This window comes from Mus musculus, chromosome 5, assembly GCF_000001635.26.
Source record: "Mus musculus strain C57BL/6J chromosome 5, GRCm38.p6 C57BL/6J".
Lineage (NCBI taxonomy): Eukaryota > Metazoa > Chordata > Mammalia > Rodentia > Muridae > Mus > Mus musculus.
Window position 1 is genome coordinate 76453981 of NC_000071.6, and position 130074 is coordinate 76584054.

Here is a 130074-nt window from a genome sequence, read left to right on the forward strand (position 1 = left end):
GGAGAGCATGCTGTTCCCTGCCTGTGCTGTTGCCATTCTAAGCTGTGAGGATCATAACCATAGCTTAGACTGAAGATTGCTCCAGGGGCAAGAACCCATGGCATGACGCCATTTCTGAGCTTCAGACACAGCTTCACCATGTCCACTCAGCACAGCTGATTCTGTTGCCTGTGCTTTAGGGCCAAGTTGATGGAAAGCCACTTCACTCCTGACTCACCCCAGCCTCTAGTGTAGCCTTTTGTTAGGGGTAACCTGATGGGGTACACTGTGCCTAGGAATCCAGAATTTTAATTACTGGAGTAGCCATACCCTGAAACCGTACCAAAGGCAGTATTCCATGTGTTGGGGACTTGAGAGCTTGTGTGTTGATCATCTCCCACCTTCCCACTCATACAGGTGAACGAACACCTCCTTCTGAAAGAGCCAACCGTCCAGTACAGTAGAGCAACTCCACCTCTCAGCACCACCGTTGCCCTGGTACTACCTTGTCCTAGGAATCCCAAGGTTTACTGAGTCGAACAGATGCTCTTTGTGGGCCTAAACGGATAAGGTCCCTTCAATCCAGGGACTGGGAACCTTGGCTAAGCTTGGCTACCTCTAGCTCCATGGTAGCCACAGTGCCTTATCTGCCTGGACAGACTGGAAGCACCCATCCTATCCAGAGGTGGCTGAGTGGCCCCTGGGCTATAATGTTCCCAAGGCAGCTTGAGCAGTTGACCTGACAGAATGTGGGCTTCCACATGGCAAGGTCCAGCATCTCAACTCTGGGGCACCTTGTTCCCTGGAGCCCAAAGTGCCATTGTGTCCCCTTGTTTCTGGGTTCTGCAGCTGCCTTCTGTCCCCTGGAGCCTAAGCATCCTGTTTCCCGGAGTCACACCAATAGTTTGCCTCTTTTGCAAGGGTCAGTTCCACAGCTTCATGCCTGTCTCCTGGGCTTGGTTTTTCTGAGCAGGACTTCTACACAAACTTGTTGACCTGAGATTGATCTCTAGAACCCATAGTAGAAAGATTTTTTTTTCTAACACACACACACACACACACACACACACACACACAGAGGGAGGGAAGGGGACAGGAGGGGAGGGGAGAAAATAAATTTAAAAGTAAATCATTAAAAATTTGAAAAACTAAAAGCCACCCTGTAAAACTTGGAAGAAGTGCCTATGTACCATGTTTGTGGAGTCAACACAGGGACACATGGGAAATACACACGGAAAGGAAGGAAACACCAAAGGAACACAGAATTCTCCAGTGTCTAACCCCCAAACAGAACTATATGAATTTCCTGCATCCAAATAACAATTTCAAAGAAACTCCATGAGAAACAAGAGAATATAAACATGGAATTTGATAAAATTAAGAAGAAGATTCATGGCCTGAATGAGAACTTAGAGAAACCAGGTATGGTGGAGCATGCCTGTTAATCCCAGCAATTGGGAGTCGGGGGGTACCATGAGTTCAAGGCCAGTTCAAGCTTCACAGAGAGTACCAAGCCATCCAGGATGGGGGAAGGGTGTCTACTGTGCCTGAGGACCCAGGTTCTGATTCTCAAGGCCCACATGAAAAGCCATGCAGGCTGTGTGCCTGCCTGTAACTCCAGGGCTGGAGTGGCATGGGGGTGGGGGTGAGGTTCAGATGCGAATCATAGGGCTGGCTGGTTGCCAGTCTAGCTCCAGTATCAGTGAGGGATATCTCAAAGAAATAAAACAGAGAGAAACAGAGAAAATGTCCTCCTCTGATCTTTGCACACATGCATCTATCTCTCTCTCTCTCTCTCTCTCTCTCTCTCACACACACACACATGTCCATTCACCACACACATGCATTTGCATGCACACACGTATGTGTATGTTTTGACAACAGGAACATAAATTGTGAAGGGTAGGATAAGTGGGGTTTTGTACATGACGTTATTAGCTAAACATAGTAGATTAGAGCTTTGCTTATATTAGGGAAATGACAGTAGATACATCAACAACAGAGGGAAGAAATGGAGCCTGGCACTATAGAGAAGTAAGGAAGAAAAGAAAGAGAAAATAAAACACCCAGAAAGCAAACACCAGGGTGCTGTTACAGAGCGAAATGGATTAAATTCATCAGTCAAAAAACCAGAGTAGTAAGACAAATTGGAGGGCGCAAAGAACCAATTGCATGCTGTTCCTAACTGTCCCAGCTAAACTGAAGGATATGTGCAGGCTGGCAGAGAGATGTACATTTTAACCAAAGGGTAGCAGGGTAGTTTTACAGTATATGATACAATGGACATCAAGTTAAAAAAAAAAAACTATGAAAAGCAAAGATCATTACACAACATTAAATGGGTGAACTCAAGAGAACACAACACTAACAAGCAAAGACTCCCCCTACTTATAAAAGCCCAGGCCCTAAATCCATCACAGCTGAACTGTACCAAAAATGCACAGGAGTGTTAATACCAAGACTTCTTAAATCCTAGAAAGAATACTTCAAAGTATATCTTACTAAGCCAGCAGCACTTGGATACCCAAGTTAGGTAAAGACACCAAATAGGAAAGAAAGGTGAGCCGACAAAGTTCAATGTTGATAAATTGTTAGCAAACCGGATTCAGCACACCAAAACAGACACTCGATATGACTCGGACACCGTGACTCAGGTCTGTCACTGGCACACGAACACTTGCTAACTCTTTGCAGTAAGGGGGCCTAAAGTCAAAAGCTCCTTACTTACCACAGGGACTGACAGAGGCTAAATTTGAGTTTTGAGTCCCATTCTCTAGTGGCAAGAACCATATTTATTATAAGATCGGCGAGCTCTAGAAACTCTGGGCATGGAAAATATAAAGTGAGACTAGGCTGTGGATGAAAGTTAATGTCAGGGAAAACCTTTTAAACCAGAGATGTGAGAGTTTCAATGGCCAGAACTGGAATAATTTGAGCTATACAGTGAACAGTAACAGAAGTGTATATAACTCAAAGCCTAAAATATCTATCCTAAACAAATATTCATGAGTGTGTTCATGAAATTGAACTATATGAACAACGGAAGGAAAAAATAGAATAGAGAGAGGGAGGGAGGGAGGGAGGGGGAGGGAGGGAAACGGGGAGGGGGGAAGGGGGACGGGGACGGGGGGGATGATTCTTCCTAACAAAACACTTGAATAATAAGTGGAGAAAATGCAGACAGTAGATTACCACAGTAGTCAATAGTTACTGATAAGCACTAAAATCACTGAGTAAGACTTTTCACCTGGCCTCAGAGAATTGCTCACTAATATTGATCAATACCTGTGGTGGTTCCAACAGGTGTCTGCAAACTCTTAAACATAGTAAACAGAAGTGAAGTTTACTAGTCCTCAATGGGACCTAACCACTCTAATCATCAGGACATAATAAACTTAAGGTATCTACACAGGTATATGTGATGTAAATAGTTATATATGAATTTAATTGAGGTCATGGTTAATCCCATTTCGTTGTTCAGATTCTAAGTTCATTGGTTAGTTCGGATTGCTCATAGCAATCTCAGCCCATAGCAACAAGAAATTGTCATGATAATTATGAGGCTTGGCGACTGCCACCACCCAGGCAAAAATGATGTTGGTAGAGTCAACAATTCTGTGAACAGAGAAAAAAAAAAAAACTACCTTTGAGTTATGCCTGATGCCAAAAGAATGATGGATACTGGTAATATAACACTTTATTTCTCAGAATACTCCAAAATGTTTTTTATCTTAAAATGTTCAAAAATCAATACTGCCTCTTATCATATTGCCAGCTTATAAAACATATAACCTCTTTAAAAGGCTAAAAACAACAAATATAAATTCAGTATGCCTAAGCATATTAAATTTTTAACAGAAACAGAATAGGTCTAACTGATCTCTTAGGAACAGAAATCCATGTCTACAAAATGGCTCACTGGGGTTCATGCAAAAATTAGTAAGTTAAACATTACAAAATTCTTAACAGGCCAAATATAACCGCTCCATAATCAAATTCTTCTCTCAAACACGTACCTCAAATGACTGAAAAACTGGGAACACAAAATAAGAACTCAAGAATTAATAACTCATGCTTACTTTCTCTTTAAATTTTTGGTAGACCATGCTGGCCTCACACTCAGAGATCTGCTTGCCTCTGCATCCTGAGTGCTGGGATTAAAGGTGTGCACCACCGTGCCTGGCAAGGAGTAATATTTCTTTAATCAATGTTTAGAATTAATGAAAAAAATTGTTGCTTCACTAGATCAAAAAATATATTTAGTTACCTCATTTTGTGTATAAATCTTAAAAATCATGGCAAGGATCGGATAGAATCCACAGAGATGTGAGGAAATCAGTCTAACACGATGCTGGATTTTGTGTTAGCTGGTTCTTTGCTCACAGGGACAGAGAAGCAAAATGGCACAGAACCGTGCTTTCTGTATCACAGAAAAACAAACATCTTCTTTCTTTATCTCCCAGATTTCCTCGGCTCCCTTGCATGGGTTGAATGTGCAGGAAGTCTTCAGCATTTCAAATTCTTTGTTCTTGTTTACATTGCTAACATTGATTGTACCCGAGTCGTCCCCATGGCCGTGTCTTCTCTAAAGATCTGAGAAGAAGTTCTAGGCTGGGAAAGAGGAAATGTTGTGTGACTGTACTACTGACCTTTAACTCTGCGTGCAAACTTCGTTGAAGGTTTGCTTGAGACAGGTGAAGCACCCAGCGTGGAACTTATCCATCAGTCATGTGCAGGTGGGTAAGTTTGGCTATCACCAAGGACAACCAAACTGTTCTAGTATGTTGAGAGCAGCTTTGCTGGAGTTAACGGCTGTGAGTCACCCGGATCCAGGCTCACCTCAGCTCACTAGATATTTCAGGCACCTACAAAAGGAAGGTTGGAGTGTTCTAAGACCCCAGTGTTCACCTGCAACGGCACATAACACAACACCTCTTTCTCAGCAGCCATACACACTGATGATAAAGTTTAATTTATAAAGGAGCACACCAATACATTAAAAATGGCAAAATGGTCCTGTTGTTGTCCTCTGCAGCATGAAAATTATGTGAAGACAGGCTCGTCCCTTGAAAAAGTCAAGGCAAATATAAATATCTGGAGATATCCTCAGTTGACAGTGAGTAAGTTGAAAGTGGAAGAAAATGAAACTGTAAATAAAAACACAGTGGCTATTGATGGCTTAGGGGTTAGGAGCACTTGCTGTTCTTGCAGAGGACCTAAGTGGGGTTCCCAGAACCCACATAGCAGCTCATAAGCATCTGTAACTCCATCCCTATGGGATCCAATTCTCTTCTGGCCTATATACAAGTGGGAAAGCATTCATATGCATAATAAATAAATAAATAAATAAATAAACATTTTAAATAATATTTAAGGCATATGTGTATTGTTGAAATTTTTATGGTTTTTAATGCACCTGCTGAAACATACTAAAAGTAATTTGAATGGAGGTGGTTGCTCAGTCAGTAACATGTCTGTTGTATGAGCAGACAGACCCAATCTTAGATCACCAAAAGCAACAGAAAAAGCCAGGTGTGACAGATCATATCTATAACCCAGAGCTGTGTGGTTCAAATAGGATCTCTAAACCTCAGCCAACTCAGCACAACCAATGAGTTTCAGGCTCCATGAGAAAGCAACTAAGGAAAGATGCCTGATGCAGACCTCTAGCCTCCATACACATATGTGTGGATACTTCATGCACATGCACACACACTAACACTAGCAAATGCATATGCCACTCAACAGATCTCTCACTCTCTTACTTACACACAGTGATTTCACTGGTTTCTCCTCCTGTATGTATATTATCAGGCAAATCCTCGCTATATAACCCAGGCTAGCCTCAAACTCACTTTGTAGTCCTGGCTTGTCTCATTTCTCTATCCTCCCACCTCCACTTCATGACCAACTTCTTCCCCCTCCCCTTTCATGTATGTGGCTACTGGAGAAGCTAAGATTATGTTTGTGGCTTACATTATGTCTGTATTCGACAGTAATGGTCTAGATCAGTAAGATCAGCCTTGGATTATGAATCAATTACCAGGGTGTCCTAGGCATCTCCCAGGAAGGAGCGCTGACAGGTCCCAGAGAAAACTGAAGTGAGTATTTGTCTTGAACATCAGGAGTTGGGGGCTGGGGGCACTTCTCACGAGAAGCAGTTGAGGAGATACACAAAGCCTAGTTACCCATCTTGGACCAGGTTGTCTGGGTCTGTGGATATTATCGCTCTGATGCACTGGCATAGCATTTTCAAACATTCTGTCCCTATCTGAATGCCACAGCAAGGCAAAATCTTATAAGCTAGGGTAAAATGGGAAGGGTGTCTTACATCCAGGAAGGACCAATAGAACCAAGGGACTGTCCCAGTTTGCTTTCTGCTGTGTGATAAATGCCATGACCAAAAGCAACTTGGGGAGAAAAGGATTACTACATCTTACAGGTCTCACTCGTTACCGAGGGAACCAGAGCAGGAGCTGAAGCAGAGACCACTGAGGTCCACTGCTTACTGGATTGTTTCCAAACCTATATTCAGCTACCATTCTTGTAGCGCCAAGGCCCACCTGCTAAGGACTGCACTGCCTACAGTGGGCTGAGCCTTCCTGTATCAATCAGCAATCAAGAAATTGCCCCACAGAGATGCACACAGGTCAATCTGACGGAGGCAACTCTTCAGTGGAGGCTCCCTCTCCCCAGGCATGTCAATTTGACAATCAAGTTCAGCTATCTCATGGAGCATGGACCTGCAGGACAGACATCCTTGAAGATTCCCTTTGCAAAGCCAATTCTAGAGTTGTAGTTTGGGGTGTCGATTAAGTGCTTCTACTTTGGTTGTCCAGCTAAAGGGTGATATCATCTCTTAAATGATCCCTCTCATCTGGACGTGCCAAATAGTTAAGGCCTTCAATGCTCCACTGTCATTATGCACGTCTTCATACCCAGTTCTTCCCTGGTGAGCAGACAGAGGATTCAATTCCCTTTGCTTCAGCTTCGTCTTACTCCAGAAAAATCCCTTCAAGCCTTGGTCTTCAGCAAGCTGAATGGATGTGGCCTGAAGACCATGTTCTTTTTCAACCATAGCAAACATACTGCAGACTGATGGATGTCTGGGGCCAGGATGGGAGGTAAGACAAAGAAGCAGAGGAAACCGTTGGAAGTGATAAATGTTTTCATTATGATTTTACTAGAAGTTTATAGATACGTGAATGTGTGGAGACTTGTAAAAGCGTGCACTGTAAATGTCAGTTTTAGTTTTATAAAGTTGTGAAAACATACCAATCCAGAAAGCAGTGATCGAGTCTCACCACCTCTGCAGTACTGTCTACATTCTTGGTAGGAACCGAGAGGTCTCTGCCTGAAGACAATGTCTCTGCAAGACATTCCATCATCTTCATACACACATAGAGCATATTTTTAAGAAGCTATTTTGTTATTTATGTGTGTGTGTGTGTGTGTGTGTGTGTGTGTGTGTGTGTGAGTGCGCCCGAGGGGGCCAGATGAGGTCATTAAATGCTCTGAAGCTGAAGCCACAGGCAACTGTGAGCTAGCCAACATGAGTGATAGGAATCAAATTGCTGTACCCCAGACGATCATCTTGTGCTCTTAACACTGAGCCGTCTCTCCAGCCCCATGAAGCAGTTTTGATCAATGATAGACAAAACAGACAACAACAATCCCATAAAATATTATATAGCCTGTTGATGTACCAACCTGCCTAACGACACTTCCAAGAAAACATGCATTCCTGTAGGTAAGAAATTCCTATTTTAGGAGTCTTGCTTCCGTACTATCCCACTGTGTTAATCCAAAGAGAAAGTCTCCTGCTGTCTGTTAGAAAACAGTGGGTGCATGGCTGGTTGCTGGTGAGTAAATAAACCTTTGAAAACTCCACGATAGCAGAGTGGTCCTCTTCAGTCAGGTCTCACAGAAGCAGGGCCTGAGTCAAGCATTCTGATGCAACTGGTTTGAGAACTCTAAGGAAGACGGGTGACCAGGCCAGGGAGAGGCGGGAAGCAAAGATGTGAGTCCGGTATCATTCCAATTCAAACCTGATCTCCCCAGGGGTTCATGACACTAAAGCATGCTCCTCTTAAAGCAGTGAGATTGGCTGAATGGACCCCCTTACCTGTCACCTGTTAGCTAAGCATCACACTGGAGACTTGAGGGCATAACCTCTTAGATATTCCATACCAAGGGCTATTCATGCTGAAAACTGTGTCCCATTGGAAGCCTGGATTCCAGGAAGCTGCATGATGATGGGTGCCCACTGATGGGAAAGACCCCTGATGACAGGGAAAGTGCTTAGTTTGAGTTTGACTTCAGCATTTGGTAGCCAGCGTTTCCGTCTCCTCATCCGTAGAAGGGACCAGTGAGAGTAGCTGCTTTGCACACTCATCGGTCTAAGTACAAATGCATGCAAGCCCTTGAGGTAGCCCTTTATATAAAACCACACATGCGATTCACTTAGAATCACTGAGAGCATGAATATCTGTTGCTGCTCTAGTGTTCTGAGAGAGCTCCACACCAGCTGGGTTAGTAAGCAATTTCCAGTTGTTCTGCATAGCTAGACACAGAGGAGTGATATTATCACCCCAACGATGAACTTAACCATAACCTAAAGAGTCCATATCTAGGAGACTGATGAGATTCATACCCTCCTCCGAATTTAAAGTCAAACAAGATTAATTGTCCATGTGTTTCTCTTTGAAGAGTGGGGATGGAGGCTGTCAGGTTTCCATGACTACGGCAAGCATGTGAGATAAATCAATTCTTTAAGCCCCCTACATCAATCAGCAATCAAGAAATTGACCCCACAGATGTGCCCATGAGCCAATCTGATGGAGGGCAACTCTTCAGTTGAGGTTGCCTCTCCCCAGGTGTGTCGCTTTGACAATCAAATTCAGCTATCACGCAGAGCATGGGCCCAAGGGACAGACATCTTTGAACATCCTAAGCAACAATCTCGTTGTGGCTCAGAATTTTAACCTATGGTCATCTGACCCTATTTTTCTGGATCTGGGTTGGTCCAGAACTGCACAGAGGATGCTCCAATGGAGAAGGCCTGGTCACTGAGTACAGGCAGGGAAGCAGCCAGAGGATCAATACTGCCTTCCAGGCTTTAACCCAGTGCCCTGAACTTCTTCCCACTAGGTCTCACCTTTTAAAAGCTCCATGACCTCCCAGGGGAGCCACTTGCTGCAGACTAAGTCTTGTAGCCCCAGAGGCTTTCAAGTCAACTCTATCGTTACAGAGTGCTCCCTGCCAACTGTGGTGAGATTTGCTGTATAGACTGTGTCATCCTTCAGCTATGATCACACTGGACTCTCCAGTGGGGCTAACTCCCTAGATATTCCCTAACAAAGCAGCTTCCAAAGCCAACGGCAATTTGTGACAGAACCTCAGCTGTGTCCCATTGGAAGCCTGAAGTCAGAACAGCTGAAGGTAGGTGGGCCCCTACTGCTGGGAAATAAATAACTATATTGGGCCAAACTATAGCAGGCGCTATCTCAACACCAGATCGGTTTTGTGGAAATCCTCAATAGGCAATTCTCTCCATGTGATACAAGGCAGGGAAAAACTACATAAAATCAAAGCGCTAGAGGGCCTGTTCTTGGATTCTTGCACCCTCCCAAAGCAAACACGGCAGACCACACTCTGCTCCCATTCTGTCTCCTACAGGGAGTTGAGGAGAGGATGCAATTCGGGATCTCTGCCTCAGACACAACTAGAGAGGGTGGGGTGGGTCACTAGGTAGCAGGCAAGGTTTCTGTGGATAAATGAAAGAAGCTCTTTTTTTACTAAAAGAAAGCCCACAAGTTCGCGGGTTCGGACCTCACAGTGATGACTGGGTCACCTGCATCCTCAGAGCCCGCTAGTGGGTTGATAACTAGACCCTGGGCAAAGTAGCACTAGGCAGAGTTTACCAAGATGTAGGTGGCTGGCACAGTTCTCCACTGCCCCGACCCTGGACGGGACGGGGGAGGGGTGGTGGGAGGGGACACCCGAAGGAGCTGTGGTGTCTGGAGGGAAGGCCATCACTACCACCTTAATGATTGCTCCACAAGTGCTGTTTGACCCTGGCACAAGAGGACTGAGCCCTCCTGGGAAGGGCCAGAAGAAGGGAGCGTTGGGGGCCACATCCCTTAGATTGGACAGCCTAGTAACCAGGTCCTCCCTCGGTATTCCTGTTCCTGCAGGAAGCTAGAGCTGGGGCCACACTCCGAACCGACAGAATTGTCGGTGTGAAATGCAAATTTGTACATATGGTTCTCCTCCACTAAATTTCCTAAATGGTTCTACAACAGCCTGAGGAGAGTTTACCTTGTTTGATATTAATGGGCCTTTCTTTGCCTCTCCACCTCACCCACACAGCCCCCACCACCACCTTGAGTCTTATGTCCTCCCCGCTTCCTCCCTTCCGTCTCTTGTCTCCAGTGGCATTCGTTAAATTACCCTGATTCCCGCAAGGTTCAAGCACGTCTCGTTGATCACTTAGTCTGGAACACTCTGCAGTTCTTTCTTCCTGTAGCTGGTTTCTCAGAACACCTCCTACAGTGTCCCCAAAACCCCACCTTGTAACCCTGCCACAGCGTTCGAGAACAGTGCTTCTCAACCTGGGGGTCGCAACCCGCGGCGTGCCTAAAAACATCAGAAAACCGGATGCTTACATTATAATTCATAACAGTAGCAAAATTACAGTTATAAGTAACAACGAAAATGATTTTATGGTTGTAGGCTACTTCATAAGGAACTGGTTTTTTTAAGAGTTGGAGCATTAGGAAGACTGCTCTAGTGTACAGCATATATCTATTTTCCTTTATTTCACCCTTACACCAACTAAACTGCCTACCTGTGTGCAAACGGAAGCTGAATGTGTGAAGAGCTTGAGCGCTCATGTCAGAGGGACCTGGGCTCCCAGCCCCACCCCTGCATTTACCAACTGTGCATGTCAGCAAGTTCCCCAGCCCCTCTGCCTCTCAGTTCCTGGTCTGTAAAGGAAGAGGATTGTAATGAAGATCAATCAAACACTGTGTGTTAAGTATTTTTCACATCACCAGGCACTTTGGAACTAGTCATCACAATGGCTGTAAGTCTACCTCAAATCTCCTCTTGGCCTCTTCTCAAGATGGTTCTTATTGTACCAAGTGGATACAGAAGGAGACAGAAACCATGGTTTTCCCAGCCTCAGAAAGGTCCTTGTCACTTGTTATTCGGGGTGGTTATCTTGCTTCTCTGGTGCCTCCTTTATCTAACAACCTTGTGTGATTACAGTACTCAGGAAAACATTCTGAACAAGCATAACACGGCCATTCCCTTACTGTCTGTTGAAAGATGTGATTCTAAAATTATTTGAAGCTGGCCTGGCAAGATGGCTCAACAGGCAAAGACACTCATTTCGCAAGTTTGGCAAGCTGGGTTCCTCCCTAGGAGAACCAGCTCCTGAAATTTGCCTTCTGACCTCCACATGCACTCCATGGCACACACACACATGTCACACACACATAAGTAAATAAAATACAAATATGTGAAACTAACTGAAGGCTGGAAGAACATTAATAATTTAACACAGTTAATCCTCACTTTTAGCCAAGACCCTTAACATTACCTTCTGTATTCTTTCACCAGAAAGGATAAGTTATTAGCCATCTCACCAGTCTCTCCTCCACTGTTGTAATCAAGTGATGGTAATTAGGGGGAATTCATGTTTTGTACAACATAGCCTTACAGGATTGGGCTTGTGGGGTTTTGTCACATTTCTACTGCCAAAATTTTAGGTGCTTAGATCACTGAGCTAGAAAATATGTAGAGAGTTCTGGAGAAAAGAAGATTGAGCATGTAGATGTGCTGCCTCAAAAAATGATAAAAATGATTACCGTAAAGCATACAAGGTAAGAGTTGGGGAAAGAACATTGCAAAATGTAATAAATTAAAAATAGTGAACAAGGGATAGTTGACTCCTATATAAAAGTTTTCTTTTCTTTTCTTTTTGGTTGTTGTTGATAAAAATAGTTTTATATATGGAATGCAACATGATGTTTCCATACAAGCATATATTTATGGAATGATCAGGTCAGGTAATTAACACAGCTACTTACAATTTTTTTGTAATGCGACCATTTACTTCATTTCTTTTAGAATAAACAGTGCATTATACTATCATCATCACACTGCACAGAGGTCATCAGAATGTCTTCCCCCTACCCCCACTCCACTGAAAATTTCTATTCTTTTCAACCAGATGGCCGACTTAAATCTCAGTCCTAGACCTGCAAGGAGAAGAAGCTAAGATGCTAAGAAGCAGCATCCTAGTTTTCTACTGAGGATCCTGGATGTCTCTGGAATGGGCCACACCAGATACTTCTGTAAGAAGCAAAACTAGGTCAATTAAAGGATTGGGCAATGTGGTGGTTTGAATATACTTGGCCCAGGAAGTAGAACTATTAGGAAGTGTGGCCTTGTTGGAGTAGGTGTGGCCTTGTTGGAGGAAGTGTGTTACTGTGGGGGTGGGCTTTGAGAGACCCTAGCTGCCTATAACCCATCTTCATCTTCCTATGCTCCCACCTTGATGATGGACTGAACTTCTGAACCTGTAAGACAGCTCCAATCAAATGTTGTCCTTATATGAGTTTCCTTGGTCATGGTGTCTTTTCACAGCAATGGAAACCCTAACTAAGACAGGCAATGCCAGGTCTTTACAGCAAATTGCATACTTCTCTAGCCCCCAGACACTGGAGGCTCATGTGCTAGAGACAGAAAACAGGTTTCTGTTGAGGTATGTTAGGCACGGTAGAGGGGCTACTATACTGTAGCCAGAATTATGAACACAATATTACCTACTGCATGTTGAGAAAAGACCTCACCATCTCCAACCCCTTTCCTCAATGAGATATTCTCTAAGCATGCACATGGGGTTGTTCCCCTCAAGTGGATAATTAGAAGATCTGTCTCTAGGTAACAAGAGCAGCCTAAATTGGAATATGTGACAATGTCCACAGAATGTTCCTGGAAATCACACTCCAACGAGTCCTATTGTCAGCAAGGCCACAGTTTCCAGATAGCTCGGAGCTCTTAAAAAGGAACTAATGGTAAGCATCATCAGACACTTAGGGAAAATCCAGCCTAAAAAAGGGACTGACACAGAGGAGCAGGCCAGGAAGCAACGCCAAAAAACAGATCATGGTACGTCTTAGATAAAGACAATTAACGTACTTGGGTAGAAAATGGTGTTTTATTCATAAAAAATAGCATCCCTCCCCTCTCTGTGTGTGTATATGTGTGTGTTTGTGAGTGCACATATGTACAGGGTGCATGTGGGTATCAGAGATTGTTTGTTGGATGTTATCCTTAATGTCTCTCTACCTCATTCTTTTTAATAAGTTTTGTTTGTTGAGATTATAATACAATTATATCATTTGCCCCCTCTCTCCTTCTAAACCTTCCCATGTACATACACAAAATCTCAGTTTCCAATTGATGGCCCCCTTTTTTATTAATTATTATATATGTCTTTGTGTGTGTGTGTGTGTGTGTGTGTGTATGTCTGTGTGTGTGTCTGTATGTGTCTATATGTGTCTGTGTATATGCCTCTCTCTGTGTGTATGTGTGTCTGTCTATGTCTCTGTCTGTATGTGTCTCTCTGTGTGTGTCTGTATGTGTCCCTGTGTGTGTGTATGTGCATGTGTCTGTATGTGTGTGTACCTGTGTATATGTGTGTATCTGTATCTGTGTGTGTATCTCTGTTTGTCTGGATGTGTGTGTGCATATGTGTGTATATCTGTGTGTCTGTATGTGTGTGTCTGTCTTTCTGTGTCTGTGTGTGTCTGTCTTTCTGTGAGTGTCTCTGTGTGTCTGTATGTGTGTGCATATGTATGTATCTGTGTGTGTCTGAATGTGTGTGTCTTTCTGTGAGTGTCTGTGTGTATGTCTGTGTGTGCATATGTGTGTGTGTATCTGTGTGTGTCTGTCTTTCTGTGAGTGTGTGTGTGTCTGTGTGTGCATATGTGTGTGTATCTCTGTGTGTCTGTGTGTGTCTGTCTTTCTGTGAGTGTCTGTGTGTGTGTGTGTACCTGTGTGTATGTGTATATCTGTATCTGTGTGTGCCTGCATGTGTGTGTGTGTGTGTGTCTGCCTTTCTGTGAGCGTGTGTCTGTGTGTGTGCATATGTTTGTGTGCATATGTGTGTGTGTGTGTGTGTCTGTGTGTGTGTGTGTGTGTCTGTGTGTGTGTGTGTGTGTATCTGTGTGTGTCTGTGTGTATGCATGAGCATGCTCATTCCTGCTCATGCCTTGGTGCATCTGTGGAGGTCAGAGGACCACTTTCAGGAATTGCTTCTCTCTTTTCCCTTGTGAATCTGGATGATGGAATTCATGCAGCCAAGCTTGTCAGCACATGCTTTTTATTCACTGAGCCATCTTTCTAGACCCAAAGATGTCTTTAAAATAAATTTTTAGGAAACCAAAAATTCTCAGCAAGTATGCATGCAATCACAAAAGTAAAAACTTTACAGAAAGAAGAGAAGACAAAGAGACAAATCTTCTGTTCAAATGGATGGAGCCAGCTGACCATAGGCTAACACCTCCAGAAATCAGAGTTAAAATAAACCCTTCCTTCTTTAAGCTGATGTCCCTGGATATTTCAACACAGAGAGAAACAGAGATTAACACAGATGAAAAGTCTAAGTTAACATACATAAAAATCTACATAATTACCCATCAGACATTTTGATCAGCCATTCCAGTTTTGATTGAACAACTCTACTTCTGAGTATATGTGTCACAAAGTCATGACATTGTCTACATTTAAAGAAAACAGTAAATAGCAAATGTTGGTGGGAAGGTGTGGAAAGTAAAACTCTTCTGCACTGTAGACAGAGGTATAAATACCATATGGTGCAATAATTTGTTTTCTGAGTATCTTTTCAAAAGAATGAAAGCAAAGACTTAAGTGGGCATTTGCACAAACACATCCAACACAGCTTTGTTCACAATAGTCAAAAGCTAGAAATAACTTCCTTGCCTACTGACAGAATGACAAACAAAATGTGGAATATAATGGAATGCTATTCAGCCTTTGAAAGAAGAGGGGATTGTTGATCCATGCTACAGTGTGGGCAAGCCTTTAATACATTGTGCTAAATAAAACAGCCCAGTCATAAAGAACAAACGCCGCATAATCCCACGTAGATGAGATATTCCATGTAGTTAAATACATAGAGCCCCAAAGAATGTTGACAGCTGGGGTCTGGGGCACAGCGCTGGCCAGTGGATATGGAGTTTCCTTTAGAGAGGATGAAAAGGTGAGGTGAATAATGGTTACAGTCACATAATGAATGATACTCCTTATATGATGAATCTTGTGTATGTTTTCTCATAAGAAAAACCAACAACTGAAATATACAATTTACAAGAAACAAACTAAATTAAATAGCTCAACAGCTGGGGATGGAGTGTTTTCCTCCAAGGATATATATATACATATATATATATATATATATGATATACGATATTTATATTAAGCAAATTTACTTTTTACCATGTTCTCACTATGTAGCCCTGGCTGGCCTGGAAGCTATTGAACTCATAAAGATCCCCTGCCTCTTTCTGCTGAGTAATGGGCAGACAGATCTCCAACAGCATACCTGGCAAGGACTACTGCTTTTCAAAGAAGTTTTGTAAATGATCTTTTTAAACCACATACACAGAATTCTATATTACTACAAACAAGTAACATGAACAATAAGTTAGCAGTTATCTAGGCAGCCAATCTTATCACGGAGAGGATAAGGTTAACTTAAAACGCAGAGGTCAGAGTTCAGCGCCCTTCTCGTTGTCTCTCATAATAGCCTCTTCTTGCGTGTCCTAAAATAAACGTTGCTGCGAGTTCTGCTTGAAGCCTTCTTAAATTACTTTTCTTCATATTTTATTAAGTGCCTAATAACACTGCTGGTTTTCCCACTTTGCTTAGCATGGCTAGTTAATGACATCCCAACCATACTCTTGAACTAATGTAGTTTTCCTGGTTGTCTCCACTATCTTCATAATCAAATCAAAACTCAAGTTTCAGTTCCTACATTCTGTGTTGCTTCCTCACTGATTGGAGAGACTTTGTGTTTAAAGGATTAGACAACGCCTTTTTAAAAGCGGAGTCGATTAAATTAACTGAGTCCAAAAACCTGCCCATGGCCACCTGTCTGGCTGTAGAAAGCCTCTCCATTTCAACTCAACTCAGCCACCAGTTAAATATTAATTTTAATGTTAATATTTTCCAGTAGAAATATGATATCATTATAGATAGCAGTTAGACTGAGCGATAATATATAATTTACTATGCTTCAGTCTTTAGACTAAAACCTTCATATTCACAGTGCTTCCAACAATATCCCATTAGTTAGCAGCTGAACATATATTAATGGGAAGCCATAAAATAATTTTTAAAAGAACCATCAGGACCGTTCATCAGCATATACTCCAACACTGGCAAAGTGCTTTTTCCCAGAATAGTGCTCAGCAAGACATCCATCTTAGAACACTAAATAAAATTCCCCGTGCTTTTAAGGCACCACCGACTATTCCACCGGTGTTGAACGCTATGCGTGGCTTCTCATCTGATGTCACTGTCTCAACCAGGCCATGCACTTCCCAAGGACTACTTCCATAAGAAGCACTCAGGAAGCATTTGTAAAAAGTAATTAGAATAATAGCCAGAAGCTGGAAAGAGCCCAGATGCCCCTCAACAGAGGAATAGATACAAAAAATGTGGTACACTTACACAATGGAGTACTACTCAGCTATTAAAAAGAATGAATTTATGAAATTCCTAGGCAAATGGTTGGACCTGGAGGGCATTATCCTGATTGAGGTAACCCAATCACAAAAGAACTCAAATGATATGTACTCACTGATAAGTGGATATTAGCCTAGAAACTTAGAATACCCAAGATATAAGTTACAATTTGGAAAACACATGAAACTCAAGAAGAAAGAAGACCAAAGTGTGGACACTTTGCTCCTTCTTAGAATTGGGAACAAAACACCCATGGAAGGAGTTACAGAGACAAAGTTTGGAGCTGAGACAAAAGGACGGACCATCTAGAGACTGCCATATCCAGGGATCCATCCCATAATCAGCCTCCAAACGCTGACACCATTGCATACACTAGCAAGATTTTGCTGATAGGACCCTGATATAGTTGTCTCTAGTGAGACTATGCCGGGGCCTAGGAAACACATAAGTGGATGATCACAGTCAGCTAATGGATGGATCACAGGGCCCCCAATAGAGGAGCTAGAGAAAGTATCCAAGGAGCTAAAGGGAACTGCAACCCTATAGGTGGAACAACAATATGAACTAACCAGTACCCCGAGCTCTTGACTCTAGCTGCATATGTATCAAAAGATGGCCTAGTCGGCCATCACTGGAAAGAGAGACCTATTGGACACACAAACTTTATATGCCCCAGTACAGGGGAACCCCAGGGCCAAAAAGTGGGAGTGGGTGGGTAGGGGAGTTGGGGGAGGGTATGGGGGACTTTTGGGATAGCATTGGAAATGTAAATGAAGAAAATACCTAATTAAAAAAAAATAATCGGTCAGAATGTGGTCTTGAAATGCTGAAGCTGAACCTAGTGCTTTTGTTTTTTCCCCCAAAAACCTGGAGTTTTTATTTTCTCTTATCACCCAAGGTTGGTCGATGCCAAGTCTGATATTGGGAATTTGTAGGTTACTCATTCATAGTGTCAGTATTGATTTCAAATTAGAGGAATAGGGGTGATTCCAATTCAGAGGGAGACAAGAAAGCCCGCAAATAGAGCAAGTAGCTTGTGTGCGAACTGTGCAGCCCAAGCTCTGCCTGGCAGAGATGAGGATGATGCAGATGATGAGGATGATGAAGGTGGGCCGGAGTCTTGGGCACTCACCAGGCTAAGCGAGCCTCCAAGCTGTGTTGTTCCAAGAAGCGTTTGTGAACCCCAAAAGACCACCAAGGAGCCATCTCTGATATAATCATATTAGGGTCTCCTTACTACAAACTTTATTATTTGGGCTTACTCACCATCAACCCACAGGACAGTTTGGTGAAGCAGCCCTGAACTGTCATTGGGACAAGGTTTTATAGGAAAATAGGAGCAAGTGAGGGGGTGCCCAGCCTGGCAAGCATCTAACTGGATGACTACTGTAAGCCGACAGGTGGTTCCTCTGAAGCAAGACCGTATATAATCATGAATGGTCTGAAAGTACACCTGAGACAATCAGATTAATCTTTGATCAACTGTTGCTAGGGAGTAGCTATGAAGTAACTCTGGCCAAGGACAAGCCAGAGCATCCTTCCTGGTACTTGAGTGCAGCTTGGGTTTCAGCTGCGGGCCAAGTTCTCAGGGTTTGGTTTGTTTGTTTGTTTGATTGATTGATTGATTTTGTTTTTTCCCTTTTTCTTTTTTTCTCTTAAGATGGAGGCTGGTCCCAAGATGGAGTAGGTTTGGCTTCTGAGCAGCACAAACCTAGGCAAGGGCTGAAAGTTGGGGATGGCAGGAACAAGTGAGGTTTCAGGCATCTACCTGGCTGGGCAAGCACAAAGACTGTGAGACCCTGGCTAGGCCTGGTGGTTGGACAGATTTGACTCTCTCATGTCTTAAATAAGGAAATAAAGATTCAGCGAGATGAAGAGATGGATCCAAGATGTCAGGTAAGAAAACACCAGAATGGAGGCAAGCACAGGGCTGCTTTGCCCAACCCCTGCTTCATATCTAAAAAGACCATTATGTCTTGTATACTCTAAATTTCTGTTCTGCACAGGTTTATGTGAAATCATTAAAGTCATTAAAAGGTCCATTTCTCCCCTCACTTTCTTTATACCATTGATTAAGTTTTCCTAGTGGAAAATTTCAAAATACACCAAAGTAATAAAGAGAAGTATAACACACGCCCGAGTTTAACAGTTGTCAACATTAATCAACAGTTGGTAGCTTTATTTCAGTTTGCTTCCTACACAGTTTTCCTCCCCTCTCAAATGTTTTAGGCAAATAATTTCAGATCAGATATATAAATAAGTCCAATCAAACTGACGCCAAGTTGTACTCGCTAACATCGAGACTTAGTGATACTGTCAGGAATTCCAAGCCAAAGGAAAAACAGAACCAAATCTTCACCTGCAGTCAATATTAAACTCTGGCCTCTCTGCCTCTAACCCATTCTTTGATAGCTGGTGTGGCAATGCGGGCTCTAGGATTGTACAAACCTGGGTTTTTACCAGCAGTATGATCTTTACCCCCCTTACCAATAGGGGTCTCCCTGGAACCTTGGGGGACTAGGAGAGGAAGGAGAGACCTAACTGAACTTGGTGGGTTTGTGCCCAGTCAAATATTTTCTAGAAAACCTTTGTGTGTCTTTATCTCTTGACAGAGGTCTCTGATGAACACCACATTTTAGGTTCAATCCCAGCACTTTGGATTACATCAGAGTTTAATAATTGATTGGTAGCTCAAGAGATTCTGCCGAGGTTGGGGACCTGTTTGTATGGAATCATTAAAGTCATTAAAAGGTCTATACAAGCAAGGAGATTCAGCTTCCTGCAGGCCATTCTCGGGGAAACAGTGCTAAGTTCCTGGCACCTGCAGATTTCTTAACTCCAGTTCAATCTTTATGACATCAATACCAGAGACACATCCAAGTATCTTCTGTCAATAAAGGCCATGATACATCTCTAGCATTATGAAAATGGAGAGGCCTTCAAACACACACACATAGTGGAGAGCAAGATTCTGCCTGGTTGGAAATCTCCCAAGACCTTTACCTTCCTCCTTGATTCAATTAGGCTTAGTGAGTGTCTTAGTTTCACTTCCTATAGCATTGATGAATTAGTCTGACTAAAGCCACTTACAGGAGGAAGGGCTTATTTGGCTCACAATGCCAGCTTATAGTCCACCATTATGTGGAAGCAGAGGTGGTAAGAACTTGAAGCAACTGGGCACATTCCATCCACAGTCAAGAGCAAAGAGAAATGAATCAATGCATATGCGTCAATACGCATCTCTTCCTTTAGTATAGGGTGGAGCCCATCACATAGGGCTGCTCACATTCAGAGCAGATCTTCCCTCCTCCATTAACCCAAATGAGCACATCACCAGCAGGCCAACCTAATCTAGATAGTTCCTCATTGAGGCTCCTCTCCAGGAGATTCTACATGGTGTCAAGTGGACAACCAAAGTGAGCCCTCACAGTCCCCTACCAGAAGACATTAACTCACTCAACCTCTGTTTATGTGTCAACTAAGGTTATGAATTCTACTTATCCTGCCTACCTACAGGATTACTCAATTCACTCAATACTGATCATCTACAGGCAAGGTCTTGCACTACGTATCCCAAAGTATACAAAGAAAAGTCAAACATGGTTCCTGCCCGAAGGGAACTTACAATCCAGTATTGTATTATACATCTAATGGGCAGTTAATGGAGCACCAGCTAGCAGATACAGCTAGTAGCCAAAAAGACAGCGAGGCCTAAAGTGTGGTTTCTTTCTACAAGTGTGTAGTGATGTCAGGGGGAGAGACAGAGATGGAGAGACAGACAGGACAGAGAAAGACAGAGGGAATGCAGGGACACAAATAACAAGGCTGAGTGTGAAAAAGGAGAATGAAGCCAGGCTTGCAAGGTCAGCCACTCTAGAGACAGGAAGACCACGAGTTGAAGGCCAGCCAGAGCAATCTATAGAGACTTTGTCTCAAAACAAAACAAACAAACAAACAAAATGGGTTGGGTTATAGCTCATTATAGAACATCTGCCTAGCATGCATAAAGCCCTAATCAATCCCTGCTAAGTAATGACAAAGGACAAAATACTGCTGTTACTAAATAATGACAAAGGACAAAATGAGTCAGCCTGGAGGTTGAAACCAAAGACCTCACTGAGAGGATCAGGTGAGATTGGTGGATTTGACATTTGATGTTGAACAGAGTTTAAAGACTGAGCAATGCAGAAAGTAACTGCCCTTGCAGGGATACCACTGACAGGCTGGCTGGTGACACATGAGCTATCATTCAACTCACCTAAGAGGAAAGAAGGCAGAAGTGGAGAATGGGGCACAACCCTACAGAGAGAATCAGTAGAGAGAAGCTGTCTGCAAAGGCGTGCTGAAGAGAGGCTCCTGGGAGCTTCTTGGGGCAGTGGGAGTGTATCTCCACAGCACAGTGTTCTGGGGAAATTGTGGTTGGGGCTTATCTTGTTTAGCAACATCCAGGCCTTGGGAGGTTGACTGTCTTGTCCCAAGTCACAAATGGCTCCTACAGCCACTGCCTTCCTAAAATGGCATCCACACTTAGCAGCCAACCACACTTGGCTTTCTGATGAGATCCCAGTCCTGCTGAGAGTCAGCGATGACTTGGCTCTGAGACTCCAAGCTCTGAGGCAAAGCAACTTGGTCCTGAGGGGAGACTGTCTCCACACACCCTTCTGCTTGAGAACAGCACTCATGGTAGCCAAGGAACCCGGACGCTCACCGACGCATGAAGGGGAGTGGAGCTGGTCGAAATCAGAGAAGCGTGTGTCTGGGTGAGGGGGCTTGGAAACTCTTGTACGTGGTGATGATTGTGAACACAGGTCACTAGTGAGGCTGGACCTAAGGCAAGTGAGTGTGGTCTAATTTCAAGTAAAACTGTAAGAAGTAGGAAAAGCACTTGACATTTCCACAGGGCTGTCTTTTTAAATACAATATGTTAACAGAAGACTTCATGTTCAGTAAAACCCCTGGGTCAAGAAGACAGCTCCTATGAAGAAGGTGGTTTTTTGAAGGAGTTAGCCCTGCAGGGCCGTTGAAGCTCCTGATATCAAAGTGTTAATTATAGAAAATTAAATAAATGGTCAATAATATTTCTTTAAAGCCGGGCCAGCATTCAGCTTTAAATTTCTAATATCTGTCACAGTAATGTGTACCTAATAAGTGGCGGGAGTCCCAGTGGCTGCGGGATGCTCAGATTGTCGCAACCCCTCCTGAGCTCGTACCTAGGAGAGGAGGGTAGTCTCAGCTTCCTTCAGTAACCTGCAGATGGTCGCTTTCTCAGGGAGGTCTGATCTACTTCCTCAAACCTATGTGGACATCTCAGTGCGTGGCCTGGACCCCCTTTAACAAAGGCAGTCTGACTGCAGACAGCCAAGAGATTGCTTTTTCTAGATGATAAGAAAAACTTACAATCTTTCAAAAGAAACTAAAGGTGCTGAATGAATAAAACGGAAATAAAAAGAACATGCCTGCTCTCAAGGGGTTGTGGATTTTATTATAGGTAAAGGGGAGAAAACAAGCAGATGCAGAGATGTCTGGGAGAGTCCAGAGTGGACACGGGGATGAGGGGAGAGCAGACCCAGGAGCAGTGGCCAAGAGGGCAAGAGCCAAAAGGGTAAAAAGTTCTGTGTAACCAAAATGGCTGAGTTATATAGGAACTCATCAGAAAGGCTAGGGGAAGGAAAAGTACGGGGCATACCAGCCAAGAGGAGCCTGTAGCAGTCAGGGACTGAGGGATGCTGGGAGAACATGGAGACCAGCATGAGCTTTGATATAATAGGCACCTCAGTTAACCAGTATAAGCAGACTGCCTTACTTGGTGAACTGGCTGGAAAATACCTTCCCTGTGCTGTTTCCCCCAGGGTTGCAACCCTCCAGAAAAGGCCTCTCTTGTTTTTAAAGGCCAGAGAGATGACTTAGTGGTTAAGAACACTGCCTGCTCTTCCAGAAGAGAAGAGTTCTATTCCCAGCATCTATATGGCAGCTCACACATTACATGGAACTCCAGGTCTAGGAAATTCTACACCTATTTTCTGGCCTCTGTGGTCATCTTCACTTATAAACACACAGACACACACAAACACATACTTAGACACATATAGACACACACACACACAGAGAGAGAGAGAGAGAGAGAGAGAGAGAGAGAGAGAGAGAGAGAGAGAGAGAGAAATTTAAAAACAATAAATCCTAAAACAAAACAAACAAACAAAAAAAACTCAAGTGGTCTGCCCCCACTCCTACCTTTAACTGTGTGGTTTGAGCTACTAGTGTGAAGAAAGAGCCGCAGCAACAGGTGAAGAGAGGGCAGGGAGCAGCTGGCATTGGTGACAGCCAGATGCCCATACCTAGACCCAGATGCTACAGCAGCAGCTGCTGTCGAGGGCTGAGGAGTCCCAGCCTCCTCGGTCTACACAGGAGCTTGAATGCTTGTAGGGCCCCGGGTCCCAACACTCTAGGCCTCTACAACAGCTGAAATACTTGTCACCCAGGGCTGATGCTTCTGGGTGCTTGGCTCTATAAACCAGCTGCCACCATTTCCCTGCATGCTAAAGGAGTTAAGATTCATTATGAAATAAGAATGATAACATAACAAAAAAATAAGTAGGGTGAAATGTACTCATTTGGAGTTTGGCCAAATCAAGAAGAGAAGGAAGTCTTATCCCTTCCCATCCTACCTGGTACCTGTAGCCTTCTCGCAGTTGAAATGAAGTCCCATGAGACAGAGGTTAGAATGCAAAGTAAAGTCAGCTCCAAGACACGCAAACTAGTCCTGTTTGGGGGTTGTAGGACCCAGACTCCTGGCTGCTTCATGTCTCTGTTCTCTGTTACAGAGACACAGTATTATTATTATTATTATTATTATTATTATTATTCATTCATTCATTCATTCATTCAACTCTAATCCAAGGAAAGTGGGACAGACTTTAAGCCTTAAAGATTTTTTGAAAGAGAAGAGTCTTGGGAGTTTTGTGGAGTGGTACACGTAAGAGCCTGACCTGAGCCAGGCCTGGCAGCTCTCTGTCCTCCTGGGTCTATTTGTTTGACTGATTCAGAGTGGGAAGCCTGTTGTGTCTCTGCACAGGAAATCATCTTGGCATTTGATTTTCCGTATGCTTTTGAAACACATTAACACTGCAAGTGAGCGCTAAGCTGATATTCGAGGGGAGGTGTGCCACACGTCTCCTTAGGATTGTTACTTTCCCCTCAGGCATGACGTCACAGTTAACACTTACAGGGCTGGTAACTGAGGCCAGCAAGACGGTTGTCACTGCAGGGGACCCCACCTGCTGCTGCTCCTGCCTGTCTACTGCTGTTGCTGTTCACTGCTGTCACAGGAGGAGAGATGCAAAAGCTGCCAAAGGCGAGCCTGGGTTGAGCTTCTCCTGGCCTGATGCTTCGATGAAATACCCCCCACCCCACCCCCACCCCGACCCACCCCACCCCACACACACCCCCGAGAAGCACCTTAGAGGGAGAAACGGTTTACTCAGTAGCTTACAATTCCAAGTCACGGTCTACCATTGTGGGATAGTCAAGATAGAAACTTGAAGAAGCTAGTCGCATCCAATCAATGGCAGAGAGCAGCTGAATGCACGCATGCCTGTATTCAATTCACTCTCTTCTTTTCTATGCAGGCAGGATTCAAGCCCTAGGAATGGTGGAGCCCACTCTTAGCCTGGATCTGCTAACGTCAGTGTTCATAAACAAGGCAGACCCCCACAGGCGTGGCCACAGAGCCACTTAATCTAGGCAATCCCTCACTGAGACTCTCTTCCCAGGTATGGAATGTGCCAAATTGACAGTTAAAGTAATTCTGCACAAATTTTTGTCCGAGAAAAACAAAAGGATCCCTGACTGCTGGTTGCTAATCTATGGAGGGCATTTATTCTCAGACTTCTTAAGCAAATAGATAGATAATTTTATGCTTGCAGAACAATATCAAAAATTAAAAACCAGATTGGGAAGCAATTTAACCAAAATTCTACAAATGAAAGAGAAAAGAGAACCCATTTTGTAGTCTCAATGTTGAGGCCTGCCCCACCCACCTCCCCAGCATAGCTGCAGTCATTTTGATCCATGCCCACCAGCTATTTCATATGGTTGCTATAATATGCCTGCCAGTCATTGATGCAGAAAAATAACGACTCAGAGCAGGGTTATACTAACCACATACCTTGCTATGTTCTGTATGCTATGAGATTTGTTAGCTCTTGAGTCAGAGCCGATCACTGGGCAGCACTTCCAGCCTTGCATATGAGCTCATTTATGATTTTTGCAGTTTTAGCCTTATAAGCTGGCCCTGAGAAACGTCCGGCATGCCGCTTTCAGCTGTTGCCCTGGTCAATCAGTCTTTAGGTGTGTGTTCATTAACTGCCCCTGTCTGACTGTGGTCGTGTGGTTTGTGGAGTGACTCCTGAACCCCAACAGGCAGCAATAAGGGTGAAGCAGCCCATACAGTCTTCAGATTCTGAGTTCATTGTTGACTCCTCTAGTTGTCTTTTGGAACTGAACATTCAGTTCCACGGTTGACACTGGAGTCAATCCCCAGAGGCTACTTGCAAGGAGAGCTTCTGTCTTGAGTAACTTGACTCCCTTTGCACCAGCTGGGCTGTGTCCCCGAAGCCACGTGCTTTTGCTTCTTTACCCACAGAGATGGACTGACTGGTCCTCACTAGGACAACAACTTGGGAGACTTTTCAATACCACCCTTCTCTGTTTCCCCCTTGCCCTCACTGACAATTCCACAGCCTTTCTGAGAATAAGTCTTCAATATCCATCTGTGTGGGAATAATGGTAAGAACCTCTATTAAATATTGTTAACATCAGTGGATGTGTTTACTTATCTCTTTAGTTTTCTGTGATCTTTTTAATTTTAAAATTCAAGTATCTAATATCTTATTTCTCTGAATTAATAAACAATAAAATTAAGGTCTTAACGTTTTTCTCCATTTCTAGTTTCCATGAGTTGTCACTTCCAAGTGCTTTTAAAGTTTCAGATTTTAAATCATTTAACTTAGATGACATCCTCATAGAGTTTTCTTTCAGAATTATTCAGAATTTTAACATGTTTAATAACATTTAATATACATTTGTCATCTTTCCCTTGTGTCTGCAGAACAACTGACACTATCTGTGCAATACATAAGAATAGTCAACACAATGAGAACTTACTTCTAGACACAGTTGATAGTCACCATTTATGATGGTTTGTATGTGCTTAGCCCAAGTAGTGTCATTATTAGGAGGTGTGGCCTTGTTGGAGTAGGTGTGTCGAAAGTGGGTGTGGGCTATAGTACCCTAGTTTTAGCTGCTTGGAAGTCAGTCTTCCACTAATAGCCTTCAGATGAAGATGCAGAACTCTTAGCTCTGCCTACACCATGCCTGCCTAGATGTTGCAATGCCCCCACCTTGATGATAGTAGGCTGAACCTCTGAACCTGTAAGCCAGCCCCGATTAAATGCTGTCCTTATTAAGACTTGCCTTGGTCATGGTGTCTGTTCACAGCAGTAAAACCCTAACTTAGACACCATTTCATTTGGGAATGATATGTGAGCAGGGTGGAGCCACACACCACACACCTGTAATCCCAGCATTCAGGAGACCGAGCCAAAGGGATTGCTGCAAGTTCTAGGCCAGCCTGGGCTACATGTCTAGATTCTGGTTTAAAAAGAAAAAGAGGGTAGGCAAGATGGCTTAGCTGGTAAAGAGTTTGCTACCAAGCTTGATGATCTGCGTTCCACCCCCGAATTTCACCCCTGGGACCCACATGGAAGATGTAAAGAAATGACCTTTAAATGTATCCCTCCAAAAACAAAAACAAAACAAAAAGAAAACACCACAAATTAAAAAATAAAAATAAAAATGTAGAGGAAAAGATGGGCAGACATATTTTCTCCAAAAATGTGACTCTCACAACTAAAGATCATATCTTCATGGCAAAAAAAAAAATGATATTGATATGTGATTGATAAGACTGTCTACTCCATCTGTGAGACTGTGTCACTGCAAAGTCACTTATGCAACGGAATTATTAAATGTCCATCAGATGACTCAGCTCCAGGCACCAAGACATAAAGAGCATCTGCTGAGAAACATTTACCTCCTTAGAGAAAAGACGAACCAAAAAGACATATTTCTTCCTCTCTGTCACAGCAGCCTAGAGGTGAAAAGAAAGGGCAGCTTCTATGAATGGATCTGAAGACTGGAGAGCAGGCAGCAGTCATGCCTGCGCTCACCTTTGGACCGTCTACCGGAGGACGGCTTATCCTAAGAGACTACCGAGTCTTTTTTGTTTGTTTGCTTGTTTTGTTTGTTTGTTTGTTTGAGACAGGGTTTCTCTGTATAGCCCTGGCTGTCCTGGAACTCACTCATGACTCATGCTTTCTGCCACCTGCCACTGAGTTGGTCTGAATATGCTAGCAACCTGAATACCCTTCTGACCTTCCATCCACCCCACAGAGCTACATCTTGCAAAATCCTGCCCAGCTTCCCCTGCCTTTCCTCTAATTCTTAGACCAGAGGTTGCTACATAGTCAGTGTCTTGATAAATATTTGTTACTCGAATAACTGAACAATCTAAAAATCTCCATTAGACCTCTGCTGATGGGAAGTAGAGCCCGAAAAGTTGACCCAACATTTGAAGCATATCCTTTGGCTTTGTTCTGTCTGTCTTTCCAGCCTTCCCTTCTACATTCACGTACTCTATGACTTTGAAGATTAAGATTATTTCCTGTTCTCTCCTACGCCCTGAATTAGTGTGCTACTTTAACAAAATACCAAATGTTGGGTCATTTTTAGGGAACAGAATTTATTTCTCACGGTTGTGGAAGCTTGGAAGTCCAAAGTCAAGGTGCCCTGGGGTTCAGGTGTCTGGTGAAGGAGGAATGCTCCAAACAGGGGACAGGGGTGGTGGGGAACGTGTCTTGGGAGGGAAGAACACTGTCTTCAGTAGGCCAAAGGTCAGGGAAAAGACATGGGAAGCCCTCTTTTCTAACAACCTGGTCCATTCATAAGGAAACCCTTAAAGCCACTTCTTAAAGGTCCCGCCTGTTAGATTCCTGAGGCAGCATCTAGAGACAGAAGGCAGAAAGAGACAGGTCTGACCTCAGCAGGCAGGACTGTTCATTTCAAACAACAAAGGACATGCATGGCAGAAAAGGGGTGCCTGCCTTGAAGATTATGTTGGGAAGTTGGGGAAAGAAGTTAAGTGCAGCTTCAGGGGGCAATGTGGAGTCTGCAGTCTCTACTTCCTGAAGGTTTTTTGTCCAGGCAAGGCATATACATACATACATACATACATACATACATACATACATACATGCATATCTTTAGAAACAGCCTTGCGTGGCACATGCCTTTAATCCCAGCATTTGAGAGGCAGAGGCAGGGGATCTTTGTGAGTTCAAGTTCAGCCTGGTCTACAAATCGAGTTCAGGACAGCCAGGAGAGAGAAACCCTGTCTCAAGAAACAAACAAACAAAAACCAAGAACATTAAGAGGAGGAGGAGGCAGCGGCGGTGGTGTCGAGGCAGAGACAGCAGCAATAGCAGCTGCCTTGCCTTGGCTACCAGGATGCAGTTGGTAGTGGATGACTGACTTGGCAATGGCAGTGAGAGGGAAAGGACTGGAATTTCAGCATAGATAGGGATCCCAGCAAGCCTTAGGGGAATAGAAAGTTCCGTGGTCAGGGTCTTGCTGAGTTTGTTCGAGATTTATTCTGACATCATCTCTTAATCCCATGGCTTCCGTGAAAAAATTTTTTTCAAAGATTGATTATATTTATTTTATATGAATTGATGTTTGCCTGCTGTGTACTTCATGTGTGACTTGTCCCTGTGGGCACCCCAGGGCTTAGGGCCTCCTTGGAACTAAAGTTATAAATGTTGCAAGCCAACATAGAGGTGCTGGGAATGAAACCCCCTGGGGAGATGCTGGGTTGAACCTGTGTCATGAGGAGGAGCCTCCAGTGCTTCTAACCCAGCCCTCCCTACCTGTGAATTTCGGAGAGGAAACTTGGCCCCCTGGTGTGAGGCTTTGACTCCTCCTCCACCCCCACCACCCCTACCCCCCAAACCCCAACCCCGTGCTCCTCTGCCAGCCTTGCTCCAGACCCCTCACAGGCCACTACCTCAGATGCTTGCTGAGGTGGCTTGAATGAGAATGGCCCCTATGGACGCATATATTTAAATGCTTGTTCCTTAGCTGATGGAAGTATTTGGGAAGCATTAGGGGGTGTGGCCTTATTGGAGAAGTTGTGTCAAAAGCCCACACTAGACCAACACACTCTCTCTGTGTCTCTGTCTCTCTGTGTCCCTTTCTTTGTCTCTGTCTCTCTCCATCTCTCTGTCTGTTTCTGTCTCTCTGTCTCTCTGTCCCTCTCTCTGTCTCTCTCACTCCCTGCTTCTTTGTCTCTCTCTGTCCCTCTCTCTGTCTCTGTCTATTGCTCTGTCTCTGCTTCTCTGTCTCTCTGTCTCTGTCTCTCTCTCCCTCTTTCTCTCTCTGCCTCCTGCCTGGGGATCAGGATGTAAGCTCTCAGCTATTGCTCCAATGCCTGTCTGCCTGCCTGCTGCCACACTCTCTGCCACGACAGTCATGGATTCATCCCCTGAAACTGTAGGTAAGCCCCCAATTAAATACCTTTTTTTATAAACTGTGTTGATCATCGTGTCTCTTCACAGCAATAGGACAGTGATGACGAGACTTCATGCAGACACTCTCCCTCTCTCCTCTTTTGTGCCACGTTCTTACTTTCAGGGTTCAAATACTTAGTGTATCTCTCCTCTATCAGGTCATAAGCTCCTGGAGAACGGGAAATTTATCCTCCTGAGAAACAAATGTAATGAATGCTTCACTCTAGCAGGTGCCTAAATATATTTTCGTTTGAGTGGAGGCACAAATAGAATTAAAGTGGGTCCATTTAAATGTCCACTTTAAAAATAATTGAGACCCAGAGATTGGTGCAGACTCTTGGATGCAAAGGCTAGAGTACATTGCAGGAGGGCAGAGAAAAGAGGAGAGGAGACTTGTTGGAAGTCTTGGGTGCAAGCACAGATGTCTTTTTTTTTTTTCCTGGGCAGTGAAAGCAAAGTTCTTAATGGAAAATGATCCCAATCAATAGCGCCAGACAGCTGATTTATATAATGGCCTCACACTGAAATAGTGGTCTTTCTCTGCATAGTGCTCCTGTGAAAGGGGAAAGGTTGCTGACCTGGGGACTCCCCAAGTAGATCTGTAGCCATCTGTCAGTGTTCATCAATATGATCCCCCATCAGCGACCCACAGGAGAACTCCCAGAGAGCAGCCTGCTGCAGGCAGACCGGATGCTGAAAGTAGATTACAAGGGGGTTAATACTGGGTTCGGGCTGCTGAGGTGGGGCTGCCAGTGAGCAGGCACCCACTGACAGGAGCCTGGCCTTTTGCTACCAGTAAGAAGGTAAAGAGACTGGGAACCCGGAGGCTTACAGACCCAAAGGAGACATCTAAGCTGCAGCAAGCAGCAGCAGCAGCAGCAGCAAGCAGCAGCAGCAGCAGCAGCAGCAGCAGCAGCAGCAGCAAGGGAAGTAAGCTTGAACCAAAACAGGAGCCAGGTGGAACCGGAGATGTCATCGCTGGTGAAGGAAGACTTGGAGAAAAAACTGTTTAAGCCGCTGGCGCAGAATCTCTGCGAGTTTATTGAGATCGAGGTCTCTGTCCAGGACAGGTATTTCCTCTGTGTGTCAGGTGAGCAGCACTTTCTGATACCGTTTCAAAATGCAAAGAGCCCAAAGGAGCGTAAGGGGTAGAGGGGAATCGTGTCTGCCTCCCTAACCAACTCAGACATGCATGCATCTTCTCGAGAGTGTAGCCAAGTAATCTATATTCTACAGACTTTTAAAGCACAAGAGTGAACCAAAAGAGCGTGTTAGACAACACGAATCGTTCAGAAGCAAAACTGGGTCTGTCCTTCTCATGGTTTGATCAGGTTTTTTTTTCCCCCTCCAATCTTTTATCTGATTTGCTTCACAGCATACGATTTTGTTGTAATAAGGCTTACTTTTAAAAATTTAATAGTGTTCAGAATATGATTAAATGCACTGCAGAACCAAATTATACAGCCATTCCCAATGGCTTTCTGTCCTGGAACATAAATAGAACGGAGGACTTTTCTCCCGAGGACCTATTGAGACTTCATGGTAGTTTATTTTGAAGAAAGAAATTCTCTTTTAAAAGTTTCTCCTGGGTATGCCTTTGGACATACCTGTTAGGGCATTTTGAGGGACATACATCCTGCATGTGTGCTGTGACATCTGTGAGTTGAAGGTTCAGACTAAATAAAAAGGAAGAATCCAGACTCTTTAAAAAAAAATTAAAAATAAAAATAAAAGATTCTCCTGCAGAAAAACAATACCAATACTTTAATGGTAGAAATTAGTCCACGAAGACAGAACTTTACAGGTGAGGGGACAGTCCCTAATGTAGATATCTGATATATACAGTATTTAGTAAAAATACATATTTCCTTCCTGTTTTTAAAATATGTGAAAATTATCCATGTCCTGGCTTTTGCATTAGTTATGATTTTCTAAACCTTTTATGAATGTAGATGGAAATGTTGGTTTGGTGTCATTGCTGAGTGTGATATGTGCTCTCCCTTTCCCTGGCCATGCCTCTCAGAGCCCTTCAGGGGCTTGGAAAACAGCACTCAGAAACTGACCACTCAGAAAGTGATTGCTGAGCTGTTCCTCCTTAAGGCAAGCACATGTTTTCAGACAACTATTATCTCTATCTACCTAATAACTGGTTTAGAAAAGCTTTTTGAAGGTGTCAAGAGGAAGCCAAGTATCTTTGAAAAAAGTTCTAAAAATTCTTTAAAAGCTTATCATTTCTAATACATGTAAAAGTATGTATCCAACCATAAGAATGGTAATACTTATCTAATAACTAAGCATATTTTACTTCATATATGAAATATGGAGATTTGGTGTATCAACAAATAGAAGGGACTTAATTGGCTCATAAAAATACATTTAAAAAGTAAATAAATTAAAATGTAAAAAAGTAAATTAAAATTACTTAATAGACCACATTGGGTCCTCACCACCAAATCACTGAATCAAGAGGTATTTTTACCCACTATGCTAGAGAAGATGCCCACTCTAACATAAAGTATAGGAATGTTTACCTGTTATGAGTCCTGCTTTGTCAAAGTAACTTCTCATTAGGTGGCACTTGTAGTTTTTTAAAAGAAAAAAATGTAAAAATAAAAAAGCCAGAATATGTTATGGATCTAATTTACCAAACATATCTTACTGACTCCCTTCAAAAATTATATAATTAACTAAATTTGTTCTAAGTTTAAATATACATGTACATATATACATATTATATAACACGTGTATATTATGCATATACTATATATACACACATATATATGTATGTATGTATATTTAAACTTTTGGAAGGTATTCAGTGATTCTGATGTGTACTAAGGAAATCAAGCTCTTCTCTGAGATGAGGAAGAGATGATTTCACAATGTGCAACATAACGTTAACTTCCCCGCTTTCATAGTTATATGTCACGCCCATCAGTCTGGGAGCCCTTTCCAAAAGTGTAACACTTTTTAACATGACCATTACAAACCATTTCAACGAAACAGCAGTTTAAATGATGCTTGGCAGGTCTAAGAGTGTGACCATGCTTTCCCTGGAGAGCATGAACCAAGCAAGTCATTGGATACTTGTTGAAGCAGGTGACTCCATACTTTGAGCATTGTCTGTCTTCAGGGAGGAGAGTCACGTGACTTCAGGGGCCTTCATGCTCTTTAGTCCATGGGTTCTTCCTTATGAGACCTATTGGTCCAGAGTCGTTACATTCTGCCATGCATTTTTCTGATTAAAGAGAATATATTTAAACATGGTTGAACTGCCTTCTTATCTGAATAGGGTCCATCCTTTGCAACCATCTCAAAACAAGGATTGTTTTCTATTAAATCTTAGTAATTCTATGACTGATATCAAAATAAGACATTATAAACTCAAGGTCCCTCTCAATAGTTGGCTACAAGGCACATTGAGCATTCTCGGAGACCTACATCCTCTGCATCTCAGGCTTTTCATGATAATTTCTCCCTGGGGCTAGTCTATCCCTGTGGGAACTAGAGGGGTGTATAGGGGAAAGGGAGGGGAGGATAGCCCACGTCCGGCCAGAGTTCCTCCTATGCTCTGGGCAGGCAGACATGGGAGGGCTGCCAAATGCTTTCCACTGGGCCCTGGGTGGGCATCTAAGTCACTGACTCCATTCGACGGGGGGTAGACAAGGGGCAGCCCCTGACTGGGGGGCCTGGAATGACACCCTGTGCCCCAGAGTTATGGGGAGAGGGCTGAAGGAGAGAGGTTCCCACGCAGGCGAGAGTAAGCACAGCGGGCTTTGATGAACAGAGACAGTCTATGGTTTTAGAGCTTTATTGTAAAAAGGCAGGGAGAAAGGAGAGAAGGTAAGAGAGAGGGAGAGAGAGAGAGTAGCCATGGCCAAGAGGAGAGAAAGAGGGAAAGGAGAAAGAGAGAAGAAAGGCTAGAGAGTAAGAGGGAGAGAGAGGAAGAGAGTGAGGAGAGGAGAAAGTAAGAAGAGTGTAAGGGGAGTAAGAGAGTGAGGTGGGGCCAAGCAGCCCCTCCTATGGTGTGCTGTTATCTTTACTGTTGCTAGGTAACTGGGGAGGAGGCTAGCCTGAAAGTCAGAAACTTGGGACATTGTCTACATGACTACTAACCATGCTTCTCTTGTGGGGTCTGAAGGGGGCGGTAACTTTGACAGGAGCCAAGGTTCCAGGAGACATGAGAGAACTCCTTCTGTCCCATGTAGGTGAATTATCACCACCGGGTCTCGGGGTTCAACATCTAGCCTCCACTGGAAACCAGGCTGTCTGTGCTTAGGCCAATGCCCCACATATCCCTACTGAAAACACCACGCTTTCCTGGCAGATAAAGGCAGTATCTTCTAGTGAAGGAAGGAGGTCTGTTGCCTGCAGGTGGGAGGAAAGAATAAGTCACCTGTGTAATGAGAAGAATGGAAACCTGTATTGTAGCATTAGCTAATGCTAAGTGGGAAGGAAAGGGGCATGGTGGGGCAGGCCAGGAAACTCTTGATATCAGAGCTCATTGTGAAGCCTAGTTGTTGCCTATCAGCTGTGAAACTGCGGATAAGATAAAGATGCTCTATGGGCTCACTGCTGACAGCTGTGCATGTGCACTCCAAGTGGTTGTGACAGCATGTTCAAGGCTTGCACAAGCTCAAGCTAGATAAAACCCCACGTAGAAAGGGGAGGTGACCATGAATCCCTTCCCTAGCTGAGGAGCTATTGGCAACTGATGGCTGCTGGAAGAAGGAGAGATAGTTCTCTTTAAGGGCCTGGCCCTTGGTGGGCTGACCACAGGCCAGTGGGTGGCTGCCCATCTAAGAGCCTGGGAAGCACAAACTAGACTTTAAAAGGGGAAGGGGCAACACAAAGTTGAGTGTGTAGGTAAGGTAGGGGATGAATCCAGGAAGAGCTGGGAGATAGGCAAATTGATCAAAATACACTGTATGACATTCTCAAGAAAAAAAAAACTAATGAAAAATTTAAACACCTATGAAGTATACAATTCTCCCTTCTTAATTTTTATTAGTGATAATTTATATTCTAAGTAAAAAATGTAGAGCCTTAAAAGAGGTAGCTTAGAGTTTTAAAATATATAGAAAAATATTTAATGTCAATATATGCATATAAATATTGGATTATGTATATACAGATATGCTGTAAGTTTATATTCATAGTTTAAAAAAGCAAAAATGGATAGACTTTTACCTTCTAAATTATACATATATTCACATATAGATTATTTTATGTGTTCTTATACTTTCAAGAAAATATTTTTCAATCATGTTTTTTTTTGTTGTTTCAGTAAAAATCACTTTATTGTAATGACCTCACAAATACAAACATTATGCAGCTAGATTAATATGGCCAGTCAAACCCTTGGCTAGTTTCAATGCTATACGTTTTATTAATTAATTTGTATATTCACTTACATACCAATTGCAGCTTCTCCTCCCTCCTCTTCTCCCAGTTCCTCTCACCTTACTTACTTTCTCCCCTCCCCACTTTCTCCTCAGAGAAGGGGAGTCTTCCCATGGATACCAACCCACTTGGCATATTAAGTTTCAGTAGGACTAGGCACATCCTCTCCTATTGAGGCTAGACAAGGCAGCCCAGTTAGGGGAAAGGGATCCAAAGGCAGGCAACTGAGTTAGAGACAGGCCCTGGTCCTGCTGTTAGGAGTCCCACATGAAGACCAAGCTGCACATGGGTTGCATATGTGCAGAAGGCCTAGGTCTGTCCCATGCATGATCTGTGGTTGGCACTTCAGCCTCTGTGAGGCCCTATGGGCCCAGGTTAGTTGATTCTGTAGGTTTTCTTGTGGTGTCCTTGACCTCTCTGTCTCCTTTGATCCTTCCTCCCCCTCTTCCATAAGATTCACCAAGCCTAATGTTTGGCTGTGGGTCTCTGCCTCTGTTTCCATCAGTCACTGGGTGAACCCTCTCTGATGACAGTTAATCTAGGCTCCTCCCTGCAAGTGCAGCAGAGTAGTGTTATATGCAAGTCGAGCATTAATAACGTCAGGTGTGGGGCTCTCATGGCATGGGTTTCAAGTTGGGCCAGTCATTGGTTGGCCCTTTCCTCAATTTCTGTCCCATCTTTACATCCCTACACACCTTGTAGGTAGGACAAATTGTGGGAGGAAGATTTTGTGGCTGGATTTTTTTTTTTACATTTCTTTTTTAAATTAAAAATTGTTTTTTCCCCATACAATATGTTTTCTTTTGACCCTACCCCAACTCCTCCCGGATACTCTCCACCTCCCTACCCACCCAGCTTTATGTCCTTCCTCCTCCACCTCTCTCTTTCCCCTGCTCTCTCCCTCCCCTCTCACATGCCTTTTTAAAAATCAAAACCAGATAAGACACAAAAAATTAAATCAAAACAAATAAGTAAATTACTGATAAGAGCAAAAATGCTGAAACAGAGGCGGAGGAAGTTCTCAAAAATACCACTGAGTCCATTTTAGCTTGGCTCACTATTCCTGGGCATGGAGCATGGTGACTATTCCAGCGTGACGACACTGGAGAAACTTTCCCTTTAACAGCAGGTATCAATTGCAAATAGCTTCTTGATTAGGGACAGTCACCCATGTCTACTTCCCCCTGAGTGCTGAGACCCCATCTGTCTTGAGCCTGTGTAGGTCCACTGTGTGCTGCCACAGTCTCTGAGAAACTCTGTCTCAGTGAGCTTCGGTACAGTCAGAATGGCCATTCTGAGGCTGTGGGACTTCGTTTAGGGTCTCCATTTTCACTGCCAATTACATTTTTACGCCGTTATCCCCCACAAGAAGAGAAGAAAAGAAAACCATGACAGAGTTGAAACAAGAAAAGCATTTAGCTTCATAGACTCTTTTGTGCCTCCGATATCTTTTTACCCACATTGTGTCCTTCCTTGTGGCCCAGTGTTACCCTTTCTTAGTCTCTCTTCTAAATGTTGTACTGTACCTATGTTTATAGCTGTTTACTTAGATGGACTTAGAATGTATACTATTAAGTGAGGTAACCCAACCTCACAGAGAAAAAAACAGCGTGCTCTCCTTCATGCTGGTCCTAGCCTATAGTGTAGGCACTCATAAGCCCTTCATGAATGTTAATTTCAAAATAAGTGACACTTGTCAGAGTTAAGAAGACAATGAGCGTAACCTTTTCTTTTTTTCTTACAGTTTTTTAGAAGGGTTTCTATGTGTAGTGTTCTGGAACTCACTCTATAGACCAGGCTGGCTTTGAACTCACAGAAGTACCTGCTTCTATCTCCCAAGTGCTGGGATTAAAGGTGTGAGCCACCACCACTGAACTAAGCATCATTTTTCTACACATTAGGTTTTGATGCCACCCAGAACGTTTTTTCTCTGTGATCCAAAGAAAGGAACAATTGAGTCACTTTCCTTATAAAGGATTGTTAGATAAAATAATACACAGAGGGCGCTACTGAAAAGCACTTTCCAAGGCTTCGTTCAGAACCTCTGTGGGTAAATCCGTGACTTGCCAGAATCTTATTCACAGAGAACACAGATCTAAAAGTTATTTAAGCCTTTCAATCTCACCAAATAGCGTAAACTTCTCAACACTCACTTGAGAAGAGTCCTGCTGGTGAATAAATATGTGTGAGAATAAAGTATGGGATACTATCTTGAAAAGTTTTCATATACATAAAAAATGTTATCATCATAGCAGTATAACCATACGTGGGTCATAATATATCCAAACTGCCACGTATACACCCTGAGCAGAGAACAGAGCACAGCCAGTATGTGCATTTGTTTTCATTCCATAATAAAGCCATGAACACACTGCACAGTATAGAAGTCTGTATCCCCAAAGAGAACACATTATCCTTGGACTGCCCTTCCATTGTCTATTGTTAAAAGAGGGGATTAATGCAGAGTTAGTTCATGAAACAAATGTGCAACTTACTAAAATTGCATAAAACACAAGTGATCACATGACTTGGTTACAATCAAAATTGTGAGATACAAAATCTTGACTATCAAAGTAAATTCTCCCCCCCTCCCTCTCCCTCTCCCTTTTCCTCCCCCCCCCACACACACACAGAGTGTCCATGCATGAACAAAGTGCATTCGTGGATTATCGCCTTCTCTAAGGAGAGATGTAAATAAAGATATCCTGACTTTCCAAATCAGAGTACACAGTACAGAGAGCAGTGAGCTCTTCTGGGTCCTCTTGTCTCCTTACAGTTGTGATATCATTTCTGTTGGCAAAAGGCTTGGCTAAGCTGATGTGTTATCTTTATCATTAAACTCAGCAGCAGGCTCAGGAGCTAGCTCAGTGGGTAACCTGCTTATCATGTGAGCATCAACACCTGAGTTCCATCCCCAGAACCTGGCATAGCTGCGTGTTCTTGTAATTCCCATACTTGGGAGGCAGAAGAAGGGTCAACCTTGAATGAGAGATTTTCAGGCCAGTAAGAGACCCTATCTCAAAAAATAAGATGGAATGTGTCCTGGGGAATGATATCTGAAGTTCACACACACATGCACACACACACACACACACATGCACATACACGTGTGCACATAAACGTGTGCACACACAGAGAGATTCATAACTATAAACACAGAACACACACACACTAAACAAATAAATAACATCAACAACACAGAATATATCCTCATCAATTCCCGTGGTTAATTGAGCACTTTGCAGATGTCAGAATCAAAATGACCTACCAGTCCAAGCTCCATCATTTGCAGCATGCATAGAAACCTTAAAGTTTTGACGAAGGAACAAATACTCAATCTTTTTTCATTATTAAGATGAAGCAATGTGGATGAGACAAAAAGGAGAGGTGTGGGGTGTGCCTGCAGGGTCGGGGTTCACATAAGGCCATTTCTATGATGTATTCCTTTTCCGCTCCATGCGGATGAGACGTTGCCGATGAGGAAGCCATGGTCACAAGGACTTAGTAATTAGCCTAAAGGTTCCAGGCTAACTTTACGATCCGATTCCTGAGAATTAGAATCATTCTAATTCTGAACCTAAAGTTCTTTCTGCTTCCCCACCTCTTCTGTTAAGACTAGCAGCACCTCTTAGCGCATGCGCAGAAACGTCAAGAACTTGAAAAGTGTTAACTCATTACGGTTGCCCAAGATCACCAACAGGTAGACGGCAGATGGAGACTTCAGAGCCAGCTCCATCTATGCCTAACAGTTCTGCCATGTTGCTTTCAATAGGCACACTGAGACTATTCTAGAATGGAGCCGATTAGACAAACCTGGCACAAACCCCACTGGGTGGCTATTTTTGTTTCTTTGGCACTTTTGTTCCTACAAAATCAGTTTCTTTCTCGTCCACATGTCTTGTTTTTCTGTAAGTTCACCAATAACACAGGCCCTAAGTTGCTTAAAGCCAGTCATTTTAATATTTTAAAGACTCACAGTGTAGCCTGAAATGGATTTTATAGATGTTTCTAGAAATTTTTATTTGAAAATACGATTTTGGTAAATCAACCATAGCCTTCTCAACAACTGCAAGGCATTAGCAATGTCGCCTGGCATTTCGCTGAGGTTTTAAAAAGGATTTCATGATAACTTCTGCTACTATTTAATTTAAATGATGAAAACCACTACATAACACTGGATTGTGAAACAAAAGAGGCATCTACTTATTTAATGCATTTCTGTGTGACTTAATTGTGAGTTTCACATTTCCTCGATCCTGACTAATTATTTTAAATCAATTGGCCAGTTCTTTTCCCATTAGCCTCCTAAATACTGGTGGGTCTTTTAAAGGCGATGGAAGAATTTATTAATGACAAAGCCTACAGTAAAATTAAAATAGTGGTGGCTACAAAGCTTGGAATTCTGAAAATATCTACTAAAATATAAAACTGGGCAGGGGGTGAGGGGAGGACACGGACAGAATAAAATCTTAAGCCCAGAACAGGTTGCTTCTGAAATTTCCCAGGATTGTAGATACCTCTCTCTAAACCATAGTTACAAAACAGATCCTCTAAGGAAGAGAAAACAGCTCTCTAACGTTTACACTTTATAAACACATTGGGGTTTTTAAGACACTGTGATAAATTCCCATTCTGCAACTGTGTTAATGTGGAGATGGCCACTTAATTCCAGCTGGCAGCAAGGCTCAAGTATGGGAATTAGGGATTGGGTCAACTCCAGCCTCAGCAGACTCCTCTGAGTCACGGCTAAAGAGAACCCTAGGAGCATCCTTAGCGCTAAAGCAGATTATTTTGTCACATTAAGGAGGCTGTTTTCTCTTGGTCCTACATCATCTTACAGAAGCCTAACTTTTAGACAGGCCCTGTTTTCTGAATCTAGATTAAAGGGAGAATGGCTGTTATAGATGACTGGTAGGGCTTTCTTGACATCTCTTTTTCCTTTCCCTACCTCCAACCCATCCTTTATGGAGCCTCCCCAAAGGAAGTTTTAATGTTTTCATAACTGCTTAAAATGCTGAGAAGACATGACTGTTGTTGAATGTGCGGCCCTAAACAGGGCATGGACACACACCTTGCACGGGCGGGAAAACAGCAGGAAGAACGTGAGGAAAGATCGTAAGAGCCAGAAGATGGACAGGCATGCTGTGGACTATGGTCTTCTGAATACTACATGGCTGCTGCACTCACCAGCATAGCACAGCTGTGGCTACCTGAAGCACACACACACACACACACACACACACAGGGAGAGAGAGAGAGAAAGAGAGAGAGAGAGAGAGAGAATATGTGGTGCTAGTCAGGGAGAGGAAGGAAGTCAGCAGGAGGGGAAAAGGGATAAGACAGGGTCATGGGAATAAATACAACACACACATTTGTACATGTGTATGAAATTGACAAAAATTAAATAAATACACAGACTATAAGATGCCATAAGTTAAATATATTTAATTTTAATTAATAAATTAGCTGCAAATATATATATATATATATTCCAAATAAAGAGTAAATATCTTTTCTTCATTAAAAAAAAAAAGAATGAATTTGTTAAACGCATGAAACTCAAGAAGAACGAAGACCAAAGTGTGGACACTGTGCCCCTTCTTAGAATTGGGAACAAAACACCCATGGAAAGAGTTACAGAGATAAAGTTTGGAGCTGTGACGAAAGGATGGACCATCTAAAGACTGCCATATCCAGGGATCCATCCCATAATCAGCTTCCAAACGCTGACACCATTGCATACACTAGCAAGATTTTGCTGAAAGGACCCAGATATAGCTGTCTCTTGTGAGACAATGCCAGGGCCTAGCAAACACAGAAGTGGATGCTCACAGTCAGCTATTGGATGGATCACAGGGCCCCCAATGGAGGAGCTAGAGAAAGTACTCAAGGAGCTAAAGGGATCTGCAACCCTATAGGTGGAACAACATTATGAACTAACCAGTACCCCGGAGCTCTTGACTCTAGCTGCATATGTATCAAAAGATGGCCTAGTTGGCCATCACTGGAAAGAGAGGCCCATTGGTCAGGCAAACGTTATATGCCCTAGTACATCGGAACGCCAGGGCCAAAAAGTGGGAGTGGGTGGGTAGGGGAGTGGGTGGGGAGTGTATTGGGGACTGTTTGGATAGCATTGGAAATGTAAATGAGGAAAATATCTAATAAAAAAATTAATTCTAAAAAAAAAAAGAATGTTCTAAAATTTAAACCAAAGCCTCTCCACTTCTTTAAAATCTTTCAGTGGCACCCCCATGTGTACAGTTTTCAGAATAACTAACACCTGAGTCTATTCTAGTCCTTTCAAGAACTAACTCCTCCCTAGCCTTCTTCCTACCAACCTGTCTACATTCTTGCTTCACACCCGCAATACCCAATACTTGCCGTGACGCGAAAGTACTGGGTGTTTCATGCCTGTGAACCCACGCGTTCCTAAAATGGCCTTTATCCCTTTCTTCATACTAGTAAGCTCTGTTGCCTTTTACAACTCCGGATTACCCTCTCCCGAGCCTTTCCTCCTGAGTTGGAGAGATAGCCACACCCCTCCTCTATTGTCCTGGCCACGCCCTTCTTCGCCCTTGTCCAGGCCTCATTAGTAGCACAGTAGACAGCGCCCTTCACATATTTTCTTCTGAAACCTCCATTCTCTGCGGTCTCAGTGAGAGCTGGAATGGTGCCTTATGGGAGGAATTCATGGGTTGATTTGTTTTTTTCCCAATTCCTAGCACAGTGCTCGGTTCACAAGGGACTTTTAAATATTTATCAGCTTAATGAAGTGAATGAGTGGCTCAGTAGATCCACAGCCAATCGGCTGGCTTTTATAACTTTTAGACTATGCCATGGGACTTGCTCCTTGAAATCATGCTTTCACACAATGACCAATTATTTCTCCAAATCTCTTTACCCCTATTGTCTCTCAGTCCATTTCTTGCTAGTGAAGTCAGTGAGATGGGGCAATAACAGAATCCTGAGGTGGATCATCTGACTCAATGGTTCTCAACTGTCCTAATGCTGTGACCGACCTCCTAATACAGTTCCTTATGTGGTCACCCCCAACTGTACTGGTTGGTTTTGTGTGTTATCCTGACATCAGAGAGGATGGAGCCTCAGTTGTGGAAATGCCTCCATGAGATCCAGATGTAAGGCATTTTCTCAATTAGTGATCAATGGGAGAGGATCCAGCCCTTTGGGGGGTGGTGCCATCCCTGGATCCCTGGGTTCTATAAGAAAGCAGTCTGAGCAAGCCAGTAAGTAGCGCCCCTCCATGGCCTCTGCATCAGTTCCTGCATCCAGGATCCTGCCCTATTTGAGGTTTTGTACTATGATGGTTTGTATATGCTTGGCCCAGGGAGTGGCACTGTTAGGAGGTGTGGCCTTGTTGGAGTAAGTGTGTCTCTGTGGGCATTGGCTTAAGACCCTCATCCTAGCTGCCTGGAAGTCAGTCTTCTCCTAGTAGCCTTCAGATGAAGATGTAGAACTCTCAGTTCTGCCTGCACCATGCCTGCCTGGATGCTGCCATGCTCCCACCTTGATGATAATGGACTGAACCTCTGAACCTGTAAGCCAGCCTCAATTAAATGTTGTCTATGAGTTGCCTTGGTCATGGTGCCTGTTCACAGCAGTAAAACCCTAACTAAGACATGTCCTGACTTTCCTTTGGTGATGAACAGCAATATGGACGTGTAAGCCAAATAATCTCTTTCCTCCCCAACTTGCTTTTTGGTCACAGTGTTTGTTGCAGCTGTAGAAACCCTAAGACCCCAATCATGAAAGTATTTTCATTGCTACTTCATAACTAAGTTTGCTACTGTTATGAATTGTACTGTAACTGTTTTTGGAAACAAGTTTTCCAAAGGGATCATAACCCACAGGTTGAGAACCACTCTTCTAACTTGACAGACACAGCTGCCTCCGACCAGAAGCTATGAAACCTTCAGTGCCTCGACTTCATCCCGCCAGCCCACTGCCTGCTCTCTTGTCTTCACCTTTTCCCGAAGCTAACATCTAGGTCCATGTGCACAGCTCTTCTTTGGGGCTATAGAAATACACAAGTGTAGAAAACCAACCTGTTTTTGCACAGTGTCGAGAAGATTCGAGAGTCTCGGCCTCCGCTGTCCCCTATAATTGATGTCTTTTCCAGTCACGCCCCTCAATTACTTCCTCTGTTCTCCAAATTTGTCATCTCTTCTCTCCTAAATCTCTAGAATATGTAGTTTACATCATACCCTTTAGACAACCCCCCCTCCTGCTAGCTCTTAAAATCTTACCTGGCCCAGGGCCCAGCACACAGTGTATTAGTGCATGGAGTCCTCTGCAAGCCACTTTCTCCAGTCACTGTAGAGGGACAGTCTTCAGGACAGGAGCTTCCTCAGGTCAGATTCCTCAGGTCAGATTCAGACCCATGCCTCTCTGTCTTACCTCCCTGGATCCACAGGATTCTTCTCAAACTTTGAGCTATCTCATTATCTGATTTCCACAGCATCACGCCGTTGGGCCTGCCTCTCCCTTTCTACTCTAGCCTCTCGGCTGCCATCTTTTCTCTACACGACCTCACCTCATTCCTCTGAAAACATGCCCACTAATCTAACTTTAGAAGCCATTCCACACAGGAATCTCAAACCATTCCAAACCGTGAAACTTCCATTTCAAATCCTTCTGAGGCCCCTTGCAGATGCTTCTGTGTGCATCGAAGCTCTTTATCCTGCCATTGGCCCCTCCCCCTCCCCCCTTCCATTTGGATCAGGTATCATTGTTTAGTTTCCTTTTTGTAGCATCCTAAGCCAACCCTATCAAAGCTTCACCTGGAACTTTACCTCAATTTGTTGATTTCTGTTTACCAGCCACACACCATTTACTCTGAGGCTACCAACATCCTTTGGCAAACAGAAAACTCTCAAAGCCATGAATTTCTACTGGGCACTTTCCCAAGTCACATGTGTGCTTTAATTTTTCCTTACAAGTCAGATTTGCTCTCATGTTACCTTTATAACATCAGTGAGTGATAGTTCTTCTTTAGAGGGTAATTAGCTCATGTAAACCACACTGCACGGTGTCGAGATTTGACTCTAGAGCATCACACACCAGAGCTCACAGAGTATCATCTCTCCCAAGGTCCTTCACCTCCTCGTCCTTCTCTAATGAGATCTACGCATTGTGCTACCAGAAAACTTCCTTCACGGGGCGCCATTTTATCGATCCCTGGCTCACAAAGGGAAGGGTCACTATTGACTAGGTGTCCCCATGTGAGCTTGCCCAGAGTGCCTGACACAATGCCCCAATGTGGCACATGTCACCTGGCTCAGATTCCCTTCCTAGGAGGCTGAACCCACTTGACATCACCTCTGCATTCAGCTGGTCAATTTGGGATTCCCAGTTTTGGATTCTCCAGCAGATGGATCTTAAACATCATAACTCCCGGGTGGTTATATACCTCCTTTGAAGAACAAAGTCTTTCAAAACATTTTAACAACTCTCCAAATCTAGTTAATCTTATTGTCTACCATATCTTAATACAGACCAATATAAATAGTCCACTGTACTGGCTAGTTTTGTGTCAACTTGACACAGCTGGGGTTATCACAGAGAAAGGAGCTTCAGTTGAGGAAATGCCTCCATGAGATCCAACTCTAAGGCATTTTCTCAATTAGTGATCAAGGGGGAAAGGCCCCTTGTGGGTGGGACCATCTCTGGGCTGGTAGTCTTGGGTTATATAAGAGAGCAGGCTGAGCAAGCCAGGGGAGGCAAGCCAGTAAAGAACATCCCTCCATGGCCTCTGCATCGGCTCCTGCTTTCTGACCTGCTTGAGTTCCAGTCCTGACTTCCTTGGTGATTAACAGCAGTATGGAAGTGTAAGCTGAATAAACCCTTTCCTCCCCAACTTGCTTCTTGGTCATGATGTTTGTGCAGGAATAGAAATCCTGACTAAGACAGTCCACCTTCTGGCTTTTCTCTGGTAAAATGTAGGCTCTGCTGTCTGTTTCCTCATGCTGACCTCTCCCTAAGGATGCTCACATGGTAATACTCTATTTCCAAATCAAATAGTCTGCACCTACTACGCATTTATGCTTGTAACTATATTGCAATTACTTTATATCAGCATAACTAGAAGCTCACACGTCTTAGTGTGTTTTGTGCTACTACAACAAACTACTTGTAACTTAGTGATTTATAAAGAAGAGAGGTGAGTGTCTTAGAGCTCTGGGAAGATGAGGACCCCAAGACTGAGAAGCTGGCAGCTGGTGAGGGCCCTCTGGCTGCGTGGTCTGTGAGGGAAGACAAACAACTGTGAAACAGTGTGATGGTGAGAAGGAGAGAGGAAGAAAGCAATGCAGGCATTAGAGCAAGCATCCTTTTATAAGGAGCACACTCCCACAAAAGCTACCTCTGATCCTCTCACGAGGCCTCTGACCATCATGACCCAATCCTAAAGGCCTCACCTCTTAACATTGTTTCAATGTAGATGGAGTGTCCAGCACTAGAACTTGGAGGGCCCATTCAAATCACAGCAGCATTCCAGAACCAGAAGGAATCTTTTCTCAAAATAAATTCCAGTCTCACTCGAAGACACAATCAGCTTACCGCTCTCCAGGCAACACTAACGACCTGAAAAAGGAAACTTTAAACATTATATCCCATCTGTCACATCTTTATAATAATCTAGTAGACATGACTCCAGGGATAGTCTTGTCTTTTTACTAAAATCCTGAGCATCTTCAGGGCAGAAGCCAGATTTCTTATCTCTGCAGCATTTATAATCTATTCAGCAAATAGAAAGCACTCAGTATATCCTGAGTAGTTCCTGACTCATTGATAATTTTTTTAAAAGATTTATTTATTTTATGTATATGAGTACACCATCGCTGTCTTCAGACATACCAGAAGAGGGCATTGGATCCCATTACAAATGGTTGTAAGCCACCATGTAGTTGATGGGAATTGAACTCAGGACCTCCGGAAGAGCAGTCGGTGCTATTAACTGCTGAGCCATCTGTCCAGCCCTCGTTGATAATTTTAATAGAAGAACTCAATATTCCAACAAGACCAGAGACAAATGATTTTAGGAGCAGACAATTATTATTCTCATTTTGTTCACATTAAATGGGGAAAGATTTCCTCCAGGCCTTTCACAGTAGAATATTAGAACAGCCTGTTCTGGGGGCACACTCTGAACACTGGATTTGGAGAGGCACATGTGAGAGAGTTGACAGTACCATGTGAGTCACTGGAAGCTGTGTCGCAGGAACTTCTGCATTCAAAGTCTCATGGCAGGTTTAGAAGGTAGTGTCACCGCTTGCTTGGTTTGGTAGCTCTTCAACACTGAATTGCTGTTCCAGCAGAGCCTTTTGCTACTTGTACAATATTTTTTTCATATCACCATCAGCTAAAAGTCTAACTTTTAGTGGACATTTTGTCTTCCGCTATCTGCTTAGGCTCAGCCTTTCATTTTCTGCCCCAAGTTGGACACCCTTCCCCACAAAGCTCAGAGTTCAAACTACATTGCTTGGTCAGACAATTGTCACAGAATAAAGTTAAGTCTTGAGCAAACCTGCGGCATGCTCAGTTACACCAGGTGTCACATGAGGAATGTATTTATAATTTGGGTACAAGGTCATTAAAGAAAAGGGAGATAAATAAATACTGAAAATGTGACTTGGAGAATTTTTAAAGTAGGAGTTTGTATTGTCTAAATGTTTTTTTCTCTCCTACAGTGACCAAAACTGATGAAGTAAAAATCACCATGGTGAAGCACTACAGAGTAGGGCTGGATGAGAAGTATGAAGTAACAAAAAGGTGGTCCTTGAGTGATCTGCGGATGATTGACGGAAAAGAAGCAGATACCGTAAGTGTTAGCATCTTATAAAGGCAGCACAGGATCAATACACGGGAGATCGTTAGGTTCGATGTCCTACTTTATAGATTCTTGGCATGTACAAAGTGTGAAGATGACATTTTGTTGTTCTTAAGTGGTATGGATTAATTTCCTGGGGTGATCTATATTGGCTTTTATGATTTGCTTTTATGAGTTGGAGTCTGAATTTTGTCTATTAAATTTAAAAGGCATCTTTCCTAAGTTGTTCTTGACAGGTTAAACGCAATCTACCAGTCGATCCTGCAACTTTAGATGAAACTTTCTCAAACATGACATTTCTGATGCCCCTTTCTCAAACCCAGCTTGTTATTGTTGCTTTGTTCTGTTTGCTTTACTGTAGTTAAGTTTGGGGGATTCCTTCCTTCTGGCAGCGAGTATACACTCAGCAAGCCCACTTCATCTTCCAGAAGGATTCCATTGAAAACCTACAGACTTATAGTTGAAAGGGGACAGAGTGGCTGTCCCCATCTCCTCCTCAGTCACTTGATCAATCTGTGCTTGCACTCGTCTGTTGATTGAGAGGCCATTCCTCACCACTGACCTCTGTATGTCCACAGAGCTTACTCTCTTACTGTTTAGGTTCAGTCACTCCCAGCTCTTACCCCAGTTCCAGATTTCCCACTGAACAAATCCTACTCACAATTGCCCAACCCCGAAACACATTCATTACGGTTGTAAATGCATGGTTGATGGGCTACAACATTCCCCTTTGGATAGAAAGCTCCTAAAATTCTGGGACCATGACTTCATTCTTTATTCTCTATTAGACAGCCTTTCTGTCTAATAAAGAACACAGTAAATATCTGTGGTGTTATGGTTGAATGAATCAAAACTTAACGGAATTTGTTATTACTTAATGATAGCATATCCTTAGTGCATCCATTGATCACGACCTATCGAGTATCCTCATATCTTGATGTTTTATCATCATTATGATGTAATACAGACTTAATACAACCTTAAAGACTTGGTCCAAGTCAATGACAAACTGGTCAAGTATATAAGGCCAAGTACTCACCTGTAAGGAATAGATGGTTATTGTTGCTACTGCTGTTAAACCTGTCATCAGCCAAGCTAAGTATTATCTAATATATAATATACTGCTGAATTTAGGTAATACATAATTTTACCTCATCATTTAGCCCCCTGGATTAAATTTATTACTGGTATAACATAATAGATGAAAAAAATAACATTTCAGAGACTAATTGACCTGTCCTATGTCACACAACTTTCAAGTGGAAAAATCTAGACTCTCAGGAATCTATTAATTCATCTTCTTTAGATCTTTAAATCATCTTCTTTAGATCTTTATATCTGCAGGAATTTTTATGTGCAGGAATTAATATACTCATTCATTCTTCAGTCGCTTCTTGAGGATTTATAGACAATCAGGACCTACTAGCCTCTGATACTACAGTGAGTATTCAGACAGCCGTAAGCATTTGATGCTGCCATTAACTGATTGATTGTTCCAGTCAAGATGTCTGAACTGTGTCATTTTCCAGACTACCATGTTCTGTTATTACCTTGGTGCTCACCTAGAAACCCCACTTTTAAAACTGGGTGTATTTGCCAAGATGCTTGGCCAAAGAATTGGGATATACCATTGTTTTGTGACCTAAGTACTTAACATTTTTCTGAAAATATATTTTACCTAAATGTTGAAGACTTTAAAACTGATTAAGTATATTATGGCATGTCTACAAGTTAGATTAATTTGCACCCAATACAAAATGTTAAACCTTCTCTCTTACATGTAAGTATACATATGAGTCTATGCATTTAAATATGAGACAAACTTTAGTAATCATTTCCTGAGTGATAGTGGCACAATTTTTTTCTTCATAATACTTTTCTGCATTTACCAAATGTTTATCTTGCATTGACTGTTAGGTGTATCTCATCTATCACATGTTTACCAATCCATGGGGTAGAAATCAGCCATCCTCGGTCACTGTTAGCCCATTTGTCTTTTGGCTTTTCCCTCTCACATTCTCAAACACTACTTATGTCATAATTATTTCTGCCGAGCTTGGCCAGCCCCTGGGGACATATGAACGAAGCCTGTCAGCCTCGATCCATTGGAAGCTGTTAACTGTGTTCTGTTTCTTCCCTACTTCTCTTGGACTCCAATTTCATTGCTAAATTCTTGATTCTCCCTTTTTCACTCTGAAGATCCTGGTCTTCGATGGCGAAGCAGATAAAGAAGGGAAGCTCACCATTTCTGCCTCTCTCATCACTTAAGGACCCGCAGCACTGAATTGCTAGAATTCTCAATAATGTATTCTACAATACTCAAATAATCGTTCTCTTAAAGATTTCTCTTCCTGGCTGCTCTGGGAATGTGTACCTCATTCTCTTGGGGTTGAACCCTCTGGAGTCAGCACTCATTGTGATTTTTATCAATGGCAATAATAAAGTGGTAAATAGAGTGACCTCAAACCAGTTGTTAACTTTAAAATAGACGGGGCTGACATTGAATTCAGCTTGTAAGGCATAAACAGAAGTTATCTGGGATTTGGAGAGTGACTGGTGTGAACAAGAGATGACTGGTGCCATAGCACTGAGATGTCTTGAGAAGAGTGGAGCCTCTGTTCTTGTTCTGGGCTCTACCAGGCACTACATGGGTCACCTGAGTGTCACCTCTTTGAAAACTGTTATCCCAATTATACATAAAGGGTTACTACAAATCCATGAGTTCCCTTCTCAGCTCTAAAATTTTAGCAGAGGGGGAAAAAAGAAGAAGAAGAAGAAGAAGAAGAAGAAGAAGAAGAAGAAGAAGAAGGAGGAGGAGGAGGAGGAGGAGGAGGAGGAGGAGGAGGAGAAGGAGGAGAAGAAGGAGAAGAAGGAGAAGAAGGAGAAGAAGGAGAAGAAGGAGAAGAAGAAGGAGAAGAAGAAGGAGAAGAAGAAGGAGAAGAAGAAGGAGAAGAAGAAGGAGAAGAAGAAGAAGAAGAAGAAGAAGAAGAAGAAGAAGAAGAAGAAGAAGAAGAAGAAGAAGAATAGGAAGGAAAGAGGGAGAAAAGAGACTGTATTCTATGTATATGCTAGCTTAGCCTCAATTATTAGGCTAAGGGAAAATATTGCTCTTTTCTAAGTATTTCAAAGGCATGGAAGATTTTCTCCACAGGATGAGAGTCGAGTGTTGGGAGAGAGAACTACCTGAAGGCACATTCAGTATGATTCCCTTTGGTGGCGATTCCTTTTGGTGGCGATTCTCTGTAATTGTCCTTCAACTGTCAGAAGGATAGCTAGCAGACAGTTGTGACGTGTGCCTTGCAGAACACTGCCTTCAAACCCTGGTATCTCTACACATCATTTATCTCTGTTTTGTAAACAGAGTCTTACTATGTCGCTCAGGCTATCCTGGAACTCTATATGCATCTCATACTGGCCTCAAAATCATAGGCAGTTCCCTCCATCCGCTTTCCAAGAGCTAGGATACGCTGCCATGCTCAACCCAAATATTACTTTTTAAAAAGCATTGGTGTGGCCTCAGCCTCAGCAGCAGCGGTCGCCACCTGGGTTCCGGGACTCCGCGGGACCTAGGAAATTAGTCTGAACAGGTTAGAGGGTGCGCCAGAGAACCGGACAGCCTCTGGGACGGGCGGAAGCACAGAGCCGCTGAGGCAGTACCCTTTGCAGGCTGCAGACAGCCGGCCACCGTCCAGACCAGAGGACAGGTGTCCGCCTGGTTCGGGAGGCGGCCTCAGCCTCAGGAGCAGTGGTCGCCATATTGGTTCCAGGACTCCCTGGAACTTAGGAATTTAGTCTGCACAGGTGAGAGTCTGCACCACAGAAGCTGACAGCTTCTGGGAACTGCCAAAGCAACACAGCTTCTGAGAGAGGCCCTGTTTTGGACCTTCTTCTTCGACCAGGAGGAGGTCCAAAAACAAGATATCTGCGCACCTTCCCTGTAAGAGAGCTTGCCAGCAGAGAGTGCTCTGAGCACTGAAACTCAGAGGAGAGAATCTGTCTCCCAGGTCTGCTGAGAGATGGTAACAGAATCACCAGAAGAACAATCTCTAAACAGAGTCAACTATAACTACTAACTCCAGAGATTACCAGATGGCGAAAGGTAAACGTAGGAATCCTACTAACAGGAACCAAGACCACTCACCATCATCAGAACCCAGCACTCCCACTTCGCCCAGTCCAGGGCACCCCAACACACCCGAAAACCTAGACCTAGATTTAAAAGCATATCTCATGATGATGGTAGAGGACATCAAGAAGGACTTTAATAAATCACTTAAAGAAATACAGGAGAACACTGCTAAAGAGTTACAAATCCTTAAAGAAAAACAGGAAAACACAATCAAACAGGTAGAAGTCCTTACAGAAAAAGAGGAAAAAACATACAAACAGGTGATGGAAATGAACAAAACCATACTAGACCTAAAAAGGGAAGTAGACACAATAAAGAAAACTCAAAGTGAGGCAACACTGGAGATAGAAACCCTAGGAAAGAAATCTGGAACCATAGATTTGAGCATCAGCAACAGAATACAAGAGATGGAAGAGAGAATCTCAGGTGCAGAAAATTCCATAGAGAACATCGGCACAACAATCAAAGAAAATGGAAAATGCAAAAAGATCCTAACTCAAAATATCCAGGAAATCCAGGACACAATGAGAAGACCAAACCTACGGATAATAGGAGTGGATGAGAATGAAGATTTTCAACTCAAAGGACCAGCAAACATCTTCAACAAAATTATTGAAGAAAACTTCCCAAATATAAAGAAAGAGATACCTATGAACATACAAGAAGCCTACAGAACTCCAAATAGACTGGACCAGAAAAGAAATTCCTCCCGACACATAATAATCAGAACAACAAATGCACTAAATAAAGATAGAATACTAAAAGCAGTAAGGGAAAAAGGTCAAGTAACATACAAAGGCAAGCCTATCAGAATTACACCAGATTTTTCACCAGAGACTATGAAAGCCAGAAGAGCCTGGACAGATGTTATACAGACACTAAGAGAACACAAATTCCAGCCCAGGCTACTATACCCAGCCAAACTCTCAATTACCATAGATGGAGAAACCAAAGTATTCCACGACAAAACCAAATTCACACATTATCTCTCCACGAATCCAGCCCTTCAAAGGATAATAACAGAAAAAAACCAATACAAGAACGGGAACAATGCCCTAGAAAAAACAAGAAGGTAATCCCTCAACAAACCTAAAAGAAGACAGCCACAAGAACAGAATGCCAACTTTAACAACAAAAATAACAGGAAGCAACAATTACTTTTCCTTAATATCTCTTAACATCAATGGTCTCAACTCCCCAATAAAAAGACATAGACTAACAAACTGGCTACACAAACAAGACCCAACATTTTGCTGTTTACAGGAGACACATCTCAGAGAAAAAGATAGACAGTACCTCAGAATAAAAGGCTGGAAAACAATTTTCCAAGCAAATGGTATGAAGAAACAAGCTGGAGTAGCCATCCTAATATCTGATAAGATTGACTTCCAACCCAAAGTCATAAAAAAAGACAAGGAGGGGCACTTCGTTCTCATCAAAGGTAAAATCCTCCAAGAGGAACTCTCAATTCTGAATATCTATGCTCCAAATACAAGGGCAGCCACATTCATTAAAGAAACTTTAGTAAAGCTCAAAGCACACATTGCACCTCACACAATAATAGTGGGAGACTTCAACACACCACTTTCACCAATGGACAGATCATGGAAACAGAAACTAAACAGGGACACACTGAAACTAACAGAAGTGATGAAACAAATGGATCTGACAGATATCTACAGAACATTTTATCCTAAAACAAAAGGATATACCTTCTTCTCAGCACCTCATGGTACCTTCTCCAAAATTGACCACATAATAGGTCACAAAACAGGCCTCAACAGATTCAAAAATATTGAAATTGTCCCATGTATCCTATCAGATCACCATGCACTAAGGCTGATCTTCAATAACAAAAAAAATAACAGAAAGCCAACACTCACGTGGAAACTGAACAACACTCTTCTCAATGATACCTTGGTCAAGGAAGGAATAAAGAAAGAAATTAAAGACTTTTTAGAGTTTAATGAAAATGAAGCCACAACGTACCCAAACCTTTGGGACACAATGAAAGCATTTCTAAGAGGGAAACTCATAGCTCTGAGTGCCTCCATGAAGAAACGGGAGAGAGCACATACTAGCAGCTTGACAACACATCTAAAAGCTCTAGAAAAAAAGGAAGCAAATTCACCCAAGAGGAGTAGACGGCAGGAAATAATCAAACTCAGGGGTGAAATCAACCAAGTGGAAACAAGAAGAACTATTCAAAGAATTAACCAAACGAGGAGTTGGTTCTTTGAGAAAATCAACAAGATAGATAAACCCTTAGCTAGACTCACTAGAGGGCACAGAGACAAAATCCTAATTAACAAAATCAGAACTGAAAAGGGAGACATAACAACAGATCCTGAAGAAATCCAAAACACCATCAGATCCTTCTACAAAAGGCTATACTCAACAAAACTGGAAAACCTGGACGAAATGGACAAATTTCTGGACAGATACCAGGTACCAAAGTTGAATCAGGATCAAGTTGACCTTCTAAACAGTCCCATATCCCCTAAAGAAATAGAAGCAGTTATAAATAGTCTCCCAGCCAAAAAAAGCCCAGGACCAGACGGGTTTAGTGCAGAGTTCTATCAGACCTTCAAAGAAGATCTAATTCCAGTTCTGCACAAACTTTTTCACAAGATAGAAGTAGAAAGGACTCTACCCAACTCATTTTATGAAGCCACTATTACTCTGATACCTAAACCACAGAAAGACTCAACAAAGATAGAGAACTTCAGACCAATTTCTCTTATGAATATCGATGCAAAAATCCTCAATAAAATTCTCGCTAACCGAATCCAAGAACACATTAAAGCAATCATCCATCCTGACCAAGTAGGTTTTATTCCAGGGATGCAGGGATGGTTTAATATATGAAAATCCATCAATGTAATCCACTATATAAACAAACTCAAAGACAAAAACCATATGATCATCTCGTTAGATGCAGAAAAAGCATTTGACAAGATCCAACACCCATTCATGATAAAAGTTCTGGAAAGATCAGGAATTCAAGGCCCATACCTAAACATGATAAAAGCAATCTACAGCAAACCAGTAGCCAAACCATCAAAGTAAATGGAGAGAAGCTGGAAGCAATCCCACTAAAATCAGGGACTAGACAAGGCTGCCCACTTTCTCCCTACCTTTTCAACATAGTACTTGAAGTATTAGCCAGAGCAATTCGACAACAAAAGGAGATCAAGGGGATACAAATTGGAAAGGAGGAAGTCAAAATATCACTTTTTGCAGATGATATGATAGTATATATAAGTGACCCTAAAAATTCCACCAGAGGACTCCTAAACCTGATAAACAGCTTCGGTGAAGTAGCTGGATATAAAATTAACTCAAACAAGTCAATGGCCTTTCTCTACACAAAGAATAAACAGGCTGAGAAAGAAATTAGGGAAACAACACCCTTCTCAATAGTCACAAATAATATAAAATATCTCGGAGTGACTCTAACTAAGGAAGTGAAAGATCTGTATGATAAAAACTTCAAGTCTCTGAAGAAAGAAATTAAAGAAGATCTCAGAAGATGGAAAGATCTCCCATGCTCATGGATTGGCAGGATCAACATTGTAAAAATGGCTATCTTGCCAAAAGCAATCTACAGATTCAATGCAATCCCCATCAAAATTCCAACTCAATTCTTCAACGAATTAGAAGGAGCAATTTGCAAATTCATCTGGAATAACAAAAAACCTAGGATAGCAAAAACTCTTCTCAAGGATAAAAGAACCTCTGGTGGAATCACCATGCCTGACCTAAAGCTTTACTACACAGCAATTGTGGTAAAAACTGCATGGTACTGGTATAGAGACAGACAAGTAGACCAATGGAATAGAATTGAAGACCCAGAAATGAACCCACACACTTATGGTCACTTGATCTTCGACAAGGGAGCTAAAACCATCCAGTGGAAGAAAGACAGCATTTTCAACAATTGGTGCTGGCACAACTGGTTGTTATCATGTAGAAGAATGCGAATCGATCCATACTTATCTCCTTGTACTAAGGTCAAATCTAAATGGATCAAAGAACTTCACATAAAACCAGAGACACTGAAACTTATAGAGGAGAAAGTGGGGAAAAGCCTTGAAGATATGGGCACAGGGGAAAAATTCCTGAACAGAACAGCAATGGCTTGTGCTGTAAGATCGAGAATTGACAAATGGGACCTAATGAAACTCCAAAGTTTCTGCAAGGCAAAAGACACCGTCAATAAGACAAAGAGACCACCAACAGATTGGGAAAGGATCTTTACCTATCCTAAATCAGATAGGGGACTAATATCCAACATATATAAAGAACTCAAGAAGGTGGACTTCAGAATATCAAATAACCCCATTATAAAATGGGGCTCAGAGCTGAACAAAGAATTCTCACCTGAGGAATACCGAATGGCAGAGAAGCGCCTGAAAAAATGTTCAACATCCTTAATCATCAGGGAAATGCAAATCAAAACAACCCTGAGATTCCACCTCACACCAGTCAGAATGTCTAAGATCAAAAATTCAGGTGACAGCAGATGCTGGCGAGGATGTGGAGAAAGAGGAACACTCCTCCATTGTTGGTGGGATTGCAGGCTTGTACAACCACTCTGGAAATCCGTCTGGCGGTTCCTCAGAAAATTGGACATAGTACTACCGGAGGATCCAGCAATACCTCTCCTGGGCATATATCCAGAAGATGCCCCAACTGGTAAGAAGGACACATGCTCCACTATGTTCATAGCAGCCTTATTTATAATAGCCAGAAGCTGGAAAGAACCCAGATGCCCCTCAACAGAGGAATGGATACAGAAAATGTGGTACATCTACACAATGGAGTACTACTCAGCTATTAAAAAGAATGAATTTATGAAATTCCTAGCCAAATGGATGGACCTGGAGGGCATCATCCTGAGTGAGGTAACACATTCACAAAGGAACTCACACAATATGTACTCACTGATAAGTGGATATTAGCCCAAAACCTAGGATACCCAAGATATAAGATACAATTTCCTAAACACATGAAACTCAAGAAAAATGAAGACTGAAGTGTGGACACTATACCCCTCCTTAGAAGTGGGAACAAAACACCCTTGGAAGGAGTTACAGAGACAAAGTTTGGAGCTGAGATGAAAGGATGGACCATGTAGAGACTGCCTTATCCAGGGATCCACCCCATAATCAGCATCCAAACGCTGACACCATTGCATACACTAGCAAGATTTTATCGAAAGGACCCAGATGTAGCTGTCTCTTGTGAGACTATGCCAGGGCCTAGCAAACACAGAAGTGGATGCCCACAGTCAGCTAATGGATGGATCACAGGGCTCCCAATGGAGGAGCTAGAGAAAGCACCCAAGGAGCTAAAGGGATCTGCAACCCTATAAGTGGATCAACATTATGAACTAACCAGTACCCCGGAGCTCTTGACTCTAGCTGCATATGTATCAAAGGATGGCCTAGTCGGCCATCACTGGAAAGAGAGGCCCAATGGACACACAAACTTTATATGCCCCAGAACAGGGGAACGCCAGGGCCAAAAAGGGGGAGTGGGCGGGTAGGGGAGTGGGGGTGGGTGGGTATGGGGGACTTTTGGTATAGCATTGGAAATGTAAATGAGCTAAATACCTAATAAAAAATGGAAATAAAATAAAATAAAATAAAATAAAAAGCATTGGTGTGTGTAGAGGAGGGGCAGGTATGCAGGTATGCGTGTAAATGTGCTTGCCCGAGTCTGTGCTAGGCATGAGTGTTGGGGATTTGAACTCAGGTGCTCATTCTTGTACAGCAAGCACTTACCTGATGAGACATTTCTCCAGCCTCTAGTGAGTACAGCTTGGGTTTTAGGTTTTGGGTTTTTTGGTTTTTTGTTTGTTTGTTTGTTTGTTTGCTTTGTTTTGGGTTTTTTGCTTTGTTTGTTTGTTTGTTTTAAATATTGACTATATAAACTAAGGAAATGTTTCAACATCAGGTAACAAAGGCTGGGCAGATCTTAGGAAGGCACCTTCCATTTATTTAGCTGTGTATTAGCAGCTTATATAACTGATCTCACAAAAATGTCACAGTCACCATGCTGTCTAAAATGATGGTCTAACGGGAGGGTCAGATCACATAAATAATTTCCTGGGGTTATAACAGGAACTTAAGTGATCGATGTTCTTGTGTGGGTTGGACCCTGTCAATTTCTTTGTTATTTAGGGCAATGCTTAATGCCATCCCTCCACTCACAGATGCGCTTCACATCAGCCTAGCACACATTTGCTGAGAACTTAGTAGTTGTAATGGATAAACACTAAGAACAAGAAACAAATATCTTAAACTCTTTGCCCTCCAGGCTAGTTAGAAGCTGGGCAATAATGTATTTTGTAAATGGAAATGCATTTTGGACACTACCACAAAGTGTTTTTTATTACAAACAGCAGGGATTGTCATTGTTTTAACACATAATCCAAAAAAAAAATCACTAGAAACAGCATGAGCTACCTCAGTTTTAGGGGTTTTGTCCATATCAGTCAAAGGATTTGATGGGTCTCGTTCCTCTGCCAAAGCTTATTCCACATTGTTAACTTCAAAGTTATCACGTTGGTGAACAGTACAAACCAAAGGGTAAATTAGCTATTCTGTGTTTCCTCCAAAATGGCATGCAGGGCCCACTTCTTAATCCACACAGGGAGAGACATATTAGGTCCCCGAGAATGCTGCAGCTGAGTTTTCTCTCCTCTTCTGTCCTTACCTATATTCTAAAATGTACTGGGAAAACTTGCCAACTACTTTTATGACATTTTATTTGTAAAAATGAAAAGACATGCATGTACCAATGTTGGTTCTGTTTACTTTTTCTTTTCCTTTAATTGAAAATAGATGGTTTTTCCCTCATACACTATATCCTGATTACAGTTTCCCGCCTCTACTCCTCCCAGTCCTTCCTCTCCTCCCCTCTCATCCAAACTCACCCCCCCTTTCTGTCTCTCACTAGAAAACAAACAGGCTTCTGTGGGATAATAATAAAGTAAAAAAATTATCTAAGATTAAAAACAAAACTAACACATCAGAATTGGTCAAAATAAATAAACAGAAAGGGGGAAAAAAGCCCAAGAGAAGGCACAAGAAAAGAGAGACTCACTCATTTGCACACTCAGGAACCCCATGAAAACACTAAGAAGAAACATATATGTAATTATATAATTAATATATTATTATATCATTAATTATAAACTTGATATATAATTAATTATATTAATATAGTAAGAATTAATTAAAAAAAAAACAGGAAGAGCCCTAGCACTATATTATGAGACCAGGAACCTCCAAAGATGCTATTGAGTTTGTCTCCTGTTGGCCGTCTACTGCTGGGCATGCAGCCTACCCTTAAGAGTAGCTTCTTCCCCAGTGAGACTCCCTTGGGGGAAACCAAATTTTCTATAGTATGGTTATCAATTGGAGACTGTCCTTTTGGCTCTGGTGCTGAGCCATGCGTGCTGCCCAGTCTGTGACGTCATCGTGCTGACCCAGAGGGCCTTGTCTTCTTGGTGTCTCTGCCCTCTTTGGCTCTTAACACTTTTTACACCTCTCTTCCTCAGAGTTACCCAAGCCCTGAAGGAAAGGATTTGACCAAGACACCCATTTAGGGCTGAGCAAGACTGATCTATGACTATAGCAAGATATCATTAAGAGTCATCTCATTACTAAGTTTGGGTTGTTTTGTTGTTTGGTTGGTTGGGTTGGGTTGTTTTTTTGTTTTGTTTTTGTATTTTTTGTTTGTTTGTTGTTTTGAACAATAATATTGAGTTTTACCTCAATCTATTTATCTATTTATATTATTTACCTAATCTCAGGTTCTTGGTCACCCTAACAGCGTTAGGTACAGGTTCCATACTGTGGAGTTGGCCTTAAGTCAGACCAGACATTGGTTGGTCATTCCCACAGACTCAGTGCCACCATTGCCCTAGCTTATCTTGCAGCCAGGACACCACTGTAGATCCAAGGGTTTGTGGCTGGGTTGGTGGTTACAATTCTTCTTTGGTAGCATGCGGAGCACCTTCCTATAACAAAGACACTACAAAATAGGAGCAAAGGCTCTGTGTAGGCACCAGCTCAGCTTCTCCATATTCAAAGAGTTGTGTGAGTGTTGTTTTTAGCAATGGGTCCTTGCCATCAGTTGTGGGGAGTAATCTATAGTTTTGTCAATAGCCTGGGTTGTTTGAGGATTCCCATGGGATCCCTCTGGCTAACAAATCAATTTGATGTAACTGAATCTAGTACTGGAAGCTTTATTTAGTGACAAGAGATGGCCAGCTGGGGGTCCATCTCCCCATTATTTGATGATTTAATTTAAATTACCTTCATATATGTGCATGTTTTAGAAAGCTTCTACTGATGAGGTTTCCATACTGTCCACCCACCATGGTCCTTACTTTTAGCTGCCTCTCCCTGTAGCATCCCCTTTGATCCTCCTCCTCCTTCCCTCTCTCCATTTGATCCTCTCATCCCAGTCTCTGCCCCACCTCATCCATAACTATCTCTATTTCTTTTTCCTTGGGAGAAAGAACCATCATCTCCTCATCACCCTCATCTTACTCTTTATCAAACCTCTGTGGTTCTGTGGATCGTGGTTTGGTTATCATTGACTTAAAAGCTAACATCCACATATCAGTGAATACATCCCATAATTATTTTCAGAATCTGGGTTACCTCATTCAGGGTGTGTGGGTTTTTTTTTTTTAATTCATCCACTTACCTGCAGCTTCATGGTTCTGCCTTTTAATCCTCCCTTGTGTAAATGTATCACATTTTCTTTATCCTTTTGTTGAAAGACACCTACATCATTTCCAGTTTCTGGCTGTTATAAATAGAGCAGCAATGACCACGGGACAGCAAGTGTCTCTGTGGTAGGATGAAGCATCATTTGGGTGTACACTTAAGAGTTCTGTTGCTGGATATTGGGATAGATCCATTCCCACCATCCTGAGGATCTGCCACACTGATTTCCACATAACTTGTACGTGTTTGCATTCCCACCAGCAATAAATGCGTGTTCCCCTTGCTCCACTTGCTCGAGAGCATGAGCTGGTACTTGTGTTATTGATCGTAGCCACTATGTCAGGTGAAATCTCAATGTACTTTTGACTTGCATTTCCCTGATAATTAAGGATATTGAATGTTCCTTTAAGTGTTTCTCAGCCATTTGAATTTTCACTTTTGAGAATCTTCTGTTTAGATCTGTACCCCTGTTCTAATTGTGTTATTTGTTTTGGCTTTTTTTCAATATCTAATATTTTTAATTCTTTATATATTTTGGATATTAGCCCTCTACTGATATATAGTTAGTAAAAATATTTTCCTGTTCTGTAGGCTGCCACTTTGTCCAAATGACAGTGCCCTTTGCTGTGCAGATGCTTCTCCATTTCATGAGGTCCAATTCATTAATTGTTGATCTTGGTGCCCATGCTAACTGTGTTCTGTTCAGAAAGATGTCTCCAGTGCCAATGAGCTCAAGGCTATTCCCTACTTTCTCTTCTAGCAGGTTCAGTGTATCTGGTTTTAAGTTGAGGTCTTAAATTTATTTGGATTTGAGTTTTGTGTAAGGTGATAAGCATGAGTCTACGTGGATTCTTCTACATGCAGCCATCCAGTTTGACAAACATTGTTTCTTGAAGGTGTTGTCTTTTTCTGGTATGTATTTCTGGCTTCTTTATTAAAAAAAAAAAGTAAGGTGTTAATTTATGCCTGGATCTTCAATTCAAATCCATTGATCAACCATGCTATTTTGTTACTATAGCTCTGTAGTACATTTTGAGGTCAAGGACAGTGATACCTCCAGTAGTTCTTTTATTTAACTCATTATTGTTTTAGCTAGCCTGCTGTGTCTCTGTCTCTTTCTCTCTTTGTGCCTATCTGTTTCTCTCTCTCTCTCTCTCTCTCTCTCTCTGTGTGTGTGTGTGTGTGTGTGTGTGTGTGTGTTTCTATATAAAGCTAAAGATTGTCTTTTCAAGATCTGTGAAGAATTGTTTTGGGAATTTTGATGGGGATTGCATTGAATCTGTAGATTGTTCTTGGTGGGATGGCCATTTTTACAATATTAGTCCTACTGATTCATAAGCACGCAAGATCTTTCCATCTCCTGATGTGTTCTTTAATTTCTTCCTCTGCTGTCCTAAAGTTTTTATTATACAAGTCTTTACTTGTGGGTTAGAGTTACCTGGAGAATTTATATTATTTAAGAGTATTGTAAAAGGTGTTGTTTCGCTGATCTCATTCTCTGTCAGCTTGTTGGTTTTTATATAGGGAAGATTGTAATTCTAGGTGCTGAAATCTGGAATTGTCTTTGCTGGGTGTGTGCTTTGTTCTTTAGCTTCTGTTGCCCTCTCTGATGCTCAGGAGAGGGTGGTGGCAGAGTGTTGCCTGGTAGGAAATTCTTCTGGGATCCTGAGAGGTGTGGCCATTAAGGTTTCTGATTAAAATATGTTCCTAGGTATTGGGAGTTGACACTTAGGAAAAGGATGTGTTAGGGAGGGTTGATGGGGAGGGAGGAAAGCAAGGTGTTCTGTAGGAGGAATGTGGGGCCTTGTGCTCACAGATGAAGCACCAGGGGGAACTGGGAATGTTAAACACACAGGGGTATCTCTTCAAAGGGAAAGATGGATACCTGTTTTCTGCTGGCAGTGGATATGATTAATAGCCTGGTGACATTTGTACTATCTGTGTGTCCCAAGACCACATCCTCCCCTAGACAGTTATCTTGCATTTGTTTCCTCAGTTAATCTATAGGACCTATGTTTGTGAAAGATGTTATTTGAACTTTACAAAAAGTTTCAATAGAGTCATGTCTTAAGCTTTGTTGTACACATGGAATTGAGTTCATTATAACTTGGAAACATTTTACCAAATTGTCTAAAATAAACTACTGGAGGTCAGACTCTCAATATTTGAACCAACCCTGGCTACTGAGCCATGTTCTGCTGAATTGCCTTCTTGCCTCCAGGATAGTCACCAACAGTTTTCCTCTAGGATCTATGGAGAGGCGGAGTGTGAGGAGAGGCCACAACAGCTAGTGTGCTACAGAGTTGAGGATGAGACTGGGGGTTGGATATGGAGGAGGGGGGTTGGGGAGTGAAGATCTGAAGCTCCCCCACCTGCTTGGCTGGCAGGTTCCCAGGGGATGCCTGCTGTAGCTGGGGACTGGGATAAAGCATTGAATGTGGACATAGGGGTTGGGGGCGGAGTGGAAGATCTGTGATGCAATGGAGATGGGAGGAGGTGCTCTGCTTCAGAGCTGGGGATAAGACCGAGGGCTGGATTCAGAAGAATGGAGGGAAAGGTGAAGAAGATCTGCAGTTAGCCTACCTGCTTCCCTGGCTGGGGTGGCCTGTGGGTTCCCAGGACTCCTCCTGGAGTTGGGGTAAAGCAATGATTGTACCGCTGATTTTAAGAAGTAAGTCGACTTGGGCACTCCTAGCTTTGGAAAGCTGATCTGTAGATGTTGGAACTATGTCTGAGAATGATACGGACAGTAGACACAGTCAGCAGAGTATGGGAATCCAGGCATTGGCCTCGAGTAAAAAGTAAATCAGGTCCCTCTTTCTCTTCTAGGACAATCCATTTTTTGATCTGCACTTCAAGAAAGTCTACAGCTTGGAGGCCTACAGCTGTGCCTCTAAGTACTCCTTTGCTCGAACGGTGAGCAGGCTGAACCACGTGTATCTTAAGAAGGACTTACACATGGTCAACTTTGATTCTACTTACATTAACGATGACTCCATTTGGTCCTCCAACAACAAGGACTGCCTGGTCCTCATGAGAATATGCTTTTACGCTTTCAATCTTGTGTGCTTGTCCTTGTGTCCCCTGCCACTTTGAAGATGTAACCCAAAGCCCTTCATCCGCATCTGAAGAAAATGGCTCACCAAGTAAATACTGACAGTCAAAAGTTTGTTTTGCCTCTTCACCGATGGGTGTTATTTATACTAAAATTAAAAAAAGGCTTTGGGAATGGAAGTAAAATGTGCTTTAGTGCAACCGTTCAACAGTTGAGACTCTGTAGGTCCACTGTGTTCTTTACTAACTTTGGAAAGTGTTGCATGGTTTGAGCTAAATTAGAATCAAGAAAAACTTTAAAATAGATCCTGGGTCCATAAATAAGAAGATTTCATCTTTTCAAGATATCAGTTCTGTTCAAAACGTTTTTCAGATCCAAGAGAACTCCTCTGAAAATTCTTTTTAATGATCTGTGTTGTAAAACTAGAAAAATCCAATCTAATTCATTCAGAACTGCAAGCAGATCAAAATATGAAAACAAGCAAACAAAAATAACCTTAAAAATAAGTATAAAGTTGGAAGACTCAGACTCATGCTTCCTCCTTTTGAAACTCACTCCAAAACTATTATAATTAAAACAGCATGGTATTAGCGTAAGCATAGCCCCAGATCATATCGCTATCTAGTTCATCCGAGGGAGAAGGAATAATCTCTCCAACCAAGGAGGCTGTGATAACTGAACATCCATACAAAGGAACTGAGCTGAACATGTACCTCACACCCGCTATAAAACTTTAAATAAATCAATAACCTACAGATAGAAACTAAAGCCATAGGTTACTAGAATGAAATATAAGGGTAAACCTTAAGGACTTTGGGGTTGACAATGGGTTTTTATAAACCTAAAAATCATAACTAAAAAAGAAAAGAAAAATAACTAAACCAGATTTCACTAAAAGAAAAGTTATCTTTGCACCAAAGGGCGTTATCAAGAAATTGAAAACAAGCCTTGGAGGGGAACAAAAACCTATGCCTTCAAATTATCTGTCTGAAAAAGACTTAATACCCACCCATACACAGAGGGAACTCAGTGACACAAAACAACCTTGTTTAAAAATAGGCAAAGGATATTGACAGCTCTTTCTACAAATACACAAACAACCAATGAGCATGAGAAAGATGTTTAGCACCACTAGTTAATCAGGGAAATGCCAATCAAAACCCAAGTGTCAGGTCAGTTCTGCTTTCACATTTACTAGGATGACTATGTCTTTAAGAAACAAACGTGGGAGAGAAGAGTGAGTGAGTCTCATTGCTGCTGGGATGTAGATACTACTGCCATGTAAGAAATGGGTGTGATGGTACCCTGGAGCAAGCTACTCCCAACATATGAGAACTAGCCCCAGGGAGTCATGGGACCAGAGAAAAGATGCAGGATTAAATCCTTACCCAGGATTGCAGAATACAACCTACTGTGGACTTATTGGCATAGATGTAAGTCTTGATGGACAGGGTACCATTCTGATCCCTGCCATTTGGGTGAGGACAAAAGTGAATTCAATTAAGCTGGAATGTACCTTATTAAGTCACACTCAGTACTAAAGTGTCCCTTAAAGTATTGGTATTGATGGCCACATCATTCTGAATTCAGTCATAAAACACATATTATTACTCTAGTGACTTATTTATTTATACTTTCTGGGAAGCAAAGAGAAAACTGAGCAGTGAATTTCAAGGGCAGTCGGGGAAGTGTACAATTCAGGATGGCTCATTCCACACGGGCCTTTCCTTAAGAGCTGTTACCAAATGACTCAAAAGTTTGCCCCTCGGTGCAGACCCAAGCAAATTTAAAACAGCGATTTGAATGGGTTGTTTGTTGCTGGCGAGGATGTGGAGAAAGGGGAACACTCCTCCATTGTACAACCACTCTGGAAATCAGTCTGGCGGTTCCTCAGAAAATTGGACATAGTACTACCGGAGGATCCCGCAATACCTCTCCTGGGCATATATCCAGAAGATGTCCCAACCGGTAAGAAGAACACATGCTCTACTATGTTCATAGCAGCCTTGTTTATAATAGCCAGAAGCTGGAAAGAACCCAGATGCCCCTCAACAGAGGAATGGATACAGAAAATGTGGTACATTTACACAATGGAATACTACTCAGCTATTAAAAAATGAATTTATGAAATTCCTAGGCAAATGGATGGACCTGGAGGGCATCATCCTGAGTGAGGTAACACATTCACAAAGGAACTCGCACAATATGTACTCACTGATAAGTTGTATTCCAATATAACATTATAAGTTGTATACCAACATAATAAGTTGGCTTATAACTATGGTGGCAGCATTCTTTGTAATATGAAAAGAAGAAAACATCAAGTGTCCATTAAAAGATGAAGATGAATGAATTAACAAAATATGGTATAGCCAAATAATGGGGTATTATTCAGCATTACAAGGGAAAAAAGTTTTGATGCATGCTGCAATGTAAATAAACTTTGAAAGCGTTGGGCTAAGCTAAATAATCCATGGATGAAAGGACAATTATTGCATGACTTGACTTTATGAGACATTTGGAGTAGATGAATTCAGAGACAGACTAGAGGAAAAGCTAACAGACTAGAGGAGAAAAGAATGGAGACATTTATTAATTGCTATACAGCTTCTGTGACGAAAAAGTTTTAAAAATGGTTGTGTAACACGGCAAATGTGACTAATACTGCCACCTTCTCCTGCCACCTTCTTGTACATTAGAAATGGTTAAACTGGTCAGTATAATGTTATATATTGAACATAACTAAAGATGAGTGGTGAACAAACAATATATACTACATATGCTAAATGGGTAGGATATATGGTAAATGAGCTGGAAAATAATAAAGATATAAAAGAATATCTTTGAGTCTACTAGAGAGAAAATATGTAAACTCTGCACAGATTAAGAGTAAGGGAAACTTTCCTTGCTATTACTCAAAATCCAGAAACAGGGTAAATAATATTAACTATATAAATTAAAAAATAATATTGACTATATTGTATATATGTCTGTATGCATATATACACATATATGTATACACACACACACATATATATATATATTGCAAAACCAAAACAAATTGCAACTTGTATAAGCATGTGTATATGTACTCCTAAAGTTGAAGAGATTTTTAAAAGACCAGCAACAAATTAGAAAATATATGAGCAGACAGTTCATAGGAAATGAATTGCAAATGACACTGGGAAGCTTAAAAAGATGCTCAGCCCTATCCAGGAGAGAATATATATATATCACATTATATCTGTGAGCTGAGCTTGCTTCTTGTCCTACAGGAAAAAGCCCAAAATATTGATAGTGTTTCATTGAGGTGGAAAATTAGTCCTCGTATTTATTACTGCATAGAAAAAGTCCACACCGTGTTTCAAATTGTGTGTGTCTATGTATGTGATTACTCTTCAATGTGGTGATCTCGATTCCAAAGATTTATTGGAGCAACTACAAAATGACATGTACACAGGCATATGTTGTTAGCAAAATGTGCACATGAACTCAAGTATCCAACACTGGAAGATTAATAGAACAAAAACTATTATATATAAAATAGGATAGTATACAGGAGAAAATAGAGTCTGGGGGTAGATAATTAGAAGCAGAGGATCTTGTTCTTATTAATTAAAATTATTGTTTATTTTTAAAATAGACGTTTTTGTTACTAAGACTTAAAATATCGTTGTTGATCATTTGAAAGATAGTTACCATTTCAGTTGCTTCTTAAGTATTTTTTATAATTTGTATACTAATTCTTTTTTATTTATTATTATTATTTTTACATATTCACTTTACATCCCACTCACTGCCACCCTCCTGACCACCCCCCACACACACAATCCTTCCCCCATCCCTATCCCCTTCTCCTCCGAGCAGGTAGGGGCCCCTTGGGTACCCCCCACCTTGAAGCAGGGAATATTATATTATATGAATACATATGTGGGTTCTTCAGTTTGGCTTTCAGTTTTAAGGAGGAGTCAAGAATTAGAGAAGCTGCTGGGCGTGGTGGCGCACGCCTTTAATCCCAGCACTTGGGAGGCAGAGGCAAGCGAATTTCTGAGTTCAAGGCCAGCCTGGTCTACAGAGTGAGTTCCAGGACAGCCATGGCTATACAGAGAAACCCTGTCTCGGAAAAAGAAAAAAAAGAAAGAATTAGAGAAGCCATTAATTATTAAGTCCTGGCTTCTTGGGTCCTATTGCTTCTTGAGTTTCTTGGTTAGTTGTCTCAACTACATACAATACGTGGTAGATAACTGCATGGACTAGTTACTGTACATAGCATGTTGGTTCCTGGGCTTCTTGCTGCAGGTTGTGAGGCAGAGTTGTGCTTTTGCATATTATCTGGTCATTGTCAGAATACTCCAAAATATCTTAGTTGTGGTGGTAGTGACACCTATGTATATTTGTCAAAATCCAGCAAAACATACTCAGAGATTGAGGTGGTTTGAACGAGAATACCTTTAAGCTCTTGTGTTTGAATGTTTGTCTCCAGTATGTTGAACTGTTTGGGAAAGATTAGGAGGTGTGGCCTTGTTGGAGGAGGTGTGGCCTGTTGGCGGAGGTATGTCACCAGGGAGTAGATTTTTAGGTTTCAAAAGTACACCCAGCCAAATCTCTTCTCTCTCTGTCTGTCTCTGTCTCTGTCTCTGTCTCTCTCGCTCCCTCCCTCCCTCCCTTCCTCTCTCCCTCCCTCCCTCCCTCACTCCCCCCCCCCCACTTACTTGCCACTATCTTACAGCTAAGGTGTAAACTCTCAGCTATTGGTCTAATCATACCTGTTGTAGACTCTTTGATATTGAACCCCCAAATAAATGTTTCCTTTTAAATTGCCTTGGTCATGATGTCTCCTCACAGCAGAGAACAGTAACTAAGACAGAGACACAATAAAAACATAAAATCTTTTTTTTTAAGTGTATACATTCCCTAGATCTGTTCACCGATACCCTGAAGCAAGCAGGTCAATCAATAATGTTGAACATGCAGCTTATCACGGGGAGTGGAGTGCAGATACCCCTGCGTTCTGTTCTCTTGGAGAAACTCATGACCACCTAGCTGGTGAGGATGCTTGACCACACACGCTTTCTTAAAGATCAACAGATCTAGGAAACGCATGCTGCTTTTGAAAACAGAAGCTCATGTTAGTGGATTTATAATAATATTTGCAACTAAAATGTAGCAGCCTGAGGTTTCTTCTTCTTTGATTTTATGTGCTTATATTCTCTCTCTTATCCTTGTCTCTTAATGACATTAATATTTGGCATATGATTTATCTACTATACTTCCCTAACAAAGCCAAAGTATTTACAATGTTAATTCTTACTAATATTTATACATCTGGGTATAAGTTTTGGAGCACTTCCTCACGGTTCAGTGCTAGTTATTGTTGCTCATGCCATGTTTCTCTCATCCAGCTGTTCCCAGGCACTCTATATCTCTTTATAAGAAACAGATAACTCACATGATCCTCTACTTGAATTTCTTTTCTGGCTCTGCCACATCTGCTTCACTTGTTATTTGGGATTGTTTTCTTCCTGGAAATGCTCCCTTCTCTGCTGTCCTCTTAGTACAGCTCCTCTCAGAAAAGGGAAGCCCAACATATCCTGTCACGTTTCCTCTATTCATCCATGTCTAACAATCACAATGATGGCAAGTAGATTTTTAGTATTATAAGATCCAAGGACTTACACGTGGCCAAAGGCATAAAGGAGAAGCCTATTTTTCAAGGAACTTTCAAATTTCTGTTCATGTCAGATCCACTAGCAACCAGTCGGTGAAAGCAAGCAAGTCAAGGTCAAAGTCTGAAATGGGGGGTACACTCCACCTACCGGGGGATGGAGCCAAGACTGTGAGCATACACCTTTGCTTTCTTGGACAAAATTTGGGCCAGTAGATTATTAATTGACACAATTACTTTCCAGATATTATAGAGCTGCATAAATAAATATTTCTCTTACAACAATAGTTATAAAATTCTCTGTCCCCAAAATCCTATTGAAAGGAAGTATCATATATGCAAATAGAGAGAGGAGAGAAGAAGCTGGAAGGAGACTTTGTAAAATGTAGCCGTCAGCTTGGGCTAAGAAAAATAAGGGAAGTTGTTTCTTGGATACAGAGTTTCAGTTTTGCAACAGAGGACTCTTCTGAAGTGGGTGTGGTAACATCACACAATATTATAAATTATATCATTGTATTTTTTTTTCTTGAGACAGTGTCTCACTCTGTATCTCAGCCTGGCCTTGAACTCACAGAGATCTGCCTGCCTCAGCCTCCTGAGGGCTGGAATTATGGTAGGTGACTCAGCACACAATAAATGTACTCAAAACCTCCATCAAACTCTATGTAAAAAGGCGACTAAATTGAGGCCAGGTGTAGTTATGCATACATTAATCCCAGAACTCTGGAGGCAGAGGCAGAAGGCCAGCCTCATCTACACAGATAGTTCCCAGTCAGCATGACTTCGAAGTGAGACCTTATCTCCAAAAACAAACAAACAAAAAAAACAACAAAAAAAAAGTTTTTTAAGTGATTAAAATTGTTAGATTTTTTTTTTTTCGAGACAGGGTTTCTCTGTGTAGCCCTGGCTGTCCTGGAACTTACTCTGTAGACCAAGCTGGCCTCGAACTCAGAAATCTGCCTGCCTCTGCCTCCCAAGTGCTGGGATTAAAGGTGTGCACCATTCGTTACATAAATTCTAACACACTTAAAAAAAATTGAAAAAGAAAACACCACAAATAAAACAATGTATTGTGATTTCAATTTTTTTTTCTACCATTAACCAAAAGATCAGTTAACAGAAAAACTGTAAGTTCCCCTAAAAGTTAACATTGCTGAGACTATTAAGGCAGTAAAAACATATAACAAGTGACTCCCCACCTGAGTGGATACTGATACACAAATGGAGCCTATAATTTTAAATTTCCAGATGAGGAAATGAGGAGCAGAAGGATCAAATAACTCTCCTTGTGTCTGCTGACTCGCTAAAGGCTCAAACCAAAGCGGAACCCACACCTCTGTGATGTCACAGACTTTCTACCCTGTGTACCTTTCACGGGCTCTTGTTCGGTCTTGTTTTGTTTTTCCCACTTACATCACGCTTTAAAAAAAAAAGTTTTATATTTTTAAAGTAAAATTTGCAGAAAAGTAAATTCATAATGATCAGAACCAGCTTATTTCTACCCCACTCTTGGATTCTTTCTAGATAACTAACATTTTATTGATGTTTTGTTCGGATAGTGAGATTTTGTGCAGGTCTCATTCAACCATCCTAGCTGGGAGGATGTGTTATACAGGCCAGGCTCTGATTGTCTCCTAACTATGGGCTGGTCCATCTCACTGTTTAATTCTCTATGTTGGCTCACTCCTGACTTTCAGTATTTTTTCCTGAAAGACTCTAGAGTCTGTGGGGAAAGGGTTGCAAGCTCTAACAGAACTACTAGATTCCTATACCACCCCAAGGCAACTGTAATCTTTAGGGCGCATCTCACCTCTCTCCTCGGAAGGCTAAAGTCCCTTATTAAAGGTAAAGGCTAATTCCTAACCTACCTGGTTAAGAACAGACCTATCTTTGTGCAGTTTAAATGCCGTGTTCCAGAAAGGTACTTTCTATTGCTTAAATGTGGGTTTATGGGAGATCACATCCTCCAGTTGTAATATACAAACAAATCATAATTTAATATGCCTTGGGATGATGGAGGAATATAAGCTCAACATATTTAGCAAACTTAACATGAAATCTAAAAAAAAAAACCATGAAATCTGATTTTCAATAAAAATTAATATGTTGGCTTGCTTCCATTTCTAGGGAGTGAGTGTGGGCTTGCCAGTGGTATCATTACCAAGTTTCCCGTGTGCAGAGTAGATCAAGTGCTGAACCCTGTGTCTGACCCAAGTGTGACTGAAGACAGAAAGTCTAGAGGGGCATGTTACAGAGAAATCCAGGAAGGATGTGGGAAGGCTGGGGAGTGGTTAGATTTGGCGTGCATCTTGGTGGTAGAACAGGTTTTCTAGAGTCACCAGATGTAGAGTGTGAGAGATAGGAAATCCAGGATCGACTCAGGCAGCTGAAAATATGGAGAAACCATTACCTCAAAGAGACACTGAGGGACCAGCAGTTTCTGTTTCCTTGAGTAGCACTAAGTCCTTCAAGTTTCATCTCTCAGTCTAGATACCTGTTGCAGTGGCCAGCCACTGGTGTCAGCTAGCATCTCTCAAGGATGATATGACAGCAACGTGCCTCTCTCACTCCCTGGTATGTCGTTGCAGACAATGCTACAGCTTGGGACGTCTGCATGATTCATCCCTGTAGTCACACGAAGGGTGAAATGGTGACCAGTGGCAGGGGAAGCAACAGATCAACACTTCTCTTTTTTCAGTTGTGTAGAATAGTAAGATGATCTCTGAGGTTCTCAGAAAGTACCACAACCATCATAGCTCACTGTGAAAGCCAGAGGGTCTCTGGGGTAGCAGAGCCACACAGCGGACTGTGCCTGAGCTCCTGCCTCAGTGTTTAACCATAAACGGAACAGAAGCCCAAGGGCTAAAGATGCTCCAAGCAAAATTCATAGCCTGGAAACACCATCTACAAAGTCGAATAGAAAGGTAATGGGATTTTGAAATTTAGAGTGAAGACATTGTGTAGACTCTAAAGGGGCTCTGGCCAACTCAAGCGTGGCAAACACGGCTCTGGCTGGCCTTGCCCTTCTCCCCCATTCCCTCTGCCTTGCCAAACTGAAAGATTACATTCCTGCAGCTAGCCACCAAGGTCTATTTCCTTATTTGGCCACTTCCTCCTCCTTCTAAGGCTGACTACCAAGACACAGCTATCAAAATATTGAAGTCCAGCCATCAAAAGCCTCTCTTGGCTCCTCTAATTAACATGCCCAATTAAAATTAAACACCTCGTTCTAACAGGAGGTTTCCCCTTTACCTTTAGAAGCCACTATGTCCCATGCACTCTGCCTCCTTTCCATTCTGAGACAAATACCCCTCCTCAGTCTCCTTTGTCCCTTCCTCCTCTCCCTCATCGTCTATCTCCTGTGTTTGTCTCTTATCCCTGTCCTCTGTCCCTCTGGGATAAATACATCTCCTTTGTGCTGAGAACTTGGTCTTGGAGTCCTGAGCCCATACTTTTCCTGTCATATTTCACACTCTTAAACTCTCAGAATTTTCTCTACTTCGATGTCTCTCTCCTTTTGACACTGAAGAACAGTCTCCCCATGTCTTGAAACATCGCAAAGAAACTTGCTTCAAAGTATAACTCTATCTCCTTCACTTCCCGTTCCTATCACGTTTCTTCCTTGTTGCCTCGATTCCATAATCAAGTTATCCCAGCCCAGCCTTTGTGAGAAACAGCAAGCCCTGCTCTAGAGAAAGCTACAGCAAAGGTTCCTCCCTTCTAACAACTGGGACCTTTTGCAATGGATAGTTCTTTGCTGTGAAGGGCTATCTTTAATGTTATAGATCGTTCACCACCAACTCTGGCTTGTATCCACTAGATGTCAGCAGACCTCTTTCAGTAATGACAACCAAAAATGTCTCAAAACATTGTCAAATGTCCCTCAAGGACTGAAAATCACCTGAGGTTGATACTCACCAAACTATGCTAACTCAAAGGATACTGCAAAAATGGGCTAATATGTGCCAATATGAACAAGTGGAATGTATGAAAGTATGAAGTCAGAAAAATAAATACAGGTGTAAGGCTGGCCAGAGGAAGCAGATGACATCAGCCGACTTGCCATTCAATGTTTTGGCAAGGACGGGAGGAGTAAATTTTAACACACAGCCATTGTGCTTCCTAGATGTGGCTAAGATGCCAGAACAGTGCTGAATGGGTTCTGAGAGTCAGAAGGATGGTAAAGCGGGAGGGTCAGAATGAACTCACTCTGTCAAGAATAAAGAAGAGTGACTGGATTCTTTCCCAGAATAATGACAGAATGAACTTAATGCAAAGTATGTTGCCCAGAAGGGATCTCATACAAGTTGCCCTACTACCCAACCTTTTGCCCCAACAGATCTGAAGGCTTGGGATCTATGATGGCTAGAAGCACCTTGTGAAATCTCCAGAAAACCACAGTAAGAGTTGTCACACAGGTCCTCACTGCTCTGCAAGACATGCTTTCTGAAGCAGGGAACAATTCTCTACTGGGAAAACAAGGGTCATCTCTCATGAGGTGGATATATTATTAGTTCCACCAGTTCCCCGGTGCAGTTTTAGAAACAACCTGTTGAAGTATGAAAATGGAATAGAAAAGTCGACCAGGTTCAGGAAACACACATAATTTCAAGAATGGATAGTTCAGACTCCCCCCCCATCATTTACTTTCAAGACATCATTTTGGTATCTCTTCTGCAACTCACTTCCCTAGCCACATAGGAGTTCTTTATGTCTACCAAATACATAATGAAGGATTTGATCTGCCTCATAGATAGGTTGACACATCACACTAACTGGTCAGTAACATTGAATTCCTAGTGCATGTCACTCTCACTTGGGGATAGCTCTTAGGAATACTCAGTATACCCAGGGAATCTTTCCTTTCAGCAGAGCTTGTATCAACACACTTTATTATTCAATTTTATATAAAGGAAGAAGTGGCCTGAAGTAAGATGTTTTTATCTCTCATTAATTCAGCCAATATCCACAATCATCAACACTATAGCATCACCAATCATCATTACTCCAATCTACAAATCCTTTCTCAGCACCCTCAGGCTGAAGGCAGAACTACAGAATCCACGGACACTCCTGGATCACTCAGTGTCCCATTGCTGGGAAGAGACACCGTGACCACAGCAACTCTCATAAAGGAAGACATTTAGCTGGAACTTGCTTACAGGTTGAGAGGTTTAGCCCATCGCCATCATGTCTGGGCATCATTTTGAAGTGATGTGTGTAGAGATTTAAAACCCAACTGAGGGCATGAGCAGATGAGTATAGATATAATATAATTTAATATAAATATTATATAATCATTATTATTATTGCTGTTCAGTTATCCAAACAGAAATATCAGAGGCAGAGAAGTGGATACAAAAATCTGGAGTTCAGGAGTTCAGAAGAGTCTAGCCTTCTGGAATACCACTCACTTCTCAACTGTGAGGAGAGCTGTAACATAGGTACAGGGGGTTGGGGGGAAGAACAAAATGGAAGACCAAATGACAACAAAAACACCCAAATGGAATTGTCAGCTAAGATGTCCAAGGCAAACATTCTGGAGCTCAGGAGGAAACACCAGGGAAGTCTATCCAAATATATAGAACTAGATCCTGTGAGAGTCATCTCAAGTAACCCCGACTAGAAGCTGATCATTGTAGCAACAAACATGTCCCTATTCATTATTTCTCCTAGGTCTCCCAAAATTTTATCTTAAGATAAACGGTGCAAATACTGTGCACAGCTCATCTGTCATATTCTTAAGAAATTCATGCCGAGCGGTGGTGGTGCACACCTTTAATCCCAGCACTTGGGAGGAAGAGGCAGGTGGATTTCTGAGTTCGAGGCCAGCTTGGTCTACAAAGTGAGCTCCAGGACAGCCAGGGCTACACAGAGAAACCCTGTCTCGAAAAACAAAACAACAACAACAACAAAAAATTCATCCTATGTGCCTAGTCCTGCAGTGACTTGATGTCACAGGGTGGGTTGGTATCCAAGAAGGTCTCCACCCCACCCCTTCTCAGAAGAGAAGGGAAGCAGAGAATGAGGGAGAGGCTGGGAAGGAGGGTGAGAATTGGAAGGAGGGGTAGGCTAAGATCCACATGCAAAGTAAATAAATAAATGGAAAAAAAACAGCAAAGAAAAAAAGAAGAAAGAAAACCATCCTGGTAGAGTATGTTATCCTAACTTCGCAATCACCTTTTCTAGTCCTACCTCATTGCGAACTCCTTCAGTATAAAAAAATTGAATGGCTTTTTTTAATTTTTATTTTTTAACCTGGAAATCAAAATTTGCAGCACTCAATCCCTGCCAGGGATGCGGCCTAAATGAATCACTTGTCTTATAGCTCGAACTCTCGGCATCATTTATGTTTCTCACACTGAAACAAGCAAGCATCACCTTTAAAACAAAGATTCTATTTCAGTATCTGATGTGAGGTGGCATGGGTGAAGTTTCTAAAAAAACACCCAAGAAGAAGGTCTGTGCAGTCAGGGTAGAGTATGAAGTGGGTAAATGACCAAAGCTGTTTATGGGAATTAAGTGTCCAGAACTTAAGGGTACTAGTGACATCTATCCCAGAGAATCTGACTTAACTCACTAAAGTTCTTCCAAGAATCTAGTTAGCAGGGTTTTACATATGCACAGGAGAGAACATTTAATGCGCTCTCAAATGAGTTGCTACAAATATTAGAATGGGTACGTCTACAAAAAGGAAACATCACCATTATCAACTCCTCAAATCAGCCTATGCTAACAGTTCTCAACATTCCTAATGCTGCAACCTTTTAATACCTTTCCTCATGTTGCAGTGGGTCCCAACTATTAAATTATTTAATTTCTACTTTAAAACTGTAATTTTGCTACTGTTATCAATTGTAATGCAAATATCTGATATATTGGATATCTGCTATATGACCACTATGAAGGAAGGGGTCGTTTGACCCGCAGGTTGAGAATCACTGGCCTATGTGCTTGCAAGCCCCGCCCCTGTCTTTTCCACGCCCACAGTCCGCCTCTGCCCCATCCATCAAAGCGCTGTTCCGCCTCCTCCAAGTCCATTGGCCAATCTGTTTTTCCTCTACTGTCTCCATTTCCGGCTCCACAGGGTCAACTTCCGGTGCAGAGAGACACGTGACCGGATACGGGAAGTGGCGGGTTCTGGCCGCTGCTTTTCCCTGTTCAATGAAAAGTGCTTCAAAGCTGCTATTGCTGCCGGCGCCCTTCCTGAGTCCGTCTTGGAGCACCAACCTCGGCCGGCCGGCTGGCCTCGCGGTAAGCTTCCGGCCGGGGACCTGCGGTCTTGGAGGTGGTAGCCTAAGTGGAGGCAGTGTTGCATCCGCGCCGGGTCGGCCACTCCCCAGTGACCCGGCCCACCCACCCTGCTCCACTTCGGGGCTGCAGAACCCGGGCTGCGTCCTTCCTTAGCCGGTGCTGTCCGGGGCTCTGGGAAAAGGCGGAGCCGGGAGGCAGCCAAGTCTCTGTCCACAGTTCCGCCCATCCGGGACAGATTTCATTTTTGTCCTACTAGCGTGGCCTGGAAGAGAAAGACGTGACCTGGGCTTCTGCTGGTCCGAATCAATATAACATGTCCTTATAAATCTTCTAAGTGCATTGCCCAGCCTCTGAACAGTTTTTTTTTCTGGATGACATGTCTCCGAGTTGAGATGTCACTGCAGTACATGGGCCCAACCCACTAAGGCACTAGCATGGACACACAGTGTAACGATGGCCCTATTAAGCTGAAGGAAGTATGTATGTACACAATGAACCGAGGTTAGCTGCCTCTGTAACGGGCAGCCTTGAGGTTTTAGAAGGCGAAGATCTAAAGAGAACCCAGAATATGGGCGTGGTTTTTAGACCTGGGAAATAGTTGTGAAGGCCACTATTAATAATACTGGCATAATGTAAAGTTCAGTATAAACACTGGAGAATTCATCTCTAGATCCAAAGAAGACTGACTATCACAATGCTACGTCAACCCGTTCATGTCTTAAAGATTCTCCATTATACCCCAGAGTGCTGCCTGGCACTTAGTGAATAGCAATATTTATATTAGCAATATAATATAGCAATATAGTAGCAATGCTTATGTCTAATTCCTTCATGAGTTATGACCAGCCCTCTGCTGTTTTTACCGTTTACCATGTACTATGGTGAATATTGGCCATTGCTAATGGTTCTTTTGGCCAGCTTTTACTATTGCAATCAAGCAGGTTACGCCAAGAGCTTGTTAGTGAGTACCCAACACACAAACCTGTGATAGAGCACCCCTCCTCCTCCTACTACTCAAGAGATGGCTGTGGAGATCTAGGAGATGACACTCATGTCCCCATTAGATAGCAAGCATTTGCCTCGTAAATACAGTAAGGGCTCTATACATTTACATGAAAAGAGCCGTGTGGATTGAGACTTTCATTGAGTCAACTAAATACAAATGGAGAAATGTAGGTTTGAATAAGGAAAAGATAGTGGTATGCCCTGCATGGGAAAGTGCTTAAGCAAAGAAAGAACAGAGTGTTCTGAGTGCAAGGCATGTCTTGAGAAAGCTGGGTTGCTGTTGACCAGGTGTGTGGTAGAATGAGAACTGCTTTAAAGTTATTTACTAGTTTTTCAGGGAACTTGTAGAAGCCTAAAGAAAAAAGAAAGAGATAACGGGTGCTATTACTTAAAGGCAGTAAGTCTTGGTGGCTGTGTTGGCAGCAAGTTGTGGGGGAGAGGGATAGGATATGTAGATGAAGAAGTTACAGGATATGCTCACAGATTTCACGTTGGCATGGAGGAAGCAATCAATTACAGTAGAGTTTGAATCTGGGTATTCTCTTACAGATGCGAAAGTTGGAAAGAGGTAACTCTGAGGGAGCGATCCCTGGTCTGTTATTGAGTGGGACAGTATTCCCTAAAATGTTTACTGAGTGTGCACTGTGTGCCTCTCGGCAAATGCTAGGAATATAAAGATGGATAAGATAAGGTTCTTGCCAACAGAGAACTACTTTTCGGAGTAGTAGAGGCTAGACGGCGCTAGCTATAAAACACAGGTTGGAAGAGCTGTAGTCAGCAGAGGTAAGATGGGGACAGAAGAGGAGTTTTTCTAGGAGAGAAGGCTTCAAAGAAGAGGCAGTGTGTTATCAGAATCCTTGAGGGCAAGTTGGAATTTGCAGTGACAAGAATTTGAGAAAAAGGGAAACAGTGAACAAAGCCCAGAGACAGTTTCCATAGCGTAAGATGGAGTAGAGCTTTAATGTCACATCCGGGCCCTAGGACATATTAAGGGGCATTGTACTGGCTGGGTTTGGGTGTCATCTTGACACAGGCTGGAGTTATCACAGAGAAAGGAGCTTCAGTTGGGGAAATGCCTCCGTGAGATCCAGCTGTAAGGCATTTTCTCAATTAGTGATCAAGGATGGGAGGGCCCATTGTGGGTGGTGCCATCCCTGGGCTGGTAGTCTTGGGTTCTATAAGAAGGTAAGCTAAGCAAGCCAGTAAGTAACATCCCTCCATGGCCTCTGCATCAGCTCCTGCTTCCGGACTTGCTTGAGTTCCAGTCCTGACTTCCTTTCGTGATCAACAGCAATTTGGAAGTATAAGCTGAATAAACCCTTTCCTCCCCAACTTGCTTCTTTGTCTGATGTTTGTGCAGGAAGAGAACCCCTGAGTAATACAGGCGTGCTGGCTAGTTTTAGGTCATTGTGGCACAAGCTAGAGTCATCTGAAAGGGAACCTCAGTTGAGAAGATGCCTCCAAAAAGATCTAGCTGAAGGGCATTTTTAAAGTTAGTGTATGATGGGGGCTGGCTCATAATGGTAGTTGCATGCTTGACTTGTAGAAGAAAGTGCCGGACTGTTTTCTAAAGCCTCCGAACCATTTGTGATCCTCCCAGCTGTGTGGGAGTTTCCTTCATCAGTGCTGCTGTGTGTCCATTGGGATTTTAGCTCTCCCAACAGTTGAAAGCAGTAGCTATCTCACTGTGGATTTCAGTCGCATTTCCCAGGTGGATAATGGTATGGAATATTTGGGGTTTCTGGTATGCATCTTTGCAAAAACCCAAGGGCAACTGCACATGGTGTTCTTCAGTGTACCATTCATACCCCTTTTCTTGGACATGGTGTCTCACCAGATTGGCATTCCACCAATGGGTGAAGCTGTCTGGTCAGTGAACTCCAGGGATCTGCCTGTCTCTGCTTCCCCACTGCTTGCTATGTGAGCTCTAGAAATTAAACAAGATTGGACTTGTGTCCTCCACGTACTAGGAAACACTTTACCAACAGAGCTGTTTCCTCAGCTCTGTAATGAATAATTTTTAGTATATTTATTGGTTATTTGTACTTGTGTGTGTGTGCTTGCATATTTGTATATATGGGTAGTATCTTGTGTGTGTGTGTGTGTGTGTGTGTGTATATATATATATACTGGTTTCTCTGATTTTATTTCCAAACTTGAAGCCCCATGCTTTTATGTTGTAGATGATTAATATATTTATGTATTAAGAATGTATCGTTCAAGTCATAAATGGAACACTTTATGAGGGAGGGCAGTGGTTTTGAGAATTATTCTAAATGTTTTTCAGCTGAGAAAAGATGACAGCAATCAAGCATGCGCTGCAGAGAGATATCTTCACACCAAATGATGAACGCCTGCTGAGCATCGTGAATGTCTGCAAAGCTGGCAAGAAGAAGAAGAACTGTTTTCTGTGTGCCACAGGTAGGTGGTTATTAAGCAAAAATATGTACTTGATACCTTCCTTAGGTCATACTCTCATTGTTTCTATAACTGGGAGAGTTATTGGGCTGATAAGTTAATTTTAATTGTTAATATTGATTGCTGGATGCTGTAAGAGAATTTTTATAGTGTATGTCTAAGGTGGCTGACAAGGGAAAAGGAGGACTCCGGGTGCGCAGTGTAGGGTGACAACAGCTCTTCTTTACCCCATTCCTTTCTGCTCTCCAGTGGTCAGTGTCTGGGATCCTGCATCTTACCACATTCCCCATGTGTAATTTCCATTTACTTGTCTTTAAACGTTTAATAAATTGAATTAAAATTCCTTGTGACCCTTCCCATTCAGCAGTAGATTCATGAGAATTTCGTTTTATTCTGGAGTTTTTATTGTTTTGTTTTTGAGACATGATTTCACTCTGTATTTCCAGCTGGCCTGGAGTTTATATTGCTCCACCCGCCTACGCAGTCTGCTAGCACAGCTGGCCATGAGTTGAATCTGTTCTTACACAAGGCTCTAACACCATCATAGTCACTGCCATGGCAAGCTCCGCTGTGAGTGTCCCATGGTCCCCATACCCACCCCACCAGGGTGAGCAGTAGGTTTGTGCCTGAGCTTTGCTGTTTAAACAACTCGTCTGTGAATGTGTTTGTGCTTGTCTTGTGCTTACACACCAAAATTATTTTAAGGCAGATTCTTGGATGTGGATTCTGCTCTAATATGCAGTTATTTTTAAAAGGGATGCTTTTCATTCCCACAGCAGTGTGGTTGGTTACCTTGTGTTCTCTACACCCTAATCAACAGTTGCTTCTGACAGACTAGTTGTCAGGATGGCAGCGTGACATAGTATCTGCCTGTGGTTTTGAAATGCACTTTCCTGATTAATGATGGGGTTGAGTGTCCTCTGTGAAGTGACTGGCCGTTTACTTGAGTAATGTATGGTTTCCTATTGGATTGATGGTCATTACCCAGATTTGTATAGTTGTTCTTAATTATGATTATCTGGGTAGGTATTATAAGATAGATCTATTAGCTGCATAGATATTTCTATTATGTGGTTGTATACTTTCTGTTTTGTGGCTTATCTTTACACTTTTTGTGGTTACTCTTAATGAAATTTAATTATCATTAAATAAAATTACTTTGATGCTTTATGGTTTTTACTGCATTATTTTGTAAAGGTTTTGATTCACTTGTGTCTTAGAGAGTGTTGTGTATTTGTATCTGTCTGTCTGTCTGTGTGTGAATGAATGAGCACATGTTTGTATTTCACGATTTTTTTTCTTAAATCTCATTTTGTTTTACTTTGTTCTTTACTCTTTCATCTTAATTTTAGAATCAACTTCTTAAGTTCCAGATTCTGTTGTGTTTTGATTGGGATTGTTTTTAAGCTATCTTTTAAGTTGTAGGGAACTTGCATTTTTATTAATGATGATTATGCCCATAAACATGTTTATTTTCTGCTTTTATAAGCCTTGCTGTTTTCTTTAAAAGTTTCTTCCTTTGGTCTGTGTGTTGTTACCAGTTATAATGTAACTTGATGAAACAAAATGGTACGTTTTATAAATGCCCTGTTTGCCAGTATACTGGTTTAAAATTTTGCATTCATGTTCCTCATTTATGTGTAGTTTTCTTCTCGATACCTTCGGCTGGTTAGCCATAGTTATTAAATAAGCCAGTACATGCCCCTGGTGTCCTCACTAGAATAGTTGTGTGTTTGGAGTTATTCTCTTCTTGCAAACTTGGCAGGAGAAGCAGGTAGCAGTGCTGGACTAGTGTGGGAGGTGGGGTGACGGCACAGTTTTGCCCAGCAAGTGTAGTTTAGTGCGTATCTTCCCCAAATATTCTTTAGTCCAGTGGTTCTCAACCTTCCTAGTGCTGCTACCCTTTAACACAGTTCCTCATGCTGTGGTGACCCCAAACATAACATTTTTGTTGCTGCTTCATAGCTGTAATTTTGTTTTCTGTAATATCTGTTTTCAGATGGTCTTAGGTGGCCCCTGTGAAAAGGCCTTTCAGCCCCCAGGTTGTGGACCTCTGCTTTAGTCCATTTGGGTATATTAAAATTTCTAAGAGAGTATTTGGGGGTTTGTTGTTTGTTTGTTCATTGTTGTTTGGAAAGCCATTTGCTTTTCAAATGTATCAGCATTTATTTCAAATCTAAACTCCATTCTTACGCCAGAGTTGTATTTTGGAACCTAGAGCCTGTAATTTCTCCAATAGCATCCCTTGCTGCCTCCGCTGGAGCCCTCGAAGAGCTGAGCATCCACCCTTTGTGGTAACTTCATTCCTATCCACCGCATATTACGCCGTGCTGTCTGTGTTGAATACTTCCTGTTGCTCTTCGTGAAGGCATTAGGCTCTTTCAGGACTCTCAGACTTATGCATATCAGTCACTAGATCTCTGTTCTTACACTCTGTAAGAGAGGCCTGAAGCTTTACCTCTCGGGCATCTCTCAGCCTCCAGCTCTCTAGTCTGGTTTAGATGCTTCCTTTAGGACTCTGTAACGGCCTCGGCTGACTTTTCACAAAGCATTGCCTTACTTCAGTGTTGCCGTCCAGGTTCCCAAGAGCCACATTTAGAGTGTGTGCAGGAAGAATGAGTCGGGGACTGATAGGCTAACAGTCGTGTCTGTGTGCTTTGTTCAACAGTGACCACTGAACGCCCCGTGCAGGTGAAGGTGGTCAAAGTCAAGAAATCCGACAAGGGAGATTTCTACAAAAGGCAGATTGCTTGGGCCCTGCGAGACCTTGCTGTGGTCGACGCCAAAGATGCCATCAAAGTAAGTTTTCCACAGTCCTTTGCTTGTGTTCAGGAAGAGTCTTTCTTGTTCCATAGAGCAGTGTGTGTCCTGAGATGGTCTAAGCTTGTTCTGTGGCTGCAGGTCTGCCCCCTGCTAGTCTAAAATGCGTTCATCTCTGCTTCTTCAGGCCTGCTATTAGACCACTTAATAATAATAAAACTACATACATGTGCTTGGTTCAATTTTTTACTTTGTTAAAGCTACAGTTATATTTGTGTTCAAACTACATAAACTAGAGCAAAATAAACTTAATACTATATATTTCTTTATTTAAATATACTTAATATAAAATTCTATCAATTAGTATGGATTTCAAAGTAATATGTTGTGTGAGTTAACTCTAAAATAGTCATTGTTTTGGTAAGCCTTGATTCAAAAGCATGTGTCGTACATAAGGGAGGGGGTCTTTCTGTTTTAATCCTCTCAAGTGAAATGAGGACTCCGCAGCTGATGGAGCCAATCTGGGCATTGGACATTTGTGGTTCAAATAAAGGAAGTGATGTGGGCTTACACACTTTATTTTGAGGTGATTAAATAAAATTTTAAAGCTATAAATTTTATACCTTTCTTTGAGTGTGCTCAAACTTCAAGGACATGGCATGACTCAGTATTCACATTAAAGGGCTCAAGGCAGTTGAGCTCAGCAGGGTCCTGTGAATGTCACCAGAGCTCTCTCCCTCTCTCAGTTAATGGGGCCCTCCCTCTACCTTCCCTCCTGGCTAGCTCTGACCCAGTCATTGCACAGTGGAGCACAGCAGCACACCTACTGTGTGTTGGTGGGGCACAGAGCAAGGCTCACACCACTGTCACTCTGAGACCTCTGCTGGATCTCCTAAAGTCCTGCCTGCTTGCCAGAGGTACAAAGCAGAGAAAAGTGGTAGAGGCGTTTGAGGAAGAAACATTGCTGTGCAGTGGCTGTCCTGGTTAGTGTTTGTCAGCCTCACACAGACTTGTCACGGGGAAGGAAGCAACTTCACCTGAGGAAGTGCCTCCATCCGACTGGCCTCCAGGCATATCTGTGGGGCATTTTCTCCATTGTTGATTGAGGTGGGAGGGCCCAGCCTCTGTGGGTGGTGCCATCCCTGGGCAGGTGGTCCTTGGAGGTATACTAAAGTGAGAGCATATACTAAGTGAGAGCATGGGAGCCCACCAGTCAGCAGCTTCCCTTCGTGCTTCCTGCCTCTGCTCTTGCTTGAGTTCCTGCCCTGACTTCCCTCTGTGATGGACAGTTACCTGCAAGTGTAAGATGAAGTAAGTCTTCCTTCCCTGGGTTGGTTTGGTCAGGGTTTCAGCAACAGAGAAGCTGACTGGACACCGACTCGCAGACTTGGAGAAGGTGTAATGTGACTCAGATTGTCTCCGTTCCCTAAACAACTTTAAGGTGCACTGACACTGCTGCCTTTTGAGATGGCTGTAATTATTCTACATTTTCAAAACAGTAACCTGAGTGCAGCTCTTGTTTCTCACCTCAGTCTTAGAAAATACACAAGGGTTTAGATTAAATTTTTTTCCTTATGTTTTAATCAGGCATATTCTTTAATTGGGAGTTAGTATCCAAGCACACATTGTCAAAGAAATTATGTAACAAAAATTTCTACCTAAAGAAGATAGCCACATTAAAGCTAGATAGCATTACCATGTCACTACAGGGAGCCGGAACGTTAAGCCATGAAGTGTGTGTAAGCCTTTTCTCACTCCTAGACTTTGAGGGCACAGAGGGGAAGTGACCACTGTAGGATGGTGCTGCTTGTCCAGTCTTTGCTATAAATTATATTCTCCGAGGACTTTACGTCTTTGTTTGATGTGTGTGTGTAGTAACTGAGCTTGGCCCTTGACCCTGTGAGGAAAGTATATCCCTAGCCACTTACATGATATCTAATGGTCTTTTTTTGCCTTCCAAGGACAGCTTCCATTCTCAATTTTTAAGTAGATTTTATAGTAACAGTGAAAAAATGAAAGGATCAAAACATATTTCTACACTCTTTATTCTAGGAAAACCCGGAATTTGATTTGCATTTTGAGAAGGTCTATAAGTGGGTGGCCAGCAGCACGGCTGAGAAGAACGCCTTCATCTCCTGCATTTGGAAGCTGAACCAGCGCTACCTGCGCAAGAAAATCGACTTTGTTAATGTTAGCTCGCAGCTTTTGGAAGGTAAAGTGAAGGAGAAGGCATACGCAGGATCACGTATCCTTAAATGACTATATCGTTTGGCACTATTCAAAGTAACTAGGATACTGAGTTTGCCTCTCCATATGTCATAAAACATGTCAAAATCATTTTCCTTACTGAAAACATTATATGCGTACATTGTAGGATATTGTTATATTAAAATTTTAAAGTAGAATCTCTCATCCCGGGCTTGGTGGCACAGGCAGCAGCAGTCCCTCCCTGCTTGGGAGGCTGAGGCAGAAGGATCACCAGTTCAAGACCTGCCTCAGCGCCAGAGTGAGTGCAAAGCCACTCAAAGTCAGACTCACCCAAAAGAGTGGACGCTGTCTAAAAATCAGAAGTGGTCGGCTGGAGATAGCTCATTGGTGTGCAAGGACACGGTTCAGTCTCAGTACCTAAAAAATACTGCTGCTAACCCTTCAACATATATATTTTTTAAGGCTTTTTTCTATGAATACCTAAATAGAGAAGTTTACACTTTTGTTAACATTCTTTTTTCATAGAATGAATTCAGCACAAACTTGTTTTTAATGTTACTAAATACTTACTCTAAAATTTATTTTAAACAGCTGTGGGGTAAATGACCGTACAGCAGTACTTTTATGTCCAGCAGAAGACTAACACAGTTCTGATGTTACGCTACCTGAGTTTAAATTCTGCCTTTGCCGGCTATGTCCTGGCTTTATGTAGTTAATGGAAGCCTCAGGTTCCCTTATTTGTAGTATCTAACTCACAGTTATTATTTATAATGCATTTCTTTGCTTAAGAAGAAGGGTCTCAGGTTTATAGTAAATGCTCAATAAATCTCATCTCCTCTGGGCAGCAGAATCCTTGGACAGGAGGCTGATGAGGGCGCCTGTGATTTGTCTGCCTTTGCAGATTTGACTGTGTGGCAAGACAGCCTCTACTCTGAAGTATGAAAATGTTCAGTGAGGTCTCACTCTCTGCAGTTCCTTTCCTCGGGTGTAAGCTTCCCGTGGAATGGCTCTGAATGGCCTGGGATGCCGTGTGCATATCACGCTTTATTGTACAGAAGAAACCAGCTTGGCTGTTGTTTTGAGACAGGGTCCCCTGTGAGGCCCAGGCTAGCTTGGAATTCACTGTGTACTCTGGGCTGACTGAATTCGTGGCAGGCCTCCTGCCTAACATTCCTAGTGAGCCATCACGTCTGCCTTAAAACTTTATCCATGTGTTCACTGGAAGGAGGGCGGGTGCATCCCATGGCCCTTGTGTGGAGGTCAGAGGGAAATGCTGTGAAGTTGGTTCTCCTTCCATCTTTATATGGCTTCCAGGGATTGAATTCAGGTCACCAGGCAAGCGCCTATACCCACTGAGTTAGTCTCTGGCCCCGTATTCAATAATGTAAGATATAGTTTGAAGCAAACCATTTATCTAGCTACTTGCCTCTTTATTGGTCCTCTTTTTATTTGGTTGTGGACATTTCTCCTTTCAAATAGATTATTCTTCTCAGCAGTTCTACTTGGTGCTTAGAACTGACAGAAAGCTGGCAGATATATCTGTCAGGCCTGAGAAGCCCCCAGACCCTGCCCCACCCAGACACTGGCCTGAGTTATGAGCATCACGGGGCTGCCCTGTCCCCAGTGCCTAGACTGTGGGTGTGCTGAGGACGTGACCCCTTAGTAGTGTGTGGTCATTGACAGATTCATTTGCTTTGAATGACTTTGACCAATTGAAGCAAGAATATTCTGATTAGCTAATCATTCATTGAAAAACTTGCTATTCTGTTTCCAAATATTATGTTTCCAGATGTTATGTATACATAGTTATATTTTAAGCTGATGTATTTCATTAGGACAACTATATTGAAAAATGTATACTCTATCACTAAAAAACATTACCAAAAGAATACAAAGACTATTGCTGATTTTAAGGATAAAATTGAACTTTTTTTTTAAAGGTACTTAACTTTTCAGGACACACAGCCAAATGTTGATATTTATAAAGATGAGCTCCAGCTGAGATTGGTTTTAAGGATGCTAAAGTCCTTCGGGATGTCATTTCAGAAACCATTTTCTGTTGACCAGTAACTGTTGTTTTGGCTTAGTGTTCTGGGAAAGCTTTATAAATGTCTAAAACTAGTCCTAATGGGCCCTAAATCACAGCCATTAATGCCAGTTTTTAAGAAGTAAATGTCTCTAGGCTTTGGGTAATGTTGAGGGAAAACCCGCATTACAACCTCTTTTGAAGCGCTAAATAATGAGCCAAGTAGGTCAGCAATGCTATTGTAAATGTTCTAGCAGCAGCAGCAGCAGCATTGGTAGTTTTTATAAATGACAATGGGATGCTGGAGTTTTAGAGATGGAGAGGGAAGTTCTTTTTGTTTAAGCCTTTTCTTTTTTATCCTTTGACTTGCAGCCAGATATTTAAACAACCTTCCACTTGAATCCTTGAATGCCTGCTTGTACGCAGTCTCCTGTGTTCGTTTCTTGCCTCAGTCTTAGTCTTTGAAACAGTGTTTTGTGACTAATCCTTTGTGAGGGAGTGTCCTGGCAAAGCTTTGGACCTTGAGTGAAAATAACTACACTGAATGCATGAGTCAGAGCTGACTTGAAAATAATCCCAGGAAAGGGCTCGCTTCCCAGCGTCCTTCCTCAAGGTCTCGTCTGCTTCTGAAAAAGAAAAGAAAATAGGGACGTGCACTTCGACGAGACAATAAGAAAACAAGCATGCAAGTTTAGCTTCTTAGGGATCGTCCCACTGTGTCTGGATGTTGCCTTGAGACTCCAAGTTTAGCGTGAAGTTCAAAACGAGATATGGGTAGTAGTTAAAAGTTTTAAATCTGTGTACTTTCCTACCCAGCTAATGTTCTTTGCTTCCTTTCCTCTGCCTTCTTCATACCTTTTCCTCCAGAACTGCCTAAAGTTACAGAAGGTGCGTAACACCTTTTCTTCCTATTCTAGTCCACCTGTATGTATCACTTGCTCTGTTATCCATGGGGTGTGTATTTCATGGAGTTGTGTACAGGGATACATGTATTCAAAATCCATATAGTAATCAAACCAATAGTAATATTCATTATTAGCTTCCAAAAGACTATTTCAGGAAAAGAAAATACTACTAACATAGTTTTTTGATGACAAAACACTTGTTTCTTTTCAGTGTTTAGTGTAACACTGTGGTGGGTTATTTAGGCAGTACCTGCCCTCTAGTGGTTAATATGGAGTCACATCTGATAGTTGAGCATCTCCACAAGCAACAAAATGGTCTCATTGAAAAGACAAAGAAGATAGAGCAATGCTTCTCTAGAAATATTTCTAGAGAGTAATCTGTAAATTGCTTATGTCAGAAATTTTAATCTCCTTAACCCCCTTGGGAACTAGCAAAATCTGCCTAATTTATTATCTTCTTCAGAGTAAACATTGCTCACTTAGAATTATCAGGGTTTTGTTCTGAGACAAACAAATGTATTTTAATCCTGCTAAATGAAAATACTCATTTTCAAGTAAAATACCAAATACTAAGAGTATCCAGACTGTGACTTAGTTCCTGTAGTTTATCTTTAGCTGTTTTATCTATGCATGTGAAAACAACAAAGTATAGAAAATGCACTTATACTTTCAGTATTTATACTTTCTTGTTGATAATACACTTCTCACTTCAAAGTTATTTGAAAGGGGCGTGCGCGTGTATGTGTGTGTGTGTGTGTGCGCGCGCACGCATGTGCACGTGAGCGTTGTGTGAAAGAAAGATAGACAGATTTGTTAAAAAAAACAAAAAACAATGAAAATAGCAAAAATAACAAGGGGAAATGCTACGAGGAGAGAATTGTTTCCCATGTTCACAGTTCAGCAGTGTTTTGTTAGAGCAGCAGCCACCAGGGAGAAATTGGGTTCATTTCTTCATGTTTTCTATTTTAGTAGAATTATGTTTTGAGAGATTGTGACTAAAGCCCATTTTAACACTTGTAAGTCAGCAAGCATACTAGACTGCATGCTTTCTGTTGCTCTTAGGACCTAACTTCAGCATCATTGTGGTTCTGTGTGGAAATGAGGTTTGAGACTTGTTTTCATACATTCTGAATCATTCTTTTCTATCCTTCATCTACTAAGTGTGCCCTGTGCTTGTAATCGGCCCTAACTAGCTATCATTTTAACGTCCATGCCAGGGTTCTTCACATTTTTGACAACTTTCTTTCCTTACCTTTTTATCTTAAGAATCTGTTCCAAGCGGAGAGAATCAGAGTGTAGCGGGAGGGGATGAAGAAGCGGTAGATGAGTACCAAGAGTTAAATGCAAGAGAAGAGCAGGACATCGAGATAATGATGGAAGGCTGCGAGTGCGCCATTTCTAACGCTGAAGCCTTTGCGGAGAAGTTGTCCCGGGAGCTGCAGGTGCTCGATGGGGTAAGAGCTGCTCCTGCTGCAGTGAGTGCTGCAGTGGATCGAACACGGGGGCTGGTGACGCTGGTGACGCTCAGGCTTTCTGCCTCGGCACCTGAGCTTTTGGAAGTGGGATTACTGTGTCTTTGTCAGCTTGTTAGTAGCTGTTTAAAAGATGAACTTGGCGCTGAGGAGATGGCTCAGTGGCTAAAGCACTTGCCATGCAAGCTGAGGACCAGGGTTCAGACCCCCAGGCCCCAAGTAAACACTTGGGGCATAGTGGCTCTTCTGTAGTCCCAGTGCGTAACTCAGAGACAGTGGGTCCTCTGACTCGACCAGGCAGATCAGGGAGCTCTGGGTTCAGGTGAGAGAGCCTACCTCAATAATAAGGAACAGAGCAATTAAGGAAGACACCCTACATTTGCTGTCCACGCCTACTCACACAGATGTCAGTGAATATTCACACCTACACACGCGCGTGCGCGCACACACACACACACACACACACACAGACACACACTCACTCACTAAAAACCATTTCCAGTGAAGACATTTGGCTAAGGCTAAGGCTTTAGATATTGGAGTGTTCTTATTATGCAATGGTGGAATAAAAAAGTAGATGACCAGATACCACTAGGGTTTAATCCCCTAGGCTCTGAATAGGTCGTTGCCAAAGAGTAAGCATTTACTAACACAAGAGAAAGGTAGCTGACATAAATGTGGGGAGCAGGGTAGTGTGGGGAGGGGAGAGGAGCTAGAGTCAGTTACCGAAGGGGAGCAGGGTAGTGTGTGGAGGGAGAGGAGCTAGAGTCAGTTACCAAAGGGGAGCAGGACAAGTGTGTGGAGAGGGGAGGAGCTAGAGTCAGTTACAAAGGGGAGCAGGACAAGTGTGGGGAGGGGAGAGGAGCTAGAGTCAGTTACCAAAGGGGAGCAGGGTAGTGTGGGGAGGGGAGAGGAGCTAGAGTCAGTTACCAGAGGGGAGCAGGACAAGTGTGGAGAGGGAGGGGAAGGAGCTAGCGCTTCCAGAGGTGTTAGAACAGAGCCTATGATATCGCTGCACAGTTTCTGAAGTGTGGTCTCAAACCTCAGTATAGAGGCAAGCAAGCCTTTCAAAATCCTGTGGAGAAAGTGAACCAGACACTGGCTGACTTGACGCAGAGAGCTCTGGCAGCGTCTCACCTCTGCACTTCCTGTACACGTCTAAACAGCAGGAACCTTTACATTTCCTTTCACTTTGTAGGCCAACATTCAGTCAATCATGGCCTCTGAGAAACAAGTGAACACCCTGATGCAGTTGCTGGATGAGGCGCTAACGGAGGTGGACCAGATTGAACTGAAACTGAGCAGTTACGAGGAGATGCTCCAAAGTGTGAAAGAGCAGATGGATCAGATCTCTGAGAGCAACCACCTGATCCATCTCAGCAACACGAATAATGTGAAGCTCCTGTCCGAGATAGAGTTCCTCGTGGTGAGCATTTCCATAGGCTACCAGCAGGGCAAAAGCAGGAAGCCTAGTGATGTTATGTAAAACTCACTTACAAACCAGCTTCCTTGTGAGATCAGGATGTAAAGTGGTACAGAGACTGAGTGATAGGTGAGTAGTGCCCTGCCTGTATTTTCCCCACAATTGCACGTGCAAGTGGTGTGTTTGGATGTGTTCCAGAACCACATGGACTTGGCCAAAGGTCATATAAAGGCCCTTCAGGAAGGAGATCTTGTTTCTTCCCGAGGCATCGAGGCCTGCACCAACGCTGCTGACGCCCTGCTGCAGTGCATGAACGTTGCTCTTCGCCCAGGTGTGTAGCCGTGATACAATCTGACCAAGAACCGAGACTAACACTGGGACTTGGTAGAAATATTTTGACAAGAAGTAACTTGGGCTAAGTGACTATTAGCTATACAAATGAGTTTCACAGATTCCCCTACAAATTCCTATTAACACTAAACGTTTTCATTTCAGTCCCTTCTGATGGACCATCTTTACCTTCACAAATGTATTTTTATGCTCTATCTAGTTTTTATTTGTTTAGTTGGGGGTTAGCTTCTCACAGCATAGCCTAGGCTGGCATCACACATACAGTCCCCCCTGCTTCTCTAGTGCCGAGTGTACAGGCACGCACTACCATGCAGCACTCTAACCATGATCTTGTGTAAACATATAGCTTTCTTATTGTATGTGTGTGCACATATGTGTGCATGTGGACACTGTGTACAACAGCATCCGTGCTGAGGTCAGAGGACATGTTTCTTATTGTATGTGTGTGCACATATGTGTGCATGTGGACACTGTGTGCAACAGCGTCCGTGCTGAGGTCAGAGGACATGTTTGTAGATTCCGTTCTTCTGCACCTTTAGGGTTCTTGGGGTTGAGCTCAGATTCCCAGGTGTGTGTGCGAGCACCTTCACCCCGGAGCCATCTCGCTGCCCTGCTACAATCGCGCGTTGCTGCTGCTTTAGACGTAGCAGACAAGCACAGGTAGACGTTAGGACAGGCCGGAGCAGATAGGGGTTCCTAGGCAGCGGAACCTAGAAATACCAGGAAATCCTCACACTCGGTAGGTCTAGGCTGAGGTCCTAAAATTCCTATTTCTAGTGGTTGCCAGGTGATACTGAAGACGAACCAGGGTGTTGTATTACTTTTTCTCCTTTTAAAGTTTTACAAAGCACATGAATAAGCCATTATAGCTTTCGATTCTTCAAAAGTTGTCTGGGTATCATTAACACAGTACAGATTTGAGCTACAGCTCAGTGGGAGACTGTATGTCTACCATGCACAAGGCTCTGGGTGTGCCAGGACCTGGGGTTGGTGAGCATAGTAATCACGGAGGGGAGGCCAGCAAGGTGGTCCTCAAGAGGGGCTTGCTGGACAGCTTGGCCATCTGAGCTGGAGTTCTGGGACCCACGTAAAGGTGAAGGCTGAGGAAGGCCTCCACAGACTTGTCCTCTGACCGCCACACGCACGTTGTGGAGAGGTGTTTCTCGTTCTTCTTTACCCTTCCCGAGCGAGCGAGAGAGTGAGGGACTGTGGTTGTGCCGTAGGCCATGACATGCTCCTGGCCGTCAAGCAGCAGCAGCAGCGCTTCAGTGACCTGAGGGAACATTTCGCCCGGAGACTGGCCAGCCATCTCAACAATGTTTTTGTTCAACAGGTAATTTTAATCTACTATTAAAACTGACATGTTTCTGCAGGTCATTTATATGTTGCCCTAAACTTAAATTCCCCCAAATATTTACTGTGTTCATTTGGGGCTATAGTGTATTCCTTCCCACGTTTCTATGGTTTGAAGATTTTGAAATCTGTGCATAGTTCCTCACAGACGTACCTTGGACTGCAGGTAACCCTTTACACAGACGTCAAGTCCCTTCTAGCTGAAACGGATGCTAGGAATCACAGCTAGATTCATTAGTTACATAAGCAACTGGCAGGCGTGTGTTAACTTTTGAGCCTTTGTGTTTTTCAGTGTTCCAAGGTGAGAATCAGGCCTGACTCGTTATCTTCAAAGTTTCACAGGCTCTGTATAGTTAATACAGTGTGTTCATGCAAAGAAACCGCGAGTTCAGCTGTGACTTTTAGTTGATTGGGTCTCCATGTTATAAACTTGCCTCTCTTTCTTTGGAAAGAGATGTTATAATTAATGATAAGGTAGGGATATTTTAGTAATGCCAAGGGACCTTACAATTTGAACAAAAGATATTTTAATAGTTAATATAATTAGATTCTTGTGGGGGTTTTTTGCATTTTATTTTATTACACATATTGAACAGGAAAAATCTTAATAATCGATAAATTCTCTCTGAAAACATTGGATTTTCTTTAAAGTGTTCTGAAACAGTTGTCTTTCTTATATTTTATTTCCAACTAGTTTACTCAGGCCCTCCTACAGCTCTATAACAGGTCCTACTTTCTTTCGGTTCCTGTGAGTACATCAAATTGGCTCAAGCCTCTGTGATTTTTTTTTCATCTGTCTATAAAGTTTGCTAAAGTTAGCAGCAGAATATTTATGCTTACAGCTTAACTTACTGATTTAAGCTACCCATTAACTATATTTGTAATAGTTTTTAAATATCCCATTTGTCCCAAAAGGCATTTAACCTCATTCTGCTTGCCTTTCTCCTTGTTTCTCACCTCCTTGATTTTTTTAGTAATTACTTGTCAGTGGTTGAGGTGCATTGTGAACACTGCTTTGGGATAAATGCTACTGATCCTGTCGGTGAGAAGCCCAAAGGCTAGGGCAGGGAGACAGACATCCTTGGGAGTACAGCTCTCACTGGTTTTATTAAAGCATGGGAGGGGGAGATCAGGGCAGACGTCTCAACAGTTCACTGGACTTGAAAAGTAGCAAGAGGTCAACTGAAAAGTCACATAGGAAACTCCCATCCTTCTTAGCTTACTATTTTTAATGCTATTGGCAGCGATGCTGTCCACATGTGTAGTGACATCAAAAATGTCAGTCGACAGTGGTCTTTTTGCATCCTTAACTATTGGTTATAACGTGCGGTTATTCATTCTGTTTGCTTCTTTGCCTTTTAAACTAATGGCTTTGTTTAAAACGAATGCTTCTCGTTTCTGAAACGCTAATATGTACAGTTAACATGGACGTGATGCATGTTAAGAATGAGAGTGTTGCATCAGCTGTGATGTGTTGTCAAAGGTGGGCAAAGATGTCTCAAGTGCAAGAAAGAGATCGATGGTCTCTGTTGAACTTAGTCACCAAGTCCCTAGCAAAAGGGCTAAAGAGCATGGCGATTTCCATTCCAGACGAGGGGAAATAGCTGGGAGGATCTGACCAGAACATACAACCCTTTTGTAATGTGATGTTACACATGGTGGTGCCCCTCTCTCAACCTTAGTTGCCTCATTTCATAACAGAGAATCAAAGTACCTATTCCACTTAGAATAATATTTGCCTATAGTCGGTTGCCCCATGGTAACTTTTATTAAAAGTTCTAGTGCCTGACTGGATGTAGTGTCACATGCCTTCAGTCTCAGTACTAGGGAAGCCGAGGCAGGCAGATCAGGCTAGCCAAGGCTAAATAGTGAGACCCTGGATTGAAAACAAGCAAAAATCACACACTGGTAAAATCTTAGAGCTAACCATGTTTTTATGTATTTTAATTTGAATAACCTGTGAATTATGTTGGTTATTTTAGATGAGAAGTACATTACAAGGGTATTGTATGGATTCGACTTTGTATAAAAGGTACCTAGGCCATGGGCACTCAGTAATTCTGTAATTGTTGTTGGTGATCTATTATTACATATAATAGAAACCTTTAAAATGTTCAATGTAAGCATATGAAGAACAAAATTCTTCATACTTAGTGGCTAGCATGTGGTTATTTTTGTAATATTGAACCTTAAACAATTTTACAATTTCCTATCCTTTTCTGGGAAATTTATCTAAAATTATATTTTTAATAACATTCAGTCTATCTTGACAGTAATATTTAAAGGTAATGATAATATGTGAAACACCAGTTTCTCAGGTGTTTGACATGGAAATGCTGAGAAAATTTAGCACAGTAACATATGCAAAGAGCTTTGTAAACGGAAAGGCTCTCCACACAGTTGCTAATAAGTCTTCCACGTCCCTGGAGACCTTTGTTTTTTAATGATTTAAAAGCTCTCTCAACCTGAACTAATGTAGCTTAGCATACAGTAACCGAGGAAGTACTTATACAAAACGGGACGTTGTGTCTTGAGTCACTGAGAAAAGTTATGGAGAGGAATATTTTGGGTGATAGAGCATTTGTGACATTGCTCATTAGAAAAGTGTTTGGAACATTTGGGAAGCAGGAGACTCTCTTCTCTCTGTCAGCAGCACTAGGTAAGAGACGCCAGGCTCCTTCCTGGACCTGCAAGTGTAGAATTTATGAACACCTGCGTCTTAATGTGCAATTCTTAGAACCCTTCTGTAATGTGATGTTACACCAGCCATGACAAGTGTAGAGGTGAAGACAGAACAATGATACATAATAAAGCATGAAAATTACAAGTGCTAAATCTCTGAAATTAAAATAATTTTAATTCCTTAAACGCAGGATGCTTATCAAACTATTGTATTTCAACTAGAATTATATACATTTAGGTGACTTTACCAAGAAATTAATTAGCCAGCTCCTCTCTCTGATTCAGTGGCCTTTGCAAATTTAATAGTTTCCATAAAATACAGAAACAGCCTCTAACTAGGCAACTCAAATGAACTAATGAATGTAAATGGGGCTTGTGTTGGCCTTTGCTTGCTTGGTGGGAAGTTGTTTCAAGGAGAATCTGCACTTGCAGCTCCTCATCTCTGGTGCTCTCGCTGACGGGAAGCTCCACGGCACATGCTGACTAAAGAGGGCGAAAGAGCTGGGGAGTTCAACAGAGCCCGAGGTGTTACATTATAGAGAGGGGTGCACACACTCATGGCTGTATGCACATCAACTCGAGGGCTAGTTGACAGTTGCAGTTTTTGATTCTGGCTCAGTGCTTTTGTTTGAAGGATTTTAAAGAAAGACAGAAGTTAGACTTGGTTGAACAAGATTTCAGTTATGGCTTTCCTTCTATATGACCTGAGCAAGTCATGGATTCTTCTAGAAAATAGGGTTAATAGGCACTAATCTAGCAGTCTATGTTTTTCTAAAGCAAAATTCAAGATATATGATCTAAGATTATTTATTTATTATTAATTTATTTACATAAAATTGTCAAGGCTTGAAATAGTCATATGTAGTAGTTTGACTAGCATATCACTATAATGGAAAAAAACGGAATTACATGTTATTAGGGATTATCATAGAAAGCCCAAGATATAGCCATCTGTAGTCCTTGCAAACTTTAAATTTCACATCTTGCACATTTTTTTATCAGTTGAAAAGTCTAGCTTCTAATGGGACTCTAATTAGACAGTTTATTTTGGAAAGATTCCCCTTTGGTGTGTTTCCTAACACAGTCTGTATGAAGATGTTTATTTGCTTAGTAAGTTGTAAAGTGATATAGAGAGATAAGATTTATACAACTTTCTCAATTCTTCTGAAAGATGAAGTTAGCTTTACCACAGTGCCACCATGCGTGCCTGTGAATGTTAATGGTGCTAGCATCCCTTGGGTACCCAGGATGAACAAGTAAGGGCTCAGTTTTGATTTTTCTGTATTCACTTGGTATTACAAAGTGCATCTGGTCACTGTCTAGCCTTCTCTGTCATAACAGTGGTCTCTGAACGTCCTGTCATACGCATTTACTTGTTTACCCTAGGGTCATGATCAGAGTTCAACTCTTGCTCAGCACTCTGTTGAACTGACTCTACCCAATCACCATCCATTTCATAGAGACTTGCTCCGCTATGCCAAGCTGATGGAGTGGCTAAAGAGTACAGACTATGGAAAATACGAGGGACTAACAAAGGTATGGAACTGATGGTGGTTACTCACCGGTTCTACAGTAGAGTCTAAGTTATATGTTTATTAAGTTTGGAATACTAAAGAGTGTTTTTGACAAAGCAAAAGATAATTAAATTTCTGAGTGCTCATATAGTTACTTGAATAAAAAGAACCAAATTTTGAACTTCACTGTAAAATAGGATTAAGCCATATTGTAACTTGAAATATTTGTCTATTTAGTCCAGTTGTCAAGAGCAATGCTTTTTTCTGTTTTCTTTTGTGTGGGTCTGGGTATGCATCTGTGTGTCCACTTGTGCAGGCATCAGAGAAGGACATTGGGTATTTTCCTCTGTTGCTGTCTGTCTCATTCTATTTAGGTGGAGTCTCTCACTGAACTTGGAACTCATTTTCAAGTAGGCTGGCTGGCCAGCAGATCCCAAAGATCTTCCTGTCTCTGCTTGCCCCTACCACTGGGTTACATGGTCACAAACACCTTTTTTTTATTTATTTAAAGATTTCTTTTTAGTTCTGTGTATGTGTCTGAATAAGTGTATGTGAGTGCCAGTGTCTACAGAGGTCAGAACTGTTGGATCCTCATGGAGTTGTAGTTGCAAGTAGTTGTGAGCCTCCTGACATGTGTGCTGGGAACCAACCCCAGCTTTTCTGGAAGAGCAGAACGTGCTCTGGGCTGTTGAGCCATCTCTCCAACCCCACACCCAGTTTTCTGCATCTGACCCAGGTCACTATGCTTATGTAGCGGAGCACGTTTACCCACTGACCCATCTCCTTCACCTCTTCTGGGTGATTCTTTATGTGCATTTAGACACTTGGGTGTATAAACACGCATGAGGGGATTCTTACCCTCCTCAGAATGTATAACCTGTTTGGTTTTTTGTTTGTTTGGTCTAAAGAACACGTGGTGGTGGGAATATAAAATGGAAGAGTGGCTCCGAAGTCAGAAGAACTAGGATGGTAATGAACTCGTGACCACAGTCTATGTACGTTGTTCAGTTGTAGGTCTCTGTGTTAGCTCTGCGCTGCTGTAAGAGGAAGCTTTCCTGATAAGGGCTGAGCGAGGCAGGATGTGTCAGGAGTCATGTCATTGCTCTGCTCCTCTGGCAGCACAGTGGTGCTCTGCTTTCCCCTAAACCCATGGCGTTTAGTCTCAGCTTCCTGGCTACCCGAGCAGTGCCAAGCATGGGTTCCTTCTCATGAGTGGGCCTGGAATCCAAGGAGAAAATTGTTGTTTACTCTCACAACATTTGTGGCACTATAAACTGGCATGTCAGGCAGGCAAGTCAGCGATGTAGATTGCAGGGACTGTAGCTGGGTTGGTGTTTACCTTTGTCCCCTGTAGTGTGCAGAGTATCTTCTGGTACCATGACTCCTAGTCAGTTGGTGAAGGTTCTAGTTAGGTATTGGCTTATCCACGTTCAGTGAGGTGTGTAAGTGTTGTCTACAGCATCGGGGCCTTAGCATCACACACTGAGGTTTTCAGAAAGCGAAGATAAATCTGGTCAAATGTGTTTTCAACCGTAATTTAAAATGCCTTTCAAGAGCTGCTGAGACGGGTCGTGGAGGAAAGGCAGCTGCTTCCAGGCCCAACAGCTTGAGTTGAGCCCCTAGGACCCACAGGGTAGAAGGAGAAAACCAACGCTGACAAGTTGTCTGCTGACTTCTTCCAACTTGCACACTCACAACCTCTTCTCTACCCCACACAGTGTGAGTGCTCACACAAAATTAAAAATGTTCTTCAAATCACAATTTTATCCCCAGAATTGTCTGTGTGCATCTGATCCAGCATGACGGTGTAGGTAAGATTACCTTTGCTCCTCAGAGTGAGACTACTGAGTGTTAGTGCAGTTCTTCTGTTGTGCTATTCTGTTTGATTTCATTCAACAGAATTCTGATTTGGAGGTATGTTACGTAAAAATATTTACAGTACTCAAATTCTTTCCTTTTTGAAGTCTTAGGACATTAATATTTTAAATAATTAAATACGTCTTCTCAAGAGTTTCATGCCAGCAAGTGCTCTGCCCCCTAGTGACTATCCAAATAAGTAATCATAAGCCTTTTGCCTGTTGTGTTCTCAGTGTAAGGCCATCTTGCCTTTATATACTCTGCAGTATTCCTGAGTGTAATTCAAAGTGAAGACGTAAGATGAGCACCAGCCTCGCGCTGACGTACTCTCTGCTCCAAGAGTTTCTTGTTTTGTTTTGTTTTGTTGTTTTCTTGATTGTTGTTTGTTTTGGATACAAGAGGGTAATTTTGAATGGCACTACTAATGAACTTTTTAAATGGAATTGCTGTAGTTACCAGGGATGTTACGTGATCCTTTGTTTTGAGCTTTGGTGTACTTATGTTCTTTCTCTTTTCTCTTTTCTCTTCTCTCTTCTCTTCTCTTCTCTTCTCTTCTCTTCTCTTCTCTTCTCTTCTCTCTTTTCTCTCTTTTCTCTCTTTTCTCTTTCTCTTCTCTCTTCTCTCTTCTCTCTCTCTTTTCTCTCTTCTCTCTTTTCTTTCTCTTTCTCTCTCTCTCTCTCTCTCTCTCTCACACACACACACACACACACACACACACTCCTTATATGGCCAATTTAGTTGCTAAAATATTGTAAAAGTCAGGAATTTTGTTTTAAAAGGAAGCGATAAAATGAGCAAACAACAACAAGAACCCTAATAAACACAAGCAAAGCCATGTTTCTCTAAGCACTTGGCTGGGTGTGCGCAGCTCACACTCATTGGAATGAATAGGGTATTCCAGGGTCTTGAGGGATGAGAATCTATTCGCACTAAGGCAGAATCTCGACAGAGTCTTATTTTGTGTACATAATCTGAGCCCTCAGAAGACAGGGGTTTGGTTCTGTCCTCCATCTGCTCAGCCCATGTCTTGCAGGACTCTGCATCTGTCTGTGTTTCTGGGGTGTGACTATAGTGGGAGGGACTTCACTCATGGTTAGAAAAGTCCGAGCTTCCCCCTGCAGTAGCAGTCTCAGTCCGACAGTCTTGGAGATTTCTCAAGCATGTCTCCATCTTTGTTCCAGTGCCCAGTTCAGCAACACATACACAAAATTGGGACAGCACAGACTAGGAAGAACCCTATGCATGCATAAGGTTCCATATTTTGATGATGGAAAATGCCCCCATACTCATAGATAGGCAGAGTTAACACTGTGAAAGTAGCTGTATTACCAGTCTTCGCTCCACATTGAGAAATGTGCCTGGCTGTATAAAAATATAAAGCATAAGAGATCTCTGGAAGACATCTAACAGCCAGCATGAAGCAAACTTGAAAAGGCTGCCTGGGTCAGCAATATTTAAACACAAGACAGATTCCAAGTCAGATGTTAAAAGGAATTAGTTTTGTGGTATATTTTCATTTTATGTGCTCTTGAATTTATACAAGAGCCATAGGAAATAACTGCTCAGTTGAATAACTCTTCTCACAGACATGCTCTACACATTGTTATTGTTACTAGAGCTGGCTCTATAGAATGGTAGATTAACCTGACATAAAGAATCTGAAGCTGGGCTGGTGAGATGGCTCAGTGGGTAAGAGCACCCGACTGCTCTTCCGAAGGTCCAGAGTTCAAATCCCAGCAACCACATGGTGGCTCACAAACCATCCGTAGCGAGATCTGACTCCCTCTTCTGGAGTGTCTGAAGACAGCTACAATGTACTTCCATATAATAAATAAATAAATCTTAAAAAAAAAAAAAAAAAAAAAAAAAAAAGAATCTGAAGCTAAGATTCTGCCCTCAGTTAAAACAGAAAACGAACTGTGTAGGCTAGGCCCTGGAAAGACACATGATCCCTACGACTGAAGAGTTCTTACTGGGGCAAAGTACTTCATGGAAGGAGACAGGTGTGATTTTAAAAGTCTGTATGCTAAATAATAGATGTTTGCATTAAAGGGTTAATAAATGAAATCTGTTTTAAGAAAAATTATTTTGAAAATTCTGACCTTTGGTATTACACACGAGGCTGGCAAAGGTTCAGTGGAATCGGGAGATTCCCCTCCATTACCATTGGCACTGTCGGGCAACAGCGCAGTGTGGAGGGAGAGGTGGAAAGATTCCCAGTGGCCCGCAAGCCTCAGAAAGATTCCCGTGCTCATGAGAAACTCCCAAGGAACCTGAAGTCTGTGATACCGTCACAACAAAACACCGAAACAACTTGAGTGTCCTTTGTTAGGGAAGTCAATTAATGGATGATGCTATACCCCCCACACTAGAACAGTATGCTGCCACTCTGGTTCTCAGACCCTAGCGATTGTGCTTGTCACTGTAGTTAGAATGTACCAAGGTAACACGTAAGTATGATTGCTCGACTTGATGTTTCTGTACATTGTAATGATATGCTACCTATTAGTTTTGATTTGTTTCTTCTCAGAGAGAAAATAGTCTAACTTTTTATATTCTCTGAAATACCCAAGGGTTTTACAAGCATGAAGGATTTAAGGGGAAGACTATTAAAAAATTGTTAAATTAGTTTACCGATAATTGCTTATTCCATTTATTTTAAGAATTACATGGATTATTTATCCCGACTATATGAAAGAGAAATCAAAGATTTCTTTGAAGTTGCAAAGATGAAGATGACTGGCACCTCTAAAGAAAGCAAGAAGTTTGGTAAGCCTGGCCCTGGGCTCAGCGTCTCCTATTGAGAGTAATCTTTCTTACTGAGATGGGACTCTGAGGCTTTTAAACAAGTTGGGAGCAAACACACAGAGCTGAAGAGGCGGGCATCTGTCCCAGTGTTCTCCACACACTTAGGTTCTGTAGTGTGTCAGTCCAGCAGAAGCCGGGCACACGATGAGTTGTGAGGTCGCTGTGGATAGGGGAAGCAGAGGTAATGTGTGCAGTGCAGCCTGTAGAGAGGGTTAGACAAGGGTCACACTGGAAATTGCTGAGAGTGGTTTCTGATCCAGAGACTGTTGCAGGTGGGACAAGTCATTGCTCTCTGCAGAGAAAGAACTAGGTCGTTCCTAGGTTCCTACTTCTCACTGGCTGCTTTGAATTTTAGAAAAGTGGGTTTCTTTCTCTCTGCCAAGGGTATATAAAAATGTCACCAGAATCTCCCTTGTAATTGTACCTTATTTTTCTTAAGCAATATATTTGGGGCCTGTTGCTTTTTTTTCTTCCCTAACATTTAAAGGGATAAGAACAGTGTTTGAGAGAAGAGCCAGTGAAAGTATGAAGCTAGGAAAGGATGTGCTGAGGCCACGTTCTGCTCTTGCATGTACCCATCTCTGGAGTTCTCTTTGGATGGAGTTCTGTGCCTAGTCAAGTCCAAACCTGGCCTTTAAGGGCTACATTGTGCACTCCTCGGTGTGTCTTCGGACTCCCTTTAGAACACTGAGTTTAGCATTGACTGTTGAAAGGAGCCTATGCCCTAAGCATCTGCAGGAAGCAGGCAGCAGCACTGAGCATCGCTGTCTTTAGATGTCCTAATTTGGGACTCACTATTAATGATTGTAATCTGGACATTGAAGCGGTTTGGGTTTGTCTGTTAATGTGCTACCCTCTGTAAAACCCTCTCTTGGACAGTAGGCTTTGACAACAGAAATGCTAACTCACCCTAAAGGCTAACTGTTCTTAAACAGCAGTGTGTTTGGAGCCTTGTTGCTGTTTCACTGTGGATATGCTGTGCCGTTTTGGGGCAAAGAGCATAATATAATGCAGTTACATGTTTAATGTTTTCATGAAGTATTTCTGTCATCACTTCTTAGTGTGCCACTTAATGCTGAGAAATCTCTTCTGCATGAGAAAACAAGTTGGATACACATAAAGATAAATGAAGTAAAAATGCAATCGTAGCTTTATATATCATGTTATCCTAGAGCTTAAGCCTTTTCTTTTCCTACCCTAAATTCTTAAATTACCTTGCTAAAGTATTGTAATTTACATAATAGAGGGTTAGGATGTATTGTGCAGCTTTAAAACAATGTCATAACAAAATGATAAATTTCCAATACTCTATTAAATATTGTTGGATAAGAGAGTAATTTGTGATAATTCATCATAAAAATTATAGTATCAGTTATTTTGTTATCATATGCAAGAGAAGAAAAACTACAGAGAGCAACAGCAGATTGTTCATCTCTCGAGATTTGACTCATTAACATTATAAAGTTACATTCAGATTAAACACACATGACTTCAGAAATTCTGAATTCAGTAGGATGGAGATTTTTCCCAAGAGTCCTTTCTCAATGATCCAGATTGTTTAATTGAATTTGAACAGTAATTATAATTAAAACTGAAAGTCCCCACATTTGGAAAGTTAGCTTTTCAGTGACTCGGAGTTAATGGTTCTAAATAGAAGCTTCCGCTTTGAACTTGCTCTGGAAATCCTACAAGAGGATGAATGTGATGCAATGGACATCATCAGGATGCTGGAGGCGGTGAGGAGGGAGGCCCTTGCTTTCTGAAAACTTGATTTTATCTTTAAGATCACGTACTTCAAGAAAGTCAAAATAGGTTGAAAATGCCAAGAGGATATCCCTTCTTTGTGATAGGATCTCTATATAAGTTATTCCCTCTTTTGATTAATAGCTTTACCTCGATCTATTCAGGGGCATAGGATTTCCCTCCTGGGATTGGCACTCTGATGGAGTCTCCTCTTCTCCAGATGTACTCAACATGATGGAGGCAAAGGAAATTGAGTGATTATTTTTACAGTTACCACTTTTACTTTTGTTTTCCTTCCTCACTTAAGACAGATGTGTCACTGGGGTAACAGGCAGTGCTAATACTTGGTCTGGCATATATAACAAAACAACTGAGTTATCTGTAAAGATAGAGGAGGCTTTAGTTCCTTTGTATATATAATTATGTGATTATGATACTCCCATTTAACACTGTAAAATCTTTAAAGAAGTGCCTAAAATCACCTTATCATTGTTTCTCACCCTAGCTAAGTAAGCTTTTGATTCCAAAGTATTTGAACGCAAGACTGGATCAGAGGCTTGGTGGAAGATGATTTCCATCATACAAATAAACTCAGTGCTGAACTGAAAGTGCAGCAGTGAGCACAGGCCCTACCCACTGCAGCTATTGTGTTTGTCATCTACTGGGGATGACTTAAAGATACTTAAGACGGACGTTACAGGAGAATCTGCTGCTCAGAGAGAGTCTAGAATGTTATAACTAATAAGCAGTACTGGTAACTAGTCGTGACCGTCTGTTTAAAAACAAACAAACGCCTAGTCTGCAGTACACAGGTGAGCATGCACAGCGACACCTGAAGACCTCAGGCAGCAGTGTTCACTTCGGTGGAAGTCAGCTGCGCTGTGGTGTTGCCGCAGTAATGTCTAGGCTGCTTGTCTCACGTCCCCGTGAGCTGCAGGGGAGGAAGGTGGAACTGACTAACCCAGCAGCGCTGGGATGGCCAGCTCAGGGCTTGCCTCACATGTGGCCTGGCACCTGCCAGGTGACACATCACCCTCTGTTTTTAAGATGGTCTTAGGTTATAGTTTATTCTTTAATCATATTATGCAATTTATTTCTTGCCTTGCCTTACCTTCGGAGTGAGTGAGTTCAGAATGTTTTACAGCATAAAGCATAAGATCAGAAGTTGACCTATAGATATTATAAGAATAAAAGAAATGCCAAGTGACCATAATAGAGTTCCGACTTCCTTAGCTCCTTTGTCTGTCAGTCTTACTCTTCTACACAGCTCCTGACGGCTGTTTCCCCCCGACAGGCTTCTGTTCACAGGCTGGTTACCAGGGAATTCACTGTATGTTTGATTTTAATGTTAAAGCCCTATTTACATAATCTTTAACAAGTAAAGTAAAAGATGAGTGTGCTGAAGGCTCTTTCAGGGGCTTTCAGAATAAGATTGCTGGTGTCTAAAGCTACCCCTTCATTCCTTACTGTAGTAAATTACTTGAGCTTCATTTTCAGCAAGCAAAACCTTATGAACTTATTCTTTTAAATATAAGTGTACCAACTAAAACAATAATCCCATCCATCTAAAAGGTTGGGGGAGAGGGTTAAATCCTGATACTCTTCTTGAGTAATACGGTAGAAGTCCTACATCAAAGGTCTGTAAACTTGTCGTGCGTTCTCGATAGTCTGAGTAACTACACGTGTGTGCACTTCTCGTTAGTCAGTGCTCATAGTTCTTTGCATGTGTCTTTTAAACTAGAGCTTTAACTGCCTCTCGTGCATGGTTTGTGCAAATTGCAGTTTATTAACTTGTCTTTGTCTTTGATGCTTGCAACCTAATCCATCACAGCTACACTGCCTCGAAAAGAAAGTGCTGTCAAGCAGGAAACAGAGAGTGAGTACGCGTACTGTGCTAGTAGGCACTCAGTGCATGTCGTTAATGTCTAGATGGTAGCTGTTTGTCTTGAAAAACATTAATAGCAGATACGTTGATTGCACCGAATCGCCAGGTATTGGAAAAAAGAAACCCAGCATGGTGGTTGTCTGTACATCCAAGAAATAAGTGACGTGGTTACAGTTACACAGCAAGGAGTGGAAGCTTTGTGGTCAGAAATTTATGAAAACCTTAACATCGCACTTGTGTTGCAGGCTCTGTTTAGAAGAGCTGTACGTTACTCTCAGGGCACTGGAGGGAGGGCTCAGCAGTTAGGAGCAAGTACTGCTCTTTGAGAGCATTCACCTCAGGCGGCTCACAGCCCTGTGACTCCAGTTCCATAGGCTCCCATACCGCTGGCTTCTGCCCACACATACACACACAGTTCAGAGCAGTAAGAAAACTGGTCAGGTAGTGGTTTGTATACTGAGGCCAAAGCTTGAATTGCCCCTATTAGAACTGTTTCCATTCTGTTCTGTTAGTAACTAGTACAAATTAACTGAGCAGTCATCAAGAACTGTGGGGTTTTTCAAGTGTTTTCTTGTTTATATTCTGAGTCTAAACATTTTATGTTCTTCTAAGAATGAGCCATTAATTAATTCCTTAGTTTGGGTCTCTAGACTCAGGAACATAGTAAATTTAATCATAAATGATGGACTTTTCAAGAAGTTATACGTGGCTCACCTTAACCTTGGTGTTTAGGATAGAGACAATTAATACTCAGCTATAGGTTTTCTTTAGAACTATCACTGGGTCATGTCGGCTGTAGTGTTAGCACAGTACTCAGTGATCCTCATCTGTGTCCCTGCCCCATCTGCTTTAGCTGAGAGCATCATAGCTCTACCTTTAGGATGGGATGGGACAGGGTATAGACGATGCAGTCAGTAAGGTCCCTTCCGTCCTGGGCCATAGACAGATGTAGTTTTCCTTCCATTTACAGTATTGTCTGCAGTAGGACGCAGTGTTAATGACTACCAAGGACTCTGCAAAACATGCAGTAGAATCTGAGTCCTGGAAGACCAAGACTAGAAGGTGGCCCTGAGGCAGACGGCAGGTCTCTCATTCATGGAACACAGCTTTCAAAGGTCTATTGTTTCTTAGGTCTCCATGGAAGCTCTGGGAAACTCACTGGATCAACTTCTAGTCTGAATAAACTCAGTGTTCAGAGCTCGGGCAGTCGCAGGTCCCAGTCGTCCTCCCTACTGGACATGGGGAACATGTCTGCCTCTGACCTCGATGTGGCTGACAGAACCAAGTTTGATAAGGTAAAATCGCAGACAATTCTGAACATTGAGATTGTAGTTGCCTTAAGTGTTTGCAGAGATGCAGGTTCTGAGACACTTTTTAAGTCATTCTTATGTCCTTCCAATTCTGATTTGAATGTGAAAAAAATCCCAGTCAAAGGGGCAACTAAAATATTATTATCAATTCAGTAACATAAAGATTCATTGGCATTTACTTGTTAGAAATATGATGTGCAAATAAAATCACAACTAAGTTGTTTGAGGAATGACAGAATCCAGAATTTGGAGAAACAGCTTCACTGTCGGCTGCCATGCCTCAAGTAAGTTTCAAAATGTGTCTTCCTCCTTCCATATTTGAAGTGAGCAACCGTGAGTGTTCCTTCCGGTCTGTTTCACTCTGATATTGTGTTACTCTGTCGGTCTTGGGAGAGTTTGTCTTTGGCATACTGGGGGATCCTAGACCTAGGAGATGATTCAATAATGTGTCCTTGCCAAAGAGTGAATTAAATGTGGAGTGCTGTTCAAGAGTTCCATGCAGTTTTTTAATCTTCGGTCGTGTGGTCTCCTGCAGATCTTTGAACAGGTGCTGAGTGAACTGGAGCCACTGTGTCTGGCAGAACAGGACTTCATAAGTAAATTTTTCAAACTACAGCAGCATCAAAACATGTCTGCATCAATGGTATGACCTACATTTTTTTGGACGGTATTTATTATAGTCTGTATTATAATTGACCTAGTCACTTTTGTATTCTGTGTTCACAATTTCAGTATTCAAGCAGAAAAGGGAAGGATTTGCAGTAAATCAGTCTTGAAGTATTTTTATTATTCACAAAATACAGAAAACAGGAAGGTAGTTGGTTTTAGATTTCTATTATTCCAGAGTTCTTAAGCTGACAACCTCTAAATTAATAAGATAGGAAATGTCTGCATTTCTTTTTTTTTTCTTTTTTTTTTCAAGACACGGTTTCTCTGTGTAGCCCTGGCTGTCCTGGAACTCACTCTGTAGACCAGGCTGGCCCCAAACTCAGAAATCCACCTGCCTCTGCCTCCTAAGTGCTGGGATTAAAGGCGTGCACCACCACGCCCGGCTGCATTTCTTCTGTGGAGAACATCATTCAAAAAGCAATCTTAATCAGGATGTGTCAGTATGTTGGTCTTTTCATTATATGTGAATATGTTTCAGACTGAAGCAGAAGACCTGGATGGAGGCTCGTTATTACGGCAGCACAGTTCTGGCACCCTGCTCCCTGTTTCCTCTGAGTATGTACCTATTACCGTGTACGTTCTAGAAAACATAAACTTTAATTGAGACATAAGGAAGTGTTTCTCATTGATTTCCGTCAGCTGCTGGTACCCACACAGACCTGTATGCTGTTAATGCCTCTGTTGCTATGGTGAGGGAAAACCCTGATAGAAGCAAAGAATTTATTTTGGCCTGCAGTTCAGGTGGGGAAATCAAGGCAGCGGGAACTTGAAACATGTGGTCATGTTCCATTACCTGTCAAGAAGGAGCAGAGCAATGAATGTCTGTGTTTGGATCACTTTCTCCTTTCTATAGTCCGAATCTAGCCCAGGGAATGGTGCCACCCATAGTAGGCAGATCTTCCTACCTCAACTAACACAAGGTAATGCCCTGCTCCCCAGGCATGTCCAGAAGCAATGTAGCATAGATAATCTTTCACAGATGTACATGAAGGCTTGTCTCATGGGTGACTCTAGATCCTGTTGGGTTGACAATGAGCACTTTATCATTACATGTGCTCACTGTTTTATTAGGAAGTGATATTGGTCCTGCGCAAGGGCTTGTGAACGCCTACCTGTCTGGTAATCATAGGTGGATTGGCCAGTGCTAGTGTTTGCTGCCAGAAAGTAGGCTTCAGGCTGTTGTGGGCTTCTTAGCAATGGAAAAGCACAGTTCAGTGGCCAGCTTTGCAAACTGAAGCAGAGCTAATCAGAATGATAAAACTTATTGGTCAGCTATTTTTACACTCAAAACTGCTGTAGAATGGTTCACTATAGTTTGATCCTTTTACTTGCAGCACCAGTGTCTAGCTGTGTTTTTATACAGTACATTACAGTCACAGTTAAAGGTGAATTTACCTGAAGTTTATACTAACTATATGTTTTTTCATGCTTTCTGGACAGAAAAGATATGATTCGCCAAATGATGATCAAAATATTCCGTTGCATTGAACCAGAACTGAACAACCTAATTGCATTAGGAGACAAAGTAGATAGCTTTAACTCCCTGTACATGCTGGTCAAAATGAGTCACCACGTGTGGACCGCACAGAACGTGGACCCAGCATCTTTTCTAAGTACTACATTAGGAAACGTTTTGGTGACTGTGAAGAGGAACTTTGACAAATGCATTGTAAGTTGTAAAAATTAACCCAAGAACAAGTCATAAAAAATGGCTAATTCATTTAACCTAGGGCTTGCTGTTCATGATGCACAGAGCTGTGAAGCCTGGGGGCTGGCATTTGCCCATTGAAACAGACTAAAATGCAGAGTCTGCTGACAGCTGCCTGAGTGAGCCTCTGGGCTCCTCTTGACACAAGATACTCATCTGTGACTTGTGACTTAGTAAAGCAATTGAAAGGCATTTGGATTTATTCCTATTTTCATATATTCTAGTAAAATTAACTTATTTTAACTGATGACTTTACATTATTATACTTTTATTTAATAGTATACAAGGTTTAATAACCATACTTTCTTTTAAGAATCAGTTGTTGTGCATGATGGCGCATAGCTTCAGTCCCAGCACTCCAAGGCCGAGGCAGGTAGATCTCTTGAGTTCATGTCAGCCTAATCTACCTATAGAGTTCCAGGACAGCCAGAGCTACACAGAGACACACACTGCTAATAACTTCTTCAGTCATTGGGTCTCTCTCATAAGCAGCAGCATATGTAGCTTTATTCTTCCTGTCGGACTTTGGCAATTTGTAGGAATGAACTGGGCTAAGCCCAGTTCTTTGAAACACTTTCATCTTTTTAATGTATTTTTGAATTTTTGTCATTTGAATATTTCTCATATATGGCCTATAAGTTAAATATTCATAGAATAATGACAGGTGAAATATTAAGGGCAATTAAAACCTTTGCCATTTTTTTACACTTAAGAAAATAGCACTCAGGGCTGGAGAGATGGCTCAGCAGTTAAGAACACTGACTGCGCTTCCAGGGTCCTGAGTTCAATTCCCAGCAACCACATGGTGACTCACAACCATCTGTAATGGGATCTGATGCCCTCTCCTGGTGTGTCTGATGACAGCTACGGTGTACTCAGATATAGAAAATGGAAAGAAGGAAGGAAGGAAGGAAGGAAGGAAGGAAGGAAGGAAGGAAGGAAGGAAGGAAGGAAAAGAAAGGAAGGAAGGAAGGAAGGAAAAGAAAAGGAAGGAAGGAAAGAAAGGAAGGAAGGAAAGAAAGGAAGGAAAGAAAGAAAGGAAGGAAAGCGAGAGAGAGAGAGAGAGAGAGAGAGAGAGAGAGAGAGAGAGAGAGAGAGAGAGAGAGAGAAAGAAAATAGTACTGTCTGGATTGGGAGTGTATTTCATAGTACATAGCTTGCCTGACACGAGTAAGGCTCTAGGCTCCACCCACCATGCCCCACCCCACCCCAACCCATAGAGATTTGTTGTCTAAATCAAAGTTCTAGATGAGTTGGAATTGGAAGTGGTTATACTTTCCCAACTTAGCCCCAAGGCCACAAAACAGAAATAAACTAGGGATGTCCTCCACCCCCACAGCCTTGGCTCTGCCTGAGCCTTAGTGCACACCTGCCTGTCCCTGTCTTTTCACAAAGGATAGAAATATAAACTGCTTCTTGTTGGAACACAGACCGGAAGTTCAAAACCCTTGGTTGAATCATTTTTAACTAAACTTAATTTTTCTCCTTTTATTTTCTGAATAAAATACACCAGCGTTTGTGCTGCAGAGGACTGGTTCTCTCCAGGACCCTCTTCAGGCGAGCTCTGACAGCATCTGTAATGCCCTGGGCACTGATGTGTGCATCTGCTTATAGATGTTTTCTAAGTCGCGTGGCTTTTTTCTCTCTCCTTGCTTTCTGCCAAACTTTAGAGTAACCAAATAAGACAAATGGAAGAAGTAAAGATCTCAAAGAAAAGTAAAGTAGGAATTCTTCCATTTGTTGCTGAATTTGAAGAATTTGCTGGGCTCGCAGAATCAATTTTCAAAAATGCTGAACGCCGTGGCGATCTGGACAAAGCATACACCAAATTAATCAGAGGAGTGTTCATTAATGGTGAGTCTCATGGTTTGTTGTAAGGAATGTTGTGCCTCTTTGCATTGTTCCTGGGTAACTGCAGCTGGGTGTAGCCATGCTCACTGTTTTCAGTAGTCTGTAGTGCAAATGGATCTTACTAACGCTATTAGTTATTAATAGTAACCTAGCCAGCCCCCCAATAATCACGGCAGAGCCCTATGGATTCATTTAATTGGCTTCAGCACAATTACTGGGGAAATACCCCCTGAGTTATTTTCTAACGCTAGACTGTTAACTCCCCAGCTTGGCTCCCCGCGTACATGCTGTGTGCGCCTTGCCGGGTTATCTCTGCTCCATCAGTCTGTCCTGGGGCATTTCACTCGGGCATGTGCTCCTGGTCCATCAGCTCTGATGGAAACGTCTTGTTCTCTCCGGCTGTCTTTCTCCTCCTTCCTCTTCTCTACTTCTTTCCCGCCCTCCTCCTGGTCCCTACCTGGGATGCCCAGCCCAGTAACTGAGGCTCAGCCTCTTTCTATTCTCCCCAGTAATTGGCTGTAGCTATTTTTATTTAATCAACAGCTTTAAATTGGGGAGCTAGGTTTACATAGCATCACTTGGTATAATTAAAGATCTACAACCAGATCTTAGGGGGCCAGTATTTAGCGTTTGAATATATAGCAGCACCAGAAACAACCCCAATATTGTATCTTTTAGGCTGTGTGCAATTGAGCATCTGTGGAATGTGGAAACTAAGTAGCCTCTGCCCTGACCTGTCAGAGCCTTGTTACTATGCAGAGTTGAAGGCCATTTTCTAAATGGACAAAATGCCCTCCTAGGATAAATATGCATTTAGCAAGGATCTTCTGAAGGTGATAGGGATGCCTGCGTTCACTTCAGTCAGGCTCCACAGGGTAATTAGTAGCGTGGACAGACCTGTGAGAGAGTCCACTCAGGAACATTTTGAAAGGAGATCAAGGGGATACAGATTGGAAAAGAAGAAGTCAAAGTATCACTATTTGTGGATGCTATAATAGTATACTTAAGTGACCCCAAAAATTCCACCAGAGAACTCCTAGAGCTGATAAACACCTTCAGCAAAGTGGTTGGATACAAAATTAACTCAAAGGAATCAATAGCCCTCCTTTATACAAATGATAAATAGGCTGAGAAAAAAATTAGGGAAACAACACCCTTTAGAATAGCCACAAATAATGAAAAATATCTCGGTGTAACTCTAACCAAGCAAGTGAAAGATCTGTATGATAAGAACTTCAAGTCCCTGAAGAAAGAAATTGAGTAAGATATCAGAGGATGGAAAGATCTCCTGTGAGGCTCATGGATCGGTAGGGTTAACATAATGAAATGGCCATCGTACCGAAAGCAATCTACAGATTCAATACAATCCCCTTTAAAATTTCAACACAATTTTTATAGACCTTGAAAGAGCAATTTTCAACTTTATTTTTTTTTGCAATTCTGTAATGCTATTTATTCTTTGCTTAATAGCCAAATTTATTAACAATTTTTAAAATGACATATTTAAGGGCCTTTCTTTAGATTCTATAAGCCCATTATACTATTTTCTATAGCTAGATGCAGTTTACAAATTTGAGCAATTTCTGGCATGTTGAAAGCATAGTCAAACTCAAGATAGCAAGACAGCATAAAGCTGATTTAAGATTTTAGCAATGATATTATTTTGTGGGGGAGGAAAGGGTTTATTCAACTTAAAATTCTCAACTTTATATAGAAAACAAACAAACAAATAAAAAACACCCCACATTGCCAAAATAAACCGGAACAAGACAAGAACTTCAGGACGAGTCCCTGGCCTCAAGCTGTACTACAGAGCTAGTGATAAAAACTGCATGGTACTGGTTCAGAAAGATATCCCTTTATTTGAAACTATCTGATTACACTTAATGATTTCAATAGCAAAAATGAGCAGGAAGTTGAATTGTGTCATAGTGCATGTAACATTTTTGTGTGAAAGCAAGCCTAAAGAAAGGATAGATAAGCCTTAGGACTGGGTGCTTGGTATTTAAGTGTTCCCTAGTTTAGTTGGGGAGTGGGGAGACTGCCCAGCAGGTTCAGAGCACATGCTGCTATTCACCAGAACCCACACCAGGTGGCGTACACGTGCCTGGAACTCTGACTCAGCATCTGCCCTCTTCTGGCCTACAGAGGCACTACACATACCCATAGAAATCCATTCAATAGACACATACATATGCCTATTAGAAAGAGTTTTGTTTTATCTGGTTATATATATATATGCTGATATACTCTCACAGAAAACACGAAAACAGGCTTTTTTAAGTTAAGGGGAAAGATTATTTATAACATGTAATATTTCTACTTACATATTTTTCCATGCCCCTCTCATATATAGGCATGTTTTATGTGTATGGTTTTGTAATCAAAAGTTTTTAGTTTAATTTTCCATACACTAGAACTGCTTAACTCCATAATCCTTTTGATCTTCCTTGTCAGTTGATATAGATATCTGTGTTAGTTTTTTTTTCTTGTTGCTTTGATACACTAGCCTAATTTTTTTAAAAAAAGCAACTCAAGAGAAAGATGTAATTTTAGCTCATAGAGGGGAGCTTAGGTCATGAGAAGCTGGAAACAGCTGTCACATTACGTCTACAGTCAGAAGTTGGAAGCACTGAATGCGTGTGTGTTAGTATTCAGTTTCTCTGTGCTAATATAGATCCCCTGCCTAGGGAATGGTACCACCTACAGTGGGCAGTTCTGCCCACTTCAGTTATGTAATCACCCACTTGCAGCCATGCTCCAAGGCCCATCTCTCACATTATTCTACATTCTGTCAAACTGACAAGACTAACCATCACAGTGTCTTCAATCATTTTAATCATTAACCATGAGGTTTCTGTATATTGCTACTTACTTACTGATTATGCCATTAGAATGGTTTAGTTTGTTTCCAGCCAGAAATACAATTGGTTGTTCAAAGGTTTGTGTATGTATCAAGGCTTTGCTAAATTATGGTGCTAGTGCAGAGAGCTTATACCAGTTTAGTGCTTCGAGCATTTGGTGGAAGTTGACTTGCTCTGTATATTCTTCAGTGCTGGATCTTACTACCAGTTGGTCTTTGTATCCCTTCCTGCCAGCGCTCTGTACATGCACTCGCTCAGTTCATTGCACTTCGTGACTTTGTAGGAGTTTTCAGGTCTTGTGTCATCCTTTTCCTCAACTCCTGTGTTGAGTCTTCAGAAGGTCATGCTATCACCAAAACCTAATTTGCATCTGGATAGATTTTTCTTGATGTTTATGATCCTGTTGGTGATTTTTATTTAAGTATTTGGGTATTTTAGAATCTACCCATGGCATGAGTCATCTGTCCTGACATAGAGTTATAATTCACAATTTCTCCACTGATTTGAAAAGTCACCTTTACTCCCTCCATACTGAATCTCCACATGTGCATGGTATTGTTTGAAGATGGCCCTCTGTTTCAGGAGGCTGTGAGGGCCTTGTGATGCAAAATACTGTGGTTAGTCCTGAACTATTTAACTCATATCAGAGAAGGTTTTCTTCCTTTTTCTGCATTGATTTCAGTGGAGAAAGTAGCAAATGAGAGCCAGAAGACGCCCAGGGATGTGGTCATGATGGAGAACTTTCACCATATTTTTGCAACACTTTCTCGTCTGAAAATCTCATGTCTTGAAGCTGAGAAGAAAGAAGCCAAGCAGAAGTACACGGATCACCTTCAGTCCTACGTCATTTACTCTTTAGGACAGCCCCTTGAAAAGCTAAATGTAATAAATATCTTTTTATTCCATGTTTTCATGGTTTTGAATCCTGCATCAGTTTTCATCAGAATAAATTTTCTGTGTACTGATATGGGAATGAGGACTGAAAGACGTTGTTGAGGAAGCTGCCAGCATCAAGGCATTAATAGATATATTCCATAGGTAGTTTCTTTTAATTTGTAAATTTACAGTAGACACTCCTGTAATCCTCACTGCCTGGAAGGCTAAAACAAGAGGACTATAACTTACGTTCAGTGCCTGTGTGGGCAACTTAGGAGAACTCTGTCTCAAAGTAAATAAATAATTCACAATTGAGTAATAATAAGAACTAAGATACTATTATCCCATTTTACAGATACAGAAACTTGAGGGTGAACCCTGACTGAGCTTTTCCCATTTTTTTCCTCATAAATGGCCAACTTTTATGTAGTTAAGGGGACAATTTCAAAAGCTTTGTGTATATAGTGTAGTTCCTTTCCTGACTTGAGTCATCTCCCTATGTAAATGATAAATTATAAAATTAAGAAATGATGGTTTTGCTGGGTATAAGGGTTTGTGTTTGTAATCCCAACAGGCAGGAGGCTGAGATAGAAACCCCGAGTCTTTGACATTGCAAATGTAGCATATTAGATTATAGGTTGGGTGCCCACATTAAAGAAACAGAAGGTAGTCCAAATGTTCGCAGTAGTTATCACTTGTAGCATGGAGATACATGACTGTCTTAACGTCCATGTGCTTACAGCATTAAGCCTGGCTTTTCAGAAGTTCAGGTAACAATAAAGTTCTTATCCATTATCCCTTTCCATTTCCTTGAAGCATTTCTTTGAAGGCGTTGAAGCTCGAGTAGCCCAGGGCATTCGGGAGGAGGAGGTGAGCTACCAGCTTGCGTTCAACAAGCAAGAGCTTCGCAAAGTCATTAAAGAGTATCCAGGCAAGGAGGTGAAGAAGGGCCTGGACAACCTCTACAAGAAGGTAGACAAGCACCTGTGTGAGGAGGAGAACTTACTGCAGGTGGGCGCCTCCTCGGGGGCGGTGGGTGGCACCTCCTGGGGGGAGGGGGGGAGGTGGGCGCCTCCTCCCTGAGGAAAGCTCCCTAGCCAAGGGTACAGGATCAAGATCAGCCTAGCTTTTGTGAGCTTCCAGCCAGACAAAAATAAAATAAAGACAAATGGATGTTCTATAAAGCTCAGGCAAGGTGATGAACTCTACGAAGGGATTGGTTATATAATTGTAGTCATTTCTGCTTTGATGTTTGTATTTCCCTAGAGTGAGGCATTGCTGCTTAGGTGGCTGAGTTTTTGAGTCAGCTCAGTGTTGCTTTGTATGGGCCGTGGCTCTGAGTGGGGTAGGGCTAGTAATGGATCTGGAGTCCAGACTCGCACCGAGTGGTGAGATCTGAGCCAAGTTTCTTGAGTTCTGAGCTTCAAATTGAAGCCTCTGGTGGGCACTGCTGTTGCTTCCTTTCGTAGATAAGAGAAGTGAGACTTTAGAGAGGTGAGCTCAGACGGCAGCAGGCCCAGCTCATGGGCAGCAGGGCCAGGTTTGCCTGAGGGCCGAGACATGGAGAATAATTGTGATTTCAGTCTCATAGAAGCACTCACCCACAGGGCTACATTTGTGTTCACTCCCCAGAGGAAAAGTCCTGCTCACGAGTGGCAGATGTGATGTCAGGGCATGAGCTAAGTGATGCAAAGCAAAAGGTGTGGGCGAAAGTGACTGGTCTTAAATTGACAGGAATGGAGGAGTGAGGAGGTTCAGTTGACAAACCCTAGAAGAGTACATTCTGAGATCCGATCATAGAGCCCACCTTCCCCGGGTCCTCAGGAGACCTCAATTGCACTGTGCTGATACAGGGTAAACCTCAATGAATTTAAGCCCTGCCATCACTATGTATGGAATTCTGCCTTGAAATCCTCTGCATGTCTGCTCCATGGTAGGCATATTATCACATAGTTGTAGGTAGAGACCCTGGATCATTCTTGGCTCCCTCCACAGTTTCAAGCAACGCTTTATGCCATCAATTCTAGATAAAAAGTTGAACCATGACTAAAATGGAACTTAAATGTTAAGTATTGCACTTCCTGAATGATGGTCCTGCTGCCTCACATAATTGTGCCAATCTGCATCTGATGTGGGCGTGAGAGTTTATGTGGTAACAGCTAAAGCACAATGGGCTTGCTCATGCCAGACCTGGCCTAACTAACCTGTACTCTAGATTAGCCCCTGGTGAACTCAGGAGGGAAGAGTGTTACTATCCACACCTTGTTTACAGATAGGAATTTGTGGCTCACAGGACAAATGGCATTACAGAGATGACAAGTCCAAGGACTGAGGGCGTTGGCATCAGGATGCACATTCCTAACTACCATGTTCTATAGATTCTTAGCCTATCTCACAACCTGTTCTCCGTGTGTGCCTATGGAGTCATCCCCTCACAGTCTGGCCTTCACTTTCTGTTTTGCAATAGGTGGTGTGGCACTCCATGCAAGATGAGTTTATACGCCAGTACAAGCACTTCGAGGGGTTGATAGCGCGCTGCTACCCTGGATCTGGAGTTACGATGGAATTCACTATTCAGGACATTCTGGATTATTGCTCCAGCATCGCACAGTCCCACTAAGCCCTAGGAAAGAGGAGAAAGAAGTGAGCATGCATTCTCAGTCCAGCAAACACTACGGAAAGAGTGAGCAAGTGCTCTGAGGAGCCAGATTCAAGCGTTTCTGTTACTAAACGTCTGTGACTGTGCAGTACTCTGCTCCAGAGATCTAAGAGCAGAGCAGCAGCCTGCGGCTCGGTTTTATTTGACATCCAGGTGATGCACTTAAGCATTTATCTCATCATGAAAAGCCTTCAGCACTTTCCAGGGACCAGGCAGGACATTTTGCTTTACTGCCAGCTTCTTGTGTTTTCGAGCGGCTGTCCTCAGTGGAACAGTGGGAGTTCCTCAGCACTCACTATGTGCCAGTTGCTCACAAATCATGGAACTTGGAAAGCATTGCACAGAATTGTTTTGTCCCCTTGTCTAACAAGTGTGCATATGGATGGGCAGGGGATCTGATGTGGTAATCAGCCACCAGCCTGGATTGTAAGGATTATGTGACTCTGTATATTAAATAAAGGACATTATTAAAAGTTGATATTTGATAATATTCTTAAGCCTTATAAATCTTACATATAAAAGCGAATTCTTACAGAATCTGCATATCTGAATTAATTGTTAGGCCTCATATCACAGAACACAGAATTTTAACAATAAGAAAGATAATAGAATATTAAGAAAAAGACTTAACAGCATCAAAAATACTTAATATTTAGGAGTATACTGAAACATGTACTCTGAACTTAACAGCCTAAATGTCCATCAGCAGTGGAATGGATGAATACAACTATACTCAATCCGTGGAGAGTCATCCCAGAATGGAAATGTAGATCAGTGCCAGGAAACACTGCCGGGTTTCATCACCAGGAGCACGTGTATGTGCTGAGATTCTCTGAATAGAAAACTTTAAAACAAATTAAGCCATTGTAGCTTAGGGTTACAAGTGGAAAAGCAGGGGCTAATTGCAAAATTCCGGTAAAATCAGGCAGGGTTAAAAAGTCATGCGGTAGTACGTGCCTGTTGTTCCAGCACCAAGGATCACTGATTTGGGACTTGTTACCTGTTGTCTCTGCAATCAGCTTGGCAGCTAGGGTCAAGGCTGCCCATTAGCTCATTGTCTATAGCACTAACTGCTTATTAAGTCCTGAGTTAGAAAGTAGAAACAGGCTAGTTCACAGAAGGAGGGGAACATAACCCGAGTATCCTTAGCGGTGCCTGTGGCCGCAGACACAGCCCCCACCGAGGTTCCAGGTGGCCGGAGGCCAAGCCTGCCCTGCCCTGCCGAAAATCCAGCGCTCTTAAGTGTGCTCTGAAAGGTGGTCAATGGCACACACAGAGGTTCTCAACCTACAGGTTGCCACCCCTTTGGCAAACCTATCTCTGAGAAATGTTGGCATTACGATTCATAACAGTAGCAAAATTACAGTGATGATGTAGCAACACGACCATCTTACAGTTGAGGGACTGATTCAGAGGGTCACACAGCATAAGGAAGGCTGAGAATGATGGGGCTAAGAATTCTTAGAAAGACATATGGGCCCTCAAGGAAGAGGAAATGTGCACATAGTTCTCACCCTATTGAGCAGCCAGTGCAGGTTACGTTTCCTAAAAGCCTGTGGGATGAATTAAATTCATGGAGGAACATCCCAAGTGACTCATGTCTCCTGTAAAATTCAGATATGTGCTCTTCAGGAGAAGGGCTGTCTATCCATACCTCTGTAAACTTCCCTGCTAAAGACTGGGTGTGGGCCTTCCCAGCCCTCCTCACTAACAGGCCTCTACTTGGCCTGATATGGAAATGCCCAACAAGTGTTGTTGGCACAAGCCACTGGGTTTCAACCTGCTCCATGTTCAAATCGTGGGCAAATATTAAACATGCCGATTTGGGAACCAGAGCCCAACCAACAAAATAATGTCTGAAGACAGAAGGAACTCTGATGCTTCACAAATCCCCCGGGTGGCTCTAATGGGCAGCCTGAGCCAGCCATAGCACTCCGTCTCTCCCTTTGTGTTTGTGCATTGTATGAATCCTTGAAATGCAAGAGAATAGCAGTCCTAGAAAAGATCGCCCACTCTGAAAAGAAAGTGGAGGTCCTTATGGTGCCCAAGACCTCTAGCCTTGCCCTCCTCTCCTTTTAAGGATGTGGAGGGCTGGGGATCTAGTCAGAGCAGTGGCAGCTCTGGTTGTGAAGAGCCAGATGGCCCAGGCTTGCCTTTCCATTGTGTGAGACGATCCATAGTCTTTTCTGTTTGCCCTAGAGGGCATTGGCTTTTCCATAATGTGCACATAGATCTTTTGACTAGTTACAGTGGAACCATTAAATGTCTTCCGTTCATCAGTTCATTTGTTTATCTTGCCTAAACCTTCACACTTCTTTGCTGGATAATCTTGAGTGATTTGACTTCTTTGTTTTTTAAATGAAGACTTAATATTCTTTCTAAACGTTCTCCCCTAAACTACCTTACAAAAGGTAATTACAACCTGAAATTACAATCTGACCGTCAAACCATTTCCAACAAGAAAAAACATGGGATAGGAGACAAAGGAGAGGGTCATTTTAGGGTTCTGTGACCCATGAGCAGCCCTTTTGTGTTTTGATAGATGATTTAGTACTTGCTGTTAGTGACAATTCATAAGTTTTCTTTTTAACCCATCTAGCTCCCAGATATTTGAGACTTACTATATTTATTTAACAAGTTTTAAGGGCAGAACTGAGCAGTATTACTCTATTTTAATCCTCTAAAATAATCTGACTACCTCCCAAGTGTAACAATCACAATTGGCACAAGCCATTGGCTTTCAACCTGCTACGTGTTAAAATCATGGGCCAATATTAAACATGCCGATCTGTGAACCAGAGCCCAACCAACAAAATAATGTCTGAAGATGGAAGGAACTCAGAATCCCGGTGGTACTGTAAGACCCCCCGAAGCTGGGCCTCCGCTCAAGTCCCAGGATGAGCTGGCCAGCACCCCAATGACTCAAGAGAAAGCCATACCTGATGCAAACTGCAAGAGGTTTTATTATCAGCTAGCTGAGGACAAACTCCTCGTGCCACACAGGGCAGGGAAGTTCGACCCCAGCAGTAACAGTAAGGGGCTTTTAACAGCTAGCTGAGGAATTGGGAGGAGTTGGGAGGAGGGTTGGGAGGAGTTGGGAGGAGGGTTGGGAGGAGTTGGGCGGAGTTCTTCTCTGTCGGATGTCCTTGGTGAAATTTACAAGGCATGGGGAGTGGGGAGTGAGTTCTTTCTGAATTTTTATCTCCATGTCCTCGGCACAGGAAGCCAGGCAAGTGCCTGGCTGGGTCTTTTACAATTATCGCATCTCTGGTTGTAAAGTATAGAAACAAAAAGGTTTTTTTGCTGGCTACAGAGAACAAAGAGCTTCTTTCTAGCTATGTTTTTAGAGATCAGGGAAAACAAGCTTGGGGAAATGTTTTAGGGGCTTTACCTTCAGGGAGAAACACTCTTAAGTCAGGGTCTCACAGTACTTGCCCTTTAGTACTGATCTGGCTCTCTGGGCTCCAGGGGTTTTTTCAAGGTGTCTCCTGGACAGTCTCCCCTTGGCTAATCCCCACTTCCTCCCTCTCTCCCCGCTCCTCTGGCTGGGAGGAAGTCCATTCCTATTCTCTCTCCTGCTCAGTCACTGACTGATCAGCTAGCTTTACTAGCCAATCAGAATAATTATGGACCATTGTTTTCACAACTGGAGATGAAAGATTCTGACAGAATGTAAAAGGTCACAGAAGCCCTGAAATTGGCAAGATAGATGTCAGTGTTAGCAGAACTAGCTTCACTGATTTAGAAAAATAGAGGTGCACAATGCTCTGGCCACTCCTCGAACCTGTGTGTCTGCCAATGTTCTGACCAGGTGTGTGCCCATTGCTACACCTTCATTAGACTCTTTCCTTGTACCCCTCCCATACCCATTTCTTGAGAATAGACATTGTTTAGATCTGGAAATCCCCTACTCTCCCCCTTCTCCTTTCACCCCTGAGGGCCTATAAAAACTGGGACCTCTTTCCCCTCGAGGTCAACTCCTCTACCCCTGCGTGGGATATGAGTCGTCCCCAGAGCTCTGGCTTTCCCGAAATAAAGCCTCATGTGGTTTGCAACAAGCTCGGTCTATCGTGAGTTCTTGGGTGTCCACTATTGTCCTGAGGCCTGAGCGAGGGGCTCCTCTCGGAGTCTTTCATTGAGACTTAGTATAAGGATTATAAGAGACTGGAGAGTCTTAGTATAAGGATTGCAACTAGATATGGGGGCACAGAAATCAGCATTTGAGTAATTCAAGGATAATCTTCACACAGGGCACAATAACATTGTGTCTACAAGGGTTTGAGGAGTTTGGGCAAGAAATTTTGTTTGGCTTCATTAGGACGTGGTATACCTGATATTTACTTTCTTTTAAAGGTTTTTCTGGGGCCAGCAATTCTTAGGTTGTTTCTTGTTCAAGCCCTGGCAAGCAGAACATCAGCCATTTTTAAGTATCCCCCAAGGAACGTTGTCTGGGGACAGGAATGGGAAAGGCAGCAAGCAGCTATGGGTATTTAAAGCACTGTGCTCTTGAGAACAGCTAGAAGGTGACTATTTCCAGTAGGGACTACTGCTGTTTATCCCGTAATAGGAAGGGTTCTACAGTGGACACAGGAAGCCAGGAGCTCAGCCCTGCTCCAGCGCTGTGCTCCGCCCAGAGCTGTGGATCCCGACCCCAGCGTGACTGAGCAGCGCCTCCCTCTGGTGGTTTCTATGGGATGATGTAAGCACTTGATGATCCTTTCTTATTATTGTCCTTTTACTTGACAGCCTCACTTTGAGAGGAGTTGCTGCTCCTCCTGGGACTCTTAGTCCTGAACTCCAGCTGGCTGCCTCAGTGGGACTTCCCTAGTCTACTTCTGCTAGGTGTTGTAAGCCCCAATTTGATAGTTACCTTGTGTGTGCGCTCTCAAATGGGCTGCTCTAGTCCGCTCTGCTAGATGCTTAGAATTCTTTTTGCGTTATTTTTAAATTTAAGTAAGTTTTCATTGTTTTATGTGTATGAGCATTTTTCATGCCAGTAGGTATGCCTGATGCTTATGGAGGTTAGAAGAACTAGAATTATGGGTGTTTGTAAACTGTCATGTCGGTACTGGAGATCCAAACTGAGGGTCTCATGCTTGCGTGGCAAGCACTGTACTGACAATATCGATTGAACGATAGTCCTCAATGCCTTCTCCCTTGATTTGAGATGAAGAGGGGAACTTTCTCAAACATGCTAAACTGATTATAATATTTTGTCATACTTGCTTATAAACTAAGTGTGTCTGGTAGACAACCTTAGGAGATCCTAGCTTCTTTGCCAGTGATTGCTTTAGAGATAAATTCCATGTCACTCTGTCCAGTAAAGAGAACTCAGCCAGAGAGTTTTTCCTCCCTGCTGAGAAGAAAGTGGCCTATGTGTGTTTGTATGTTTTTATTTTTGTCAGTTGATCTGTCTCTTCATCTCACTCCTCACTTTGGGTAGCCCTGCATGCAGACTCACTTCTTGAGAGCTGTGATAACCATTTTATGACCTTGAGACAAAGGGTCCAAAGATAAAGTTCCCTCATTGAGGAAGGAGAATGACAAGTGTCCTTGATGGTGCCATGAACTACTCAAATTAAGGCTTGTGGCTGGGCTTGTAAGGTGCGTGTTGGAGGTGGCATGAAGTGCTTTTGTTACTTAACCAATGACTAGGCCTTTGTGAGAAGAAGACAAACACATTTTGACCAATATTTACATAGAATCCTTGGAACACTTTGTCTTAGGGTTTCTATTCCTGCACAAACATCATGACCAAGAAGCAGTTGGGGAGGAAAGGGTTTATTCAGCTTACACTTTGACATTGCTGTTCATCACCAAGGAACGACTGGAACTAAGCAGTTCAGAAAGCAGGAACTGATGCTGAGGCCATGGAGGGATGCTACTTACTGGCTTGCTTTAGGAATTACAGTTAAGCAATGAATCTTAAGGATGAATCTCAGAAAAGACTTTGAACTTTGGACTCTCAACATTGTTGAGACTGCTATAGACAATGGGGGCTTTGGAAGTTGAACTAAATGTATTTTTTATGCTATGTTTACATATGCCCCCCCCCAATAGACTCATATGTCTGAACAAGCCTATGGGGCCCAGGGAGTGGAATGTTTTGGTTTTGTTTTTGTATATGCTTGGCCCAGGAAGTGGCACTATTAGAAGGTGTGGCCCTGTTGGAATAGGTGTGTCACTGTGGGTGTGGGCTTTAAGACTCTCATCCTAGTTGCCTGGAAGTTAGTATTCTGCTAGCAGCCTCCAGATGAAGATGTAGACCTCTCAGCTCCTGCTTCTTGACTGTCTAACGTTGCCATGCTCCTGCCTTGATGATAATCGACTAAACCTCTGAATCTGTAAGCCAGTCCAAATTAAATGCTCTTCTTAAGAGTTGCTTTAGGCTGGGTGTGGAGGTATATGCCTTTAATCCCAGCACTTGGGAGGCAGAGGCAGGCAAACTTCTGAGTTTTAGGCCAACCTGGTCTACAGACTGAGTTCCAGGACAGCCAGGGCTACACAGAGAAATCCTGTCTCAAAAAAACCAAAGAGAGAGAGAGAGTTGCTTTAGTCATGGTGTCTGTTCACAGCAGTAAAACCCTAAGGCACCTGCGATAAGAAAAAGAGGAATGTAGAGAGAGCCCTCATTGGCTTGGCCCACAATAGCCCAGAGAGCCAACCAATCACATTGCAATTACATCAGCTTTCGTCCAGTGTCTGCAAAAATTCCATAAAATCGTAGACAAGGAAGTCCCATCCCTTCCAGTCTTGTTTCCTTAATTTTTCTGTTTTCTTTAATTTCTCACATTCCTATAATTCTTAATAAAGCTTGTTTCTGCTTTGAATATGCCCTTGAGAGTCTGTATCTCTAATCTTCACAAACAAGAGATAGCAAACCCTGGGCCACTGTCTTAGGGTGGTCTTTGGTGACCATGACTGTTCAACACCCTAGGCCTTTGGGTCATGCATAACTGGGCCATGAAAAGTCCTGTCACACTCAGAACCCTGGTGTCAGGAATTATAGAAACAACTGTAGATAGCCAATGAGACACAGAAAGGGGACCATGCATTGCTTTTCACTGGAGACTGGAACATAGCCAATCCAATATGAGTCTGTTTTTATGCATGGAAAACACAGGGCAGATGTATTATAGGAAATATATACAGGTCTTCAGCTCAAACCATTTTAATAAGACAACAAAGAAACTGGGGTGTCTCTACTCTAGAGGATATAGTCAGATAAATAATAGCTTTAGAGCCTGTGAGAAAAAACTGGAGGATTAGGATCTTATTCTGAAGTCATCATGCTCATGAGTGCTCAGAACAAACTACACATGCTTAGGGGAACGCTGACTTCAGCTGCACAAAGATGACCAGCAGTGCAAAGTTCTGGTGCCATGGATATATTCCTATGGCAACCACCACGGGCATTCTGGGGGAGAGGACATCTGTACCCGATTTAGGTGGTTGATCTAATTGACCTTTGATGGCCCTAGAAATTCTGTCCTCATGAAGTTGAGCTGATCTTTCTCTGAATAGCATCCATATGCCCTTGTGCTCCAGGGCTTACTTTCATGGTGGTCTGCACAATTCACAGTTGCTATAATCCTCAGAGTTCAAGGTGTTGGCATGTGTTTAATGACTTCTGGCAAGTCATGAAAGCTGTGTGTGAGATGTGGATGCTGGTATTAGCTCCTTTATAAGGTTGCCATGGGATGGGATGGGACAGCACTTGCTAAGCATGCAGCCGTGTAAGCCAGCACTCAGACAGAACCTCACGTGCATGAGGACACTACAGCAGCGACAGTTGCGTTGTTAGCCTCTTAGCGTGTTGTCTCATCTGTCTTTTTCTGTGTGGCTGTCTTCCACACCTAAGTTTTCATTTGTGTGCTAATCTGATTTAGATATGAAGCATCTGTTCAAAGGCTCAGTTCTTAAAGGTTTAATCTCCAGGTGGTGGACTCTCTAGAAGTTATGGTGCTCATGAGGGGGCTGACCTAGAGAATTCTCCCTTTATGGATTCAGAATGTGGTGGAATCACTGAGATGAGATGGGAACCTTCCATAACAGAGCTTTGCCGGGGGAAGTTGGTTGCTGGGCTGTGTTCTTGAAGGCTCTAGCTTGTCCTGGGCTCCTTGTATGGTTTTTGGATGCCATATGTGAGGATCCTTTTCTGTCACATGTGCCCACTGCCATTACAGTTTGAGACTGCTGCAATCTCAAGTCAAAAATGGATCTCTGCTCCCCTGAAATGGTTCCTCTCAAGTATCTGACACAGTGATGAAAAGTGACAGACATGTATGCCCATCCTTTTCAGGGGTTGAGTATATTTCCATACTTTTGCCTATATTAAATTTATTTTTCTACTGAATTCTAATGTCAATCATTTTACTATCAATTTGCAAAAGGGAGGTATTTTTAGGTCTATGGTGTTAGTTGTAAATATTTTTCTGGCTTGTTGTCATTTGGCATGGAATGTGTGACATGGAGAAGGCCTGCTATTTGGTTGGTTTTTAAATTCAGTAATAATTATTGAGTTTTTCACTCCTTCAGAGCTCCACACTTACCTCTATTTCTTCTCAATCCAAACAGTGAAGAAAGACTGAGTCATTGCACTGGTGTTGAAATGAAAATGCCCCATGACTTTGTAGACGAAAAATGAATTTGCTATGTCACAGAGATGCTGTAGGCCTGTTTTTTTATTTGTTTTGTTTTTGTTGTTGTTTTTTTTTTTCGAGACAGGGTTTCTCTGTGTAGCCCTGGCTGTCCTGGAACTCACTTTGTAGACCAGGCTGGCCTCGAACTCAGAAATCCACCTGCCTCTGCCTCCTGAGTGTTGGGATTAAAGGCGTGCGCCACCATGCCCTGCTAGGCCTGCGTGATGTTTTTAAGGGTGATGGTTTCCTCAGAGTAATTTCCCAGTGTCTTCTACTAGAGAATAGCTTCTCCTAACGCCTACTTATCCACACAGTGCAGACATCCTTTTGTTGCCAGGGCACCACAAATCCTGTCACTAGGCCCTAGATGGCCTGGAACTGCCGTGGATGGTTCCCTGTCTGCCAATGATAATCATGTTGCCAGCCAAACTATATACCATGACAACAGGGAAATTGAGTCTCTGCTGCTTAAATAAAAGGACTGGAAGTAGCTGGCAGTATTGACATTTTAGCATGATGTCCTAGTCAGGGTTTTATTTCTGGGAAGAGACACCTTGACCATGGCAACTCTCATAAAGAAAAACATTTAACTGGGGCTGGCTTAGAGGTTCAGAGATTTAGTCCATTATCATTGTCTTAGTTAGGGTTTTACTGCTGTGAACAGACACCATGACCAAGACATAAAACCAAGGCATTATATGGGCAACATTTAATTGGGGCTGGCTTACATTCAATGATTCAGTCTGTTATCAGCAAGGCAGGGAGCATGGCAGCATCCAGACAGGTACAGTGCAGGAGGCGCTAAGAGTTCCACATCTTCATCTGAAGGACACTAGGAGAAGACTAGTTAAGAGGAAGGTCTTAAAGCCCATCCCCACAGTGACACACCTCTTCCAACAAGGGCCATATCTCCTAATAGTGTCATTCCCTGGACCAAGTCACCACAATCATCATGGTGGGAAGCATTCAGGCAGACAATGGTCCTGGAGAGGGAGCTGAGAGTTCTATATCTGAATCCACAGGCAGCAAGAATAGAGAATGACACTGGGCCTGGCTTGAGCTTCTGAAACTCAAAGTCCACCCCCAGGGAGACACTTCCTTCAACAAGGCCATTCCTCTTAATAATGCCACTCCCTATGAGCCTAAGGGGACTATTTTCATTCAAACAACCACACAATTTCTTGGCCAGTTGCAGAAGGGAAACAACTGGGATTCTAGACAGAACATCAGTTAAAAGACCTAGATCATTCAATTCAATTAATATTCCCCATCTTCTGTTAGGTGCCTGTGTCTTTGCTCAGGTTATACCTACAAAGAAAGGAACCTTAGTCTCTTTATCTCATTTGAAGCTCACAGGCTGAGGAGGGATATAGGAAAATCAGTGACTATGCTTGCACAACAGCATCCAAAGCCACTTACTTGTATGTGCTCAGCTGTTTCCCAGACATCCCTGCAAAACCACCTTACATGAGAACCCACTCCTGCCGTCGTTCCTGCCCAACACATGCTAATGTGGCTTCCTGGTTATTCTATTTGGGGGCTTCCATGTTTAGACTGCTATAGATTATGGGGGGATTTGGAAGTTGGACTAAATGTATTTTGCATTATGCTATGGCTAGGTATGGCCCCCATAGACTCATGTGTTTGAACAAGTCTATGGGGGTTAGGGAGTGGAATGTGGTGGTTTGAATATGCTTGGCCCAGGGTGTGGCACTATTAAGAGGTGTGGCCTTGTTGGAGGAAGTATGTCACTGTGGGAGTGGGCTTTAAGGCCCTCTTCCTAGCTACCTGGAAGCCAGTCTTCTGTTTTTCTTTGGAACATGATGTAGACTCTCAGCTCCTCTAGTGCTAAGCTTGCCATGACTCTGCCGTGCTTCCTGCCATGATGATAATGGACTGCACCTCTGAAACTGTAAGCCAGCCCCAATTAAATGTTTGCCTTTACAGGAGCTACCTCAGTCATGGTGTCTTCACAGCAGCGGAAACCTAACCTAGGACAAAAAGAATTCCCAAGGAGAATCTGGACCCAGGGACCAGGATTGGTCTGACAGCCAAGACTTTTGTGTGCTTGGGAGTGACATGACTTCTCTTTGTCTCTCAGAAATGGCTGGTTGAGCTAACACAGAGGACTGGAAACCCCAGACAAAAAAGGGGGAGCTTGGCTCTCCACCACAGAAGTTTCCTCCCACTTAGTGGGTGATTGGCAAGTTTCACCCAACACTTCCCTCCAGTGGGGAAAAAGTCAACCAAGTCATTGTCTTGAGAGGGAGCAGGAAAAAAAAAAAAAGCCGGGTATGGTGGTGCACACCCTTTAATCCCAGGACTCAAGAGGCAGAGGCAGGCGGATTTCTGAGTTCAAGGCCAGCCTGGTCTACAGACTGAGTTCCAGGACAGTCAGGGCTACACAGAGAAACCCTGTTTCAAAAAAACAAAAAGGAAGGAAGGAAGGAAGGAAGGAAGGAAGGAAGGAAGGAAGGAAGGAAGGAAGGAAGGAAGGAAGGAAGGAAAAAGAGAAAGAGAAAGAGAAAAAGAAGAAAAAGAAAAAGAAAAAGAAAAAGAAAAAGAAAAAGAAAAAGAAAAAGAAAAAGAGAGGGAACAGGAAGAAGTCTGTGTTAAGCATTTAAGTCTTCCCTGTCTTCTGGGAATGCTGGTCTCCTGGGACATGGCCTCCCAGTCCCTCAGTATGCTTGAATTTGATCCCAGGAGTTTGTAGATATTTAGTAAGTGAGGCTTGAATGGCAGAGCTGGGTCACTGTGTGCAGGCCTGGAACTTCTTCCTTTCCCGTCCTAGGCTCTGCCTCTAGACCCAGCCACCATGCGAGCAGCTCCCGATGCATCCCTGCTGCTCTGCCATGCCTCCTCCCACCGTGATGGATGGTGTGCCCTCTAACACTGGAGCCAGGGCTGGAGAGATGGCTCAGAAATAAGTTGCCATTACCTGAATGTCCCTCTTCTGACACAAATAATGTCATTTTTAAAATAAAAATAAAATAATGAGCCAAAATGAAGCTTTCCTTCTTTAAGTTGTCTGGGATAGGTATTTGGTCCAGCAAAGAAAAAATAACTAATATAAACCTATTCACGTGTGCCACACACAGCAGTATGGGCCACCTTGGGGACTATTCTACCTACCATGGTCATTAATCTCGCCAATACATTCTTTTTAAAATGTGTTTTTAATGAATTCTTTGAGAATAGCATACAATCTATTGAATTTACCTCCCCGCTGCCCTCAAATACATTATTAGGGACTGTCAAGTTATTGTCTATATTTCTTACCACTTTTTCATAGCTTATTTCTGAGGTTCAAGTAAATTATATAAATTCTTTTTAGATTTATTTATTTATTTTATGTGAGTACACTGTAGCTGTCTTCAGACACACCAGAAGAGTGTATCTGATCTCATTACAGATGACCATGAGCCACCAAGTGGTTGCAGGGAATTGAACTCAAGACCTCTGAAAGAGCAGTCAGTGCTCTTAACCATTGAGCCATATAAATTCTTTTAATTGCATCAATCCATAGTTTATCCCAGTTGGTATTTTAGTTGTCTACTATGTTTATTTACCTGTTTTGTGTGTGGCTGGGTGTGTCAGTGCATGTGTGGCATCAGAGGACAACTTTCAGGAGTTGGGTCTCTCCTATCATGTGGAGCCCAAGGACTGAACTCAGGTTGTCAGCATGTTATCCAAGCACAGGGCCTGTGAGAGCTCCGAAGCTGGGCAAGAAAGCCCTGAAAGGGGCTAGGGGGTGGGGGTTGGGGTGGGGGTTGGGGGTGGGAAACACTTCCCAGAGCGACACAATTTCCTAGCTGGGTGGGAAAGAGAGAGCAAGTAGAGGGAGGCCCTGTGAGCACCAGATAGCAAGCAGGCAACAGGAGCCTCAGGCATACCCAGCAGGGGGGAAAAGCTTCTCGGAGCTGGGAAAGGTAGGTTCAGCTCCCAGCTGGTCCACATGGGTATGATAGGCAAGGGCAGCTTGTTAGACAGACCCAAGGGGATGGAGTCAGCTGCCATAGCTGCCAAGGTCTGGCCTTGTTGAAGGAAGTGCATTACTATGTAGGCAGACTTTGAGGTCTGTGCTCAAGCTCAGACTCTTTGCCTACCTTTGGATCAAGATGTAGAACTCTGAGCTCCTTCTCTAGCAGAGTGTCTGCCTGGATGCTGCCATGCTTCTCAACATGATAATAATCCGACTGAACCTCTGAAACTGTAAGCAACCCCAATTAAATGTTGTCCTTTAATAAGAGTTGCCTTGGTCATAGTGTCTGATCACAGCAGTAAAAGCCTAGCTAAGATGTTCTTAAGAGAGATCAGAATAACATAGACAAGGACAGGAGTGAAAGATGGAATGCTAGATTGGAAACCATAGAACACAGGTTAGAGGATTCTTTACATCAGAATAAAGAACCTTCAGAAGAATCCAATCTGGAACCTACAATAACAGCAAAAAAGGTAAGAAAAATCCATTAAAACTTGAGGAATTAGAATGGCAACCCATAGAGATGCAATGTATTAAATTAAGAGTCCAAGTTATATTTAATGCTACTTTAATGTCATATAATAGATTATATGTTTCACTTTGTAGAGTTTGGAGAATTAAGACAAACATCATACTATTGATACATATTTCGCATTCCAATGGGCTTCTGCCTTAAATTCTGAAAAGGCTGATTCTGATATTGCACATTTACTAGAGATGGTGGTTATCTTGGAAATGCCTTTGCAGATTGAAACTGATGGTGCTTCGACATACATATCCATTAGAATACAACTTCTTACACATTATGGCTTGGGATGCCAAGGGTAGGGTCACATTAATCAGGACACAGGGGATCCAGAGTAACTCTGTACCACTGCATACTTTATTGAATGTTCCTTTATTGAATGCACCTTTTATAGGCAAGCAGAATAAAGATTTCCCACAGCTTCTAATTCTCAACAGACTCAGAGACATGAAACTGTCTCCAGCCAGAACTTTAGCTATCACATAATCAATAAATCTTATTGGGTATAAAATCCTCTGGACTTATCATGCCATCCTTTCAAATGTCATAGATAAACATTTATATAACAGTTTAGTTATATAATCCAAACAAACTTATGAAGATAGACAGAGATGCCGTCTTTGCTGGAACAGAGAGCAAATAATCAACTTTAACTGAACTGTGCAAACTGCACTTCCATACATATATTAACGCAGAAATATATATTGTGAAAGTTTATATGTTTACAGACAGCAATGGAGTTAAAATGGCCCTGACAAGATTCACCCTCGGGGATGAATCAAACGCTGAGACATAAATATTCCAGCATCTTGCTTGATCCTACCTCTGCCTGCCTCGATGCTGCTTCCTCAAAAATATGCATCTGGGACAGTTTCAGAACAGCTAGCTAGATCACGCAGCACCACAGACTGCCCCAGCCAGGATTTCAGGTAGGCCCTGAACTTTCTCGCACACAGAGACTGCACAGCAAATGTAAGAGCTAGCTTTCTTAAGACTAACCAATATCCCAATTTTCATAGTGCCCCCCTTCCCCAAAAAAGGGAAAGCAATGATCCCAGACAGCAGGAAGCAATTTTAAGAGAACAATGCCCCATT

At 42.4% G+C, this 130074-nt stretch overlaps 1 protein-coding gene and 1 pseudogene across 8 annotated transcripts; both read left to right on the plus strand.

Moving 5' to 3' along the window:
- Nucleotides 1–30096: 30096 nt before the first annotated feature.
- On the plus strand, nucleotides 30097–62648 carry Gm7271 (predicted gene 7271; annotated as a pseudogene). Its single transcript, NR_033501.1, has 3 exons — nucleotides 30097–30471; nucleotides 46490–46620; nucleotides 62338–62648. The product of NR_033501.1 is annotated as a predicted gene 7271 (transcript).
- Nucleotides 62649–75326: 12678 nt separating this feature from the next.
- On the plus strand, nucleotides 75327–116318 carry Exoc1 (exocyst complex component 1). Of its 7 annotated transcripts, none has more exons than NM_027270.2 (20): nucleotides 75331–75482; nucleotides 78775–78908; nucleotides 81574–81704; nucleotides 83718–83877; nucleotides 86767–86787; nucleotides 88071–88258; nucleotides 89475–89702; nucleotides 89898–90030; nucleotides 91274–91383; nucleotides 95472–95621; nucleotides 100120–100225; nucleotides 103839–103883; nucleotides 105024–105187; nucleotides 105738–105845; nucleotides 106350–106426; nucleotides 107312–107540; nucleotides 109250–109433; nucleotides 112977–113176; nucleotides 113987–114181; nucleotides 115638–116318. In NM_027270.2, exons 2-20 carry the CDS (start codon nucleotides 78785–78787, stop codon nucleotides 115788–115790), a joined length of 2706 nt encoding a protein of 901 aa, NP_081546.1. In that variant the 5' UTR covers nucleotides 75331–75482; nucleotides 78775–78784; the 3' UTR covers nucleotides 115791–116318. The 7 variants fall into 7 exon arrangements, with proteins under 7 accessions (NP_001346301.1, NP_081546.1, NP_001276699.1 ...); NM_001359370.1 differs by lacking the exon at nucleotides 103839–103883 and adding an exon at nucleotides 92098–92151 and having other exon boundaries at nucleotides 75348–75482; nucleotides 115638–116294; NM_001359372.1 differs by lacking the exon at nucleotides 103839–103883 and having other exon boundaries at nucleotides 75327–75482; nucleotides 115638–116294.
- Nucleotides 116319–130074: the final 13756 nt, after the last annotated feature.

What these genes read in the sequence shown, in the direction of transcription:
- Exoc1 (NM_001359370.1), top strand. Translation starts at nt 78,785, where the DNA reads ATGACAGCAATCAAGCATGCGCTGCAGAGAGATATCTTCACACCAAAT. An exon ending in GAACGTTGCTCTTCGCCCAG is followed by an intron (nt 90,031 to 91,273) that starts GTGTGTAGCCGT and finishes GTTGTGCCGTAG; the next exon opens with GCCATGACATGCTCCTGGCC. An exon ending in CTGCTCCCTGTTTCCTCTGA is followed by an intron (nt 106,427 to 107,311) that starts GTATGTACCTAT and finishes CTTTCTGGACAG; the next exon opens with AAAAGATATGATTCGCCAAA.